Consider the following 141,802-nt stretch of genomic DNA (forward strand, 5'->3'; position numbering starts at 1 on the left):
AAGAAAGAACAAACTCCTTAATCTTAAGTTTTTACCACTAAACCACATACTAGATGGTTAGATCTTTGATATATATCAAAATACAGGACAAGTTCATAACATAGTTAGTATATGATTATTAACTTGTTTAACAACCAACTTGGTCTAAAACGACAGCTTGAGATTAGGTTTACAAACTAAGTTGCTATTTCACGAAAAAAAAAACATCTCATAAAAACAAGGGTACTAGTTTCTTGATTATTATTATTATTATTATTTTGTTCAATTTTCCGTAGTGTCTCTTTCATTCTCTAAGAATATAATGAAGTTGGGCCTAAGAATTAGGAGGGGACAAATAGTGGTCTCTTTTGGAGGATGGTATAAAAGACCCAATAAAGTCTCTGGCCTTACCCATGGCCTTCATTGAACATATCTAGAGTTTAATATAAAGATCTTTGATGGGCTTATAAAATACCTCCAACGCACAGTAATTGCTATCACATCCTCCTTTTTCTGGCTAAATGATACCTTTGTATGCTTCGGCCCATTGGCCCCCGCGCGTCTGCTGCGAGTTGTACCATCTTTTTTAAACATAAAAAGAACACTAAGAGTGTGTAAATTTTCTGGCAGTGCTATTAAACCAACCTGGATAAACAAGTAAATCTTAAATTTTTTTGACTTATCTAGAGTGAGTTTTTAATTAGATAATATAATAACTAATCTAATGTGAATTGGTTGATTTAATAAGATTTTTTTAAAAAAAAATTGAATGATCAATAAAAACATGGATTAACTTTTTAAAAAAACCTAGAAGAATTGTTTTTTTAAAAAATATTGAGACAGTAGCATATTGAATGACTCCGGTCACATGCGACTAGGTTCAAGAACTTAGCCGGGTTTATTAACTTTTTCTCTCAAATTTTTTATTAGTTATATGATGAAAAATTAAATGCTCATAATTTCGAGCATCAATCCAAAAATAAATGTTTGTTCGAGACAATAATAACCCCATATAAAGCAAAAAACAAACCATTTATGAAATTTATTTTCCAATCAATTCAATATCGATGGATGGATGAAATTGAAAAAAATAATAATTTATTATTATTATTTTTAACATTGAGTAAAAGATCGGATTGCCTCTAAGATGATGATAAGCTCCTGAAATCAAGCTTTAAAAGTGATTTTTTAAAAAATAAAATCTTAGACTTAATTCAAATGTTGTTTTGCATTTATGGGCATTATAGTAATTTAACTTTGCACAAAAAATTAAATAAAAATAAAATAATAACCTCAATCAATTAAAAAATGACTAATCCACAATAATTGGAGGAAGGCAAGTATGAAAGTTATTGTAGGAAAAACAATAAATTTACTTTTTCAACCCATACTAATTGATCCTGACAAATCTTCTAAATTTAAGTTAATATTTCAAATTTGCAACCCGTGAAATTAAAAATCCATGTTCAATCAAGAATTTTAATTGCCGACCAATTTAATGCTAAATAATAAAATTAAAGAAAAAAATCCCAAACTAAAAAACTAATTAAAGAAAAAAAGTAAAAAAAAAATGAGTATCAAATACGACCCTAATTAAATAATTATTTGTTTTTAAAAGTAACAAAGTTATTTTACTATGTAAAAGAATAATAAAAAAGATCAAAACACCCTTTTATATTTCAAAAATGACAATGAACCATATGAAAAGACTATTTTTGCCCTTAAAAAAGCAATTTGTGAAGAGTTTTTTCGAGAGCAAAGCCATCAATTTACTATTATAATCCACAGCAAACAAAGACATTTATACAATCACATGTTCTAGTTAATATACAGTAATGGGCTTTAACATCAACCCAATGAAGCTTTGAAAACATTGACATAAAACCTTGTCCGGCCCAACTAGTTAATATGATAATCTATTGATTGATGTAGACCTAATGCAGACTAGATTTTATGTTGAATTAGATTGGCAGTTAACTTGATCAACTTGACGAGCCAACTCGTAACTTTATTAATACTTTCATAAGACATGGTTTAATATTTAAAAAAAATCATAAAGTAATACTGTTTTAAATTTTATCGGTGAATTGACCGAGATCCCGTGACCTGAGAAGTCTTGGACCATGTCCTAGCTAGGCCGTGCCGGACATTTCAACATCGTTACATCATCAATGAGAAAGATGTCTGGTACTATACCAGTAATCTACTATTATTATCGTAATATTAACAATAAACTACTTTAACAGCCAACCAGGGCGAAAGGTGCAGCTTGAAATTAGGTTTAAGACTTTATTTAACTAAAAAGGCAATGTAAATGGGGCTTTTACGAAAGTTGATCGACCGTTAGGTGGGTTAATTTAATAAGTTTGTTTGAGAGTGTGGTTGTTGTTATTTTTTTTAAAAAAATTATATTAAAATATATTAAATTTTTTTTTTATTTTGTAAAAATTATTTGTAAGATCAGCGCATCAAAAAAAAAAAAATATATATAATTAAAAAAAAGTTAATTTTTTAAAAAATAAAGGTACAATCACGTTTCCAAACACTTGAGTGTTCATTTTAATTATTATTAGTTGATCATTTTTTTAAAAATTGCTTGTATAGACTATATAGAGTCTCAATAAACAAGATCATTTAATTCATTTGATGACCATCCAAAGCATCCTTTAACGCAAAAGAAAGTTCTAATTATAATAATAGCGTTATTAATATGTGTAAGATGATGTTTCTTTCTTGATCTCGATCTAGTTAGTTTTTAAATTCTAAATCAAATCAAATTAAATTTGGGAAAAAAAGGTGTTATTTCTTGTTGCCGATCATTAAGACAATTGCCTTTGTCGGCTATAGAAAACATTAAGAATGGTGATTATATTTATAGTCTGGACATTGAAAGACACAAGCTCCCTATTTCCCTGCACAAATCATCCCATACGTTTCAGGAAAAACAGGTGACTCATGGATGGGAGCAAGGCATTCTCTTCGAGTATTTAAAAATGATCGAGTAACTTGTACAAAAGTTGTCAAATTCTTTGTATTATTTGGAGAATTCCTTTTTTCTTTTTGTTTTCTAGTGAGTTGGAGTTGATGTACTTGGGTTTAGTTACTGGTTGTTTTTTAAAATGATTTTTGTGCCGAAATACATCAAAATAATTTTTTTATATATATTTTTTAAAAATTATTTTTGAGATCCGTGTATCAAAATAATTTAAAATATATAAAAAATTAAAATTTTTTAAAAACACTGTTTGCATCGCGTTTCCAAACGAATACCTAACTTTATTTTAGATATGATTAACATGACAATCTAAAAGAATATTCAACTCAAAAATCTTTCTTAAAGGAGATATATGTTAAGATATAAAAATTATTCCATTATTTAATTAAGGTCTTAGTATAAGTACTTAATTGTTTTTGATAAATTATGTATTAGATCAGAAAAAATAAGGTTAAATTACCACCAATTTCTTTTTTTTGAAAAATCTCTTGTTTGGCCCACAATCCAGTTTACCTTCCTGTATAAATATTTTTTTTAACCAACCTATATAAGAAAGTTAAAGAAGAAACCATGGATATTCCCTTTGCACAAGTATCTTCTTCCTTTGTTTTATGGCAATTAATTAAAGAAACATGTATATACAAAGTTGACACAGAATCGTAGCCCATGGGTCCTAAAGTCTGTCTCGCAACTATGGGACGACCGTTCCTAGATTTCGGAGTCTCAATTTGAATTTCGCACTTCAAGGCTTTAAATAAATCCTAGGAATCCGATCTACTCTTATCATCTCAATTATAAAATATACATGTAACAATAAGAAAATCATCATCTTTAGTTTGGCAAGGAAGTTCGATTGTTAATTACCAGGAATTCTAACTGTTCTTTTAATTATTCTAAATAAGAGAGTGATTGCATAAAAAAATAATATTGATACTCTTAATACGCATTCTCTTACGTAAAATATATTGTTTTTTCTTTTTGTTTGTTATGATCTAATTAAATTTTTATTTTTATCAGCCTACCATGATGAGTTTGTTATGATAAACAAAATTTTTTTTAATTTTCTAGATCAAGAACTTAGTCTGAATGATAAAAAATCCTCAATTATCATTGAGGCTTCTTCGACGTGAAATTGTAATTTTTGCTATTTGTGTTATTCAAAATAATATTTCATATAAGATTTATTGTGGGTTTTTATCAATAATAATATTTTAGATATTAACCATTTTCAGGTTTTTTTTAACTTTATATTAAAAATAAATAATATTTTCTTTCCAAAAATAAATTTTTAATATAGAACAAAATCCTTTGAAATTTTACAAACTTGTTATAAAATTCATACAATATCCTTTTTAAAAATATGCTAAAGTATTATAGATTTTTTTAAATAGTGGAGAAATTGGTTTGGCTTTTTAAACATTAGAGAAACTCTTCATTGTTCACTTGGAGAACAATGAAGGTGGCCACAAAGCAGAAAAAGAAAAAGGAAGAGGACAAAGGAGGCTAACATAGTGGTGGCTTCATGATAGTGCTGGTGGTGATGGTGGTTCACGGTGGTAGTGTTGTGGTTATTTTTTTCTTTGTGCAGAGGCACAAGCTTCTTCTTCTTACTTACATTTTTTTTTTTTTTCTTTGTTCCTTTTCATTTTCTTCTCTCGTCCCCGTCTCTTTTATTTTTTCTTCTCTATTTTTTTTTTTGGTTTTTCATTTTTGTTTCTCTCCTCCTCTCTTGTTTTTGTTTATTTTTCTCTTTGTTTTTCTTTTGTTTTCTCGGTCCCCCTCTTTTTTTTCTTTCTCTCTGTCCTCTTGCACTCATTGGTGAAGGGAGAATTTATAAGGGAAAAAGAGGGAGAGAGCCACCCTACCCCTATCCAGTTGCGCCGAAAGGATAGGGTGGCTGGGCAGCTGTCCACATAGCTTGTCCTCTTTATTTTTCATCAAGGTGGTAGGCCATGAGAGGAATGTGGGTTATGTCGAGTTTTTAGATATTTGTGTGTAAGAGAGAAAGGGGTGTCGCAAAGGAGGGGAAAGAAGCCTTCTTCCTTTGCCTGCAATGCGTGCCCAAGAGAAGGAGATGGCAAACAACGCCATGAAAATGACACTATCTTTAGCTTTTTGTTTTTTCTTTTAATAACATTGAATGAAACAATGTTTTTCTGTACAAAACATGCCATTTCATTTAAAAGAAAATGACGCTAAACGTGTATTTTTCAGTGTGGTCCTTGATTTTGAATTTCTTTAATTAAGTTTCTAATTGCCCATCAATCTTTAATATTTATGCAATTAAGCCTTTAATTTAATTAAATATACTGTTGAATTTTAATCTTTATATTTTTGAACCTCCTCAACTAATCTTTGATCATTTTCTGGACGTCCAATATTCTCCTCACTGATATATTTTTTTGGTTTTCTTCCAACAATCTTTAAAATTATTTTTTGTATTTTTTTATATGAGGATCCCAAAAATAGATAACAACAATGATAATTATACTATTTCAGTAAATAGTAATATTTTTCTAGCGACACAATAAATTCTCCATGACAATCAATTATGTTTTTCAATGACCGGCCCTCTTCCCGCTTGTAAAGAAAACAAATCCATCTATATGCATGCATGTATATTAATGATACTTCCAAGATTTTAAATAAATTTTAATAAAACATATATTATATAGTACAATATTTTTATATGATTGATTATTAAAAAGAATATTAATAATATATACTTGCAAGTTTGCAAATAAATTTAGACATTGCTTTTACATAGCAAGAAAAATATCATAGGAGTATTTTGAACAAACAACATTACGAATTGCAAAGAGAGTAAACTAATTTAGAATTGTGCCAATGATTTGCATAGTTAAGAAATTAAATCACATTATTCATACTATCGTTGAAAATTCTGATATTAATTGATTATAAAATTAAAGTTTTTGAATGATGAAAGAGTTTCGAGTATAATTTAAGATATATACTTATGAGCAATAATAAAAAGGAGAATTTAGTGAAGATATTTTTTTTAATACTTATCATTATAATTTTCATGGATATTTAACTACTTTTTTAATGAATTATTTTAGTAAGTGGAAAAACTTTAATTTCTGCATAAATTATTTATTTATTAACTTTTTTCACAACCTTATAAACAATTTCACCTCTCCGATACTAAATTTTTAAATTTGTCAATAAAGACACCTCCACATCAATCTTATATATTTAAAGTTTTTTTTTTTTTTAAAAAAGAATTGACATTCTTAAACAGGGAAAGATTAGTGTCATACTGGTGTAATGATTATAAAATACATTAATTGTCATATAAATATATAAGTGTAGCCGAAAACAATATTTAATACTGATGTGTTAAAGTTAATTATGTGTTTAGAATTAAGTAATGTGGTGTATGGTTTTTTTTTTTTTTAAATATTTTTTATTTAAAAATATATCAAAATAATTATATATATATTTGTTTAAAATTTTGATATTAGCACATTAAAACTATAAAAAACACTAAAAAAAATATCAATTTAATATTTTTTCAAATAAAATATATTTTTAAAACAAATTAAAAAAAAAATTACAGCATTCTTATATATTCACATATTCACCGAAAAATGCATGGAACTTCGCGGTCTGACAAAATAGACATTATCTTCTATCCCAAATATTATACTATATATATAATCATGAATCCATATTGTATGTAAATATCTTCTATCCCAAACATTATATTATATAATCATGAATGGTCTCGGATTGTTGGCATAGTTATTAAACCAGATTGACCCAATAGGTTAACCTGGGGGCTGGACCAATCCGTGTTTGTCAAAAAACCGGCTGGTGCAATGACCCGGCCAAACTTGGTTGGCCCAATGTTTTTTTTTTTTAAAATGTAGGATTTGAAACTCATTAGTATATATGCTCTATGTTTTAAAGAAAAAAAATATTTTTCAATGTGGGATAAAAAACCTTTTGATTTAAATATTTCAACTTAAAAAGATATTATAATATATTTTTAATGTGGGATTTGAAGCTCATTAGTATATATACTCTATATTCACAAGAAAAAAACTATGTTTTTTCATTATGAGATTTGAAACCCATTAGTATATATACTCTATATTATCAAGAAAAAAGCTATGCTTTTTTCAATGTGGGATTTGAAACTCATTAATATATATAATTTATGTTTCCAAGAAAAAAAATTATGTTTTTTTAATATGGAATAATATTTTTTTAAAATATTCTTTTAAACTTCATTATTTATAATATGTATAGCCTATATTTACATGTATTTTTTTTAATTTGTTTATATAAAATATTGAAATTTTAATTTTTTTTTAAAATTTTTCGGGTTGATCCGAGTTAACCCGGGTTGACCCATAAAAACCTGAAACACAGCTCCTTGACAGGGCTAAACCCGAGCTGGATTTAATAACCATGATTATTGGTATAAAAACAGTCTTTTAAGGCTTGAATTCCGCACAACGTATTGTCTCCATGAGAGGGTGCAAATACCCCTGCTGTTGCCATTAACTCCGTAGACATACTCTCTATTCTCTGTATACTGCTAGCAGCTAGTTTATTCTTTATAGAACACCAGTGGTCCATTTTTACTATGATGAAAATGACCTCTTATTACATCACTTTATCTGAAAATTAAAAAAGAAGAAGGGGTTTTCTGCTTTTGTAAGAACGCAATCTAATGTGAGCAGAAAGTATGGATTCGTGATCATCCATTTAATTTTAGTTTTTCTTAGACAAGACTGATCGTGTTTAATTTGATTTCTTTTTTTGAAACTTTAGAAAAGTGAGATGTTCTCAACTTTTACATCACAACCGGATATGATAAGATTTTGTGAAATAATTAACAAATTACTTTTAAGTGAAATCAACATTTGTAATTATTTGATATTTTACGGAAAGGCAATGTGTTAATTGATGGATTGCCATAATATATATATATTATATTTATGTCGAGTTTAGATAATAAGATTTGTCTTTTTAACTAAATTAAAAATAAATTATATATAGATCCATCAAAATTTTACATCTTAGATCACCGAAAATGCTAAAATGTTAATGGAGTAAATATCAATAGTTATTTATTGAATTTGTTTTAAAAAGATATAGATAAATGATAGAAAAAAATTAAATTTCAAATTCACCAAAAATTATAAAAATATTTTGCATATATTTTTTAAAAATATTTTTTATTTGTTACACTCTATTTCTCTCGAGAATAAGCACAAATAATTATTCCATGTGCACACTAAAATTTCTTATGAAGTCACCTCTTCACCTACAAAATTTAACCCAATTCCACAAATTAAACGAAAACCTGTAAAATCAACTCTTATAATTATTTGAAATTATAATGTGTGATTTGAGACGATATCGCTAAGTTAGCTTGAGCACGGCTAAATTTACCTATTTATAACAATAATAATAAAAAAAACCATCCATATCATATCGGTACTAAAAAATCCAAGAAAATCGATCCTACATATATCTCATCTGTCGAGCTCTACCTCTACAGATTCAAACCAGCGTTTTCCACACATCAAACAAAACTCACATCTTTCTTTGATTCGAATGTTTTATGTTTCAAAATCACGATGTACTTTTCTTTGGAAAACTTGATCTTTAAAGCAAACAAATGATGGAACTTTCGGTCAGATAATTATCTGGCAATAAGACTTTAAGCAATGCACACTATGCACAGTGTTCAAGTAAAGGAAGGAAAGAGGGCAGGCATGGTGTCCCAAAAGTACACAACTGCGGCGCGTGAGCAAATATGGAACCTTCTGCTTGGACCGAACGTGGGTGGGTGAGGTGAATCGTTCGAGTCTTGCTTTGGGTTTTTTAAAGTTAGAAGAGTATTATATAAAACGAAGGAAAGAGGAGTACTGATGGGTAAAAGAGCCATAGGTGCTGACTATTACTTTGTTCTTGTATGAACAAGTGCTTTGAAGAATGTGATAATTAATCTTCTAGCTTGTGAATGCATGCAAAAGATTCTTGATTAATTGTCATTCATGATCCGAGATGATAAGAGTTCATTGTTAATTAATATGTTTATTAAATTATTAAATATATAGCACGTATTTTGAGGCATGATAATTTTTTAAAAAATATTTTGTATTTGAAAATACAATAAGATAATTTTTTTAATTTTTTTTAATATTATATAACATTCAAATTATCAAAAAAACCCTAAAAAAAATATTATTTTGATATTTTATTAAAACAAATATATTTTTTAAAAGCTACTAAAACTAAACTAAAAGTATCACACTCCTAAACAAATTTTAAGAATTGAGTTCATTAATCTTGCAGGAAATAAGAGTTTATTATAAAAATAATTCATAAATTATATATTTTTTAAAGATGATTGAGTATTGTTTTTGATATATTTTATCAAGTGACCACTAAATTTTTTAATTAGGAGATCCATTACCTTTTTTTAAGGGTATAGTATTTCTAGCACTAGTTTTTGCAGATCAGGAATATTTTTAAATCTTTAGTTCCATTAAAAAAAAAATTGGACCATCTACGGCTCTCCGCGGCCCTCAATAAGATTGCAAGGTGGACCGTCAACATTAAGAAGAAAAAGAAGAAGGAAATTTTAGTTTGAATTGTTAATTAATTAAATAAATGTTAATCCAGACATATCCTTTGAATTTTTTTCTACACAATCATTCCTTTAACATGCAATTCAAAATGATATGCCTTCTATTGTGGCATGCATCATGGAATATAGTACATCATTTGCATGCAAGATTTGGGGCAGCTCCAAGCTGCAAGAATCCATTTTCCACTCGGTTCATGCATGCATGATACATGCTTATACACACCATATATGCATGCATGGGTTGAAAATAGATTAAAGAATCTGTCCCCCTAGAAGATAAAGATTCTGAGACTTGAGGTCTCCACGTAGGCATCACGATTCCGACAAGCATCATCAAATTACTTACTTTGTCACATGAGACACAAAGAGAGATTTGCCTTTTGCCCTTTCATGATCACCAAGAGATCGAAAGTTGACACGGAATTGCGGTCATTCAAGCCCTCTAGTAACTAACTACATCATGTTACCGAATGTTTGATACGTAGCTCGTCTTTTTTCTTTTCTTTTTTGTTTTCCCAACACAAAATACCGCCACATGGTTCTAGAACTCTTGGCGGTATTTAATTTTGTCGAAACAGAAGCTTAGGCACAAAGATAACTTTAGAAATTCGAGGTTCGATGGACTTACATTTATATAATAAATAGAAAAATCATTTATACAATTCTATTCCTTCTTCTCACCTTTTTTTTTTTATTTATCTTTTTACTTGGAGATATTTCTAAGTATTTGTCTCTATCTTTCTAATGAAACACGTACATGATTACTGTTCAGTTAATCCTATTCTCAATCATTGGATTAATTACAATTCTATTTTAAAATCAATAAACTTCTACATTTTCAACGGAGATGGTTTTGAGAAGTTCTATAGCAAAATAATAATGATGATGATGAATGTTGAAAATTCAATTTGATAAACAAAATGAACATTATGTAAAAACATTAAAACTTGATCTTTGTAGGAGCTACGGGAAGCGTGCGTGTGTGCGTGTGACATATATATATATATATATATATATATATATATATATATATATATATATATATATATATATGTTGATGAATGAATTGACAACTGTGTGCCTACGCGTTCACTGAACCAAGCAGCAGCAGCAGCCAAAATAATGGCTTGTTACGTGGGCCGTCTTGTCTTCTTGAAAGGGCGCCTCCAAGCTTTTCTTCCCTTCTGCGCTTCTCTGCTAAGTGGCTAGCTCCTTCTTTGACATTGACCCTCTTCAAATTTTGGCCTCATTTGAAGAAATTCTTCTAGTGCTTCAACAATGGACACACAAATCAAGGTGGTCAAACAAACCATGTTCTGGTTGGGGTGGCAATGGATTCCAATAGCAAATATGTTTTCGCAATCTTCTGCCACAAAGTTAAGCTAGAAAGAATCAAATATTGACCAAAAGTGTGGTCGTATGATTGCTGACTTGTATAGCACGCGGGTATAGAAAATGAGAGCCATACTTTCACTAAGGCACACCCGTTAATGGCACCATATAAGTATTGAGATAAATTTTTTTATTATTTTCTGATTTTAATAAATAAATATCCATATTGATCAAGCTCATCTAAAGGATTAATTTGGAGCACAGCTGGGGTTGCTTCCTTGTTAAGATTAATACAAGTAGCTAGCTAGTTTTAGGATATGCTTGTGAGCAATATATATATATCAAGCTCATTTAAAATTGCTTCAAGCTAATTTAATTAACTAATAAGATTATTTGGCATAGTATATTAATAACACTATTTTTACCCATATATAACAAAGATAATTTAGGATAAAGGCAATGCTTAATGGGCTATTTTACACTATGTGGTTTAATGCTGCGACATGTTTTATTTCCTCAACAAACATAAAAGGATAACCTTAATTAGCAATGTGATCACTTGTCTCATGGCTTGCTTGTCTCAGAGGTTGTATCCAAGGATAGCACTAGCTAGAATTTATGGCTCAAACAATTATTATATTATCTTTTATTTGTTTTTCAAGTCAATGAAAATTAATTTGAAAATACTTATATATTAAGAAAAAATATTGAGAAAACTAAAAATATTGTGTAGTCCAGATGTTTTGGGCATCAAAATAATAATAAAAAAGATTAGCTAGTGGGCCTGAACTTGGGGTAGGCTTAACGAAGATAGATACAAAAATAATTAATTACAAGTAGAGCAATTGAAATATACTAGAATGCATGTGGTGATACAGTTTTGAGACAGAGGTAATAAATTAAGAATAAATGGTTTCGGGATGCTTCCACAAAACCTCTTCTAATTTCCTCTGAAAATCTCATGAGCAGGCAATGGCTTCAAAAGTAAACTAGTGGGTTCACAAACCCCCCAAAAAAAAAATAAAAAAAAATCGAAGACATTAAATTAAACACCTGACATTCACCAACTTGAGTTAGGATATTTATATTCACTAATTTCCGTAAAGAAAATTAAGGTTTCCCCAACTTGCATGAACGATATAATCTCCGTACTAATAATTATTTTGCTTAGATTTTAAAACTTCTAGTGCTTCTCCACGTTCATGGTTGAATTGATGACTTTTCATTCAATTTACTGGTTGCCGTGCTCATCAATATGTTCTTAGCCATTGCCTGTTCCCTTTGCCAAAGGGTGGCCTGAAGACCCTAATACCTGCTCATATACAGACGTCCCTATATATAGTTTTTGCACATGGTTCCTTAGTTTTTCCCAAGTGTGGAGATATAATCTCTGTTAGAGCGCTGCAAATTATGATATATTCAAGTTTATGTTCATCAATAATAAGGTGTCAATAGGAGAAGAGATTTTAGATAACATTTTGTTACTGTTTCGAGAAAAAAAGAGATAAAAATAGCGAATATATATTTTATATTTTGAAAGTATATAGATTCTATTATTTTGTACTTTTTTTTTTCATGCTCTATACCAAATCGTAACTTTAGTGTTTGCAAGAGTGATGTTTTAATATGGGATATATGGATATTATTCTAGAGTTAAAATTAACAGCTTTTTTAGCAGCTTTTGGTCCTCGATATCCGTCCAATGAGATAAGTTTTCACTGCTCTTTTATATGCTTCCTCTACTGTATTTTTTCACCTGCTAGCTAGACTTGATCCAATGGTAGTTTTTTATTTTATTTTTTGACTTTAATTTGATTATGCAAGAATTTACACCGCCAAAGAAGATGCTAATCGATCGGTTGTTAATAGCATTTGTTAATTGAACAAATGGGTTTTGAAAGTTCAATGAATTAGTACATTTTTTCAGCATCACAGTACGTTTACGTGAGGAAAAAACTGTAATAACAGGAGCAAAATATTGCTATTGACCTGGAATGGAAGACTGGTCAACCTAGCATGCTAGATTCTACGTTATTCTCAAACATGCTTGATCTTGTCCTCTTATATTAAAAAAATCACAAAACTTGTTTAATTGGATAATTAAGAATGATAATTAAACTCAGAATCCAAATAAATGATGTATGCTTCAGGATTAATTGAGATTAGCGCCGGCTAATTTACAGCTAATGGTCAAATTAGTGGCTTGCCGACTAAACAGCCGAAGAAAAGATAATGAAATTGGCCATGCTTAAACACGTTAGTCTTTCTCTTTCTCATTCCTTTGACTTTGATTTTTTATATATATAAATATGGTTTACATAGGAGTTTTTCATATATTTTTTGTCATTCAAGCAAAAATTTCTGCAAACCAACTCCTTTAGAGCAAATTAAATAGCATTATTCAATTAAGGTCTTGTGATTCTTAACGTCATAGCTCAAGTAAGGCCGTATGTTATACATAGCACAATTTATTCTTCTATACATGTTAATTAAGTATAATTTTAAGCACTAAGTAAAGCTTTAGGTGTGCATTAAGGAAAAACTAGGATGCATAATCATACCAATGTTATAATAATGAAGGGCTTTAATTATTATTATTTTTGAATTATTTGAACTTAGTATCTTTGGATAAAGCTCCACCTATAAAGCTATCGTTTCCTTTATCAATGTCATCTATATCCCTCTAATTAAGTTTGCAATTAACATAATTAATTATAATTTAAAAGAGGGAAATGGGGAGAATTATGCTTGAAATCTAGTTAGTGCCCCATGGCTCCCAATTCTCCACGTATAATTTGGCACGTGGCTGCCTTTAATTCTTAATTTGTAGGCAATAATGTAGTATCACTTTGGAGCCATTGTAGAGCCATGTTCTCTATTATTTCCTGTCTCGAATTAGTTTAATAACAAAATTAATAATGGAAAACTAATTAATGTACCATGATATGACTAAAAACAATTAATATGATAATAGGACATGTACTTCATTTCGTGGTGTGGTAGAGCCGATTAATTGCTAGTTCCATCATTAATTTCCTACTCCACAAGGTCATAGGTTGTCTCTTTATTGATCCAGAAAGATGAAATAATAACATATAACAGACTGAGGTTTCTATCCTCCGCGTTATTATTGTCATTAGTTCTTTGTCTTTCAGATAGATTCCAAGAATGATGAATCTTGACATTGTTTTATATGATCAGAGAACGTGTTATTTCGTTAATTTTTTATATAAACATATAGTGTTAATTTAAAAAAAAGTCAAGATGAGTTTTTTTTATGGATTCTAGGCACTATTTCGAAGTAAATCAAAAGGGAATCTCGCATTTTAAATAGAGAAGTCAAAACAAAAGAATGGATAAATATTTTTTTAGGGCATGATGAAGTATATATAGGGTGTAATTAATCAATGACACTCACGCACCGTCCCTCACTAACCCTATGGCCATCTCATCACCTCATGGTTATTAATTTGGTCTTTGATCTTGAATTGTGTATTTTATTTGACATTTTCAAACTTTGATGATTGGCAACTCCAAAGAGGTGATGAGATGGCCATAGGGTTAGTATACGAAGAATTCGTATCCTTCCAAGCTTAAGAATCATATATATGGTCTCTTCAATTCTCAAAAAGGCACATTCTTAAGTGTAGCAAGTCAAAGCTTAGTGCCTTTACAAAATTCTCAAGAACTAACCCTTTTTTTTTTTTTTTAGTTTTTTCCAAGTCTAACAAAAGTCTACCTTATATTTTGTGGCAGATAATATGGAAGTTGTTGTCTATGATACGCACAATAGCATGGAAAGGAAAGTCAAATTCTTGATACATGGCTCCAATGAGTCTTGAATGCAATGCTGGAAAAAAAAATAGTGGAAGAGGTATATATATGTGTGTTGAACCAGCCAGTTCCAGTGGAAAAAAATAAAATAAAATAGTGGAAGAGGTATATATATGTGTGTTGAACCAGCCAGTTCCAGTGAAAATAAAATAAAATAGTGGAAGAGGTATATATATGTGTGTTGAACCAGCCAGTTCCAGTGAAAAAAAATAATAATAGTGGAAGACGTATATATATGTGTGTTGAACCAGCCAGTTCCAGTGAAAAAAAATAAAATAGTGGAAGACGTATATATATGTGTGTTGAATGCATACATGAATAGTTGCATACCAACCAGCTCCGGTGGAAAAAAAAAATAGTTTCTTTATGGATAGTTTGCATTTGATCAGATTGAAAAGATAAATTTAATTCAATGTATAAAGTAAGTTAAAATAATATTCATGGCTTACAAAAAAATTGTTATTGTAGTTCAATTAACATTAACTCCTCTCTTCCCAAAATCTTTCTTTAAATAATCTCTTATATAAAATAAAATTACGTACAGGTTTTTTCTTCTTCAATAATAAGTGATATTAATTTGTATATTAATAAATATTAAATTTTATTTTAATATAAATTTAAGAACGTATCTTGTATTAATTTAATATATGTAGAAGAGTTTTTAGTCTTGAGATTCAAGCTTAAAAAATTAAAAAAATATAAGATGTTTAGATTAAAAGAGGGTTTGAGACAATAATAAATGTTATTTTTTAAAGTGATTTTTATTTAAAAATATATTAAAATATTAAAAAAAATTATTTTTGATATTAATGTATCAAAAAAATATAAAAATATATTAATTTAAAATATAAAAAATTTAATTTTTTTTATAAAACTCATTTGTACCATCTAACCAAACAACCCCTTACTCTTAATATTTTTAGCTACACACGAGATCAAAGCTAATGGATGTGAAAACTTGTCAGCGTGGAGTCCTGCAGAAGTTAATTAAGTGATTAATTTTTTTTTGATTAATTAATACGTTCTGCAATTACCATGTGAATTGTACCCCACCCCCTCATGTATATATGCATGTATGTTTGCATGAAAATTTGAGTTAATGCACCAATATAATATAAATAAGCACTTGAAAGAATCCTCTCCCTAGAATCCCTCGTGACTAAAATTTATAATCACACATTGTCGAGTCCTTAATTAGTCCTTCTATCACTCGAGTCCTTGTCATTACCTATTTTAATAAATTTAATTACAACTAATTAGCATAAACCTCTTTGTTTAGATTATTGAGTAAAATTTATTTTGTTTATAAGTCAAGGTCTTGTGATTTCGAACTTGACTTCAATAATGCATATGATTATATATATATATATAGTGATTTTATAATTGATCATAGTTTAGTTTTGAAGATTGAATTGATAATTGGTAGTTAATTTTTTGTTCCATTTGTATAGAAATTGGCTCTCCGACCAAAACAGATTAATAAATTAATAAGAGAAGCTTAACATTGGAAGTAAGATCACGTTGGCTTTAATTGCAAAGACAATTTGATTTAGAATCTAGCTGGAGTGTATTTTATACACTGCAAGAGCAGCTGCGCCCAGCTCTTCCACGGGCAAGAGGTTGAGAGAAATCTTAGTACTCTCGTGGTTTTATTTTAAATGGTAATTAAAGAGTGATGTCGGATTAAGAAAGAGAGGCCATATCATTATTTAATTTGATTACAAAATGTGATTTCCCCCCTCCAAATTAAGTTTGTATGCATTTATTCCTGATGAATATAAATAGATTTGTTTTTTGAATTAATATGGGTATTTGAACTAGTTTGTGTGTAAAATATAAATAGATGTTAAAGCTCAAAATTAAATACACAAAACATTCAATTACATTTTTTTTTTTAATTTTAGAAAAAAAAGAGAAAAAAAGAGAGGCTATATGGACATTGTTATCGTTTCAAATCACTAGATCACAAAATTAGAAGAGAAGCTTAAAATCATTGATGAACAATTATAGCTCCACTTTAAGTGTGCAATTAATTTTAAAATAATATATTTTAAATAAAAATTAATGAAAAAAAAACAAACTTGATTCTGCAAGGTTTTATTTAGATACACCAATTTTAACCATATCACTCTTTAAATTGATTAAAATTAGAAATAACTTGATTTTTTTTTATTTATAATTAGAAATAACTCTCTTAATTCTCTGTTTTTTTTTCTTCTATAATTGCTTTTGAAATAAAATGAAATTTATCATCCTTTTTATACACTATTAAATAAACAAAGTTGAAGAATTTAACGCAATAATTGATAAGAATCCACATATGTATTCTTCTGACTTTTTGTAGATCAAGATATAATTAGCCTTATTGAATTTAAATACGCAATTCTATGTCACTGATAAATTTAAAAAAGTTCACCCCTATATTGGCATCCAAGGAATTTTGTAAATAAATAAAAAATGGTAAAAAGTACTCCATGGTACATGGCATTAACCACCACTGTCTTCCATCTCTCATCATTTGATGTGACCAGAATATAAGTAATGATATATGCCAGCCAAATCGTTTTGTCAATTTAATATCCACGTGGTTCTGGTTTTTTTTTTTTTTTTTTTTTAATGTAAGAGATTGATTTTATATTTTATCAATCCCCATTTCCCAAGAAAAAAGAAGTTAATTTCATTAATACCTGAATTTCAAGGCAGGAATACAATGATCAAAGCCGAACAAAATCAACACCTGAATTTCATTAATTTGATTTATGGAGCTCAAAAGTGCCTCTCTATTTTATATTAGATTATTTTTTATGCAAATCTTTTCAATTATTCCACATGGGATTATATATAAATGTGTTGAGATTGTCTATTTATATTAAATAAAAAGATGGGTTTAGGAGAATATAATAAATAATTGAAGTCAATGGATTCCAAAGCACAATGAGGGCATGGTTGCTTTCTCTTTATTGGCTCAACTAATTATGTGTTGACTTGAGAAATGCATAGGATAATAAACCAAATCAACCTCGGGTCAGCCTTGATTCTTGATTATGATTATGCTTAAAAGTTTGAAAGAGATTAAAGGTATAATGGCATAAAAATTCCCAATTAAGTTGATTCCTAATCATGTTCCAAGATTGATGGTGGATCTCAGGGGTCCAACAAGCAGTAGAGATTAGATTATCACTAGTGGATATATCTTTCTTGAAGTTTTCAGTAAGATTCTTGTACTCTGCTTGACTTTGCCGATTGAAATTAATTGCAACTTGCAATTTGCTGATGTTCCTTCCCCCCATTTTTTTTTTTTTATTCTGAAATTCATTCTGTAACTTCTTGAGTGTATACATTAATAGTATCTTAATTGAGAATAAGAAAATAACAAATATCATCATGATGTATATATACACATGCACACCGACCATTAATAATCCTAGTTAAAATTAATTTACTTTCTCATTTATTATGACAATGATTTTAATTTTTTTAGATACAATTTGAATAGGACTTACGTATTTGCTGAACACACACCCATGGAGCCAAAGAGAAGGGAAGATTAACAGATCATGACCGGGTCATTCAGGCAGCTAGCCGCCCAGCAACGGTGGAAAGTGCCGGTGTACCATGGAGGCGGCCAGCTACTAAAAACTCTTTGACATTTGAGTGTCAACCATTTAAATATGCAATGAAAAACAATGATCCAATTTTGTTTTCTATTATTAATGGAATCCGCTCCCACTTAGTTAGATTTCTAGTCTCGCCAAAAGTTATTAGTTTTCTTTTATTATTTGATGAATAAATAATTACAACCAGTTTTTGATTCGAGACTCGTAATTAAATGATTAAATTATTGTTGTTAATTTTTTTTTTTTTATCAAGAACAATTACAATTCTTCAGCATGATTGAAACAGGTCATCTGTCTTGAAACAAAAATTTATCTTCATTCACAGGTAGTGTTTCATTATTATTTCGAAATAAAAGAGACATAGTCAATGGATATATATATATATATATATCTTCATGTATTTTCAATTTTGAAATATAAAAAATTTATTCCCGGACAATTTCATAAATTTAAGTCTCCATCTCTTCAATAAAAAATATTGCTGACTTCTTTATAAATGTTTTTTTCCATCTTGTGATACTAACCAGATACAATCTTATAATTTTACAAGACCCCATGCATTATTTGTTCAATCTTTTTTGAAGGAGCTGATTAATCAATTGTCGAGAGGTTTTATTTCCCGCATCGATCAAAAGAAAAGAAGAAAAATCATCTCATAATAGAATATGATTTCTACAGCCTTGGAATTTTCTAGGAATCGGATTGAGAATTAGAATCTAATCCGACATTCTGGTCCTATGTAGCTTTTTCCTTTGCAATGGTTGGCTACACCTTCTTTGGCCCTTTGCTACCTTAACTGCGAACAAATGCTACATGTTATTCTCGAACGGGTTTGACTTTGAAGCTTAAGATATTAAGGTTTAAGATTTTGACTGATCAAAACTTTGAAATCAGAAAACATTGCACCCTGAAATAGTTAATTCTTTTGTATGAATCTTAACAGGAGCAGTACTATACGGAGAATATAGTGTAGCCCTGTTCAAATTGAAGATGACAAAATCAAGTACCATTCTCTTCTTCTCCTATACAACTTATAAGGACAGATGACGCTAAAGACAAAAAGGATTGGGATTTTTTTTTTCCTGGGAGGTAAACAGGTAAAGGTTTATAAAGATTATCTAATAGACGATCTCCAAATAACCGTAAGAATCCTCCTTGATTTCAGCTTTAGGTGGCTTCTTTTCTTCAACTTCTAGGCTGTCATCAACATTGGCAACAAGAACCAAAGCATTTGTCAGCTCTTTAGCTCTTTGAGCTTCAGATTCCCAATCAGTCCTACCCAGGACAAACAACATGGTCACCGCACAGGACCCTTGTGCAGCTAAGAGGCCTAGCCATAACCCTTCAAAATCAAACCTTGTAAAGAATCCTAACCATACTGCCACTGGCATGCCAACAAAGTAGAAACATCCCAAGTTGATGTTTGCTCCAACTTTTGGTCTGGCTGTCCCTCTTAAGACTCCACAGCCGGTTGTTTGTGGGCAATTTCCTAGCTCACAAAGACCTATTATTGGCAAAACAAGTGATGTTAAGGCTATGATCTCTTTGTCCTGGGTGAACATGCTAGCCCACACGTTCCTGACCATAACCGCAAAACTTAGAGCTGAAAACCCAAAAAAGAAGCTGAAAGAAAGGCCTGCAATGGCCGCAAACTTTGCTTTCTTGGGCTGGTTAGCACCTAGCTGATTACCAACCCTTGTTGAGACACTGAAACTTAGAGAAGAAGGGAATATGTAAATTAATGCAGTGGTTTGAATCAAAATGCCCATTGAAGCAACAGTTGCTCTTGGATTCAATAATAGCCCACATAGCAAGATCATGATCTCATACCACCACCATTCAAGACACACTGAGATGCAGCTTGGAATGGCCAAATTCAAGAGAATTTTCCACTCTTTGAAACACTCCACTGAAAACCCTCCCCATGTCTTCTTGTGGACACCAGAAACAAGGATATAAATTATCAAAGAACCTACGAGAATGAAGTTAGTCCACACCCCACTAAGAGCAACACCTTTAGTCCCTAAATTGAGGTGTGTAACGAGAAAATAGTTGATAGGAATGTGTAGAATAATAGCTAGAGTGGCGCAAAATGTAAGAGGTAAGGTTATTGATTGAGTCCTCAGATAGATTCTCAATGGATGCAAAAAAGATTGAGCTAAAAGGTCAGGAATAGAGTAAATAAGAAATAACTGTGCTTCTGTGGCTATTGACTCATCTTGGCCACAAAAGACAAGGATGCTTTTCATGTTTAGCCAAAGAAAAGAAATAGGCAGCGAAGCAACAATGAGCAAAAGTATTGTCCTCTGTAAAGTTTGGCCTAGGAGGTGGTGTTTTTGAGCCCCGAAAGCTTGACCACAAATCGGTTCCATTCCCACAGCCAGGCCAGAGAGGATAGAGTAACCAGTTATATTAGCGAACCCAACAGCAAGAGACCCACCAGCTAAGGCTAGCTCGCCAAGGCGGCCGAGGAAGACCATGGAGATCATTGAGCGTGGATAGAGCAAAAGGCCAGTTAGCATCATGGGGAAAGCTATTTCGGCTATGGATATTGCTTCTCTGATGACAAGGGAGAGGTCGTTCTGGTTTGGTATCTGGGTTTCTTGTCGTCCTTCTTTTTGTGGTTTACATGTTGGGCTTTTAGGGATCAATAATGTTGTGAACATGTTGGGCTCTTGGTCTTCGATGGAGACAAGGAAAGGGAAGTCCTGATTGCATTTGCAGGATAGAGGAGACGAGTTCAGCTGACACATTCTTGTTTTGTGTAGGAAATGTTAAAAAGAGTTAGCGTTAGAGAGAGAAAACAGAGGGAGAGAAGTTTTTTGTTTGAGGGGGGGTTTTTGGATGGGGTGAAGGAGGGTTTTTATAGGCGTTTTCGTAGGGGTTTGGATGTAATGGCTCACAAGCGTTTTTGTTTCTTCTTGGTGGCTTTAGCACCGCCCTGTGCATTAAGTAAACTGAATATAGGGAAAAATCCATACCAATGAACTAAGGATTTTTATTAGGATGTAGCATGCCTTTGGTTAAGATTGGACATAGCTACTTCATTTATGCTGGTATTTAGTTCCTTGATTAAATAGGATAAAAAACCAGTTTTCTTTTGTTCCTAGCATAATTTCCATCCTAGTTTTTTTCTTATCTTATTTAATCTTTTCTATTTTTATTTTTAGTTATGAAATCGGGATGAGCCTGGAACATGGCTGCTCCAGAACATTAACCGGTATGAAAATAAAAGAATGATTGATTCAGCTTGTCTTGATCAAAATCCTTCGTGATTTGATCAACTCTAATAAAATTTAGTCAAAACTCATTTACTTGAAAAAATAATCATAACAATGTTGTTTTGATTTTTTCAAAAATTAATTTTTGTAAGTCAACTCAATTCTCCTTGGTTCTTGACAATGTTGCAGAGTCAACTCTAATTTAAAAATTATGGACCTTGCTATTCATCAAAAACATCAATTTCTTTTTAAAAATACACCGAACTTGGGAATTAATTTTCAATTCAAAGAGAAAAACCAGAGAGAAAACGAATTTTCTCTTTACATGTATAAACCAGCTGTTGCACTGTAAAAAGAAGTCGACTGATTCTAGAACATGTTCTGTTGGCTCCCACAGGAAAAAACTCTAATGTGTTTAGAAAAATGGACAGAATAGTTTATTGGAAGGTTTATATGTAAGCACCGTTTTGCTCTAAACTCCAAAAAGCTTCAATTGGGCCCATCAATGCTGCCTTGACAAGGAAAATTTGTTTGCATCGATTAAGTAGAGACTTCACTAATTTATTGCCATTGCCAACTCTGAGCTTGTCCTGTTTGTGTTGCCGGACGGCTTAAGTGATTGTGTCACTTCAGTATTTTTTACACCACTAGGTAATGGCCAGGCCAGAAGATGCCGTCGATGATTGTCCTCGACTTTATTATCCGGTATTAACGATCATATTAGTCATGGTCAATGCACTGTATGCAACACATTGTTGAGGCTTCTGTTAAAAAATAGCATTAAATCACGTGATATTTTCATGTTCACACGTTGGTCGACATCCTTTCTCCTAACATCTCTTCAAAGGGGAAAAAAAATCAAGGGTTAACCTCATATAGGCACTCAAAAGATAAGTCAATTCTCAATTGGGTCCCCAAAGAATTTCTCTCAATAAGTTCTCCGTTCTATTAAAACTCCTTATCTAAGATTCTATTTGATTAAACTTCTCAACCCGCTTTTTGAACAGGAAAAAAACATGTTGAGAAGCATAAAAATGATGTTTTTTAACCTGTTTTTCCGTCCAAAAAGCAAGTTGAGCAGTTTAAATAAATGAGCCCTAAATCGTTGGGTCTAAAATCATTGTAAGTTTATATATATATATATACAGAAAACATTAATTTCTCTTCATATGCATAAAAAGGGTAATTCGGATGAAAAGGATCAATGGATTTTGATTTTGATTTTTTTTTTTTTGGGGGGGGGGGGGGGTTCTATTAGGAACCCATTTGAGAAAGTGCTTTAAAACAGCATTTCATTTAGGCAAAATCGATTATATGTTCATGCAATGAAGTGGTAAAACAAGATTTGAGGAATGAGTCAATTCAGCATCTTAGGCTTTTGGTAAAATAATCGGGGGTTTTTCAATTTTCAGCCAGGGTCTTTCTTTTACGCTAGATGATGAACTTTCACCGTCTTCGCTTCTATTTTGGAACAAAGCCAAGTGGATGGGAGTATGGTTTCACACCATTTATTATTAGTGGATCGGTCTTGGCAGAGGGGAGATCACTCGAAGTCTCTCCAGCACTTGGGTGAAGATCTTATGAGCCCATGCTTGGGACCCTCTTGACTTCAAACATGCACATAGAGACAACGTCGTGGCTTAAATGGTCATAAATGTGTACATAGAGTGCTAAGAAAAAAGAAAGTATGCGATTTGTAATGCTTAAAACTCCTTTCATAATGCTTTACTTGACTCTAAATTAAGCTCCCATTCCACACTTTTTGAAAATTTGTTTCTAAACTCAGTTGAGAATTGATAGCTCGATCAAAGATCCCACCAATTCTTTGTAGTTATTGCGAAACGTTTTGCACTCTTCTCTTTCAAAGTCGCCTTTCGGTTCTCTTGCATGCACGAAAGGGATTTTGGAAAACACTCTAATTAACACTGCCGATGACCTACAGAAAGAAAGGAGAATAAAAAAACAAAACATACTAAATCAGTCACAAAGTTGGAAAGGAAAAAACCCAAAGGGACAGGTTATCCGATGCCGAAAGACCAGTGGTAAATAGAATTCTATGCTTTCACTCGAAGGAATGTAGCAAAGGAGCCAATGGTCTCATGCCCCATTCAAAGGGGGGAAAACAAGTTGAAAGAATAAAGAAGGGTCAATGCAAGATCTTGCTTTAGATCATGCCCTTGTAGAAATTTGATGATATTGATGATGGTAAATTGAAAATTGCTTTTGACATAAACAACATAAATGATTGCTTTATCTTGCCTTCAACATATATAAATGACGTCGATGTGTAAATTTTTTTCATGAAAAACGCCGGTGGTTATATATGTATATATTCAAGCGAAAGATTTAAAATTTCAAACTTGCATTGTTCCATTGCTTTTATGATGATGTTTTGAAATTCAAAATATTTAGAAATAAGTTTTTTAGCAATTGAATTATGAAATATTCAATCACAGGTTTTAGTATGATAATCTATTCTTTATTATTTGTGAAACTTGTAACTTGTTGTAAAAAGCTTGTAGCTTGCAAAACATTCTCCTTTTGAGAGATTTGGAGACCCTTAAATGATAAAAGCACCACCTTTAAACAAATAGTTATAATAAGTGAAAGAATGAACATTTAATCTTAAGAATAAAAGTATTTGTTCTTAGTTTTGATACAATAAATGATTTGAAATTAAAAATGTATTTTTATCAAGAATAGATTGATTATGAACTTTTTACCTATGTGATTCTACGGGTATTTATACTCCTATAACAATGTAGAAAAAATACCTCTTAAGGATTTAGAAGGTCTCTCTACCCTTATAACACTTATTGTTGACATTAATATTACTAGGGGATGAGAGATGAATATCCATGATATTAACATTAATAGGAGATGAAAAACAAATATCTCTTGCATTAATATTTTATGTTTAAAGTCATAGGAATAAGTAAATGAATCCTTATGGCCTAACATGTGGCCTATAATTTTCTCTAGGTCTTTAGCCCTTTGTACTTGGCACACTGCCAACCCATGATCAATGGGTATGACAACTAGCTAGACTCATGCCTGCTTGGGCTTGACTGCGGTCGATGGGTCAAGAAGGTCACCAAATCCATATCCAATTGGGCTTGGCACATAGCCAAGCTTAAGAGCGATGGATCTAGCATTTTGCTAGATATATATCTAATTGGGCTTGATACGTAGTCAAGCTCAGGGCGCTGGGTTTGACATTTTGTTAGACCCAAGCCAAAATGGACTTGGCATGCAACAAAGCCCAAGGGTGCTGGGTTTGACGTTTTATCAAAGTCATACCCACTTAGGCTCGGCACAATGCTAAACTCAAAGGTGGTAGGTCTAACAACTTGATAGATCCATGTTCTTTTTAGCCTGGCACGTAGCTGAACACAAGGGTGCTAGGTCTGACAGCTCGATAGACTTACACCCTGTTGAGCTTAGCACACAGCTAGGCCTAGAAACGCTGGGTCTAGCAGTTTGTTAAACCTATGTTCACTTGGCATTAACTTGTAGTCATGCTCAAGGGCGTTGGGCCTCGAAGAGAGTTAATTCAAAACCATTTGAGCCTAGCATTTTGTCAAACTTAGGGGTGTTAGGTATAGACACAAGCCCCACCCACTTATAAATGAGTTATCACCCTACTTTTAGACGTTCTAAATAGGGACATGAGCTTTTTCATAAAGCACCAAAAAGTATTAACCCATCATTTTATATATACCAGAAAATTAGCAAATACAAATGGAAACACTAACATAACTTTTTTACCGGTATATTGCGATGACTTTTACTGACAAAATTCTCCATCCATGTATTCATCGGTAAACACCGACATAAAAATTTCATCGGTATATACCAAAGGAATTGCAGTAGGAACATAAGGAATGAAAAAATAAAAAAGCTAGATAGTACGATGACATGTAAATTTTATAGACGACATTCCTGATGGAATTAACCCAACGGTAAAGTACATCCATAAATATGCCGATGATAAACTTTTCTTAATATATACTAAGGGTATTATAGTGGGATTCAAAAAAGACAAAATGTACGGTGAAGTGGTATTTTTATCAACAAAGTTACTGATGGAATAATTTTATCGGTCATACTTTCAGTAATATTTAATTTATGACCTGACAATTTACCTCTCTCCCTCATTTCTTCTTTTTCCTTATGCATTTTTTCTGCAACAAATAGTCACCCCCCAATCTCAACACCATTCAACCTCTCATAACAAATCCGACCACCACAACACTTAGTTTACCATTGTCCGTGTTTTTATTCAAATTTTAGTGAAGATTTTCCATTTTAAGTAAGCAAATCTATCCTTTCTTTTTTTTCAACTTAATTTTAAAATGTTAATTTTTTTAACATATATTTTGTAGTATATGTATTTTGTTTGAGTATTTACTTGTTTTATAGATTTATGATTTGTACATGTAAGGGTTTGTTTTAGATTTTGTAAAATTATATTTGTTTGTAAATTGATGAAACTTATGTTGAATTTATAATTTGTACATGTTGATGATGAATTATTGTAATAGGGTTCGAGATTTTATTAATTACGCACTATCTAATCTGAGAAATATTTGTAGAGGGGTATTAGATGTTTCATGCAAGAGGTGTAAAAATAAAAAAAGTTTCTCAATTCAGATGTTGTAATGATGCTTCTTTTAGAAAAAAAAAAAAGGTTCATGGAGATATATTTATGTTGATATGCACACGGAGAACTATATTTTCCTCATGATACCATGATAGAAAGAATAATTGAGTCAACTTCTAGTTCTAATAACGAGCATGAAGTTTTAGATGACAATAATAATCTTTATAGGAATATGATTATAAATAAGATTAGAATGAATTAGGGTCACGCCAGTCAATGTCCAATCGTAGATGAAGAACCTAATGCAAGCACGACCAGGTTTTTTGATTTTTTGAAAGATTCTGATGAGCTATTATGAGATAGTTGCATAAATTATAGTAAATTATAGGTCATTGCACATGTGTTCACCATCAAGTCAGATCATGGGTTGAGTAAGATCAGTTATGACAGAATTATTGAATATGCGAGAAGCATTTTACCTAAATGGAACAGACTGAAAAAAAACTTTTATGTTGCTAAGTCCATGATGAAACACCTCAGTTTAGGATACCAAAAAGTTAACATGTGTCCAAACTTCTATATGTTGCACTACTTTGAAAATGCAGAGCTGACCGAGTGCAGAACATGTGAGTATTCTTGTTATAAACTCATAATTGACAAGGGAAGGACTCTTTTCGTTCACTTTATTCATTTTATCCATCATCATATATTTTTAATGAAACAACCAATAATTAATTAATTAGATGTCAACAATTATTCTGGAGAACAAAGTAATATTGTTGGCAAAAAAATAATTACTATTTTATTGATTTGTTTTGGCAAAAAATAATTATTGATTTATTGTTGAAATTTAGTAGCACAAGTTTTTTTTATAAAGGAAATGCTCAACATCTCGAGCGGTCATTTTATATTTTACCTTTTTAGGCACAGTGAATGATGTATATACGAGATAAGTTATAAAAAAATTTAAAGTATTTTCGGATCCCTTAATGGTCAAGATAACATACTAGTTCGTAATGGCCATTCTATAAATTAATACATTGAGTGTTTCGATAGCGCTAGCTAGCAAATTCAAATTGCAAAATCATTAGAACTAGCTAGCAAATTCAAATTGCAAAATCATTAGAATTGTATTAAAAACTAATTATGTTCCTATGAGAGGAGAGGAAACTCGGGTTGGATTGCTAACATTCATGACGATTTAAAAGATTTAAAATCGATGTTAACTAAAAATTCAAAATCATGTTCAAAAAATTATTATTCTTAGCCCTTACAAGTTGAAAAGGTTAATTCTAAAGATTATATTTTAAAAAGAAATTAAAATAACTTAATTTCTTGACATATATTTTATTCCAGCTCATGAGACCCAAGTATTTTCCTTCTTTTTTTTATTATTTTATTTTCAATCAAATCGAATCGTAATCTTATTTAGAGGTGAGCAAAACAACCGAAAAACTGATTAAACTGAGAAAATTGAAAAAAAAACTGAAAAAACCAAACCGTGAAAAAAATTGATCGGTTCAATTTAATTTCGATTTATAAACTTGAAACTGAAAAAACCAAATCGAACCCAAATAAAAAAAACCAAGCCAAACCGATTTAAATTAGTTTTTGTTCTAAAAAACCGAACCGAAACCAGTCAGTTTGAACCGGTTTCGGTTTAAAAAAAAATTCTGTTTGATTACTTTATTTTTATAAAAACCAAACAAAAATAATCACCCCTAATCTTATTGAATGGACTTATCGATCAAAATAATCTGACTAGAACCAAAAACTAATTACATATCTTGATTTGATTAAAGATAAACTATTTACATTGGAACTAAAAAACTTACAAGAATTTTACTTTTGTTAACCTCAAGAGAGATGGTTTAGTCTCCAATAATGATGAAGGATTGCTCGTTTTTCTTATTTTTCTAAAAAGGTCAAACATAGCTTTTTTTTAATTGACAATAACCACAAGAGGCATAAACAATAGTTATCGTTTTTCCTTTTTTTTTAGAAGTACATTTTTACATAATAATTTTGTATTCTCCCTTTTGATTACTTTAGGACAATTAACCCAAGCAAGACAAAACATAGTTTGGTAGTTTATCACAATCAATTTCCCAACTTAATCACAATCAAACTTTGCTAGGAAGAAAAATCTGATGTGCACCTTTTGATTTCTAGGGGAGATATAGTTTTGATTTCTAGGGAGATATAGTTTAATTAGGAAATCTAACTTGAAAAGTACTGAGATTGAATTCGATTTAAGAGTAGAATTGTGTGAACTAAAGAATGATAATATTCTTTTAGTTAAAAATACAAGTAGTGTTCGGATATTTTCTTAGATCAAAAAAATAGAAAACTAACAAAAATAAATGAGTCAAGTTCTTATGTACTTTCTGTTTTAAAAATATAAAAATGTATTTTAAAACTATCTCAAAAATATTTATTTGATATTTTTATATTAATTTGTATTTTCAAGCAAATATATTTTTGTCTTAAAATATATATATATATCTTTTATCTTAAAATACTATTAGAATATTAATATTAAGAAAGATAGCGACATGAATTTTTTTTTCTTTTATTCTTAATAACTAGAAGAAGGCTTTGAATTGATTACTACCATGGCACTATCATCCTCTTCTTTCTTGCTATTCACACTTAATAACTAGAAGAAGACCAGAATTTTGCGAACAAAATAATGATTACTTAATTTCAATTTAGCTGAAAATAGAATGAATATTTAAAATAGATAACTTTTTTTCTTTGACTAATTGCTAGTTAAAAGGTTCTTTGAATTCATGGGCACATGCTTTTCCTTAATTCCTCTCGCATTGTCTCATTAATTCAAATATTAAGTTTACAATCATTAATTTCTTCTTATACCAAAACCAATCCTAACTACTATGAAAACGATAGTCCCATCAATTCCATAGAATCATGCATTAGCCTCCAATATCGCAACAAAATTTGAACTCAAAATCTCCAAGTTCATGTTCTTAATTATTTAATCATTGAATGCCAACTTTTTCAAGGACATATTAGCTGTCCTATTAGTCAAAATTAAGACCTAAGCAATTGTCATTAACTAAAAATCCAGTTCATAGACCATCAGACTTCTGGTTCGTTCCAAAACTTCTTTGTTTCCTTTGAAAAACGACATCTCTCCCTATGTTTGTTCTTTGCTTGAATCCAAGATATGAAGAAACAGTCGAGCCTCCCTACCTCATTATCCAAAACCTGAGCAAGGCAGGGAAAGAACACAGCAATAGTGCTACCACAAGTCAAGCTCTTGTTTAAACCGCTAGAAAACTCCAGCATTAACCTAGCCTGGTATCTTTCCTGTCATCACTTTCGTCCTATAAATATCGATAACCCCATGTCGCAAAAGTACCCTATGAAGTCGATAAGCTTAATGAATTAAAGGATTGTGATCAATAATCTTATTATTATAATAAAATCTCCTTTCACACACTAATTTTGGAAGTCTCCAAGTAGTCAAGACTTTATTAAATGATGATGGTCTTATGGATAGGCTCAAGAAGAATGAGGATGTTATCTAGATAATTTATTCTACAAGTCTCAGTCTTAAGTGTGTTTTTTGAGGTGTTAAATTAGTAATTGAAATTATTAATCATAGTCTAAACACATCTTGCTTGTTTTAACTGATCCTTGTTCAATATTTAGAAAGATCCTAAATCCCTTTTAGACTACTTTGTCTTTTTCTTTGAAGCCAGTTATTTCTATTGATCTTTGCTTTGTTCTTGCTTGTCTTCTCCACCGAAGGCCATTCCCATTTGATGTCCTTGCGTGGAAGATGAGACGAGTGTAAATCAATGGAAGATTTGGGTTTGCACGTGTAATCATTGCATTGAAAATCCCACACGTGTAAATCTGCATGCCCGTGTAATCTGCCATAAAAATAGCCGTACCGACTGGAGTTGATTTGCTGACAGCTATCTGTCTCTCCTTTTCATTAAATGTGAAAAATGTTGTTTCCTACTTTTGTAGCTTTTTTCTTTTTTCAAACATTGTTGTTCCTTCTTTTGAAGTTTGAACATCAAGAAGAATATTTGAAATATTTTTTTTATATATATATATTTGTAAGGATTTTTGAAAAGCACAACTAACATGTAAATTAAATGAAGAATATTTCTAATTAGATGTGTAAAAATTAAAAATATCTTTCACACATGCAAAAAAATAAAAAAAATAATTCCATGTTTAAGGACTAAAAAATATTTTTTTATGTAGCTTATGATTATGTTAATAAAATTTGAATTGTATTATGTTTTCTTTGGAGTTAAATATTAGAAGTTAAGTGTTGATGTTGAATAATATGTCATAAACTTTATTATGATGTAAAACATTTTTTTCTTTTTTGATTTGAGAGAAGAGAGATAGAGAGTGATTGAATTCTGGTCGTAAAGAGAGAAAGTCTCGTTTAACACTAATTTCAGCTATAAAAAGAATTATTTTTGGTGTTAATGGGTTCTATATAACGAGGAGAGTTCTAACCGGGTGTTTTTTTGTCCTTTTTATTGTTTGAGATGAGAGATCTGATGATATTCTCTAAGCAATGTCAAATTCAAATTTTTAGCGTAAATTTTTTTTTTTTAGTTTTATGTTATAGAGCATAACTTTCAGTTTGAATTTTGAATTGAGATGAAATTTTTACATGAGTTTCTAGACATGTTGTTATACATTGGCTTTAAATTTCAGGTAAATCAAAGTTTAGTAAGGAATTATTTCATAGGATCGACTTTAATGGACGAATCTTGTCAAAATTTATCGATCTGGACCTTCGTCTACTTTTTTTGACTATATGTAAAGATACATAAGGAATTATGCTAGGATTCCAATTGGGTTGAAAGTATACACTCTTTCCTTTCTCGTGATATATGGTAGGTATGTTAATTTATCTACACGAGAGAGAACAGAGTGTTTGAAGTCAGAAATAAAATTTACCAAAAATGTACAAAAAATAAAAAATATATTGTTTCTTTGTGTATTATGGGTTTCAATCAAAACAATGATTCTTTAATACATGAAAACATGTGTGGTAGCTATAAACTTATTTATTCTATAAGAATTCCATGTCCAACAAGGAGATCATTATGGTAGCATCTATTATCCATAGTTTACAATGATCTCATATCCATTATGAAATGTATATAGTGGCAAAAAGGCTTGGGATTCTTTTGTTGTTCTTTTTCTTATTTTACAAGATTTTTTTATTAAAAAATGAGATTATAAGAGGATATTTTAAAGTAGATATTTCAACCACTTTTCTTTCTAATTTTTAAGGCATACTTTCAGCTAAACAAGGAAAGAAACTACAGCATTCAAGACAACATCTTTCAAGCAAGAGAAAAAGATTAATGGACGTCGCAAAAGGACATTCTTTCATCTACATGTTTTGGATTCAGCTACAAGGAATCCAATACAAGGAGATATGGTTTTGGTGTTATTTTGATAACTTGCAATAATCTAAATATTTCTTAAGGTTTATTTATTGTGTTAATATTTTAGCCTTAGGGATTTTATTTATATTGAGTTTGCTTTGACCCAAAATTAATGTTTATGATTGTTCTTGGGCATTAAGCTTGTTCTTAGCTAAGTTTTAGTTAATGCCCATTGGTTTGTAGTGCAATACGGGACCATTAAGGTTTTTATTTTAGGACTATATTGTGTTTTGTTTTTTCGCAAGTTGGGCAACCTTTAAACATTAATGAAATTCAATTTTGCTTGAGCTAACTCCTTTTTTCTTTTTTTGGGACAAAGAGTAAATCCAACTTATCAATATATAATTGGTGTTGTGACATCATTCACAATTCCAATACCTCTTATTCTTAGTAACAAGTTAACTCTAGGTCAAGGTTTAGCCAAACCTGATTATTCAGCTTTCTTGAAAAAGTTATCATCTTTGATATGGGTTGCATGACCACGTGATCATAAAGTTCGTATCACTTGGTATCAGAAAGTTTTTTAATTTCAAATCAATTTTTTATTTTAGGCTTTTTGGGTTATTTGAAGCCTTTGATAAGTATGCCAAGGTATACAAAATGTTTTCTGAATGTTTTAGGAAAAAAATGTTGAAAATCGAGTTTTTTATTAATAAAAAAACCATGGCCTTAAATTCTTGTGACTGGTGTAACTAATAACTGAAAGATTAAGTTTTATGGATGTTTAGTCGATGTATAATGGTAAAGATTTAATAAAACTTAAATAAAAGTGTAGGTTAAATATAGTAAAAAATAATGTATAATATACATTAGGAATCTCAAAGATGATTTGTAGAAAAAAAGAAAAGAAAAATAAATTAAATTTTTTAAAAACTTTTGTATAGATCCCAAAATTTTTCCTCTTGTAATATTTTTCCTTTAGCCATCTAAGTTTTTGAAGATCAAGTATTAACTAATCAACTTTCTTCTATTTATCCATTCTGTTGCATATGTGCAGCGTCACGGCGATCATCCTTCCAGATTGGGATAGTCGGGAACGATGCTTTCTAAGTAGAAAAAAAAAGGGATGAGATTCACCATCTAGTATTTTGGTTACTAGGAATCCTAACGGGTCTTGGAGTTTGGGTAAGGGGATTGATTGCGTAAAGAGAATATATTAGCACCCCTAATACACCTTATTTAAGGTAAATTGTATTGTTTTTTTGTCTTATATAAATTAAAAAAAATATTTTATTTTCTAATTGGTGATCTGTTTAAGTTTGAAGTAAAGTTTTCCTCAGTAAGGAAGTTTTTATCTTATCAGGTTAAAATCCTAACCGTTATAATGCCAATATAAAAATAAATTGTTTATTTATTGAATATCATGAATATGTCTTATGTGTAAATTTATAATCTCATATATTAAAAATAAATTGTTTTGGTATTTTTGAAATGTAAGCCAAAATCCTTTGAAATTTTACAAATTTATTGTAAAATCCATGCAAATATATTTCATATTTTTAAAATAAATGCTCAAATTATTTTTAGGATTGTTGGCCATATGCAATTAAAAATTTGTGTTAATCAAAAATTTTAATCTTTTTTTATCTTTTCTACCATAAAATGAAAATAAGTAGTAATAATAATGATACAATTTATAATTCTCGATCGGGTTATCAGAAAATTTCAAATATTTGTGTGGAGCCTTCTAATATAATGCTTTAACTTGAGTTAAAATTTCATAACTTTTAGAGAAATTCGGAAATTTGATGAAAAAACCACAATGTGACTAGTTTTACTTTATTAGACGTAATTTTCAATCTGAGTATCAGATTGAGCTGAAATTCATGAGGGACCTTAAAATATATTGAGTAAAATTTGGTTAAAAATTTAGGATGAACGGAACTTGGTAGTGCTAACAAAAAAAAAAAACTGTCAAATAGAAGCAAAAAGACTCATTAAGGGTAAAATGGTTATTTTCCATTAAAAAATAAAAACAAATCAGCTCTTCCTTCCTATTATATGCTGCCGACTGGGTAGAAGCAGAATAGGAAAAGAAAAAAAAAGAAAAGGTGAGAGAAAAAGAGAGAAAAGTAAAGGGAAATATATATATATATATATATATATATATATATATATATATATATATATATATATAATCCAAGGAAAAAAAAATAAGAAAAGTGAGAGAATAAACTTGTAATCTTATAAAATCCAGCTTATAAAACACTAATCTAAGAAAGAATCAAGTGAAGGAAGGATGAATTGAGATAGGGAAAAAAATTAATTATTTTATTTTCCAGTTGACATGAGATTGTTATTTTATCCCGGTTGATGAGTTATTATAATATCGATTCAGATTCGATTATAGATGAATTATATTCCACAAAATATTGAAGAATGTAACTTCAATGGTAAGTTTATTTTTAATTTCATTTTAATTTTATGTATTTTTAAATTTATTTTTTAATAATGTATTTAAATTAAGACTTTACTATTAATTTCATGAATTCATATACATAAATCAATAATTAATGTTGAAAAAACAATTTATATATTTGTTTAGTAGCCCAGACAAGGACAATATCCTGGCTCCGCCCTTGATTATCCCGCACCCTATTCTCAACAAACACATAAACACAATCTCTAAGGTGATTATGAACATGCTTACACCCGTAAATCCACCATGGATCCATCTATTCTAGTTCTACGTGTTTAAACCAGTAACCAAATTAATTAAACAAGGTCAAATTATTCTTTTCATTTTGAAAAAGCATTGACTCAATCGATCAACATCAATTAGTGAGATGTGTGCTTCCTATTCAACTCCCATCATAGACGTGTTGCTCTTAAGGTGCTAAATTTTCAACAAAGAAGAAGATTTATCAACATTCTTTAGAAAGTGAATGGAATTAAAAGTGTGAAAAAGGAAGAGATCAATATATATATATATATATATGCTCTTGAAATTTAAAAGATGCTGACGATCGACCACTTTGCTTTTCATTCAAAAGATAGAAAATATTTTATAATAATATTACCCTAAACCAGCCGCAAGAAATAAATTCCAAGTTGCCAGTGAGAATGTTAAAATGTTCTCTCTTTATCAAGGAAGAGATTCATCTTTGGGGACTAGGAAGAATAGCATGATGTCATTAATATACCAAGAGCAAATTAACTTTTATATTATTTGGATATTTTTTTATGTTCTATTAAAAATTGTTTAAGCTTTTATAATTCATTGCAATGAGTTAACTTTATGGTTAATTAAGATTTTTATAAATACTAAACTCAAAGAACTTGAACACTATCTAGTTTTAAGGGTATATACTTAATCGTGGATAATCCTCTATAATATAAGTATTAAATATATGATAAATCATTATGTTTATACTCATAAGTGTATATAAGGTCTTTTAAAGGACCTATCATATTTATTATCTCATTAAGGATATGTAAGAGATATTTATCTTTCATTAATATCGCTCAAAAGCAAAGGATTTTTAAATCCTTCATTTCTCTTAAAACTACAAGATTCTGAAGGTATAAATACTCTTTGAAACATCCAAATAAAAAATTAAAACTTTTCATCTCGTAATATATATATATATATATATATATATATATATATATATTAAAGTATTAATCCACTTAAAACTCAAGCACAAATATTTTTGTTTCTTCAATTTAAAACTATTTTTAAAAGATTAGAACTAATTTCAATTTAGCTGAAAATAGAATGATTTATTATCTTAAATCATCTAATATTTTTTTTTTTATAAACATACTGATTTTATCATCACATGATCTTTAAGTTGGGTTATAACTATTTTTGCAAGTAGTCTAGCTTCTATTATATGTCTAGAGTTTTTTAGATTAAAAGAAATAAATCTAGGAACTTAAATATATTGATTAATAATCCTCTTAAATATTAAATAATTTTTACTTATATATTTTGGATTTTGAAAACAACATCATCATCATCATCATACTGTATTGTATACGGGAATAAAAACTGAATAATTTTTTAATATATTTGATGCTTTTTTTCTTTTTCTTTTTGTTATTCTTTTCAAAAACGTACACCAGACATGAATTGCTCGAATAGCTTTTACGGAACATAAGATTCTTGCACATCAATTTCCAAGGTCGACAACTCTGAATGGCTGCTGGGGACAATTAGTATCAATCCGTCCATCGCATGGAATCCCAGTCGGATTTTCATGCCATAAAAGTTAGTGTATTCTGTGGGCTGAGATTCTGAGTTTTCAAATTTATTAATTCCTTTGCTGCTCTCATTAACTGCACTAACATTTGTTATTTTTTTAATATTAAGTGGGAATTTGAGATTGCCAAAACTTTTGTTTTTGTATGTATTTTAAGAATATGTTTTACTTGAAAAAATATAAAATTGATATTATGGTCTTGATGTGCTAATATCCTCCATTAGAACACATTTGATTTTATAATCCAATGAAAAGCAAATCATTCTCATAAAAATTAGATGATATGTGAGAATTTTATTTTTCAAATTATAAACAGAGCATGACGAGAGAAAGTGATCACCTCAATTCATAGAATTCAGGTATGTATTCAAATATCTACCTTTATCAACTTTCTTTTCAAAGCAAATATCTAACAAAATGGATTTAAAAACTGCAATTTGCAACGAGAGAGAGAGAGTCACCATTTTCTTTTTTCGAAAGCAGGAATGTGATGAGAGTCTGTATCTGTAAGAAATCGAAACGTGTATGACGGTGACGTAAAACATGAATGGGAATACCAAGAACTCCAATACTGGTCGATGGGAGACACGAGGGAGAGATGCTTAAGATCTTGACTCAACTAGTTGATCCGACGGTCATGAGAATAGAGAGTGGGGTCCAATTATAAATGTCTCCTTTAATGTGACAGCCTATTTGGGTGTAAAGCTTTCTAATCCATATATAGTGATTTGCACCGGAAAAGGAAAATGTTCTCACTTGCTCTTCATGGAAAGTGGTGTGCACCCAACTTCCATAACCATATCTAGGTAGATCACAGCTTTCATAAAAAATTGGATATTGTTGATTGATCTGAATCCCATGATGTTATATTAGGAGGATATGTGCTTGTTGTGGATGTTGATTAGATTCATTTCCATATATGATTTTTTTTTGCATTTGAAGTGTATAAATACTTATTCGAACTAGTTAATCAATTTAATTCGATATTGAATAACAGTTTTACTTAATTTATGATTCAAATGAAAAAACATTGAGCTGAAACACTTCCTTAGAATATCTTTTAATAAATAATGCGATACGATTGGATCGAATAAGTTTTGACAGAATAAAAACTCAATCGTTAGTGAATCTTCAAGTAGTGTTTTATTCAATATTTATTCAATTACTCTTTTATATGTCATAATTATAGTTGAGCTCGAGAAATGATATCCAGTGCACTCGGAAAAATCATGTTCTTAATATCCATTTCTTTCTTAGAAACTACCAAGATCAAATTACTTTTTTTTCCTCCACTTTCATCCCACAAATACCAAGAAATGAAGAGGGAAGGAGTGAGATGATGTTAGTAGTAAGACGTGATGGTTGGGAATCACATGCCATGAGAGACTGAAAGAAGAGTTTGAATGGATTAGCTTCCAAACAAGTGTTTGTGGGACCCAAAATGACAAGTTGCGGGCAACTTTTGAACGGTCGGGAAAAATTAGGCACCAGTCCATGACGGAAGGTTTTGGCCAAGAAGAGCGAGATGACACTTAGAGAGAGAAAGGAAAGAGATAAGAGCAGCAGCTTGCATCGATCATCTTCATTAGAAAATAGGAAAATTGCGGTGGAAGCAACTTGCTTTGTTGATAGTTACTCTTTACTTTTTGGATGGAGATTTGCAATTAAGTATTATTGCCCCCATTTTAGGGTTCCGTGCACATGCAAACTTTGAGTCTTCACAGTCAGATGGTCTTTTCTGCAGTTTCAAGAAGGCAGCCATGTTATTGATTGCTCAAATGGCATGCAAAGCTGTATTAATATTAGAAACAGCTCATGATGGGAGGGCAAAATCCTGGCCAAAAACAGTTGGAACATTGACATTTGGTATCTGTTTAGATTTAGGAGGCACCCATTTTCTTTATTTTGGAATAGTCGAGTGGAATTAACAACTTAATCTCATGACAAGATTACGAGAGAAAAAACTCGCATCTCTCTACATTTACAGGTTTAAAACACTACCTAATTAGCCAGCACGAATTCTTGGTACAAGAGAAACTGCGGCCTGGATGAGGACCAATTCTTCACAGGCCATTAGCCCATACTAGAGGACTACGTCGGCCTTCTGCTGAAAAGAATATCATGATGGACTCCTGCAGATAAACTGAGCTCAAGTCTGGGATCAAATCCGAGACAAGTGAAGACCCAAAGCTAATCTGGGTTTGTTTTAAAAATGGATGAGGAGATAGCTTGATCATTCATCTGGGAAACAAAAACATTAATCTCGGGACCAATTACAGAGTAGAAGGTGCTCGGGAATGTAATAATCATGGTTTTTTAAAATATATTTTGCTAATATTTTTATTTTTAAAATTTTGTTTTTAATATTAATATATTGTTCAGAAAACACACGAAAATAATTAATTTCAAAAAAAATTTGAAAGAAACAAAAAGATAAATAGATGTAAGCTTATTGTAAGAAAAGCCAGTGACTCGGTGAAAGGGATTTGGGACCTCAGACAAATCAAATGCCCACCACATGAACCAGCCCAGCCTCAATTCAAGGCGGCATGGTCAGATGGATACCTCTAGTTATCTGATATTATAGGAACAGAGCTGACAAATTCTGGCTCTTCAAGGGCATAGTTCATGGGCCTTGATATTCGAGGGTGCAAAATGGACAAGCAAACCACGCGATCATTTCCATCGCATCACGAGGGGGCAAACAACAGACGACCAGCTTTGGTCCTACAGAACCCAATAACAAGCCCTGTGCCGTGGGAGACACCTTCAAGCAATCGGTAGATGACAATTTGCATAACTTCAAAGTGAAAACGCATCCACACAACCATACAACAAAGGCCATCTAAGTAAGGGCACAAGCATCAAGCTTAGCATAAATGGTTTCTAACTAGTTCATAAAACCAGCAACAAGCGTACACCGAGTTTTCCACTTAGAATTTGAAGGCATAAGACTACAAACTAGAACAAACCGGACCCTGCATTACAAGATGGAACACCAGTTGCATTTTGCCTCCTGCAATAGTTGAGATAGAAATGGCGGGCAGGCTTATACGGAGATTGTCAACCTAGTTTCACCAAAATGACAAACCGAAAGAAGCAAGGAGAGGACGCTTCAGACCCATCAGGAACAAGCATCATTCATCAGCTGGGGGTGATTGACTGCAACATTGCAAGGTTATTGAGTAATAAAAAACACGTGGGAAAGATACATTAGATCAGGAAATCAAAAGGACAGTATTAAGAAACAAACCTGCGGTATCTCTCCCGCATGGGGCTTTCAGCTCCTCCATTTGGACTGTCCCTCTCATCAGGAATGGAGCTCGGGCTTCTTAGTTGACCATTTTCAGGGCTATCTCCATCTCTTTCATTGGGGCTTCGGCTGGAACCACGACCATTGTCTGGGTTAGGCCTCTCTCTTCCATATGGACTACGGCTGGAACCACGACCATGGCCTTGGTTAGACCTCTCTCTTCGATATGGACTACGGCTTGGACCACGACCATTTTCAGGGCTAATCCTTTCTTCCCTTTGATAAGGACTATCACTGGGGCCATGACCATTGACAGGACTAACCTTGTCCCTGTGGTAAGGACTACGGCTGGGGCCATGGCCATGATCACTGCCAGCCCTCTCTCTCCTATAAGGACTACGGCTTGTGCCCCGGCCATAGTCAGGACTAGCCCTATCTCTCCTATAGGGGCTAGGGCTGCGGCGACGACCATAATCTGGGCTACCCCTCTCCTTGCGATATGGACTAGGGCCACGGCCATAATCAGGGCTTCCCCTCTCTCTCCGGTAAGGACTTGGAGAGCGCCTCCTATCATGTCCTCGCCTATCCGGTGACCTATCACGACTTCTATCAGGACTGTATCCATCTTTCCTTTCATCATCATCTCGAACTGCATATTCCACTGAAATAACTCGATCCAGCAGCTTGCTGCATAAAAAACAATAGTAAAAATCAGCAAGTGAGCTGCTGCATTTGAACAAGATATCAGAAGGATCCACTGCATATCCAACCCAAGAACTCTGGATGGCTGGTGGTCAGTGTGGTTTTGAACAGTATGACAGGAAAAGTGTGGTTACACTGCTGAGAAATAGGGTAAGAGAAGTTTATGAATAGGAAAAGCACCATTTACAAAAGAAACAGGATAAGAGAAGTTCACGAATATAAAGGAAAATTAACCTTAAGTTTGTGGCATCCAGTGCTTTGGTGGCATCCTCTTGTACTTCATACTGAACAAATGCAAAATTTCTTCTTATCCTTACGCTCACTATCCTCCCATAAGGTTCAAAGTGCCTCTCCAAATCCTTGGTCCTTGTATGATGTGGATCAAAGTTGATAACAAATAGCGTCTTAGAAGGCCTTGTATTAGTTGATCTTCTTGATGTGCCACCAGGCCTTCTAATCCCACGTTCTTGCTACAAAATTAGTAACAATTACAGCAAGTCAGTTCATGAAAGATGCATAACTTGAGCACATAGAAGAAATGGCAAAAAAATACATCCATGAGAATCTTAACATGTTGTTACCTTTGTCCATTCAACACGAAGTCTGCGGCCCTTGCGACCAAATTCTACACGATCAAGTCCTCGAATAGCATCCTCAGCATCTCTCTCATCTTCCATATAGATAAAAGCAAATCCTGTATCCAAGTACAGCAAAAAGACACTTAGTAAAATATAATACTGTCATGTTCCCGGAAAGGATTCTTTCATAATCAGATGGTATTTCTTCTTCAGCAGCGCACATACCAGCTAAACCCCAACCCTTGAATAAAATTTGGCAACCTTCCTGAAATCTATAAACTAAGTGACCAGTAGAAGTAGCAACCGACCTTGTGTGAGATGAACTAAGTGATGTCAAGGAACTAGAATCCAAATGTGGATGTCTCATGGTGGGTCAATGAAAATAGAGTGCCTTCTCCATCTATTCTGCTGCCTCTGCTGTGAGGTTGACAATGTTTCAATGTTGAAACATGTCTGGAATTGAAGGCTGGGCAAAAGTCATGAGAAATGAAAGGCAATGGTGTCTGAGGAAAATTGGCATGGTTCTGCCATTGCGGATGAGAGTGACTCTTCTTGAAAACAAGAAGATGCTTATCACAGGAAAGGAACAGAATTCTGAACAGCCATCCATTAGCCGGGGAGAGTATGGATTTTCCAAGACAATCCTGCGCCAAAGAAAATGTTGAGTATGGGGGTTTATGCTTCAAAAAAATGCTGGTCTTTTTTCATTAATAAATCCTGAACCCCCACTAAAACTCAACAAAGGATGACGGCTTCCAGTGAGTCCATAGGCTGACGAATGTCTCAATCATGCTGTTGCGCTACTGTTATGAAGGGAAAGTGCAGGCTGACAAATGTCTCAATCATGCTGTTGCACTACTGGTATGAAGGGAAAGTGCCACTCGTAAGCTTAGGAGCCTGACCCCCACTGACTTGGATGGTTGTTGTAGGACTTGCCGATTTGTTCCAGAACGGTGCATGCATAATTTTTAAATGAAGTTTTCCAAATCCAGTGGAGATGCCTTAAAACATTATTCTCTTATTAGCTTATTTTAAGATTAAATATGCTTTGTCTGCAAAGATACAAATCAATTATTTTGATGATAAAAATTAAAACCTCTGGCAGATGGATGCCAACCATCTCTTACCCTACCATACATGTTAAGTAATTCAGTAATGGTTCTGTTGACGTCTTCTCTCACAACAAAAAATACAGCAGTGACAAGAGTTAACTTCATTAGCACCATGTCTACCTCTACAACTTCTCGAGCTGCCCTGACATGTCATTTTTCCATTCGAGTGGAACAGAATCATATGCTATATCAACTAATACTATCATAGCATCAACTCAATTATATTATAAGTTTATTTTTTTCATATTTAAAAAACATTTAAATAAAACCTTCTCAATACTTCACCCAAGAATTCATTATTCAATTTTAGCCCAAAAGGGAAAAAACATTTTCTTCATTGCACTTTATATAACACAGATAACCTTCACAATTCCCACAGTTATCAATTTTACTATAAACATCAAAAACTGTAAAATAACTAGCCAAATAATAAACCTTTTGTGGAAAAAAGGCTACGACAAAAGCTAATGGAAACTTTACAGACTTAATAGCCAGTGAGGAAAGAACATGAGCTTACCAGACTTCATATCCACCCGTTCCACTCTCCCATATCGTTTGAAAAGCCGTTCCAGCTCAGTCTGTCTTGCATCATACTCAAAGTTCCCACAAAAGATAGGCCTCATTCTGACTGGCCACGGACATTTCACATAAATGAGATAAATACTACAAAATCACTTCAATCAAATGCTATAGCAAACTTATGCTCCAATAAACAATATATTATAACTCTAACATCATTAATTTCTAATGGGTTCCTTGCAAAACATTGAAAAAGTCAAGTTTTATTCCCAAACACTACAACTTTTAAGTGTTTGTTTCATTATTTTGTAGGATAACCATGCCTTTAACCACCTAAGAAATTATGGGTCTCCATTTTCAAGTATAAAGTCTTGATTTTTTTTTTTGGAAATCACACATTTTCAACGAGTTTCAAAGGCTGTTTCAGACTTAACCAGGGTTCTTCAACAAACCCTAAGAAAAAGTACCAAAATTTATGATACTAAACAATCAACAAGAAAATAGATAACAAACCATAACCAGATCCACAAGATCAAATCCTTAATAACAGATCTACAATAATGACAACCAGATCTACCGCGTGCAGAAAAAAGATCAAATTTTAAGCCAGGTTTCCAAGAAACCAAGAAAAATAAACATTTTCTCGCGCTTTCTGGGTAACCAACGGTAAATAATTGATTGATTTGATTTTGATTACCTGTTGAAATCGGCGATTTTGTCGAAATGAAGCTTTGATTGAAACCCTAGTTTGAAAGAGTCAACAAAACAACAGCGTTTTTGTCTGTGAAAGAGATATTTTTTATTTCATAACGAAGAGAGCTTGCGAGTGTGATAAATAGGCGGAGAAAGATATAATGAGTTTGATGTTTAGCAAAACGGTCCTTATTGCTTTTGGTAATTGAAACTTAGGTCCTAGAAGTTTTGACAAATCTAAGAAAATAAATAATCCCTCGCGTGCAAAATTAGGATACAATATATTTTGATCCCGTATTAGATATTTCTTTCTTTTCTTTTTTCTTTTTTCTTTTTTCTTTTTGTTTTAAACATGAAACTCTTTTCTTTTTTCTTTTAAACTCAATCGGAAATTGATCCAAGAAAGTAACTGGGTCATTAAATTATCGAGATAACTTAAGAGTTATTGGTCAATTATTTTATTAAAATTTTGTTATTTTATTTTTTAAAATAATTTTTTTATATTAAAATTATCAATTTTTATCGAGTCAACTAAATTACTAAAAATCTGAATGACTCAATCAAGTTTTACTAGATTAATATCTAATTTATTTTAATTAAAAGCTAACTCGAATTAAACTTTAAATTTTTGGTTTTGAGTTTAGTTATTATAAATATAAATATATCCTATGATTGATTTTTATTATTTAGAAATGTTTTGTAAAAAGCTAGATACAATATTTATTTATGCATTGTTTGAGATGATATAGCAGACTAGCTATGATAGATTAGAAGGTAAAAACATGTTGAGTTTTCTTGCTGCAAAGTATACCTGGATTCTAATATATAAAGTAAAATACATTGTGAATCCCTTTCAAAGACGTGTGATGGTCCACGGTGTTTTTTTTCTGTCCTTTTTTTTTTCTTTTCTTTTTAGTTTTTATTGGATCAAATTATAGGTCAATTTAAACTGATTTATTAAGGGATGGTGAAGTTAAAGAAAGGAAATCAAAGTGAAAAAATAAAAAGAAAATAGATGGATTATTTAAACTTTGAGGTGAAATGCATATTTTGCCTTGAGAAAAATCAAGAAAAAAATATTGTTAGGAGTAGTTCAATAATTTCACAATGGTTCATTTTTCATTTTAAAATTTAAAGGGGGTATTTATGTCCTTTTATTTTAATAATATATAGTTAAATGACCTTATACTCCCATATTTATAGTTTTTTAAACTTATATTCAGGGGTAATTTTTTTTTTTCTTTGATGAATAATAAAATGACTTGCACGTCATTAGGAGTGGATTTTTTATAGCTTATATTCAGGTTGAAGGCTTTTTTATATTTTTCACTTAAGTTTTTTTTTTGTGTAATTTAATAGCTTACATTCAAGTTGGTTTTAGGACAATTATGCAATTTAACATTTACAAATATTATTAAAAAATAATTATCGACATGCTCATTGCTCGCATTAACATGTGGACAGCCTCACATTTTTTGGATGGTGCATGCATAGTTATCTAGTGGTCAAACGTCACTTTCCACAACAATATTTGAATCATCTCAGTGTCTCCTCAATATACGTTACCTTTCCCCTCTTGATTTCGTAGAATGTACTATTTGAGTTTTATTTGTAATTTTATTGCGGTTTTTTTTTTCCTGTCCCTATTATTACTTTTGAACATTAAATTAATTAGAATTGAGCTTCTTAATGGAGTCCAAATCTAAGATTTCATGAAGCGAATTTTAGCTTAGGTTTAAAAGGTTCGCTTTTCTTTTTTACCTAAAGTGAGAAGAAATATTAGTGGAATGGTTAAAATGGCTAAATATCAATTTAGCTGCATTGTCTTCTTCCAGCAAATAACTAGAAATTATTGAAGCTGGCTTTTCTTCAAAAGTTTATTTTCTTGAATTTGAGCAGGTTCTTGTGCTAGAGAATCGAGAACTGCGATTTCAGCTCTTGTTTTGGCTAGTTGGCTTTCTGCAGCTGTTGAATTTTGTTGGTTGTAGCAGAGAGATAATCCCAACACAGCCATAGACAGCGTCTTGAGTTCTGCACTGTGCCTCATAATACAAAGAGTTCGCTGCTTCAGCTCTTAAATGTGCTGCTGGGAGTTGCTACAATAACCAAAAGGAAAGTATAAGATATTAAAATCTGAAATTGTTTTGGAAGAGTGAATGCCTTTTAATATAATTAAAACCAATTAATTAATTGCTTGAATTTGATGTCGAATTTCTCATACAATGCCCCCCTTGAAGTCACCATACTCTCTTGAAAAAAGTTTTCTAGCCTGATGGGGAATTAATTAGTCCTATTTTTAAAAAATAAAGTTTTTTATCATAGAATAAAGAGAGAGAAAAAGGGACATGTTTTTTTTTTCTCTCTCATTTGGGACCTGCGTTCTTAAATATGGTGCCATGAAAAGATATATTCTCTCCTGTAAAGTCTAGCTACATTCCTACCTTTTTATAAGAAATCTTCGAGGATTATTAGAAGAAAATAGGGCGAGAAATGCAATCTGAGCAAGCTGCACAACGAACCAGAAATCATCTATGATTATAAGTTTTCAAATAAACAGATTATACTTTTTTTAAGAGAGAAAAAAAAAAATTGCTCGGAGTGGACTGATCAAAGATGCCAAAAAGAAAAAAGTATTTATAAAAAAAAATGTGCGTCTCTAGTCGCACTTCCGTGGGCTTCTGCTAGTGTCTCCTTCGTTTTTGGCAGCAGGTTGGACCAGCCAAGCACCACCCCCTTTAAAATTAGAAAAGCATGAACATGTAACTGTTGCAGCCATGGATAATATTTATATATATATATATATATATAAGGTATTCAATAAGTAGATAAAGGAGTTTAAAAGCATTCATACCACACAAATTTCCAATAAGCATTCACTCGCTTATTCACTAGATATGAAAACAAACACTAGAAAGTAAACCAAGTCTTTGCATAGAAATTGCAATAACAATGGCCAAGTCACAGCCACACAGAATCAAACTAGAAATCCAGTCATCTAAATATTTTTATTACTTTAAATGAGTTATAGATTTTGAATAATAGGATGTTATTGATTACTATAAAATTTCTCGATCCTTGCAAGGTTGCTAATCCACTGGGAGGGACTCATTTCCAAAAAAAGATTCCAAGAAATCATCATCCCAAACCTGAAATATATTCAAAATAAAAACTTATTAAGAGAGAGCCATGAAGTTATATATGTGCTTGGATGCATGTTTTCGTATGTGTGTATGTGTTTGCTGTTGTTGACATGCCTGATTCCCTGTTTTTCCATCGTCATCTGGATAAAGGCTACTGAGCTCAGAATCCATGAGGTCACCATTTTCTTTTTGCTGCAAAACATATGGATTTAAGAAAAAGGTTAATTGTTGGATATTGTAAAATACTATTGAAAGTATGAGAGCAGGGATATTGGTATGTCTTACACTTGCCTGATTAAAGTTAGGAAAATACCCGTCCATTGAACTGGCATTGCCTCCGAAGAAGGGATTCATAGCTTCTTCTCCACTTTGAACCTACACAAAATAGGAATGATCGATATATATATATATACATAAGCCTTTCATAAGCATTTATAGTTCTACGTATATCATGTATAGTAAGGAGGAGGACATGTCCATACCTGGCTAAAAGGCTGTTCATTCCAAGGAGTATTGTCATCAATATGAAGTGAGTTAAGGAAGTCTGGATGCAGGAGGTCATGCAAGGGAGTGCTCAGTTGATCAACACCTTGTGGCTGCTTACAAAGTGAGAATGAGTTGAAAATTTAATCAAAATATTTTGTTGCTAAGAAACAAAGAAGGTATAAAAAACAAAGATCTTCCTATACCTGATGAGCAGTTAAATTCTCGGTAGGCTCCAAAAGCATATCGCTAAAATTTAGTTCACCTTGACCAAATTGTTGCTGCTGATTGTAATTTCCACCGAAGATAGGAGGACTATTGTTCATTAGGCCAAATGCAAAGTCATTTTGCCCTCCATTCCCAAGACCAAGTTGTTGTTGTTGCTGTGATGGTGGCGGCGGCGGCGGCATCGGAGTATTCCCTTGATAAACATTACTGGTGAATAATGTTGGTGGGAATTGGTTTGCACTCTCAATAGTAGCAGGAAAAGAGCCTCTTTGAGCCAAATAGCTTGATGATGCAACATTCATGTTGCCATTGTGAGTCCAATTCATCAAGCCACAATTACCACCATTACCAAAACCATTTGATAGTTCATTCTTACTGACTTGCAGTTGGCCTGCTCCAATGAGATGTCCATCGGTATTCACTCGAATTCCAGCATAATTATTACTGGTATTCAAGGAATTGTTGTTGTTTCCAACATTCCCGACTCCTGACCAGTAGTTGGTAGCTTGAACTCCAATGGAACCAGATTTGTTATGTTCTGAGCTATCAAAACTGTGAAGATTTGATCTTCCTTGATTTTGTAGTTGGTATATCTGCATTGGACTTTTGCAACGGGTGAGGCCATTAGGGACACTTTCACGAGAGGGAGGGTTTGTTCCTGCATTATTATTCGATTCCAAACCTGATCTTTTTTTATTGGCTTGATTAGCATTGCCAAATGTTAGCTGCTGAAACCCTGTTGAATTGCCAAGTGAACGAGACTGCTTGTATGGTGATTGAAGTGCGGAGTTGTTCTTTAGAGCTTGCTGGTTTCGAGAGTGCAAGCTCCCAAAATTGGAACCACCATCAGGAGTTGGAATGGTATTCCCTCCAAAACTTGCTTGAACAGACGCTCTTAATACTTGTTGTTGTCTTGAAAGACGTGAATGCTCTTGCTGGAAATTTTTGAGCATCAACGAGGATTGGCTAGATGCAAAGTTTGACTTAAGAGCCCGTCCTGACAAGTTACCTCTTTCTGCAACCTTTTTTAGGAAGATACGATACTTCTGCGGAATGTGAGTTTATTGTGTCAATGAACAAATTATTGCAAAAGCATAAAATTATGATTAATTGATGATGATGTTGGTCCAAATTCGATTTATATATAGCTAATCATTCAAGAGGTATATATTGTTTAATCCTCGACTCTTACCCGATGTGACATGTTAACTAATTAATCAAGAAGTAAAACACTAGTAGAAAATTTAAAAACAACAACGGAATCGCCGGTGAAAAACATTTCGTCCCTAATTTCAAACAAAAATTGCAATGAAGAATTTTCATCAACAATTTTTGACAGAAACAATGATGGCACTTCATCAATAATTACTAATAAAATTGCCGATAAAGTAAAAAATAAAATAAAAATCAATTAAAACTCTGTTGGCAATTTTTATTTTACGATAGACTCACTTCTATCACGGAAGGATAAGAAAAAACCATAAGTGATTTAATAGAGATGTTATTCCATCGTGAAGTTATAGAATGGTTAAGAATTTTTAAAACTTTCAACGGACAATCTATTGCCAATTCTATCAATAATATTCAGATGGAATAAGCGATGAAATATCTTATCAATAATTTAATTACTAATAAAATGACCAACAAAATCTAGAAGGTGCATTTTATTTCTTTGACGCTAATATTTTGTCTACCTTTCCATCGGTAACTTATAATACCGACAGATAATAAATCATTGATAAAACTTCTTTTAATGATGTGTTTCTGTCAGCAATGTAAATGGCTGATGAAATGGCATTTACTTACGTACCAATAGCATATTCCATTGGTATTTTTCAATTTTCTAATGATAATGAATCGCATCCTAATTACAACATATTGTATACAACTAGAATCTTAAATCAAATGACTAATATATAATTTAGAAGTCTTATAGCTCAGTTAAATTAATTGAGAAGCATGATTTAAGGGTAAAACATGCAAATATAGTACTCTAGATAAATACAAACCTGTAAGTGGCTGGCAACATTTTCTCTTGACAGCCCCGGCACACTCATGAATTCAAGAATTCTTTTTGGAACAGCCTCTAAATAATTTTGAACATAGAAAGATCATGATAAAAAATTAATCAATTTGGTAAGTAAAAAGTCCAATAGATGCAAAAAAAAAAAAAAAAAAAAAGCTTCAAGAAGATTTTGCTTACTGTCTAGCCCTATGTGGTTTATAGCTTGCAAAAACCGGCTGTGAAGTGAATTTGTCCAAACCACCTTGGGCTTTTTTGGGGCAAGCTGGCTATCTACTTCTTGATCTTCCTTTGTCCTCTTCCTGTTTTTATTTATTCTATCTTTTTCATTGCAAATTTTGTTATTGGTAGATCTTGCAGAGCTCACTTCGTTAACAGATATTTTCTGATCAAATACTGTCGAAGACGATGATTCTTGACTGCCTCCTATTTCCTTTATTGAAAGGGAGTACTTACCTGTTTTAGTCGCAACTGCATATTGCCATACATTCTTGAGATCATCCTTGCTAATTGGTTTCACTATATAAAACGCAGCACCACCCTCTAAAGTTCTTAATATGACCTTTTCACTATCATCTGATGACATTACTGCAATAGAAGAAATTAGAAAAGCATCGAAAAGAAATATATAGAAAACCTAGTGTCAAGATCCATAATGTGAAGGAAACTCTATTCGAAAAGTGAGGAACTTTGCACTAAACAATGTGTGATTTATATGGTAACTAATGAGATGCAGGATGTTGTAAAAACCATAGTTATAAGACTTAAGCTCCAAAAATGAATTGGCCTCCAAAGCACCGATCAGGATTTACTAGGTCAACTTGGATATAACAAATTAATCTGAATCTATTTTAAAATGATATCATTTTAATTAAAAAAAAATTCAAGTTTGATGGGGTTAACTTTGAAAATAGTATAAAAAATAACTTAGACCAAACTTCGAGTCATCAAACCAGCTCACAGGACTAGGCTAGGTTTAATAACTATTGTCAAAACACAATAATAAAAATGGAAGAAGAAGGATATGCAATTCAAATCATAGTTATAAAACTTGACCCGATATAAAGCTCGAGTCAGATGTAAGAAAGTCGACCCTAGAAAAACTTTAAAAAAAAATCAAAATGATGCCATTGTGATTTTTAAAAAAATTAAAAAAAAAAAGATTAATAGGTTGAAGATTGTGTTTTGACTAGGTTTTACTCCGAGTTGATCCAAGTTTTGAACCAGGTCAATATCTTAATCTATGTTTTTTTCAATTCAAACTGGTTCAAATTTTAAGTTAACATATTGAAACCGGTTGGAGTTTTATAACTATAATTTAAATTCTCAATTGTTTGTTCTCATAGGTATATTGATATACTTTTTCTAACATTAATGCAAGTTAAAGTTAATGATAGTTTTTTGTTTTTTTTTTTTTTTTTTTGGAGGGGAAGTAAAAATACACTTACTAATCACAGGAAGCTTGAATTCTTCATCCACTTGGTGTTGTAGCTCCATGCCATTCATCTTAGGCATATGGAGGTCAGTGACAACTAAGTCAAATACACCCTTTTTCAATCGAAGAGTTGATAGAGCATCAAATGGGTTCTTAACTGTGACAACAGTAAGTTCTAGCTTGCGATTTTCTGTCAATCAACAAGACAACATCATAAGAATAATTATAAATGATACTAGAAAAGCTAATTAATGGTTTAAGAAAATAAAAAATAAAGGCTTGAATGCATTGAAAGAGATCAAATTATTTTAAGGGATAATTAAAGAGTTTGTTGGGATATTGATATTAATAGGCAACAACATCGGCAACCCTACTCTAGAAGAGGGTTGCCATTGTCAAAAGAGTACAATGGTAGGTGGGTAATTATCAAACAAGTTGCGCCAATCATTGACAAAATAATGCAACCCATATGCTGCCACCATTAGTATCATAATCTATGACCAAGTTGTCTTACCATTCATGCCTATAAATAGAGGCATAAGTTAGAGAGCAAAAAGAGAAAGAGTAGAGAGAGTGTGTGTGAAGAGAAGAGAGGAAGAGAGAAAGAGGAGTGGCTGCTAAGGGCATCAGTGTGTGAGAGTAATGAAAATTGAGTTTGAGTGAAGCAATCGTCCTCCTTCATGTGTGTTGTAACCATTTCTCTATATATCTCTAATAATATTGGCTCTTCTTCCGTAAATGTAGGCAGTTTACCAAACCACATTAAATATTATGTCAGTGTGTTTAGCCTCTAATAAGCAATGACCAGAATATCACTAGTCGGATTCCCGACGGAGTTTAGTGTCATGCTTTAATTTAAAAGACAAGGGAAAGAAAAGGATGATTTTTTATTAAAAAAAAATTATTATAAAACAAGGAAATCACATTATTGACCTTACTTCTTTTTTTTGGGCCGGGTGGGAGGGGGGGTAAATCAAATCTTAAACACAAAAATTAAGAAGGTTTTGGGCAAATTTTCACTTGTTGGATCTAAAAAAAAAAAAAAAAAAAAAAAAGAGTAGAATGAGTATGAAAACCCTAACTCCATATATACTGTTTGAAATTTAATGGCCAAAAAAACCATACATGCAAAGACAAATCATCCAAGTGGTAACATTTGTAAAAGTGTTGAATTTCATAAAAAAAAAAATTGTAAGTGTTGAAAATATAAAATTAACAATACAAGTATGAGAAAAATAAACATTAGAAGTATGAGATTTAACAGAAAACATGAGGAAAGAATGCAAGGGTAATAATAATGAGTAAATAAATAAATAAAAATCAATCTCTTAGCTTTATTGAGTAGAAACCTTTCATATAAAGACAGATCCATTACGAACAGAGGAGAAACATCGATTAAAAAAATTGACTATAAGAACTATGAATTTTGATTTTGATTTGTTAATGATATAGAAAAAATATATAGATATTGGATCAAAATATGACTTAAATGGAAAAGGATCCTTTGTATTGTAGAAGTAAAAAAAAAAATGCATATAAAGCCTTATCATATGATGATAGACATATGATATTAGCAAAAAAAAAACAGAGAGAGAGAGAGATTTAATTCATTTAAAAACTAATAAATAAATAAATGAGATTGATAAAAAAAAATAGGAGAAAATTAATTTAAAAACATTTAAAAAACCTTAAATACAAAGAAAAAAAGTCGAATCCTTTGTTTATGTATTTACTGGGATAGAAATCCAAGAATGAAAAACTTTATTGCTAAATTATATATGAAAATGGCATAAACTTCTTGGATTTAGTCAAGGAACCATGGATATAGACCATAAGAACATTAATTAATCCATAGAACTTGATTTTAGAATAAAGACTTGCTAAGCAATAAGATCTCAATCATATACCTTTGTAACCACATGTTTTCAGCATTGCTGAAACAATTGAAAGAGATGTAGAATCATCATCTACAACTAAGATTTTGATTTCTAAGAGGGAGGAATTTTGGATAATATTGGAAGATTGACTGGATGCCATTCTTTCACAAGCTATATGCTGTGAATAAATCCAGGCCTGAATGCGGGATTTTTTAGTAGAGAGGAGCAGGTGCTTGTATAAGGTATATATAGCGGGGCGATTCTACAGAAAATCATTTTTTTTTCCCTTCAAATTTCATTCAATTTTAACTATATTTAACTTTTAAAAAGACAAAAGAAGAAGTAGTTTTGATAGATTGTAGAGATAAAGGGATGCATTAGCCCTCTGAATTGAACCTAATTAATGTGAGAAATCTAGTGTAAAATGAACCTTTACTGCAATTTACCAAAAATAATATATTCGTATAAAAGAGTTCTTTCTCTATAAGATCTCACAATCTTTCATTTATATCCTTCTTTTTCTGGGTTTTTATTCCTATGTAAGGATTATGACAATATAAAATTCTCTAATTTCTTTTAATAATTTAATTATCATTTTTTAATAATGAAGATAATTATAATTAGGATTAGAGGAAAATATGTTTAGTTAATTAGCAGCTAAGATTGAGAAATCAACCGGACTCGGTTATTGTGCCACCGACTTTTCTCAACCATGTTCATTTGGAAATATTTTGTGTTGTACATATAATAAGATATGTTTACATTTCATTTAAACCATTTTTTAAAATAACTACAGAAAATTCATGCTAAAATTGTAAAAGTTCATGCAAGATTCATAATTGTTTACATCGAATCATATTAAGTCAATTGAATAATTAACTCTCAATTCTATATAAATTTCTTATTCAAAAATCTTGCTCCACGACTTGAATTATTGCATTCTAAATTAGAACTCTTGAAGAACCATCAATAAAAATGTCAAAATTAATTATACTATATATTGGTTAATAAAAGGGTTGCATACTTATTAAACAATAAAATTACTTCAACATGGATATTAGAGTAGCATCTCTTCAAAAATTATATCTGATAAAGTAAAATGATAAATGGATAGGGAGAAAAACAACGTGTAGATTGATAACCTAATAATATGTAAATAAATAAATAAATAAAGATTTCATATAAAAAAATCACATTATAAAAATAAGACATGTAGAATGTTTATGTTCTGGATAGATAATTTTTACAAACCGTGTTTTTCAAAAATTTTAAATTTTTTTTTACTAAAAATTAAATTCTTTATATATATTTTGGATCGTTTTAATGTGTTAATCTTAAAAATTTTTTAAAAAAAAATCATTTTATTGCATTTCAACATGAAAATCACTTTAAAAAACAACCACACTCCTAAACAATCTTAAAATAAAATTTAAAATGAAGTACCAACGTGTCTAATGAGTTTTATGAAAAATAACAACCATAATTTTTTATTTGGCAATTAAATCTGACTAAAATTTACTTAATGTGTTCTACATACTCGGTACTATATGGATCTATTCATCTTAATCGTTGAGATCGAGATCATGTCCAAATTAAACCAAGAATTAAGATGTTTTTTAATTTCTTTATTTTTCTAGATTTCTTAGGATTTTCTTTCCTCTTTTTAACCTAGACCAGTTTAACTTTTATTTAAATAGATTTGCAAGTTATTTTAGACTAGATTTCATATCATGACATGAGTGATAGAACATAGATTTTCTCTACAAATTTAAGATTGTAATTTAGGATTTGAAAAGGCTTCGTTTTCTATCTTTTACTAAATATATACCGCTTCAATTTAATAGATTATAACAAACTTAAAATCGTGGAGAAACCTAACTAGATCCAAGTGTGTGAGGAAACCAGTTTCTGCCCATGGTTTATAGAATCTTGTTTTTGGATAACTTCAAAATTATCCTTTGCATGCAAAAACCTAAGTTGACATTATCTTATCACTAATTAGGCAATTAGTTTAAGTTACAGTGTCCAAAAGGACTCGCTCTTTTTATACTCAGCAAGGCATATCTGGTGCCATGGAATGAAGAGGGCTTTTAGCCCATAAAGGGAAGGAAACGTTTCCATCATGTTTATCCATGCATATGCATGAGAGAGATGTGGAGAGCAAACCACCCAGAATCTAGAATTGTGATTCGACATCCCTATTTTGAGTTAATTGCATTTATGTTTCCAAAAGGTAAGATTTTTCGGTATAAGAAATGATGGAGACGAAACAGCACACAAATCACAAGTAACAAAAATATAAATTATAACAAAAATACCAAGAGGTTTGCTCCCTCTGTGGTCTCAGGTTCAAGCCCTGGAGTTGCTCATATGATGGCCACTGGAGGCTTACATGTTCGTTAACTTCAGGACCCGTGGGATTAGTCGAGGTGCGAGCAAGTTGGCCGGACATCCACGTTAAACTAAAAAATATATATATATATAAATTATAACAGAATTTTTATGTTTGTTTTTTTAAAAAATTATCAGTTTGAGTCTTGTAAATCTTAAAGATATTAAAGATTTACATGATTGTTATTTTTTAGGGTCCATGGAATTAGTTAAGGTACACGCAAGCTAACCTGAATATCCATATCAATAAAAAAACAAAAAAATATAATTTGTTATTAAAAAGGTGTTCACAATTAATCCTAATTCACACTTTATTACTAAACAATTATTTTATCTCACAAAAGATTTACAACTTTTTATAAAATAGTAAAATTAGAATCTTAAATAAATAAATAAACACAAACAAAAAATTCATAATTATGTTGAAAATCCCAAAAAAAAAAAAACATAATCTGATCCATAGATATAACTTTTTTATGTTAAGTTATTGGTATAGAGTAAACATTATTTTCCTGAACTGAGCTCATATAAACAAGCTAGTCTACTAGTCTTTATGTAGGATCAGTCATGAAAAATCCACAGCCGAATGTTTAGAATTATCAAACTCACCTGTATTAAGAAGACAATCCATGGGCTTTAGGAGGATGGATTTGTTGGCCTAATTAATTAAGCTCAAGCTTATTTCTATTTGTTTTAGATGAGTTAAAACTAATAATTGAATGAGTTGGTCCATATGGAACTCAACAATATTGTATCCATCCCCATATATATATAGTGATTACATGTAGTTTTATTTGAAAACTGTATTAGAAATTTAAACATATAAATCATAGCATGATCTTTATAATTGTGATTGTCAAATATCCGAGCATGATCTTTAAGATCGTGGAATATCCTAACAATGATTTTCATTATCTTCACGATTGTCTTGCCTAACAAGATGGACCTGGGAGTTCATTAAGATTTATTTTATTTGATAAAAGAAAAAACCAAAAAGAAAAAAAAGAAATGTTAATGATAGCCAACAAGGAGATGGCCAATTATAGCTAAAACCTACTTGCTAAAATTTGGCGACTACACGACCATTAGGGAAATAGATACTATGGACAAACTACGTCATCCGATATGAAATTACTGTGCATTCTCTTTCAAATCAATGTGAAATAGAATAATGAGTTTTTTTTTAAAAAAAAATTATAATTTTATCCTCAATTTTTTTTTCTTAATTACACCCTTTGGAGCCCAAATTAATACTCAATTACTTCCTTTTCTTCTTTTTTTTTTTTTTTAAAATAATGAAATTGAAAGACAAATGAACAAAAAAAAAATAAAAAATAAGTGGCAATTTCAAATTTCATTAACAAGTTTAGTTTAGCCTCAAATCTTTTTCAGTTGATTGGCAATCAATCATTTCAGTTGTTGAAAATTCAATTTCGATAACAAGCCTTATTTCCCTTTTTTTTATATATACAAGCTTTTATTTCTCTCTTTTCTTCTTTCTTTTTATAAGAAAAGAGAGAGAGATAATTGTTGGATTATAGTATTTCAACAACTAAGATTTTCTTAAAAGTAAAATGGTTGTAATTTTGTGATTCTTTAAAAGACATATTTTTATAGCTACATATGTGTCAATGACCATCATATAGAGACAGAAAGTTATCATTAATATCGATTATGACCATAAAATTAGTTGATCTTGATGTCAATGAGTTTTATTTAATAAAAAAAGTTTCACCTAGGTGTTTTGTTTTCCTCTCCTTGCTTGAGAAGGTAAACTTGCATTAAGGAAAAATTTTTAGGTTTAGATTGATTTCGAGTTTTGATCTGTTTTTAGGTTGTTTGAGGTCATGAATAGATTTATCAAGGTATTTATAATATTTTGGGTCAAATAGAGTTGAAAATTGAGTTTTTTAGCACAATAAAAATAAAAGCCTCAATTTTTCCAGCATACCTCTAATTGTTGGATTATGCAAATATCATATCATCGTATTGTCTGTTTTTTTTTTCTTTCAAGAAAAGACAAACGGTAAATAAATAAATAAAAATATATATAACCAAGCCCATGAGTGCAGGTTGGGCTGGAAAGCCTACGCATCTTAACTCTTTTTTTAGAAGGCCCAAGCGTACTTACCGAGTTAAATCAAAGATCACTTGTACAACACTACTGTGATGGAAGTATTTGCTTTGCTTTTCGAGCAAAGTCATACTAGAAGCCAGCCTTTATACTTCGTTGGTCGTGTAAGAGCTCCCTCCTTATGTACGTGTATATAAAGATTCACTCTTCTAAGTTGCTTGAAATCAAGAAACCATCTCCCTCTTCTATCAATTAATTGTAAAATGGATATAATGATATGTAATGCGTTTGGCATTTTATCATGGTTATTAAATTTAACTCAGTTATAGGATGACTTGGGTTAAAAAAAAATTATAAAAAGAAGTGAAAATAATATTTTTTATGAAAAAATTAAAAAATCAATGGATTTGACAAGTGATGATATCACAAAAAGTTTAAATAGCTTGAAGTTAATACTTATGTCTTGAATAATTAATCAATCTCTTGGTTATAAAAATCTGATTTATTTATTTTTTTGAGGTGGCTGGTAACTAGTATATAATATTTAATATTTACAAAAAGATTCTCGTGAATATAGAACTCTTTCTATGATTAAATCAATGATTTTGTTTATTGGAAATGTAATGGCATCCTGCTGCAAATTCCTGAAAGCCAGGCTCCAGGCTTCTGGCAACAAGAACAGGCGCTACACTAGAGGCAGAACCGAATTCAAGAAACTCTTGTGGTAGATCATTTAGATTTCAATTGCTCATGTATCATAAGAACACGATCTGAACAGGAATTTCAGCAGATATGGGGAAGTATAGACTGATCTTAGTAAAAGAAAAATCCTCGAAATTGTTCTTAGATATGTGAGATGATGAGTAATTCTGCGAACAACAGCAGTCACTAAACTGATCTTCTCATTCCATTTTAGAGAATTTCAAGCCCATTCAAGCTGCGATAACGAAAAAACAATATAAAGAAATGAACAATTTGATTGTCTATTTAACACATTACATACAAGCTGATGTTCCATTTGTTAAACTAATTGAGATCAAACACAAAAAAAAAAAAAAAAAGCTAGAATTCTGAATAAACTGTATATTATGAATGCATAGTCTTAACCTAATTACAAATAAAGTATATATAGGTTAAACTGAAAGTACTATTCTACCCTTAATAAATAAAACAACATAAATATTATTTATCACCATCAAACAAAGGCCACAAGGATCAATCTCTCAAATCGAAATGTGCGTACAGTTATTTCAACTGGCCTGTCCGCCACTACAATTTGAGCACCAATTTCTTCAGCCACTTTTCGAGCAGCGAGAAACTGCAATTCTTAAGGAACTTCAAAATTTGAGATTCAACAGATTTCCAGTGTTCTGCAAGTAGTCAATCGACTACCTCATCGCCGAAAGGCCGGTGAACATGAGAAGAGATTTCTTATGAGAAAAGGGTTAAATGTAGACGCAATGCTAGAGCTGTTTGGCCTCCTGAAACGGACATAAAATAAAGTAATTTAACTTCACAAACAAACAATATAAACCAAACAATTTCTTAGATCTTACCCAAGTCTATGCTACAGCTGAAAGCTCTGAAAAACCCAGTTCCACTCAAAGAGAACACACCTGATCTTCATTGCTTGCTAACCTCACCTTCATTGGAAGCATACATGATCCCAGTTCTGCAAGTGGATTCTGAAATAAGTAGAGTTACAATGTTATTTGAGGACAAATTACCCCATCAAAAACATTGCTATCAAAATATCCAAGGAAAAAAGGAAAGAGAAACTTTCCGGCTTCTACATAACTCAGCTACTACATTATCAGGCAGGTACAGGACCAAAACATTTCTTCTCAGTCAACACTAAGGTGCCTTCATTAGCCAAGTCAAGCAATTCCGGTGGAGGTTCTTGCAATTGTGGCTCTAGATTCTTGCAACATCTCTTACCTGAAATCAAAGTCTGGTGGTTGAGGTTCGATTGAAACTTCAAAGGGTTTGGTGGGTTTTGCTGCGAGGATATTTGGGTTCTTAGAGAAGACAGGGAATGGAAATTCTAGCAGAGTTTCCATGGATGCGGTATTATTAAACCCGTTCACAATTTTAAAAAATACAAACGACAGTTAATTCAGTTAAACTTGATTATTTTAGCTTAGTTAATGTATGATTTAGTTGACTGGTAAAAATTTAATTTGTTTTTTTTTTAATTCAAAATAATATAATTTTTGATTTTTTTTTAAATAAAAACAATATAATTTTAAATTCTTGAATTAATCTGTCCAACCAATTACATCCAATCAATTACTCGGACTTAGGGTTGGGTTCAATAACTTTGGATTCGAGTTTTCATGGATTTAAAACATGGTTTGCTGAGATTCTAATTATGCTCGAACTCGAATTGGTTTTCAAATTATCCCAAATTTAATCATATTTAAACACTTGTCAAAAAGAACATTGCTTTATAAAAGTATTGTAAATAATAATAATAATAATAAATGCTGAGAAAATCTTTATAGTTTGACTAATTTCAAGAATTTTCTAAAAGAAGAATGAACATAACTTAAATCTTAATCTAGGCGGCAGGATTGCACCCTTTTTCGGTTAACTGTCTACACTTAATTTTATCTCCTTTTCAATTGTCATCCCCCTATTTTTGACTATGTGCTAATGTGATCCTTGCAACAAATGCTCAAAAAAATTGTGTAGGATCATACCTCATTTGCTTTAAAAACAAAATTTTCAGTGTTCTTTGGTTTTTTTCTTTTTTTCAGAAATCATATAATAGAAGGTATTATCAAATTAACTTGCATATTAATTAAGGCGAAGGTGTTTGGGAGTGTAATAGTGGTTGCTTTTTTAAAGTGTTTTTTTATTTCAAAACACATTAAAATAATATTTTTTTTTTGTTTTTTTAAAATTATTTTTAACGCCAACATATCAAAATGATCTGAAAACATAAAAAATATATTAATTTTAAAAAAAAATTAAAAATACTTTCCAACCATGATATCAAACACTATATAGTCATTTTTTGGACAATCTTTAAAGTACATCCCTCATATCCCTTTAATCGTATCCCTTTAATAAATTTCTCTTTAACATTGGCTGGCTATGATGTTTAGATCGAGAGATTAAAGAAGAGGGTATACCCTTTAACCACGAAGTCAATCCTCTGAAATCATAAAAATATAGAGTTTGAGAGATAATATTAGAGACAAAAAAAATAGTAAAAGGATCAAATAAAAACAATATAGAGAGTTGGGGGACCAAATACACCACTAACCTCTCATCTTCATAATAAAGAAACATCTTTTAGAGGACTGGTCTCTCTCTCACACACATAAAATATCAGGACCTCATCTTTCTAAGGATGTTCTGTGGGTGGGCCACGTCACTGGTTGAGCAGTAGATTGATTTTAGAACTTCCCTTCATCTTATCTTCTTTTAGCTGTCCTAACTTTTTGAGACAATGTAGTGTAATTTTTGTACCATTTCTTTCATCCACTGGACCTCTTCAAGCCTAGCTTGTTCACATTATCCAGGAATTTAGATTCCTTTTCTTTTCTTTTTTGTGATGAGACGTGGTACGGTTTTTATTTTGTTATTATTACGAATTTAAAATATTTATTTAATCAATACATACCATAATTTTGCATGAATCTCAATAAAAACTCTCTTAGAATGTTAATTATAAAAAGCTATTATTTATGTGATTTAACCACCATCACCAGTTCACCACCACCGTAAATTACAAGGTGATTATATGTAGATGAACACTATGGTCCATATCAGTACAAAGGACAAACGATCAATAAAGAATCTAGGTCCTATTGGTCTCAAAATCACAGCGATTTTAAATGGTTCTGTCACGGGATTGGGACAACATGCCTACCAAGAAAATAAATGAAAATTTAGGGCTAGGGATTAGTGAGCCCGTGTGGGTTCTTCTTAGGATGTGTCAAGGTCGATGAAGAAGACCAGGCAAGTTCCAGTTAATCGGCTACAAAACACTAATAGCTTTGCCAAGTTTTTGTGCAAAATACGCGTGCACACTGTAACCTCGCAACACTTTTTGGCAGTCCATTACATCAAATATAATGCTTAATTATCGAAATTATAACACAAGTTTTTTTTTTTTTTTTTTTTGTCTTAGAGAGGCCCGCGAATCCCCCACGCTTTAGTTTCATCTATCCTTGTACAGTAAGCCCTCGTCAAACTTATAAACAAAAATCTCTTTCATTCTCTTATTTGTCAAGAACCTCAGTGCCATTTTTCCAGACAGACACATCCCTTTCAGTATATATATGGCCAATCCTAAGCCCCAGGCTGACCAATTACCACCACTTCACTCTCCAATCCTGATCCCGTCTCCGATCAGATCTTCGGGTCAGCCCTTTAGTTCAAGGCATGATGAACATCCACCGAGGCTTATTCGATCGCCCATTGGGTTTTCGAGTCAGCCCGTGAGTGCAAGGCATGGTGACCAGTCACCGAGGCGCCCTATTCGACCACCGGGTGGTTCATCGGCTCAGCCCGCAAGCGGAAGACACCCGAGTTTTAAAGGTGTTAGGTTACGGAGTGGGAAATGGGTATCCGAGATCCGGGAACCACGTAAAACTACGCGTGTATGGCTCGGTACGTATCCAACTCCTGAGATGGCAGCCACCGCCTATGATGTGGCTGCTCTAGCACTCAAAGGCACCAACACACCACTGAATTTCCCGGAATCAATCCTTTCCTATCCAACACCAGCCTCCGCATCCCCTAGTGATATAAGGGCTGCAGCTGCTAGTGCAGCATCAGCCAGGTCACCCAAGCGTGAAAGTGGGCCAGACCCTGAGATGGGCCAGCCTCAAACAGAAGGCTCGCCATCTATTATCACTGCTGGTATCCAATCAGGACAGGAAATTTTCGACGAGGAAGAACTTTTAAACATGCCCAATTTGCTAGTTGACATGGCAGGGGGGATGCTAGTAAGCCCACCAAGAATAAACACACTGTCTTCTGACGATTCACCAGGGAGTTCCGAAGCTGAAAGCCTATGGTCCTACCACTAAAGCAAACCCCAAACAGCTTCTCCATGGAGAACTGCTTCTTGGTTGTGGTCAAAGGGAGAGGTTTTGGTCCCATGATGTAACAAAAGGTTGGCTTTTATTAAAGATTTTTCTATGGGGTAAGAGGCAATGGAGTGGTGTGCAGATAAAGGTAAAACTGGTAGGTGAATCGATTTTGCTGCCACCTTTGGTAGTTGTATATATTTAAATGTGTCAGCTAGAGCCAGAGTACGTCTCTCCTTCCATCTGAATGTTTTTCTGATAGACTTTTGAGAGAGACTTCCCTTGTAGTTTCCCTCCGACGATTATATATATTTTGTCCCTCTCTTTATACAGTATATGATATTTTATGGTACGGGAAGCCTCTCCTCCTGCCTGAAATGAATTAGTGGAGATAAGTATAAATTTAGATATTCAGTTAATTTAAATTTTTCAATTTGTATTAAGGTATTGTTTTTTATATATAAATAACTTTGAGAAGCAAATTTATATTTGAGGTCTTGTTCTAACGGTAAAAAGAGTTTGTTTTTTTTTTTTTATACAGGGTTCAAATCTTATTATGCACGCCTGTCACCTCGTGGTGCATGCATACTAACTAGGTTTGTAGGATGTTCTGGGTCGGAAATTAGTCATGGTGAACGCAAGCTGGCCCGAACACCCACGTAAATCAAAAAATTTGTATTATAACTACACAAATGGGAGATAGTGAAGGTATTAGAAGAATGGGGGGCAAAAAAAATTAAACCTACTCTATGTTTGTTGCTTTTAATAGCCCTACCCATAGTTGTAAAATGTAACCCGAAGAAAGCCCGGGTCACGACCCGGGTTTAACAAAAAAATCTTCTTAAAGAACTAAAATGGCTAATAAAAAAAATAATAGATTAATTCAGGTCTAAGTTAACTAAATTAGTAGCTAACTAGAGTTTTTGACGAGAAGAACCAAGTTTTTTATTTTTATATTTTATTTTTGTCAACTAGCTCCTGAGTCACTGGGCCTACCCGCAGCTATGCCCTACCCTCGTTCTCCAATTCTATAATTCAAGAGGTAATAATTTTGAATTTCTATTTCTAATATTGAAGTGTGTGTGAAAAGAAAAATGGAAATTAAAAGTTCACGTCTAGAGGACCCACATGATTAAAGTTGCAAGATATTTATATTAATCAATGATTAAAGCATTCTGGCTTGACAGTCAAGGTCTCTGACCTGAACGTTAGCAAATCATGACGAAAGAATGTATTTGTGGAAAGTCCTCATGGATCAGCTGTTTGTTTATGTGATTCACCTGCACAACCTTTGACTAGTTGCTTCGGATGTTTGAGATATTTTATGTCTTTACGTGTTTTTTAAAACTATTCTTGGTTTAGAAAACTATTAAATCATTTTTTTTTATTTTTTAATGAATTGATGTTAAAAAAATTATATTAATATATTTTCGAGTAAAAAAACTATTTTAAAAGTATTTTATACTATATTTCATACATACTCTTTTTATTCTCAATTATTCTTCTTGTATTTTTATATAAAATTTCATTTACAATAGTGTTTTAAAAAATATTTCATTTCAACTCAGGTTAAGTGTGTGTTTGGTTTGGAGATATGGTAGAATTTTTTAAGGATATAACTTTTTTAAACCATAAACTTCACCTCACAAAAACAAAAAAAATAAATGTTTTTAATGTGAATCTTATCAAAAAAAAATCAACTACACCTCCAAACCAAACATCCCCTAAGTTACATGTACCCTCACTTTTTAGAACTTCAATCATAAAATTGCCTGAAAAAATAGATTTTTATGTCTGCCGGTTATGGTATTGAAGGCAATTAAAAAAACAACTAAATGCATACAATTAATTTAATTTTTCATAGTGAACTATGTTAATGTATTTATTGAATCAATAAGATCATATCAAGGTAATTTCTTCGCAATTTGATTTAAAATCTGAACTAAGTAAAGAGTCATATCAACATTTTTGAAGTTTAAATTATTATATTCAGGCAATGCTTAAAAGTTCTCTAAAATCTAGATATTATTTTTTTTATGTTTGTTCTTTTTGTCCAATATGCACCAAAAGTAATAGGAAATAACATAGTCCCGAACTATATAGCATTGAGTAAGCTTTTTGTTAAAAATTTTCTAGTCCCAAAACTTTTTATGGATAAGAAATTTGATCATTTATAGTTTGATGGTGTCTTAAAAAAAATCCAAGTAGCTTAAGATCAAGGCTTATATGTTGGATAATCGGTTAATCTTTTAATTCTAACAATTAGGTTCATTCTCCTAGCTAAGGTAGTTGGTAGTTGGTGCTTGAAAACCAATATGGATGGTGATCAATACTTATAAAAGGTCATTTTTTGTAGATTTAGGGATTTTCATATGCTCAAGTAAATGTATTTTTAGAGAGAAAAAGTGTAATAATATTTTAAAAAGATAAATTCTGAAAATATATAATGTTAAAATATTAAAAATAAAAAGATTATATGAAATCTAAAACTTGAAGGATTTATGATATATTTATAATCCTTGAATCTTGTCCTTTTATATAGTAGCGGGGCTAGAGGGTCATTTTTAACTTAATAACAATTAATGAAGACTAATATGGTAGGCCATTAGGATATTTTTATATATTTATAAGTATAAGGAGAGTAGGATACAAAAAAATAGCCAAGCCCTTGAAGGCTAATGGGCTCTTCCCCTAAGGTTGGACCCAAATAGGTCTTTCCTTTGGCCAAGCCCCACAGAAGTAGGTTTTTCCTTTGGCTAAGTCTAAGAGAGGTGGGTGTTTTCCTTTGTCGTTCCTAAAAAAGCTCAGTTTGTTTTTTGGTTGTGCCCAAAGGAGCCAGGCTCGTCTTTAGCTAAAAGATAAGTAATCATGAAATATATTAATTTTATATTATTAGCTATATTAAAGAGAAGAAATTTCATTTTTGACTGAAACTAATATAATTTTTAAAAACTTTTAAATCTAAATTTTAAATGCATCAAATCCTTGAATTACACAATGAATTGCTCTATCTATATTTTTCAAAACACAAGCACACCATAATAAAATAATCTTAAAGCTTTTTTTTTTTTTTGCCATTTTCTTTCCTTTTATGTTAATATTCAATATCTTAATTTTTAGTATTTATAGGGGTGTAATAGGATTATACATATAATAAAATTAAAATTTTATTTTATTATAATTATAATTATTGAGCTTATTGAAATGAATTTTAATTTTTCTTTTTACTTGTATCTATATGTCTTGTCCTCCGAGCTAAAATCTCAAGGTCTGCACCTAGATCTACACATGGATAGACCTAAACAACTACAATTCTGAACTTTTTGCTTAGCTGGGGCTACCAGCAAAAAGAAAAGAACAAATTGATTCATATTACTAAACTCATGTAATTAAAATTTATGTTTGTTATTTTGTATTTGATCTGGGTTTTCAAACATGTAAAGGTATAAGAAAGTGAATAAAGGAGAAGATGGTGTGCTCCGCTCCCTTTTTAATTTCAAAGTTCAAACCTCATGTCAAATCAGGAGAAAAATCTCAAGAATCTCATAATCCTCTCTTAAATATAATGTCTATGACACCAGATCAAAGAAATTAACTTAATGTGGATAAATGAAAACTAATTACCCTATAAATATAGTGAATTATAAAATTAAAAATAAAAAAGAAATATAAAATTAAAATTGAAGAAAATAGAAGAAAATAAAATGTGAGGCTTAGCTTTGTGATTTTATTCTTATGTACCAAAATAAAAATATATATAAAGATAAAATAATTCTACGTAAAGTCATACTTCAAGAAGAAATTGAGAGCCATGTTAGAGAATGATATAAATTATATTTTGAGATTTCATCTAATAGATTAAATTATTGGGTTAAGATAGTTCTTTAATATGATATCAGAGCTTTAATGATCAAGTGGTTACGGGTTCGAATCTCACCATCTTATTTATTTGATAAAAAGTAAATATAAGGTAATATAAACATGTATAAATTTCAAGTTTAAAGAACTTTCACTTAAAAAAGATGTGTTGTAAAATAATATAAATCATATCTTAAAACTTTACATAGTAACTTAAGTTATTAGATTGAGATAATTTTTTAATTAGCCAAGCCGTTATACGATTCAACAATATTTTCTACCTCGATATATATTTACTTACCAGACACTTTTCCATGTTCGGTTTTGAACTCGTCCTTCATAGGACGATTACAAATCAGTCTTGTAATATCTCTCACAAGTTCGAACTGGTTCCACCTACTGACAGTGCTTCCACCGATCGAGGGAAGAGGAAGTATCCTAGTCGACAAAGAAAATGGTTCCCATGAAGGTATGATCACTGCTCCTTCTACCTCACTGGACGATAAAAAAATAAAAAAAAAAGTAGGTGAGAAAATTAAGTGGGATTAATCCTCTAAAGATTCGAATTAAAGGGCTGGTTTTTGAGTTATTTAACAAACTAATTGTTGTCTAAATTAATTACATTCGAGAAGGAATTTTTTGCTATGTCCCATGAACGACCGACGAATGGAATATTGAACTAACGTTGTAATTTGCTAGCTAGGAGACAATGACACTCAAACTAACCATGCCCATGTATACTATGATCTATCATTATGTCGGGTATTTTCACCTTTTAATTAACACCATTTTTAAAAAAAACATCGGTCAATAACACAGGTAAAAGAAAGCTTTGATAAGATAATATGGTTTGTTGATGTCATGCTTAAAAATAGCAACTTCTAAATAAATTATTAAATGAATTGATATAATTTTTTTAAAACAAAGAAAGAGAGAGAAAAAAGAAATTTAGTTAATATCTAAAAGCTAAAAAGCTAAATTGAGAAGCTAAATTGATAAAATGGCTTTTTGAATAGTATAAATATAGCTTTTTTGATTATATGCATTGCAATGGTAAAAAGCTATTTAGAAAAGTCATTTATATTTTAATATATTTCATGTTAAATTCATTTTTATATAATTATGTAACTAATTTAGATATTTTATATATAATATAATTATGATGTTATTAATTATATAATTAATATGAGTAATTTATAAAAATAATATAAAATTTAATGAAATAATATGAAAGTTAAAAGATATAATTTAAAATTAAACTTAAAATTTATTTATATGAATATTTTTAATTTTTAATTTTATATTTTACTGTTAAAAATTTAATTTTTTAAAAGTAAATTTAAATTCAAACTTTAAAAAAACCATCAATATTTAAATTTTGATTTTCAATTTTTTTTTTTAAAAAAATTCATGCTTTGAAAAAATTTAAAACAAAAACAAGTTTCTTTCCTTGCTTTTTTAAAAAAAAAATACTTATTTTTTTTTTTTGCTATCTCTACAGTAACATGTAGAAATAGCTCTTCTCAAGCTAAATAGTTATTTTAGCTTTTTTGTTGGCTGCTGCATTGAAATGTCTAATTAAAAAAATAAAAATTAAAAAATATTTTTTTTAATTTTACTTTTTCATTTATCTCTCTGGTTGGAGATGCCCTAATATCTTTCACTTTCATTTGACAGAGAGTTAAGCAGGAATCATTTCCTTTGACAAAAACACAGTACGGTTTCAAAATAGAAGCTGACGTCCAAGGTAGAATGATTTCTGGCCCTGCTTAGCAGTTCATCAGCCGGGCTAGCAAACAAAATAGCGATTCAGAGGGGCTCGTAGTTATTTTTTATATGTTAATGTTAATTTTTTTTAAAAAAAATTAAAAAATATTATTAATATATATTTTAATATAAAAATTTATTTAAAAAACAATCAAATTACAGGATAAATGGAAACAGGTTCAACAGGCGACGTATGTGTTGTAGCTTTGTAATCCACAAGGTCCCGAGGCCAAGATTTCAAAAAGAGGACTAGCTGATATATATGGGGTCCTCTTCGATTTGCATGTCACACCATTGCTTTTTCCACTTTCGCTGCCACTTGGAGGGTATTTGAGAGGCAACACGTCTCATCAATTTGCACTGACAAACCTGGCTCGTCGTTAAGTTCGTCCTAGAATAGATGGCAAGTTGGTTCTGGATATTTGAGAGTCTAATAAAATTTTGTTTTATTTAAAAATATATTAAAATAATTTATTTTTAAAAAAATATTTTTGATTATAACACGTTAAAATAATATAAAAATATTAAAAATATAATTTTTTTTTAAAAACCAAATAAACACTAATTAAAAAGAGAATAAAATTACATGGCCAACTTCAAAAAAAAAAAAAAAAAAATAAGTGAGGTGCTTTATTGTTTATGTCAACAATTTCATTATCTTCGTCAATCAAGCCAAGGTTTTTAAGGATTTTTAACATGATTAATATTTTAAAATTAAATTTTTTGATTTATATTTATCTTGTGATTTTTTTAGTTTAGTCTTTAGTTATTAAAATATTTTTTATTTATATTTATTGTCAAGGATTTATTTAATGAAAGGTATGCATATTTATTTTTTCATGATAAGGAATTATTCGATCGAAGCGAAACACGACAAAGATAAAGTAACTATATATATATATATATATATATATATATATATATATAGTAAAAAGGTGCAAGAATAAATTTATAAAGTACAGAGTAACCAATCAAAACAATCTATTCAAATCCAAAATTGATGGGCCCCATCCTCTCTCTCTCGGTGTTTGGATACCAAGAAAGTGCGGGGACAGGACAGGGAAACAAAAAGGAAGAGGTGGCCCTTCCCTTGAAACGGAAAGTCCGTACGAACGCAGCGAGGCAACAGATGGGATAGCCATACTCACTTTCCTTCCCTTGTAAAATTGACCTCACGAAATTAATTCATGGTGCTCGTTCAACGGATACGTGGAGCGCTTTGATCAGTTGTGAGGTCAAAACGCTTACAGCCACCCAATAATTTTCCAGATATTTTACTTCACTGTATACAATAGATATCGTATTTTATTTTTTAATTAACATTTTATTATATCTCAGTTTTTTTTTTGTTTTTTCAGCGCAAAAATAGGATGTAGACATTAATTGTTCTTGTTTTTTTTTTCTTTTTTTTTCCATCAGGAAAAATCTTAACTACAGACTCAAAATCTTATAAGTGCATTTAATAAAATATATTCAGAATTATATGTGCTAATGAATTATAATCAATTTATTACGTCCAAGCAGAGATTGAATCGTAAATATGAGATAAAAATGTTATTTTAACTGAATTGAGGAAATTAACCTTAAAATAATATTTATTTTAACTTTTTCGAAAGTTATGGACAGTAAAGGATGATAAGTGCATTTCATTGCTAAAAAGGGAAGATCATGACAAGAAAAGGGTTCCACGAGGAAATGGCTATTAGTAGCAAGTTACATGATGGATACCACCTACCAAAATCAATATCCTAATAAATATTCCTCTATTCACCCAAAAAAAATATCTTAGGATTAGATCAATGTTGCGGCAGTCCATACGTGTAGTTCACCTGGTTCACTGAAATATCTTATTCAGTTAAATATCTTAGGATTAAAAATACAATATTTATTAAAGTTGTTTTTCAAAATATTTTTACTAAAAAATAATAGATTTTTTATTTTTATAAAATTATTCTTAACACCAGCCCATCAAAATAATTTAAATCATCAAACTAATTTAAAAATAAAATTAATTTTTTTAAAAACACAATGGATAACGCTCCAAAAACATATTTAGTGATCGAGGCTGACATCACGAAGAGACAGAAGTTATATCCCTACCTTTGTCTTAAAATCAACGACAGCCCACTTTGACCCTTTATCGCAGCCACTTGTTGTTTGGATACCGAGAAAATGTGGGAAAAAGACAGGAAAACAAAAAAGGAAAAGATTCCTCCTTCCCTTACCACCTAAAATCTGTGCGGACGCAGTGATGCAATAGATGGGATAGACACAGCCATAAGTTTCCTCGCCAACTCCCCATCTCCACATCGCTAGGCTGAAACACAAGAATAATTAATGGTGCTTGCTTATTGGATGGAAGCGTGGAATACTTTAATCAATTTGTGAGGTCAGTATATTTACAACAATTCAATATTCTTTCACTGTTGTCTATGATAGATATCAAGTCTTATATCTTATAATTATATATAATTTATTTTCATTCTTATTTTATCAAAAATAAATTGTTGCTTATTATTCGGTCTAAGGTCGAGAAATTAATTTTATAGTGTTTAAAAAAATAATTAGTGTCATACTAATGATTACTTTCAAGGTTCTAATTTAAAGAAAAATATTAATACAAGTATAAGAAAAAATATATAAATAAATATATTTTCACAACTAAAATTTAGTAGGTCATGAATTTTATGTTTTTTTTTTTATATAAAATATCATTAGTTATTTTAAGTGTACCATATTCTTATATTTTTTTTTGTCTAAAATCCAATAAACATCACAATAAACTAAGAGAACATTATTTAATTGAATTGAGAAAATAAACTTAAAAATAATATATATTTTGAATTTTTTAAGCTCTAGATAATAAAAATATGAATGCGGTACTAAACTACCAACAAAATTTTTATAATATTCAATAAAAATTAGCATGTATTTACAATTAATACACATCACATGATATCAGGCACTCTAGAATTACAAATATTTAAATTTTTTATTTTTTAATAGAATATTGAATTTCATAATATAATATACGTGTCTTTTTTATAAATATACTGCAATTTCCAGTTTTTAATTATTTTTAAAGGTAACCGGAGCAGTGTACAATAAAACGCACGTGGCCCACACGTTTACGCGGGAAAGCCACCGGTTAACTGTAAAATAACGAACCGCGTTGTGGGATCTGTGTGACGTCATTCTGGGAGGACACTCTTGCTTCTTATCCACATGCAAATACCATTTGCCACCTCATCGCTCACTCTTTGTCTGCTCGTGTGGTTTCTAAGAAACTTCTTAAAGGTCTCCACTCTCCAATTACTCGCCTAGAGTAATGATTTTTTAATCTTTGGATATTTTCATCAGATTCCATTTAAAATAACATAGATGGAGTTAAAAATCTAGAAGAGATAGATACATGAATGACATAAATGCTTGTGATAGGAGGGACGAGAATATATATAGAAAAATATTTTATGGGAATAGTATAGATATATAGGAAGGACCTGCAGAATATACATACATGCATACATATATATATATATATATATATATATATATATATATTTTCTTATGGGAATAATACAGACAGGAGGGATGAGAATATATACAAAAACATATTTTATGGGATTAATAAAGATATAAAATAACTTTAAATTTATAAAAAATTTAAAATGATCTATTATTTGTATTTTAATATGATAATAAAACTCTACCGGTGATATGTTATTGTATAAACATGAGATTGTAATGAAAGCAATATACAACTATATATTAAATATATTATTTGTATTGTGTATTTTCATGAATTTATTACCTGACAATGATTAAGACCATGTTTATCTACGCAGTAAGAATTACGGTTTAAGCAAAATAAAATAATAATAATAATAATAATGTCTTTTAGCTCGAAAAAGACAGACTCAAAGACAAACGCAACCATGGAAAATATCTTGTGGCTTGAAACTTCTAAAACGGTACAGACAAACAAGCACTAACTCAACGAAGAAAACGCACCAAACAAAAACTCGGCGATCAATTGCAGCATCAACACCTGAAGCCAACCCCCGAGACCAAGTCCTCGGACACTGACAGCCACAGGTTCATTCCCTCAAGTGGAAAATTACGATCCAAAACACCCCCCCTATGGGTCAAAATCACACGTGTCACACCAGAACACCACTTGTCTCCATACCAAATACAGCTGGTCTTTGCCAAAGCAAGACTCAGTCCCACTTAGATTATTCCACATGTATAAAAATAAATCAAAATCTAAGTGTAAACCGTGGTGATCTTAGCTGGCTCCTTATAACCACAGTGCCGTGTGAAAGGTACACCTCCTTATTGCCCTCCCACCATAACATATATAAGGTAGCCCCAGTCTAGTACTAACTTAGTGTGAGAAAGGAGTTCTCAGCTAGAGCATATACAATACTTCACTAGAGTGTTTTAGTATCCAACAGGAGAACTCAAGAACATTACTTTATGGATGTTTTCTGTAGTTATTCTGATCAGAACCCAATTGGGTCAATGAATTTGTTGTCAGTTCTTGACGAGCAAGAATGTTCTCATTCTTCTGTTCTTTCAGATAGTAGCATCACTAGCAGTGCTACTAAAGGAGTTCAACCAGGTGCATTTTTTTCTGACGAGGAAGTAATATTAGCTTCCAGGAATCCGAAGAAGAGGGCAGGAAGAAAGAAGTTTAGGGAAACAAGGCATCCTGTGTATAGAGGGGTGAGGAGGAGGAATTCGGGTAAGTGGGTTTGTGAAGTTAGAGAGCCTAATAAGAAATCAAGGATTTGGTTAGGGACTTTTCCTACTGCTGATATGGCTGCAAGGGCACATGATGTTGCTGCTTTGGCGTTGAGGGGAAGGTCTGCTTGCTTGAATTTTGCTGATTCTGCCTGGAGGTTGCCTACTCCGGCTTCCAGCGATGCTAAGGATATTCAGAAGGCTGCAGCGGAGGCAGCGGAGGCTTTCCGGCCGGAGGGGAGTCTGGGAGTTGAGTTAACGAGGACGAGAGATGAGGTTGAGAAGGTTGCAGGGACGGCGGCGGGGGATGTGTTTTATATGGATGATGATGCAGATTTTGGAATGCCAGGTATGTTGGCTAATATTGCAGAAGGGATGTTATTGCCGCCACCTAATTGTTGTGGTTATTCCGGTGGGGATAGTTTGGATAGCATGGAAAATAATGACACTGACATGTCATTATGGAGTTTTTCTGTTTAACATTTTTAGTTATTAGTAGAGTAATTAGGATTATAATTAAGGTAATCCGGGCTTATATTTTTGCCAGTGCGGATAAAATTTTCAAATATTGTCGTACCTCTGGTTTTCTGGGTTGGATTGTTTGGTAGAAATCTGCAGCGGTGTGGAAATTGAAGTGAGTAATAGGATTTAGGGTTACTGTTAATGTTAATAAATATTTGTGAAATTAATTTCAATCGCATCATCATGTATTAATGACATTTAAACATGCGAAAGCTGTTTCAAGCCTCAGCTTCACCTTATGCTGCTTGCCCAATTTTCTATTTGTTTGCAGCTTCATATGCACGTTTAAATGTTTCAAGTATTTCTCACACCAGTCTTACAGCAGATAAACACAACAAAGGTTTCTGTCCAACACAACGAAACTACATCAAACTATCAGCTCCTGCCAAACCCGGATTGTCCTTCGAAGCTCTGTAAGTATTGAGAGTTTGAACCAACCAACTGGATGGAGGAGATCCCAGCTGATCATCTTCTCTACTCTGGTGCTAGAAGTTATCCTTCCCCTTGTCAAACCATCAACGAACCAGATTTCCTCGGGAAAACTTCTGATGTCACACACCGGCTGTTGCGGCTTCAGTCCTTTCCCACCAAAAACTACAGTATTCCACCATTACCATGATTCCCAGATTAATAATGATACCAAACAGAGGTGGTCGACCTCAAAATAGTCCTCATCACCTTCTGCCTCTAAGTTCCTCATCAGCCACATTAAACAATTTACAGCAAAGAAGTCGGGTTCATTTTGGCTGGGAAGCAGGAATCCCCAAACCTGTTTGCAAACTCTCAGCGCATCAAGACACTCTTCCTTGGTTGTTTCCTTGCAATTTTTCCTGTTCATCCATGGATATCATTTATTTGACCCCTTGGCATGGGCCAAAAATGCCAAAGGAAGAAGAAATACGCATCACAGCATGGTTAGCAGTGCAACCTTATACGCTACCAGACCATTCGTTGCAGAAACCAACTTCAACCTCCTGCAGGAATTACACAGTGCCAGTCTTCTATTCAGCCTGGCCAGCCCATCCAGACATATTCAACTATCAGTGGTACTTCAAAGCACCCTTAGCAACGAATATTGTCTGATGAAGTTAATGCTTGATTTAGCCGGATACAACTTACAGAAGCACCAAACCTCAACCAAATTCTAACGAAACTCAAAATTATGGGGTTCAGTTTTACCTTCCAAGAAACACCTTCACAAACCATGATTTTTACAAGGCTAGAGAATCTTGCATTCCTCACATTATTTTATGCACAGTGATTTTACTCAAAACAAAATTCAATTCGCTAGCAAGAGGATATTCCATTTCAAAACATTCAGCAAACACATTGGAGAGTCGCGCCTAATTATTTGGTCTCAATTATAGTCAGTCAAATTCAACAAATAGACAACAAAAGTACTGGGCTCCCATATTCTTTCGAGACATTAAACAAACACATAGCTGACACTAGTTTACTAGCTGCCAAGCCTACGGTTTCACTTCTTCAATGAATCCCTCGTCAGAATCCAATAAGACTGGGTCACTTAGACTGCTTTGATGCTCTTCCTGCTGCTGCTGCTGGTGGTCAGTGTTCATCATCTGCTCCATGTCTTTTAGCCTGGTCCTTACCACACTTGTAACCAAAACTGCAACAATAAAAATCAATAAATAAATTCATATATAGGAGGATAGAGGAAATAGGTTTTTCTAGGTGGTGATCTTACTTCCGGCGGTGCCGATGGTCCATAACCAGAGGATCTTCAAGCCTGGACTCGTCTCTCTCGGCATTTTAGATGAAGAAATTGTGCCTTTTCTTTGTTTCTCTTTTGCCAATTACTGAAGGATGATATGCTATGGGGCTGGGGGTTGGTTAATGTAATTAGATGGGCTTCATATAAGTTAATTAGTTTAATTGCTAAAATTAGAGTAAAAACTTAAGACAACAATGAACAAACAACATAATCATGCAATAAAATATGCATCTGTATAACTATACAAATAGAGTGTTACGAATTTACTTTCATTAAATGTTCTTTTAATTCCAAATTTATTGCTGAACTATGGAAGAATCATCGAAAGAGACGAGGATAGCTAAGAGAGAAATGACATATTTCTGAGTCCTTTCAATGATTATTATAGATTTTTTTATTTTAATAATTTTTTGTAGATATTATTGGCTTTTAGTATTTAACTAGATTTGAAGGTCTGGGGCCTCTGGGCTATGCAAACGGCCAAAACATTTTTTTTCAAAGTTGAAAAAAATATCTAGTTAACTCAAGTATGCTTTTAAAAAAAATACAACTCAGGGCAAAGACTTGAACTATAGAAAAGGTTGATCTATAAATCAACTTAAAAGAAGAAGAATAACAGGAACATGTGACAAAAAAACAATTAAAAAAAAGTGATGAAGTTAAGATTCTACCCAATTAAATATTGAAAAAAAAAAAAAACTCGGGTCAACCCGACCTGACTTATCATGTATACAAGCCATGAGACTAAGATAAGCAAATAAAAATCAAATGAAAAAAAATCCAAAGCCGAATCCCGAACAAATTCAGCGTCGAAAGATGAAATTTAAAAGAGGATCAATTAAAAAAATAAAAAATAAAAAAACCCAAGCAAACCAAGCTCTTCGATCATGGTCAAGCGAATAAGACAATAAAATAGAAGGCAAATAAGGAAACATCACGTAGTTCAATTCTAAAACAACTTAAATTTAAAAAGAGTGACCAAAAAAAAATTAAGCAAACCCACAAAATCTGCAAGCTACGTGATGGGACTGAGATAGATGAATAAAAAAATCAAAGAAAATCATGAAGTCTGATTTAAAAAACACTCAACCTTGAATGATGGAATCAAAAAAGAATTTCAAAAGCGCTAACCGATATATATCCTTGTTTGTATTTGTATTTCAAAAGCGTTTTTGGAAAAATTTCAAAATTTTTTATTTTTTTCTTTGCTTCAAATCAATATTTTTTAGTGTTTTAAGATTATTTTGATGTGCTGCTATCAAAAATTAATTTTAAAAAATAAAAAATATTTTTTAGTGTTGAATGATAAAATTAGAAAAACAAAATCAATTTAGAAAACTTGCCAAAGTAAATCAAACAAAAAACAACAAATAAAAAGATCTAAGACAACCCCGTTTATTTTGAAAAATCACAAAAAAAATATAGAAAGCAAATAAAAAAAATATATAGCCTAATCATTGATATAAGTGCTTAATGATGAAGTTGAAAAAGAAATCATCTTCAAATAAATAAATAAAAATAAACCAGTAAACTAGAGCGAACCTCTAAACCTAGGTAAAGATCTTAAATTCGAAACCTATTAAATTCTAGACTCAGGTTGAATCAAGAGACTCGATTCCCAACCAATTTCATGTTGATTAGCCAAAGTAAATCCAATAAAAAAACAACAAATAAAAATAGTCAAGAAAACCCGGGTTATTTTCAAAATCAGTAAAAAGTCATACATAAAAAAAAAAATAATGAAGCCTAGTCTCCAATTGAATAATGTTGAAAGATGAAAGTTAAAAAAACATCAGTTTGAAGAAAGGAAAAAAATAGGTGAGCCTCTTAAACTTGAATTAATCTCTAAAACTTGAAACCCGTGAAATTGTAGACTTGGATTTAATCAAGAAACTCAATTCTCAACTAATCTAATGTTGAATGATAACATAAAATAAAAATTTAATTTAAAAAATTTGCCAAAACAAAAAAAAAAATACTAATAAAAAAAACAAGGATTAAATTTGACAGGAAAGAAAAAACTTAAAAAGAATGAAATTGTAAAAAAAAAAAATCAAAATCTTACCTGAAATAAAACAAATAGCAATCAACAAAATGAAAATTAAATTAAAAAAAATTAAAGAGGGATGAAAGTGAAAAGAGAATTCTAATTTTATAAATTGTTTTAAATTTTTTTTTGCAAATATTAAAATATGGAATAAAAAAATCAATTCAAAGAATTAGCAAAAAAAAAAAAACCCAACAAGGAACTAGATCCAAGATAGATGAAGTTATTTCAAGACCAACAAAAAAATCTACAAAAGGCAAATAAATAAAAAGAATGGAATCTAATCTCCAAATGAATAAATGTTGAAAAATAAAAATAAAAAACATTCAGCTTAAACAAAGAAAAATAAAAAATCAAGCAAATTCGACGTTAATCTTTTAAACCTGATGTAATCTCTAAGACTCGCAAGTCGTGAAATTCTAGATTTGGGTTCAATCAAGAAGTTTAATTCCCAATCAATTTAACGTTAAAAAAGAAATCATAAAAAAACATCAATTTTAAAAACTTGTCAAATTAAAAAAGATAACAATCAAAAGAATCTAAATCAAATTTGATAGGAAAAAAAATCTAAGAAGGATGAGATCGTAAAAAAGAAGTTTAAAAATGATCCCAAACAAAAAAATAACAATTGAAAGAATGTAAATTAAATTTAAAAGATAAAAAAAAGAAAAGGGGTGAAATTGAAAAAAATAGTAATCTAATTTTATAGATTATTCAAAATAAAACAAAGAGTAATCAAAATGACATACACCAGATATTAAGAAAAATAAAATTAAAAGGGCTGACACGGGATTTGAGGTGAAGAGAATAAGGGGAAAAAAATGGTTATCGACATCAAATCAGATATGAGATTGGTGCATGCGGCACCTCATCATGGAGGAAGTGTTAAGACTTTTCTAACGTTGTCGCAAAACGTGGCGTTTGGTAACTAAATGGCTCCGTAGGTGCCAACAATTTATATACATATAAATTTGAGTTAACTCAATATTAACAAAAAGAAAAGACCGTGATGAAAAGATGAAAAAGCCCCTTAAAGAGAATTAATTTAGTAAATATTGGATTTAAGACTAATTAAGTCATTTTATCATGCTAAAAAAGTGAAAGACTAAATAACCCATGTATCATGATAAAATCATGGAAGGAGTATTGAAACTTTTTTAACAACATTTGGTGACTAAATAACTTTTCAAACACCAATAATTTTTTAAAAATATTGAATATCTATTAAAATATATATTAAAAAAAAAAACTTGAGTTAACTCGATACTAACTAAAAAAATCGTGACAAAAAGATAAAAAACTCCTTGAAAAGAGTTTAATAAATTTTGAATTTAAAAGTAATTAAATCATTTTACCATGCCAAAAAATAAAAGACTAAAAAGCTTCTAAATGCAAGTTTATTTATTTATTTTTATTTGAGGGGTAGAAATTTTATTGTAAAACAAATTAAAAAAAAAAAACAATTTTATCCTTGTAAAACTTGAAAATAACGATTATATCATGATAAATAGCTTAAGGGCAATTTCATCATCGTGAAATTAAATAGTATTTTGTGTCTTACTCCTCCTTCAGTTTTTTGTAATGACAATTCAAAATGATAAAAAAGTTGCTGCACCAAACTTTAGCGGTAAAAATAAACTATAACCTCCAGATCCCTGCTTGAAGCAACATCACTTCTGTTACTCATTGAACTTAAGCAAAAACCATGAAACCCACCATATCTATAAACAGAAAACACACTTTATACAAAAATGTGGTTACCCCAGATTCTTTAGACAAAAATGAAAACGAAAACGTATAGTGATCTAAAAGTTGAATTTCGTTGCAGAATCTATACAACATCATGAAATAATCAGATGATCACTAATTGAAGTGCTAATGAAAGGGCCAGCGAATGCCTAAGCATTTGGGAAAAAGGTATACACAAGGAACTGCAGTTCAGATGTTCAACATAGAGGTACTCAATGTGCTTGATGCTGTCCAAAAAATCATTTACCACAAGCATTAGGGTAGAGAAATTCTACTTTGCTTTCTTGTGGAGACTTGATGTTCTAAACTCAGCATCATCCTTCGCAAAGCTCCACCAAAGATATGTAAGTGGGATGGTGGTGGCATGCCAGAGAGCATGAGCATCCACAAATCTGTGGTAAGGCGGGAAGTCATATATTTCCAAGAGCATGGCAAGGCCGCCTCCAACAACAGCCACCCACAACTTAGACCAGGAAGGGTGGTGAGTGACACCAGCCCAAACTGCCCAAATGAGAAGCTGGGCTACGCCCATGGCTACACAAACTTTAATGTTTAGACCTGCAAAATAATGGACCCGTTCAAAAACCACTTCCACTAGGCAAGCATATGATACCAAGTTTTAGACAGCAATTGTTCCATCATTTCATCTTGACCCCCACGTTTTGACCATGAAATGCCGTTTTCTAAAGCATGGGGGAAGGGAGGTGTGGGCATTTCAAGGGAAGCTTGTCCAGGAACAAAGCAGTTCCTTGGTCCAGGACTACCAGTGGACAGTTGCATTGGTCACATTTCAGCCGCATAATATAAAAGTCAAATATGTAAATTTCCCAAGCATGAATGAATGCACATTATAGATTTCATTAGCTCAGTCAACAGTTAAAGGAGACTACTTATTTGGTCTTGGTGCTAACAGATTGGAAATGGTGATACTACATAGCATGAAATTTAGCTTAATAAGATGCTAAGATGAAAAATGGCATGGCAAGAAAGGTTAGGCATGCATGTAAATGCAATGGAAAAAACTGCAATGGAGATTATTGTTAAGTTGTATTCAACAAAATCAGTGCTTGGAGCAACAACGACAATATTGAATGCAGTTTGAGTACAAAAAAAAAAAAAAGAGTGCGGCAGAAGAGGTGGGACCAGGACAGAAGAAAAAAAATATGTGACAAGACAGTCCTAAATGGACCAAGACAAAGCTTATTTAAACAAACACTTAAAGTCTGAAATATCTTAGAGCAATATGCCTTGTAGCTCCAGCATTAGTTTTAAATAAAGGTCAATTATTTTTTCTTGTAGAGCAGGAAGATTAGAAGACAGAATTACCATAATCAAGGTTGTAGCAGTTCAGATATAAGATATGTGTAGTAACAAATGCAATCACTGGAGTAGAAACCATGACCCTGGAAGCCTCATTTCTCACGCTGAAAGCTCGCAGTATTGCTAGGATAAGGGAAAACCCTAGTAATGCCACAGCAGACGAAAAATGTAGTTTCTCTGTCAACTCAACATCTCTGCAATGCAATGAATTAAATTAGAAAATCACACGCCCAGTTAACAAGGCAAAACAGAACGTAATTTTAAAATAGAAAGGAATGTGCATATATGCCATTGTCACATTACAGCTAAAACAAATGTTTGCTACCACGAATGAGCAGATTCAACATCTTCTTTCTCAATGTACTCTTTATGGTAATATCTTTTACTATGCTACAAAGAACCCGAAAGTAATATAAAATCTAAAATAGCAGCTGAAGATCTATCTTCCACCTTTCCAAATTAAGCACAGATTCAAATTGTTGATAGGAAGGTTAGTTTGCCATGATTTTGAGAAGACATCTTTACGCCCTCTCCAAACAATTCTCATAATATTGCTTACCGACTGTGGAAAACAGCACTCCAGAACCAGGAGTTCATAGATAGGATCCCATAGATGTTCCACAAGCCAGTATATTCATAGTAATTCTTCTTACTAGGAGTCAGTGGCAACTTGTAGTATATCAGGATGAAAAAGGATACCCAACCATGAAACTGAATAGCGAGATTGAGTGCAGAGAGAGCAACAGAAACAGGTTCCTGAGAAGGCAAAAAAATATCAATGTAAGATAGGTGGATCAATTATTCAGCATGGGTAAATCTTAATGTTGAACTAGAAAATTACACGTAGAAACCTGAAAACTATAAGCACGACGAAACAGCCATTTCCCATGATACTTGACAGGCTTCCCACCAAGTTTCTCTCTTTCTTCCTCCCTGGTGAGCATGCAGTGGTATCGACAGTCACTACGACAATCCCATTGTTTCCACTGCAGATAGAGTGGCTCTTGTAGATACCATGGCCCACCCTCCGGCTTCCCATCAGACAAGAATTTACAGTGTTGGAAGCATTTTCCCCCCACACACCCAGTTTTCTCACACTGCTCCACACAAGCTCTGGTAATTGAGTAGCAAATGCATCATAAAAACTACAGTTAATTCCAATCCTAACAAAACCAAACTCAAACAAAATAGAAAATAGCACACAGGCCATAGTGGGGACAAGGGGAGCTGCAACCCCTCAAAAAAAAAAATCTTAATGCTATTTATGCAAATGAACAGTGATTATGAACAGCATGACGATGAATGGCACCCCCTGCAGCCCCCAAGGATTTTTTTTTTACCTTCTGCCAAGGCAAATACGCAACATCTCCTAAACATAGATACCCTCAAATTAGTCAATCTTCCAAGCAAAACTCTAAGACACCCTGGTTTTCTCTCCTTATTACTCCTCGCACATTGCCCCGAAAACAGCAGAGAAGCTTCAAGTTTTAAACTCCAACCACCCCAAATTTACATACTTGTTATTAAAGACCTTTCTAATAAATAAGCCATCAGCAGTACGGCTTCTCATAAGCATGAAATTATGACACACCAAACCATTATAAAAACTTAAAATAACCCATTAACTGTAAGAATTTCTAAAAAACAGTAAAAAATATTTTCCGATTGCAACCCAAAATTTGACCAAAAAACCATTGAATTTCAATTCATAAACCATCATTTCAGTACTAAATAGCCAGCATTTTTCACCTCTCAAATTCAAATTCACAGTCAAAACTGAACAAAAACAACTACTAATTACTAAATTCAGTCAATGATGCAGAATTTAAAGTCTAATTAACCATAAAAATTACTTAATTAAGCTCATATTGAAATGCAAATGAATCAAACGACAAACTTTTACTTGTAAATCGGATCAGCATCACCATCACTCGCGTGAACCCCATCCATTAAGAGGACTACTATCCAAGCAAAGAGCAGAATCCGATAAAACGGCGAACGAGCCATCTGATTCGTTGACGGAACAATAAAAGTCAACATAAAGGTGCAAAAGGAAGAGACTTTTTCAGATTTATAAAAGATCAACGGTTGCTGATCGCGATTGATATTGGAGTGATGAAGGTTTGAATGATGATGATAGGTAGTAATAAGAGTTCCATGGGAGTGAGTGAGGACCGAGTCAAGGTGAGATGATGATTGAGTTGAGGAGCGAGTTTTGGTTCGGGACTAAATAAAGAGAGGGAATAAAGGAATCTCGTGAAGAGCTGAGCTTGAGGGGATTTATGAGGAGACACGTGGATTTTGAAAATGTTTTGATGTTACTTAGTTATCCTTGAAGTTTGAGTTAATTACGGGATTGTCTTCATAGAGTTTTGAGATGGTGTCGGCCGGTGCATGATTGTCGTTGATTATTGACCGTTGGAGGGTGCTCATGGCGTGAATAATTGGGATTTCTTCCTCACAAATTGGAAAAGAAAAAAAAATCTTATTGTTCTCAATTTAATAATTAACATTTGAATAATTCAGATAAAAAAATTCACTTTGGTAATTTAATAATTAAATTTTTTTAATAAAAAAAGAAGAAAATATAAGTGGAATTAGGTAAATAGTTATTTTTCTAAATTAATTTGTATTAAGATAATCATCTAAAATAAGTTTTACATGTTTTCATAGCTAAAAACATTAACCATGATGGAATTTTCAAACAAATCAAATCAAATCATGATATTTGAAATAATTAAACAAGACATTTACCATGAAATTTTGTTATTTTTCTCTACTCAATCATGCATAAAATATATTATAGTTGTTATATTACGATGCTAATAACATGAAAATGGTGTGATTTTATAATAAAATAATTACAAGTGAATATTTTGTTTCCTTAATTATTCAACGCGTTATGAATATCATCTCTCAAATTCATATAAAATCCATTTCAATTTATTTTTTTTACATTAGAAAATCACCACACCATCTCTCAAGATAAATAAAGAATCAAACTATATATAGAAAACAAATCCACTATCTTCACATCAAATTCAATATTTTATCCCAATTACTATATTCTAAAATAAAATACTACCAAAATTGAAAAATAAAAAATATAAGATAAAAAATCTTAATACGCGTGTTAAAAACGCGCTCATTATTTGATTCTCCTTTCATTTCGTCTCCTTCCCTGTACTTTCTTACTTGCTCTTACATCACCAAGAACCATGGCCTCTGCAGCTCCTCCTCTCCTCCTCCAAACACTCCCCACTCGCATCCTCACCCCATCTCTCCACGCGCCAGCCAAACTCAAATTCAAACTCCATCCCTCCTCCTCTCCTCGTCTCCGCCAATCCCGGCCTTTCCCGCCATTACTAAAACGGCACCGGACTGCAACGACAATCACTTCTGCTTACGTGACCGGACCAGCATCCGACCCGATTGTGACCGAACCGGACCACAAACTCGACCCGACCAATGACGAGTCGTCTGTAACGGAGAAGGTTCAGTCAACGGAACTGATAAGTTGGGGTCTTTTGTGGACTCTGTTGGCTAAGCATAAAGCACGACTCGTCATTTGTGCTTTCACTCTTGCTGGTTGCACCTCTTGTACTCTCTCCATGCCTATATTTTCAGGTAACCATCACTAAGTTTATTGCTTTATGTTTTCGTCAAGAAGTGTTTTGATTTGTGTTGATTTTTATTTTGGTTGCAGGGAGATTTTTTGAGGTGTTGATTGGTGCGAGACCGGAGCCTCTATGGAGGTTGCTTAGTAAGATTGGAGTGTTATACGCTTTGGAACCGATTTTTACAGTGATCTTTGTTGTAAACATGAATACAGTATGGGAGAAGGTTATGGCAACACTGAGAGCTCAGATTTTTAGAAGGGTCTTGATTCAGAAGGTAAATGAACTTGTCAAACCGGGCAATTGGTTTTCTTAACGTGTTCAATGTTGAGTTATACGGTCTTTTACAAGCACTTTTGTTGTTTTTTGTTGCAATGCAGGTGGAGTTTTTTGATAGATACAAGGTTTGTTACTGATGCTTGAGAACTTGTGTTGATGTTTGTTAGTGATTTGGACGTGATTAAGGATTGTATGTTGTGTTGTTTTGTGTTTCTTGCAGGTTGGTGAACTTAGTGCTCTGTTGACGTCTGATTTGGGTTCGTTTAAAGATATTGTGAGCGAGAACATTTCGAGGGATCGTGGATTTAGGGCATTTTCTGAGGCAAGCCACTCTATACTAAAACAAAAGTGAGCTTTATGTTGCTAATCGTTTGATTTGGATGGAATTTACTTACATTTTTGCTTTTAGTAACATGTATTTCTGCAATAGTTTGTGTTGATTTAGTGCAATGCTGTTGCAATTGATACTGAAATTTTCTGAAACAAATCTTGCCTGTCGTATCGTCTATAAGATTTCCATTCATGATCAACTGTCAGAAGCTATGGATGTTTTACATCTCCTGTATGTTTGTTGCCTCAACAGGTCACTGGAACCATATGCATACTGTTTGCTCTGGCCCCCCAACTAGCACCGATTCTGGGGGTTTTGATGTTTGCCGTGTCTTTTTCAGTTGGTAAATATTTTATTGTGAAAATGATCAAGATTTCTACAGTGCCTCCTATATGTTCTTTAAGTTTACACCATTTATTCTTCATGACATAAATGGCATTATGTATAGTATTAGCTTTGATAAATTTCCCGTTTTTAACTTTTCTCTTCATAATGGTGCCTATTCTGGACTGTAATGAGTTCATCATTAGTAATCTATTTTGCAGTGATTTGCTGACATTGATATGTGATGAAACCTATCTTGTCTTTCATATGCTTTGCTTTCACCAACACAATTACCTATGGCAATCCTTTTATTTCTTTCTGACTTCTGTTTCCTTGATTGCTGCTAAATGATATTTAAATTCTCAAGCTGTATACAAGCGATCAACTGTACCTGTTTTCAAAGCTCATGGAAAGGCCCAGGCATCCATATCTGATTGTGTGACGGAAACCTTTTCTGCTATCCGTACTGTAAGTTGTTGGTTATGCTTTGTTACATAGTTCTTTTGACAGTCCTAGCTTGTCCTAGTTGTTGACCCATAAAGTCAGTTTGTCCTGTATGGAGTGATGAGTGTGGGAAAGAATAGGATGAATTTGTGCTCGATACTGAAAATAGCAAATTTACTGTCACAGGTGAGATCCTTTGGTGGTGAAAAGCACCAAATGCTAAACTTTGGCAGCCAGGTAAATTGTAGGCTGTGGTTCTTTATGAAATTGGTGATTTCTAGATTGATTTTTCTGTTAATTATATCAAAGATGTTGGTAGGTTCTTGCTTATCAAAGAAGTGGTATAAAGCTCGGGGCTTTCAAATCCGTGAATGAATCATTGACAAGGGTTGCTGTATATATTTCGTTGCTGACTTTATACAGTCTTGGAGGAAGCAGAGTAAAGGCTGTAAGCTTCTACCCTTTGACACGTCTCTCTAGCCTTTTAAATATGCATAATGTGATCCAGATTCCCAATTCAGATCCACTTTACAGTCTACATGTAATATTAGTTTACATTCTGTCAATTTTTTGAGAAATTGATACACAATGTTGGTTTTCAAAATTGTGACTTTTGAAGAATCAGCCTTTGATGAGAAAAGAAAAAAAAGAACACAAACACTAACAAAAACAATAGAGGAGCTCATACTGTGCTCTGCTCCATGGATTCTATACAATTGGTGCACTTCTTAATGCATATTGCCTGCTTCATCATAACATGTTTGTTCCCTGACTAATTTTCCATTTGATATGCTCACTGTGAGGCTGCTGCCTGGTCACATTATTGGGTATATTTGATCTGTTGAATATATTTTACCTTCAGTTTTTGTGTATCGCCCACTGCCTTGAAAGCAAGATGTTACTTTGATATCTTGACACAAGATGATTGAACTAAAAATGACTGAGCTGTGCTCCAACTTCAATTCATTTTGCAAACAAATCGCTCTGAACACCAAATGGCAAGATAAGGAACTACAAGAATAAGTAGGCAAGCTAATTTATACAACTATCACATTGCTTCTACCTATAAGAATAAGTAGGCAAGCTAATTTGTACACCTATCACATTCCTTCTACCTCTATTATCCCTCTGATTTTATTCGTATCAAACCTAAAGTGAGTTGCTATTTTGTTTTTCCTGCCATATTTTATTGCTTGCAGGGTTTACTCTCTGTTGGAACTATTGCTTCTTTCATCGGATACACTTTCACATTAACTTTTGCTGTGAGTTCTATCTCACTCCTTCTCCGGTATGTTACAATTTTCTTCTCTTTGGTGTAGTCTTTGAAGTGATTCATTTCTCAGGTTCAAGGGCTGGTCAATACATTCGGAGATCTTCGCGGAGCACTTGCTGCCATTGAGAGGATTAATTCTGTTTTATCTGGAGCAGAAATTGATGAGGCCCTTGCCTATGGTTTAGAAAGACAAATCCAGAAAAAAGAAGTACATGATGAGAAAATTAGTTTGTTCTTAGTTGATGGTTACGGTGGACAGAATCAAATTTATAATGCACATTACATGTCAGCCCTAAAATCAGCCAACACCTTGTGTAGCTTTGCTGGGTCTGGTGATGTTTGTCTTGAAGGTATCTTTATTGCATTTCTCATTTACTTCCACACATTTTCCACTCTTCACTCCAACTTAATTGTTAATTATATTGTTGCAGGCCTATGTCCTCTTATTACTGTATGTGAACAGACCATCTCTTATGGAACTAAATATAATGGCTGTTCCAAATTAAATATGGAAGTCCAAAAAGAAATTTGAGAGAACTTTGTGCTTTTTACTTGTTTAATTTGAAGGTTGAAAGTAGAACATGGATCAAGGATCAAAGATTAGACCCTACTTGTCAATCATCTCTACTCTGAATTCATTTTTTTTTTCTTTTTTCCAACTGATAATTTGTTATGCAGATGTGCACTTCTCTTACCCTTTACGACCTGATGTGCAAATCTTGAATGGTCTTAATTTGACTCTGAAATGTGGAACTGTGACCGCTCTAGTGGGCTCTAGTGGTTCAGGCAAAAGTACCATAGTACAACTATTGGCACGCTTTTATGAGGTTTAGTTGATTCTCAAAATTTTAATTTCAAAAATTAAATTGCAATTTTATTAAACCATTATAGAATGTTGGGAAATGATATACATGTCTTGTTCTTGCAGCCAACCAGAGGTCGGATTACAGTTTCAGGAGAGGATGTCCGAACATTTGAAAAGACTGAATGGGTGGAGGTCGTCTCCATCGTGAATCAGGTAATGTTTTGAATTACCATATGTTGACTCAATGCATTAAATTCACAACATTTATGGAATCATCCCTGCATTCTCAGCATGGAGACAAAATACTTCCCATTGAATATGATTAATGAGTGTCTGTTGTTGCTGAGATGCAACTTGATTTGGTTCTAACCCAAGAGGTCGAATAACCTAGACCTTGGATTGTCAGTAGCAGGATGTTTTTGACAATCAAGTTTTTAAGTGTGAATTAGGAATTGTAGATTGCCAACTATGTCTACAAGTCACCACATAATTCAGTAACCAATTATGTGTGGTAACCAAAATATTAGGCCGCCATGATTCAGAGAATAAAAGGAGCTTTGTAACAAGAAAAGAATAGGCAAAGGAGGAAGGAGACTTGATTATTTCTTGTTGACTTTTTCTATGTATGCACACTTGTATCCTGTGTGTCTGTTAATGAGTACACAATTTCAGCATCTCAGGAATAGCAATGATCAGAACTGAAGTCATATTGATAGTAGGGCATTGTGGGGGACTTTGCACGTATATAGTTAGTTGTTTGCTTGTGTCTTAAACTGCTCTGTTTGGGCCAAACTTGGAGGGTCTGGAATGATTCTTCAGATCTTATGACAAGCCATGGTGTGCATGTTATGAAGGAACTGCTTTAATTACTTGGTTCAAACTTTCTCATTTTTCTCAAAGCTAAGCATATACTGTAAACAGGAACCTGTTCTTTTCTCGGTATCTGTTGGAGAAAATATCGCATATGGGCTTCCAGATGATAATGTATCGAAAGACGATATAATAAAGGCTGCCAAAGCTGCAAATGCTCATGAATTTATAATATCACTTCCACAGGTTTGGTATCTTGTAATTACGCGACAGCTCTACCTTTGCTTGTTTTGACCTTCATTTCTGAACCTTTATTTGGATTTTAAAGGGTTATGACACTCTAGTTGGTGAGCGTGGAGGCTTACTGAGTGGAGGACAGAGGCAGGTATGTCAATGAACTCTTTAGAGAGTGAGGAAGAAATAAGCGATTAATGATTATTTTCTGATCTACAATATTCAGTGAAAGAGAAAAGTGGTAAAATTTTATTCTCTGGTCTTTGTTCCTCAGAGAATTGCTATTGCAAGAGCTCTGCTCAAGAATGCACCAATATTAATACTTGATGAGGTAAGCTCTTTATTTTCTTCTCTCTGCATATTTGTGTACTCTCCAAGCTTGTGTTGGGCATGCCTTGACTCATGATCCTTGAAATATTGTCATATTGTTTCACTTATTGCTCTGATGTGAGGTCAGGTGTTAGAAATTAAAAAAATTTCTTGTTTCAAGACTTGATAAGACATCTTGTTCTTTTGTTCAGGCCACTAGTGCACTTGATGCAGTTAGTGAACGTCTTGTCCAGGATGCTCTGGACCAACTAATGAAGGGCAGAACAACATTGGTGATTGCCCATAGGTTAAGCACAGTTCAGAATGCTAATCAGATTGCGCTTTGTTCTGGTGGGAGGATTGCAGAACTAGGGACCCACTCTGAGTTGCTAGATAAGAAGGGTCAATATGCTTCATTAGTTGGCACTCAAAGACTGGCATTTGAGTGACTGAAACTGCTAGATATAGATATTACCAATGGTTGAATAGAAAACCCCAGACAAACAATCATGCAAGTTTCTTGTGGAATTTCATCCAGCAGCAGTTGTCTTGGAATTTAAAGTTTCTTCATTTTCTACAGAGGCACTAATATTTCCATTTTCAGAGGAACTGGTGGCAGGAAGTGGCTAAAGGAGATTTGCTGCCTTGAAAGTTGAAAACAAGCAAAAGCTTCTATTGATTCCGAGTCTTTTTTTTTCCTCCATATTTATACATCATATGTCACTAATCGGTTGTAAAGAACTAAAATTCGTGAAGACATACCATTGTTTCCACAGCTATAAATGATAGCAATCATCACAGCAGCTGTTCTTATAATGAGTCCATACTTCCCAGCCCATTATTTGTTTTAGTTTAGTTTTTGTGCTTCTGTTTGCATTAATTAATTTATTTGTGCATTTGGAATGCCAGGGATCCCATGATAATGCCCTCATGTCCCAGGCACAGATCTGTTATGCTAGTAATGGAACATACAGGAGAGCCTCTGGTTGATAGTGTTGTATATTTTTCTGTATAAAGAGATGAGCAGCTCATGTTCAAGCATGGAGGACTGAGTTCCTGACACCATCAAGGAGAGTTAGAAAGGGAAAAAACAGCACTGAGTTTTGTGGGAAGACCAAGGAAGGTGTTCATGAACAGTTGCCACTCCGACCAGTCTGCATTTCCCTTCTCTTTCCAATCCTTCACCTTATCGTTCGTGTTGATTCCTCCCTCTGATGTTAGGACCGTCTGTCTTTACAAGCAGTGGAGGAGCTCTATAGATGGTCAAATTTTATACTAGGTTAAAATTCTCATGATAATCATACATTATAGAAAATACTTGTTTATAATAAAATCAAATAAAGGGACCACAGTAAATTCTTGAAAGAAATCTAGGGACCAAGATGTATATGAGAAACATAATTTCACGACGCCACGTGGGACACAAACTGACAAAATAGTGTAATAAAGACAAAATATGACATACATGGATGATATAAAAAAAAAAAAAAAAAAACATAGTAAAAGGGACTTTTAAACACAAAAACATGGATACAGAGAAGCAATGTCCGGTAAACACCGGGTCAAGAAGAAAATGTATTGTGGTTGCCAAAATTTTTTCAGTTTTCATGTGGTAATCAAAATATTAGGGTAAACTTCATTTTTGCTTCATCAACTTTTGCTACCTCTGAAGTTTAAAACTTCCCAATGTTACCCCTAACCTTCTTTTTGAATTTGATTCTCAATTTTTTTAGGCTTTTAATTGTTTTTTTTTAAAAAAAAATATTATAGCATAAATGGGGATGTTTGAGAGGAAAAATTGGGATTAAAACAAATAAAATAAAAATATTTAAAAAGTCAGCTTTTGTTAAGAAAAATATTAGCAGTAAAGGGAAAATTCTAAACATTTTAAGAAATGTACCAATCCACATTTTCCAAAATTTGCAAGATGGTAGGTGACCATTGGGATTTTGGCACTTAGCTATTGGTTGAACTTGAACACTGAAGTCATGAGTGGAAGCTTTGTGGTTATCAACTCTTGAAAGGTCAATTTCCTATCTTCTTTGTCACTTGCCAAAGTACCCTCTCCTTGTCTCCTAAGCTCCTACATAAATTGGGACCTGAAGACTGAAGATCTTGAGGGCAGAGAGCAGACATCAAGCTTGAAATTTTGTTTTTGTCTCTTGAAATGGGGGGTTGCAGAACATGGATATATGATTGTGCTTTTGTGCTGAATGACCTGCTTCTTTACCCCATTGGACATGTAATAATGTCCTCTCCTTTACTTCATTTCCCAGGACAGGTGGCATCAAGAGACCTTTGTTGCCTGCCCTCCACCTTGGAAGTGGTCCATGTCAGGCTAGTGGAGAGTTGCAATGTTTTGTTGTCACCATGGCGCAGCAAAAGTAAAAGGATACTTTAAACTTGACAATTATTGACTAAAGACTTTAGTGTGGTTATGTCCACTGTTGAACCTCACAACTAGCCGTTTTCACAAAATTTGGAGTAAGAACAAAACTGGGAATCTGGCCACCGTTCTACAAAATGTGGACGTATGGTGTTTCCAGTTAATTCATTTTGATTGATCTGATCACAAAGGACTTCATTGTTCGAGGAGAATTCAAGTTGATCAGAGATAATGAAGAACAAAATCAGAAGCTGAGGAATAGGAGACCAGTACGTATTTAGAGCTGCTGCAGTCAGTATCATGATCTTGTTATTATAATAAGATTTCCTGATGCTTATATTCAAAAGAGACACACGGAAAATATAAAATGAAACCTGGAGAACTTCATCCTGTGAAAATCCAGTTTTTATACACATGGCAAAAGCCAATCACTCAGAGCATGTTACTCTTGCTTTTTAGTAGCGAACAGATTCAAGATTAGCTCATCAGAAGGACATCTGCTTTTTCATAGTTTACAGATTCAAGATTCGCTCATCAGAAAGACATTTGCTTTTTAGTAGTGAACAGATTCAAGATTAGCTCATCAGAAGGACATCACTCATCACTCGTTTGAAAGCTCGCCTGAAACAGGCTCTAAGCCCACAGGGACTCTCTCGGCAACAAAAATATGATACAAAACTATTACACACACATTAGCTATTTTGACTATCATGTGAGCGCAGCACTTTCTGCACCTAAAATCCCATTCATCTCGTTGAGTCTGGCTGTCAGCTGATTCTCTCTCTCAACAGACAAGAGAAGACCTTAGAGATGGTGCGGTTGGAAGGTGGGTGCAGGATGCCCAGCGGATGACTGATTCAGTCACCATGAGATCAAGTTGCTCACGCTCACCGAGACCAATAGTGCGGTTCCTCTTACTGTGCATGCCCAACATCCTGGACCCTATTGCTGCTCCTGCTCTCTTAACTTCAACTGGCTTGTTTTCCATTTCTCTGGCTTCACGTCCACAGCATAGAGAAGACTCCGGCAACAGAAGCATCTTATCCAAGCTTCCCTGTGACAGTTGATGACCTCCACAAACTGAATCTATCCTGGAAATGTTGCTTGAGAATTCTAATGTAGAGCTCCCTTGCTCAATTACAGGACCAGGGCTGGAGAATGCAAAGCTCGGCATTGAGGATACAGGGGATATGAATTCCAAGGCATTTGAATCATCACTGCTGCGAAAAGAGAATCCACCAGATAAAAAGCTAGGTGTTGATGGCTCCCCTAGGAAAGAAGAGAATGATGATCTGCAAGTGAAAGTAGGAGACTGAACATCATGAATGATAGGTGATCCAGTGCCAAAGCTGACGTCCTGATCCCTGGTCATTAATGTGGAGAATGAGCTGCCGCCTAAATCCCATTCTTCACAAATTTGCTTTTCACGTTGACTAGATTCTTCAGGATATGGTCCATCATGCTTCATCCAGGAATTATCTACAGAAAAGAAAATCCAAGACTAAATATTTGGAGAAAGCATGGCATGAAAAAAAAAAAGAAAAAGGTGAGCAGTCTTTTGTAGCAGGCAAGAACAGGTAAAATCATGCTGATCAGCTAATGAGAAAGAGAAAGGGGACGTTTCTTGACTTTTAGGCCCCTACCAACGCCAGTCAGTTGCACAACTTATATTTGTAATTCATATGAAGCCCGATAAGGCAAAACACAACCACATTGGTGTGTTGATATTGTGATTTTCTAAAACAATAAAAAAAAAAAGTGAAATGACATAGCTCATCAACAGCAAAAATTATCCACCTGAGGAAAAACCAAGAAAGGGACATAAATGTTACAATTGATGGGACCAACTAACAAAAGAAATATAGAAACTCACTCAGTTGTAAATGACCTGTCAGTTTAAAAGAATTAGGGAATGGAGCCCCGCCTCACCTTTTGGGATCTCAGCCAGATTTCTTGTCTTGTCAACAAGTTTTGTATACATAATCATGTAGTATGTGCATTGAGTTAGAGTTTAGATGCTTCTAGCAGGAAGTGATTAGTTTTCGAGAAATTCATGTAGTGCTAGAAAAGACCAAAAAAATTATAACCATCCATAGTCCCAATGCCTGCTAAGATCATAGAACAGGTTGATTGGATGAAACTATCAAAGAAGCTAAAGAACGCATATCCAGCAAGTAAAATATAAATTGAACCCACCTAAAACCTGCTGAGAAGTAAGCCTTTGCGAGGGATCTGTGCAAAGCATACCCCTGACTAACTCCTTCGCAGATTCAGTTATGTGATCCCAAGGATCAGAAGGAAACCGCAGATCAGCTGCTCTCACAGCATCAAATATCCTTGACTTGGTCTTACCCCAAAATGGTGGCATCCCACTAAGAAGAATATAGAGAATCACCCCTGCACTCCAAACATCAGCAGCCTGGTTATAGCCTCCTGCCAATACCTCAGGAGCTATATAAAATGGGCTTCCAACAGTCCCGTGCAAACTTTGACCTGTTTGAGCAGATCCCAAATATTTACTCTGTTAGACAACTCAAGCTTTGCAGGAGACAATGTTCAATATAACAAATTAAATGAAGAGCAAAAGAAAAAAGAAGAAGAAAGAAACTATACCCGGCTTGACATAGGTTGCAAGACCAAAATCTGCCAATTTAATTGGTGATGATGAGGATTTTGTAGCTAAGAGGATATTCTCCGGCTTCAAATCTCTGTGAACCACTCCATTTTCATGACAATAAAGAACCACTTGCATAAGATGCCTGAAGAGAACCCTAGCCTCAGCCTCGGAGAAGCGTCCATGCTTTTCTAACTGGTGAAAAAGCTCCCCTCCAGCACAAAGTTCCATTACCAAGTGAACATAATCCTCGTCCTCATAAACTGCCTTGAGATCCACAACATTAGCATGCCCAGATAACCTGGTCATTATTTCAATCTCAAGCTTGACACTCCTTGCATCATCTGATGTCACCAGTCTATCCTTGGAAATCGATTTGCAAGCCAGAACCTCTCTGGACAGCTTATCAGTACACACTCGAATAACACCAAACTGTCCCCAACCTAATTGCTCTCCAAGAAAATACCTATCCTTCAGATTAGAGATCTGGTGCGTGTCCAGAATGGTTTCAGTCAAGCTTGAAACTCTATAGCAGTTGCAGGGTTGCTTCAAGGATTCACGGCTGCTGTTGCTCTTGGCAACAGCCATACCAAGTTCTATCTCCCCGAACAGCGCCCAAAATACCAATCAGAATGCCAGCACACAATTCAATGAACTACCGGATTTTGTTTCAGTATCTCAAAACACCACCAAACCTCTTATTGATGCTTAAGTAAAAAACTTTGATGTTTTTCCTCTCAAATTACAAAACCCGCAATAGAGGCCAAAATCCTAGCAGAACCCTTCTTATGACTAGTTCTTAGAAGGAGATAGTGACCTTTACCGTTGATAATGGGATGCTATGTATTTGGAATTTGCGTAACTAGAAGTCTAGAGCATAAACCACCTTAATAAAGGCAAGACCTTAACGTCTCAGCTAGTAACTTCTTCCGATCTCACCTTGATCAGCTAGATCTGAACAGACATAAAAAATAAAAAAAAATCAGACCCAAGGTGTCAACTTTTCTATAATTCATAAAAAACACAGCACTAAAAGAAAACCCACTTGAGCAAACTCTCTCATTTATCACACATTTCGTTCATTAAAAAAAGTTCCAAACTTTAGCTCAGCATACTAAAACCCTAGAATAACCCATCAGCTAACCCACCCCCCAAAAAAAAAAAAAAAAAAACATAAACAAGATCAAAATTTAAAACCAAGCCATTATTTTTTACCTCAAAACAAGACAACCCAGAATTAGATCCTAAAAAGATCCCATCAACAACACCATTTACTCGTGTTAAAACAAAAGAGGTACATAAAAGAGAGGGAGGGAGGGAGATAGAGGAGATGAGTAGAGAGAGAGAAATTGAGACCGTTGGAGCAGGGGATTTTTGAGCTCTTCAAGACAAGAGAGAACCTCCTCTCTCTCTCTCTCTCTCTCTCTCGCTCTGCCGTGTGACTGTCTGTCTTGTTCCCTTTGTGGGGGCTCTCTTAAGTTTTTGTGCCTCTCTTTTTATTTATTTATTTTGAAGTTGAAAGTAGAAAGATTTGCTTTCCTTCCTCCTGTGGTTTCCTCGGACTTCATGACAGGCTTTAGCTTTGTTCAATTAATAAGTACAGCTAGCTGCCTAGCCATTATTTTTTCAAACGACGGATCGTCTGGATCATATACTGCTATCTATGATATTGTCCAACGACAGGCTGTCTAGATTTTAAGAAAACCACCAGTTTACCAAATAGGAGTGAGCCCTCTTAAGAAAAAAAGAATGGGTAATAAAATTTTTAAAATTGGTAAATTTTATTTATATGCTGATTCATTTATAATTTTTTCAAATTAATGGGTTTGTAATTTCTTAAGAACTTAATTTACATATTCGGAACATTTCTCGAACCAACTTTTAAAGGGTTTTTTTTTTTTTAGTAAAAACATTAATGAAGTCATGGGTACAAATTTTGGGTGAGTTATCTTAAATTATAATTGGAGTAAAATGTAATTTACAGAATTAAAAATTTATTTTTAGTATAAAAAAAATATGAAAAAAAATTGGATAATTTAAAGAATTTTCTCAAACAACTTTTTTGTATAAATTATGCCAATATTCATTCTGATTACCACCAATTAGATGTTTTAAGATACTGTTTGGGAATATGGTTATAGTTGCTTTTTAAAATGCTTTTCGTGTTAAAATACATTAAAATAGTATATTTTTTTTATATTTTTTTAAAATTAGTGCATTAAAAAAATTCAAAAAAAATTATTTTTTTTATAGAACACGGTTTATACCGCATTTCTAAACAATCTTTTATTAGAGAGAAAGATACAGCATGGGTTTGCATTGTGATAATTCCTGTCTTTTTTACTTGCTTTTCATCATAAAAATATTAAATTGATATATTTAAAAAAAAATAATGATTTTGATATATTGATATTAAAATAAAAAAAAAAAATATATTTATATATATATATATTATTTAAAATGCATTTTAAAAAAAATCATACACAGACATTATCTGCAACACACATAATAATCAAACATAGCCGACTCATAACCCAGTCCAAAACTTGAATAACGAGTTGAATGGGTTAATAGGTCAATTTAAGAAAAGTTGTTTTGAAAAATAAAAGCTTGCTTTTGTATAACAAAGAAACGACAAGTCTTTGTCCAGATCCCTCTGTTTTGAATAACAAAGAAGAAAAAATTGTGTTGTGCTGTACCAATTCCATTGCTTGTTTTTTAAATTTGAATTTCAAATTTAACATCGTATAAATTTATTATTTTCAATGCATATAAAAAATATTAAATTGATGGCTCATGATATTCTTTTTTCTCAACTTAAAAAAAGATGTCAAGACAATACTATTGTTTTTAAACAAACATGAAAAATCAAAGACTCGGATTATTAACTTAACTTGGCTTGATAGATGCATTTAATCTAACAAATATTAATAATAAAAGACACGATAATAAATAAATCAAACTAAAAAAAAATATGCAACGACCAATTAAAAAATAAATGATTGTCAATATTATAAAAATATATTCTCCTGGTATTCGATAACAAAAAAATCAAAACTCAGTTCTTAGCAAATCAAATGTCTAATGATGAGATTAAAAAAATCAAATAAAAAAATTACTTGAGTCCACCCTAGTTGCCCTGCAAAATACATGATCTTGTTGTGAGATTTAAATAACTTTATAGAAAGCAAAATGATTAAAATAATAAAGTTCAAATCTCAAATAATCCAATATTGAAAGCGAAATTAAAAAAAAACATTTAGTGTAGAAAAAAAACTTAAATCAACTCAGGTTAATCCGCTAGGCTCATAGTCCAAAATACGATCATGATAATTATTTTAAAAGGAATGTGAAAAAAAAATAATGAGGCCCAACCCCTAGCCAACCTTACGATGGATAATGAAATTTTTTTTAAAAAAAATCAATTTAAAAAAAAAACATAGAAAAAAAAATGAAGTCGATTGTAGTTAATTTTCATATCCCGTGAGTTGGGTCATAAGGCCAAGACTAATTTCACAAAAAACAAACATAAAAAAAATCACAAAAAAGAAATCCTTTATTAGTCCAAATACCAGAAAATAAGATTGAAAAAAAAAATCAATCAAGAATGATTAAAAACAAAATAAATCGCAATCAAAATAATAAGAACCAAACTTTAAATAAAAAATATTGATGGATAAAATCAAAAAAAATAATTAATCAAGAAAATGATAAAAAGTAAATAAATAAAAATTAAAAATAATAATGATCAAATCTAATATGAAAATAAAACTAAAAAAAGGTTAGAAAATAAAATTAAAAAAACAAAATTAATAAAAAAATATTTAAAACAAAATAAATAGCATTTAAAAAAATAAACAAATAAAGATCACTTTTATATTCCGGCAAGTCCATGTTATTTTCAAGGAAGGGATTGAAAAAAAAAACCCGGAGCCAAACGGTGGCGCCTCCACCAACATGTATTGGATTGCTACGAAGATTGAGGCACAATACTTCAAAAGTTGTCATGGAAGCCATTGTTTTGTTTTTGAAAACCGTTGCATGAGCTATTAAAAGAGCACGAATGCCACACACATATTGGCAAGCGTGTTACATGCGCCAGCCTATTTTTCCAACCTATTTACCTAGTCCCCACACTTGTATTAGTTTTAATTTTAGTTCTTCAAAACTTTATTGTTTTAAATGAACAAATTTTTTATTTTACTTTGCAAAACTGAGCATTAATTGAGCACCAATCACTTTTTTTTATATAGTGCAAAATCTCCTTATAGAAAGAACTAAAACAAAATATCAAGTCAAGTTCTAAAAAATCAAATTGAAAAAACAAAAACTCAAGAGAAAAAAAAAAAAGAAAAGGAAAATGAACTCCTCATTGATTATGCAAATCATTCCCTAAACTTGGCATAAAAAGGGGTTGAACATTTCCCTAACATTTAAATTTAGTCCATGAAACTCTAATTATTCTAAATCAAATGAATTAAATTTTATTTCCCCCTAAACTTGGCATAAAAAAGAGGTTGAACATTTCCTAAACCTTTAAATTCAGTTCACAAAGCTCTAATTATTCTAAATTAAATAAATTAAATTTTATCTTATAAAATTAAGAATTAACCGATGAATATAACATTTTCTCAAGACCCCTATAAGCACATATGCAAATAAATCAACGTAAATTTTTTTAAAAAGCACATTTTTTGCTGTCTATAGTGTTACGTGTCAGAACTACAGTTTTTTCACTTGAATTTCAATTTTTTTTTGCAAATTTTTATTTTTAATAATGATATAAAGAATATATTTTTAAAATCGCTCGGATTAAAAAATCAATTAATATAGGAAGATATATTTTACAGTCAGATATATGAAAAAGGATATGCAATTTTATTAATTTGATCCCAAAATATTTTGTCAGGGGTCACATTCAAACAAAAAAGGTAACACTGGAAATCATTTAACAAATAGGGGTAGCATCGGATCTTTGATAAAATTATAGGGATGAATATGAAGTTTACCCTAATAAAATTGTAAACCCTGTTCTTGTGTTGTGTCTGGCTAAAACCCTCCCCTTTCGATCCAGCTTCTTCTTTGAATCCAAAAACAAAACCAAAAGAAATCAATCAAATCGAATCCATAAAATTTGTACCTCGTAATCCCAAATGAGAGGAACTACAATCGGAAGACGAATCTATAACCCCTGCAATTTTCTCACAAATCCCACATCCAATCACGCCCCGACCTTCTTATCCTCCTCCCCTTTCTCCACCTCCTCCGGCCGCGGCCGCGGCGCTGGGAATGTCGGGTTTCCACCTGGTGGGCAATCTGAATACGGTGCAGCGGCACCAGGGAAGCCTGACTTGGACGAATCGAAAACTGAGTCATCTGAGTCACAGCCGAGTGGACTCGGTCATGGAAGAGGCAAGCCAGTTAGCACAGGTCCAATTCTTCCCGCCTTCTCCACTTTCATTTCGTCTGTGAAAAACTCCCAACCTGGTGCTGGGCGGGGCCGAGGCACTACCGAGCCGGGACCGAGTCGATCCACCGAGTCGCGTCCCGAGTCAGAACCTCCCAAGATGGCCGAGGCCAATCTGCCTTCTAGTATTCTATCAGGTCTAGGTGGTGCCGGACGTGGAAAGCCGGTTAAACAAGAGGTGCCCGGTGAGCCTGCTAAGGAAGAGAACAGGCATCTCCGGGCCCGAAGCCAACCTCGGAGCCAGCCCCGGACCAGGCTCCAAAAAACCCCTGATGGAGATGATGCTGTTCCAGCCACGACGAAAATGGGCAGGCAGGAGGCGGTGAAGAAGGCAATGGAGTTATTATCACGCGGTGGTGGTGAAGGAGAGGTGGGGGGACGTGGAGGAGGGAGAGGGAGTTTTGTGCCTGGACGCGGAGGAGGGAGAGGTGGAGGTAGAGGTGGAGGTAGAGATAGAGGTCGAGGTAGAGGTAGAGGAAGAAGGGGTTATGGGGATAAAGAAGTAGAATATGGGTCAGGGATGTCTTTGGAGGGCCATGAGGAAGATGAAGAGAAGTTTGCTCAAAGTGTTGGTGTTGAGACTATGAATACATTGGTTGAAGCTTTCGAGGAGATGAGTGGAAGAGTGTTGCCTTGTCCCATGGAGGATGAATATGTGGATGCCTTCGATACCAACTGTTCGGTGAGTGTAATTTGGTTTTCTGCTTTTTTCTTACATATCTTTATGACTGCATTCACACCTCGGGGCTTATGTGGTCTTAATTCTGAAAGAAGAAAACAAATTCTAGTCTCCAACTCTTAACTTTAGAGTTTGTTTTAGCAAATGACCATTGGTTGTGCAAATATGATAAAAATGATAATCTATCTCAATGTATGTATGTATACATTTCAAAATTAAATTTCTGGCAGAGTTTATAGATAATTCGCATGACTCAGTTAAAGAAGCAGTACCAGGTAGAACTTACAAAATGGAATCTACCCTTATAGCTGAACGTTTTCAACATGGTCACTCCTGGCATTGCTTATGATGTTTTGGAGTCTAAGAGGTTATTGTTGAACTATTTGTAAGTTGTTAGTGCAATCCACTTTAATTGTATAATATGACCTGACTTTATCGTGCTTGGTATTTGCATTGAAATTAGGCTGTCGAAATAAGAATAGTAATAAATTGCTTTTGAAATTAAGAAGTTTGCGGTTCCAGATTCATATGCAATTTTGTGCTTGTGAAATTTTTGAAACTGGGTGTGTGATGATGTATGGTTTTATTTGGCTTGTTTGCAGTTTGAGTTTGAGCCAGAGTACTTGATGGGTGAGTTTGATAAAAATCCAGATATTGATGAGAAACCACCTATGCCACTTCGGGATGCACTGGAAAAGGTGAAGCCGTTCATGATGGCATATATGGGAATTAAGACTCATGAAGAGTGGGAGGTACTTTCTGTCATTTTTTTCCCTTGAGACGTGACTTCATTGATATCAGGAAACTTTACAATAACTATGCAAACATTTTTGTCATGTCATATATACTTGTTTGTGAAAATAACCTTTGTTTAGTTGAAGTTTATAATTTTTTTGACACTTCCATCCTACCATATTGACCGTCTAGTGTGCAAATTTCTTCCTAATTTGGGGTCATTACTTGCAACGGTATCCTAAATCTCATGATCATTTACCCTTTGCAGGCTTAAAAGGCACCCATTGCTTGTCATTTAACACCTTGTTGTCTTGTGCTTTATCCACATCACTTTTGTTTGCTCTGATGTTAATGTGGTTGTGAAACTATTTCTAGTGGCTAAATCATTGTTGAACTTTATTGTGTGAAAGCTCAGTAGCATGAATGACTAAATGTTTGAAATTATCGGATATTTAGAAAAGATATATGGTGCAAGAGTTTTCATAATACTTTAATCATGGCATAATTGGGTTTTGATGTGCTCTCATATCCAGAAGTTACAATCTTTCGATGCATGACCCTCATGATTCTAATGATTGCGATGAAAGTCCTGGAATGTGTTTTGTGATTCTGGTGTTCTGGTTTCAGTTTCATCAACAAACAAAAGAAACTATCCAGGAAAGAGAGTGGCTGAGAGGTTTTAGAGTAACATTTTTATTGGTTGCAAAAACCTGTTTTTATAGTACTCTGTGAGAGTGTATTTTCACTCTAGTGACTCCTTGGTATATGGGTAAACTGTTGTTATGCTGACTCTTGCACTATTAATTGCTTCTGGGTTAATCCATCATCACTTAATTAAAAGAATCAATTATATTTTTGGCAGTACCTCTTGCATTGCGACTCATGTGCTTTCGATAACTGGCATGACTAGTTGTCAATTTATGGAATTTTTGCCTTTGTTTCAGAACTTCAGTCCATCTGTAATGGATGATCTTTTTTCATATTTTAAGGAAAAAAGGATTGGATCTGTAACCTGTACCTTCCTAAGTTTAATATCTTTGATCTTTCACATTTACCAGGAAATTGTTGAAGAAACGATGAAGGATGCTCCGTTAATGAAAAAGATTGTTGATTCCTACAGTGGACCTGATAGAGTAAGTGGAAAGAAACAAAAGGAAGAGTTAGAAAGAGTTGCAAAAACTATTCCTGCGAGTGCTCCTGATTCTGTAAAGAGTTTTGCTGATCGTGCGGTTCTTTCTCTTCAGGTTAGTATTTATGTAGACCATGTTCCAAATATCATGCTTGGTGAGGTGATGCCGTGAAGACATCACATCCATTGTCTTACTTTTAATTTCATGCAAAAGTTACAATGTTTGGTCCTTTTAACATCATTGTGCTAAAAACCTAAAACTTTCAAGTAACTGCTTTGGGGTCTGTTGGCTTGTGAATTGTAATTAATCAAATGGCACAGTTTTGTGGTGTTGCAAAACTCCATTGTTTTGTGGCATTTGGGAGGAACAAAACTTTCAGCATGTAAAAAACCATATGACACTGGTTTAACCGTGCTGCTCGCAATGTGCTTATTTGCATGATTACTATAAGCATTTCTACATGAGCAACTTCCCAAATGAGACTTTATATTGAGCCATATGTCATATGTTGTATATGATTTTGAATATTAATTGTGAACCTTTAGTGCCTTGTGTGTGGTTAGATGTCATACGCATGATTGCTTGGCGCACCCTAATGTAATGCCTTCAACCCTAGCAATTCTAGGAATCCCAGTATAGTGCTACATTACTATTTATTTCCTCTCCTTTTGATTTTCGATTTTCAGTTGCTACTCTGTAGTGTTAACTACTTATTGTTGCGAAGTGTAGAAGGAAAATTTTGTGTTTTCTTTGGTTGGTGGTGGAATTCTTTGGGATTCATCCAGCTCATTTGTGGGTAGTTGATCCAATTAGAGTTTGACAGCCTTGTGTCCTTGCGACACTAAACAACATGATTGGCCAATTCCTCTGCCATCTTATGGTCAATTTGTATAGGCAGTAATGGAGCTATTTTTTGGGGTAATCTTTTTAGTTTTGTTGCTGCTACTAATGTGACCTAATCAAAATAATTTTGGTAGATCTTTATCATAAAAAATAAAGTGTGGTGAGGTGGGTGGAATGCAGCATGTATATCAACCTTTTTCTTAGTGATATTGAAATGTTAAAGATGTGTTGATCTGTAAAGACGCCCAGTGCGACCCACTCCTGAGAAATTCGCTTGAAGTTAAATATTGATGTGTCCATAGTTAAACCTGGTCCTGCTAGTGCATTGGAGCCTCATAAAGGTCCTGATGGTAAAGGGATAGGGATTGCTCTCAGCAATCTCAGGCGTGGCAGCCTCAAATGTGAGGGAACTTTGAGCTGTCTTCGAAGTGCTTGAGTTGTTTTTAGACATGTATTAGAGGAGGGCTTGAGGCTGAATTTTAGGAATTCACTAATCATTATTGGTGGCGAAGAAGATGGGCTAGGAGCTGTACAAATGTTTCTGCATCACAATCCATAATTTGATTTTTGCTTTGCTCTTTTTTTTTTTGCAAGTATGGTCTAGTAATAAGAGTATACATGCTCATAGACTCTTTGTGGTTGGGTATTGATTTAGATAAATTTGAAGTTGAATTTTCTTGGGTTTTGAGTCTTGAGGGAGTTGAAAGGTGCATGGGTTAACGTGTTTGGGCCTGTGGTCATTATACGCTGCGACCTCCGTAACATCAATGTGTTGGGATAGTGCACAAGAGTGAAATTTTGAATGGCAATGTTTGCTCAGTTTCTGAATCTGTTGTGCTGAAAATAAAGACTTTTTTGAAGCTGTTGGGGAGGGAGGTTTCTTGCTAGGCATTTCATTTATATCTTTGTGTTGCCCTGCATGATTTGAGTAAGATGCTTTTGGGGAACATGTATTATCTGTTAACAAAATTTTGCAATGCAGAGCAACCCTGGCTGGGGATTCGACAAGAAATGCATATTTATGGATAAGCTTGCAAAGGAGGTTTCTCAGCACTACAAATAAGATCAAGGCTTTTACATCTCAGAACACTAATCATTTGTTGCAGGCTTTTCAATGCCTGAAACTATGCCGACTAGCGAATCAGGACCAAGGATTGATCAATATTTTACCATTTGTTCTAAACAAGCAGAACATTCAAAATAATTTGTTCTGTATGATCTGGTGCTGCAGTGAGCCTGGCAAACAATTCTTTTGAATGCTTGCATTAGAAAGTTTTGAATCTATGGTGTGATAACCTTTTCTTCCCCTTCCCTTAATATTTCTCCCAGTTCTGATAGTTGATTCTTTATATACAAATGGCTTTTGCTCTGGAGTCTGGATGCCATTATGCAGCAAGGACCACACTCTTGTGAGAAACAACCAAATGAACTGCAAATGATGGTTCTTTTCTCACAATATTCGATGCAAGTGCTATCTTGTTTTCTACTTTTTTTTTTCGATCTCTTCATAGTCTAATTAAACTACACAAATGTTAGTAGAGTACATACAAAGTCGCTCCTGGTTATAGCAGAGCTAGCCACAACTGGGAGTTACTGTAATGGTGCAACGTGACCATGCAGTGGAAACGGACTCCAAGGTCTGCAACTTCTTGTTTGTATGAATGCTTTTAAATTGAAAATTATCATTATTTTTTTCATGTTTTTTTTTTTTATATTTTTAATATTAGCAAGTTAAAATTTAAAAAAATAATATTAATTTAATTAATTTTCGAGTAAAAATTAATTAAAAAAAATAAGTTGAATTATAAAAATAAACACGAGAAATAATGAATTAGATAGTGGAGATTATTGAGATGTTATCAACTAGGAAGCATAATTATAGATGTTATCAACTAAGAAGCATAATAATAAAATTCTGCTTGGAGATCAAGATTTGATTTAATCTTATTTTTTTAATTAAAAAGCTCTAATATGATGTAATTTTTATTTTTTAAAAAAAAAAAAACAGGTATTTTTTATGACTTGGCCTGGGTTCAACCCGGTTTGGAAAGAGTTGTTAAAACGAAAATCCAAAATATGACATCATTTGCATACTGTTTTGATTAATTTTAATGACCATCATGCTAGAAAATCAAAATGATCATCATGTGTAAAAGAAAATAAAAATACTAGACAGTTTTGTGGCCCGATGAGATAAGGAAAAGAGGACTGGTTCATTTGATTCCACATTAAACTCTGGAAAGTTGTAAAATCAATCACAAAGTCGTTGCCATGCAGGATATGGTAGGACCTAATTGAGACATTCTGGTTCTCCAAAGTTCAGACCGAGTAACTACACTAGTTAATTACGCTTTCAAGCTTCACTCAATCTTCATTCTCCATGATGCAGAACTTCGCCTCTAGTTTTGTAAATGTCTACATCCACCATCTTGCCATTCCAGGAAAACATTTATATATATAGTCTCCGTCAATGCACTCACCTTAGAAGGCTCCACTACTGTGTCTACCCCATAAAATAAAATAGATATGTGCAAGGGAGTTGCTATCTAGCTAGATATTGAAACAAAGCGAGAAAAATGGATTGCAAACAAGAAGGAAGCTAACCAATTGACGAGGCATGTCTAATAACACTTGACTTAACAATGGATTTGGCGAGGTCTTCTCAAAAGATCAAGTTGTTCTCAGCTTCAAGGAAAGTGACTCCTGAAGATATCTCCCTCACTCAAGAAAAGCAGCTTTCCCACGCCGCGACATGGGGACGTGGAAAAGAAAGAGATGAGCAACAAATCTTTATGTAATATATAAAGCTTTTATAGTATTTATAGAATAAGCACTGTGAATTAGCAAACCTTGGAGATATGGAGTTTAAAAGAGAGATGGAGAGGCCATTTATATTATTCTTGGGTTTGGCTTTTGTAGGCTTGGACTGCGTTTTGGCAGGGGGCGTGTATATATCTCGGGGTTTTTTTTTCATGATATCATTTTCTATTGAAATTCAAGAAGAAGTACTCCTTGATAAAAATAAAATAAAAAATAAACATAAGAATAGCAAATTCTAAGAAGGATTTTGTTATTAGCACTAATATTACCGTTTACAATTAGACCAGCACGGATTGAGAATAACCCTAAAGAACAAGATAGCACTTGTGTTGAATCTGGATTAATTACTCTAAAATCTTCTTAATCCTTCATGTTTAGATTTTAATTTAGACACCATTTCCCTATGCAGCTGGTGCATCAACCATGAAATCTTTCAACAGAGCATGTAATGCTTTAGCCTTAGAGGGCTCCTTCAGCTCTACAACATGGTAGCCTCCTGTGCTAAAATGACCCACAACTCTCACATCTTTCGTCACCAGCATGTCCACAAATTCCATCTGGCGATCCATCATTGGATCCCCATCGCAGCCAGTCACCATTACTTTCCATCCCAGCAATCTCACATTCTTCCAAAGCTTAGATCCACCATCTACCATTGGATTACAGTACTCATGATCACGGTCAACGCCCAAAGGCAATGCCAAGTTCCACATGAGATCGTTAACACATAGTGGCAAGTGAGGCTCGTTGACCAACTTCACCTCTGATCCAGTCCTTTGGACCCCACCTATGAATGGATGATGCAATATCAGACCTTTGATCTTCAAGGGCACAAGATTGTCAGCTTCCTGACTTACACATAAACCTGCATGGTAAGCAGCGTTAGCACCGGCACTACTGCCCATGAGAAAACATCTAGTATAATCAACATATTCTCTTAGCCAATCTTCCTGGGTGGTTTTGATCCACTGCAAAACCTCCATAGCATCATCATAGGCCGCCGGCAGACGGTGCTCGGGAGCTAGACGATAGTCAACGGAGACAACAGCAACATGGAGATCAAGAACCATGCTTGAACAAAAATCATGAAAAACCGTTGAACTTGCACTACAATTGATAAATCCCCCTCCATGGAAATAGACTATAAGAGGGAGCTTGCTAGTCGAAGATGAATCAACTATGGTTTGCCTAGGCAAGAATATGCGAACCCATGTTTTTTCCGATTGGTTAATGATGATGTCTTTGGAGAGGACAGGAGTAGGGTCTTTGGGGTCAGGTGACGGTGAGGAATTTGGATATCTGTTGGGGTCACGGGTGATTGTTCCATCGGGGTTAGGGATGATTTGAATGTGTTGGTAGGGATCGGTAATGGTGGGATTGGAGGGTGAAGTTTGGCCAGACATGGTGGAGTACTCTGCTAATGGAAGGGTAGCTGTGATGCTAGCTAGGCTTTCTTAATTTATAATATGCTTCGATGGATCTTGAGATAGCTGTGTTTTTGGATTGTAAATCTCGTCAAGTGGGGAATTCGTATTGATTGGTGTTTCTTAGTATTGATCACCTGACTTTGATAATCTTGCTTGGTCACGAAGAAAGAAAATATAAAAATGAGCATATCATAGAAATTTTGAATAATACTTTTAGACTACGAATTTATTTATCAGGTTGCTTTAGAAATTATGAAGACTTACTCCTTAAGTTGACATATCAGTACAAAAAATGTTTAATATATATATATATATATATATATATATATATATATATATATAAGCATTTGTGAGTAAATCTTCTATTGAAATTATATCTGTAATTAAATTACTAGCCTAATACTGAGGCACACTTATTTTTTTATATTTATTTATCAACCCATTAGAGAACCAGACCCGACCCGCTCGACAAATCCATATATCAATCAATCACCAGTCAATTACCAAACACGTGTCGATGTCCCAAAACAACAGGAAAAATAATATATCCTCCTAAAAGAGGATAATACAGTAAATTCCACATCATCGTCAACTTGACGCTTTCTCCTTTCTTCAAAATCCCCAAATCAAAAATAATTTCTCACACGAAATTAGGGTTTCCAATTATTAAACCCTAAATACCCGCTCAAATTCGATCGGTTTAGTATTTTTTTCATGATCAGATTCAGCTCGAAGATTCTGAATCGAAATACTCAATCTTGAATCAATGGATTTTGACTATAACGGAGGCAACACCACCAATACAAACAAGCGAGTTTTTAATCGACTAGGAGGGGGCCAATCGGCGAACGACGCGTCAAATCACAATCACCTTCAGCAGAATCAGAAGGTCTGTTTCCATTGGAGAGCTGGGAGGTGCAATCGATTTCCATGTCCGTTTCTCCACCGTGAACTCTCAGCACCGCCGACGCATGCGGCAGTGAATGGCGGAGTAGGAGCGAAAAGAGGGTTTGTGGGGAATGATTCGTCGTCGTCGTCGTTTTCGGGGAGGAGGGGTAATAATGGTAATAATAGTAATTATAGTAATAGTTGGGGGCGGTTTGGGAATAAGGGTGATGGGAGAGGGGTAAGAGGGGGAAGTGTGGAGAAAGTGTGTACTTACTGGGTACAGGGGCATTGTAATCGTGGTGATACGTGTAGGTTTTTGCATTCTTGGAGTTTAGGTGATGGGTTTTCTTTGTTGACTCAACTTGAAGGGCATCAAAAGGTTGCCTTTTTTGTAATTTTTAGGTTTTTTTTTGTAATGGGTTTTTATTGTATTGGATTGGGTGATTGATTTTGTGGATTTTGATGTGAGCAGGTGATTAGTGGGATTGCATTGCCATCTGGGTCTGATAAGCTTTATACAGGGAGTAAAGATGAAACTGTTAGAGTTTGGGATTGCCAGTCTGGACAGGTTGGATCTCTTACTTGTTTTTTCAGTTTAAATTTCAGTGAAAATTTTCCATGTTAAGTTTGTTTTTCGGTAAAAATGAATACTTGTATTTTGAGTTGCTTAGGTTTTGAAAAAGTATGACTGTGGTTGAATTATAATGTTCTGTGTTGGTATTAGCAATGGTGTTTCAAATTGTTGTTTCTAATGTTTGTGTTGTATCAATCCTCTAAATTGTGTTTAATGCTAAAGGCATGCTTGTAATTCGAGCATGGTTTTGTTCAGAAGCAAGGCACCATATGTTTCAGTATTTTTCTAATGCAAATGTGCTTACTCAAAAGTTTTTATTGAATACCAAATCATAGATTTTGCTTGTGGAATGTGAATGTGATTTTAGTGGATCCATTTTTAGTTGATTTTAGTGGTTTCATTATTTTTGTTTTAGATATTGGCACGATAGAGGAATGAAGTCAAAGACCTAGTGATTTATTTTTATGTACTTATTTTTTCCTCCGCTGAATGTTTAGTAACTGACTTGCTTAATGGATGTTCTTGTGCCTCTGTTATGTTTGCAGTGTATGGGTGTGATAAATCTTGGTGGTGAGGTTGGTTGCATGATCAGTGAAGGTCCTTGGATTTTTGTTGGTACTCCAAATGTGGTCAAGGTTAGGCAAGGCTTTTCATTGTTGTTGACTTTTATTTCATATGATTGTAAAACTATTTTGTTATAATGTGTACCTTCATGAGAATGGCTCTGACACATCTTTTGCAGGCATGGAATACACAGACTAACACAGACCTGAGTCTTACTGGGCCTGTGGGACAAGTGTATACTTTGGTCGTGGGTAATGATTTGCTATTTGCTGGTACACAGGTAATGTTCATTTTCTTAGGATTATTCATGTTCTCACCAGATACTGCATGCCAGGTTATTTTTCAAGTTGGAAAGTGTCTTGCTCATCTTGTTAGTTATTTTGATTGCATTATACATGCTCGCATTGAGTTATGCCTTAAGTTGAACTTTGTTTGGTGTATGCTGAGTTAGGATATGGTTTTTGCAAAATTACTGATAACCTTTGTTTATTTGCCCCAAGAAATTCAATACCGCCCATCCAGGGTGGTGGGTGGGTGTTTGTGCATGTTATTAAGTTTGGAATTGAGAAATAACTTTGACCCCCGAATTTTGTTGATGCAGGATGGGTCAATATTGGTATGGAAATTCAATGCAGCTACTTACAACTTCGAACCAGCTGCATCGCTAAATGATCACAAAATGGCAGTTGTTTCATTAGTTGTTGGAGCTAATAGACTCTACTCTGGTTCTATGGATCATTCTATAAAAGTAAGTTGGTTTAGTGCCATGTGGAATTTTATCTTCTGATTTTAATGTAGAATCTTCAGTGGTTGTTAGGCCATAGTAAAGTGGCTTGAAGTTTCCCATTTTCCCTTCTTTCTTCCTTTCTATAACTGTTATTTCTTGATGCACTTTCTGTTAGGTTTGGAGCCTTGAAACTTTGCAGTGTGTACAAACGCTGAAGGATCATACTTCAGTTGTCATGTCACTGCTATGCTGGGAGCAGTTTCTTCTATCATGTTCGTTGGACCAAACAATAAAGGTTTGCTTTATATTAATATCATGCTTCTTTTTTTTTCCTTTGACTGGTATAAGATTATTCAGTTGCTCCTACCACTGTTTTTTGTTCAGGTGTGGGCCGCTACAGAAAGTGGAAACTTAGAAGTAACATACACTCACAAAGAAGAACATGTAGGTTATGCAGTTCCAGTCATTCATTTTTCACTGAATTTCAATCTATGGATATAAATAGAACATTAATTAAATAACGTGGTGAACATTAGTCCCTGATGTCTATTTCTGGGCATCCAGTCCGTCACGATGCTACTAGAGAGATCGCTTTCATTCATGACCCTAATGCCATTTTAATTTTGGGACGTTGTTGTTGCCGGTGGACTTCTAAAAATACCAGGTTTTTCAGGGATGGGATGGGATAGGGTGGGGTGGGGGACTGGTGAAGTTTTTGTGGATGTGAATGGTCATTACATTTTGGCTTGAATCTCTATGTAGGCAGCTGCTTAGGTGTAGTGTGTGTTCGGTATTGTGGTGCAGGGTGCTTTTTAATTGAAAATGCATTAAAATGATGGTTTTCATGCTTATTTGTTTTATTTTTGACATCAGTACATGACAACTACCCAAAAACACTTAAAAAAGCATCAATTTGATGCTATTTCAGGTGAAAAGCAATTTGGAAAGTAGGTTGTAACGCAAAAACAAACACTCAAGTGGATAAGGATCCAACACCAAGAACTGTTGGTTGTTCCTATAGTGTAGCTTTTTGATGTCTCACAAGCATGATCCATTCATCGCTTAGATTTATAGAGTGTTTATTAATCGTCACATAGATGGTATTATGAAATATGAATTATATAAGCACTTTAGTTTTGGGTTTTGAGGGATGGATGCTGATTACAGAAACATTAAAAACATCAATATTCATGATAAAATGGTCAAGCCATGTATAGATCTATTTCAATCCTTTTAACAGTGATTCAGAGCTTTTCAATTTAAAATTTTAGACTAAAATGATAGTTCATAGACTTACACCTTGCCTGCTGCAGGGCCTGCTTACCCTTTGTGGGATGCATGATCTAGAAGGCAAGCCAATCTTGTTATGCTCTAGCAATGACTCTTCAGTCCACCTCTTTGATTTGCCATCGTGAGTTTTCAGCATTTCCTCTGTGTTTTTTTTTTTTTTTTTTTTATCCTTTTCAAATTGTATTTATATAAAAATTTGTAGTTTTGTATGTCAGCTTCTTTTTTGTTCCCCCACATATCTTTTTGTTGACTTTACTGTTCTTTCTGTAATGCTTCTACTCATCTTCAGGTTTTCAGAGAAGGGCAAAATTTTTGCCAAACAAGAGATCCGTGCCATTCAAACAGGTCCCGGGGGCCTATTTTTCACTGGCGATGGCACTGGTCAAGTGAGAGTGTGGAATTCTGTTGCTGTACCAACTGCCACAACTTGATGGCCATTTCTATTTTTATGTGTCATCATGTATTTTTCCTTCTCTATTATTTAATTTTAAACCCTTTTCTTTTCATGGGTTCTCGTGTGATGTAAGTTTGCGGGAGGAATAATTAAGTAGAGATTGCCAGTTTTGGGTTCCTAGTGTTAGTGTGCCACCATAGTTCTAGAAAAAAGAAACACGTTCAATATCCAAGTTGTACTTGTATCAGTTGAGAACTCTGAATCTGGCTGAAGTAAATTCATAGCATTCGCTGCAATCTGATCAATCTATGTCAATTGAGCCGATCCAGAATATGTTTGAAAGAATTGCTTACCTTTGGCACCGTCTCTCAATGATGCATCGGATATGTCTTCAGGAATGTACCATGACGTGTTGTTCGTGTTCAAAATTTGCAAGTGAAGCCCTCTCTCTCCTGTTGCATACAGATCTTGTACATGTTTGTATATCTTTACCCGATGTTGTATTTACCACGCGGTGTTTACATTTCCTAGTGTGAGGTTCGATAGAGCAGCTATAGCTTAACATCAGAATTTGAAGTATTCCTGCTGCAGTTTTGTTTTATGAGTTTTAGCGAGCTGACTATGTTCTTATAAGAAACAGCATCCTCGTTCATATTTCAGTAGGTTCAGCAGAATAGAGAACAGCTGAACAGGATGACTGGATGCAATTATGAAATTGAAGCCACAAACCTACTTTAAGCCTTGGCGAGGGATCCGGATTCCAGACAGAGCATCCCTGACTACTCTGCAGATTCAGATATGTGATAATACCTCAGCAGCTGCTCCCGAAAGTCCTCACGAACTCAGACCTGTTTGCGTAGAGAAAACATGTAAAACTTGCACTGTTGACTGTTGCTTCAAGGATTCAGTGCTCTGTTGCATTGCTGCTTCGAGTACTCGTACAGCTGCTGCTGCATGGTCGCTTCAATGATTCATGTCAGCTGTTAATGATCCTGGCATAGGCTGTAGCCATTCTACATTTCTCGAATCAACCCAACAAAAACCAATTAGAATCCCTACTTGCGATTCTTATCTGCTTTTATGATTTTTTTTCTTCTATTCACGGAAGCTTTTGTTTTGGTTTGAAGCTTCAGCCGAGTGTATGTTCAAGCTCTTGTGAAGATCACGATCCATGAACTGCTGGAAGTTGACAGGAACGCTTAACCTGAAAGGCATGACCGCGATTTGTTATCAAATATATTTAGTTTTTATTTGGGAGTGCGGCTCAAGGTTTGCTAAAATTCAATTTTGTTTTTGAATTGTTTTAAAGTGATGATACAAAAAATAAATTTTAAAAAATAAAAAAAATATATCATTTTAATATATTTTTAAACAAATATACTTTGAAAACAACCATTACTACATTTGTTATCATGGCTAGAAGATAAAAAATAAAAATAAAAAGAGAGAAAAAGAGAGAAATTTGCTGCTATACAGGGCTTTCTTCCAGCAACGAATGAAATTAAACAGCAAGAGAAAAGATGCTTTTTTGCTGATTTTCCAAACTTATAATTCGTAAACGGAGGCTTTCTCCGTATAGCTTTATTCCATTTTTGCGTCATATTCTCAAACAAGTTTTGACGTGGAGGAAATAACATATTAAACATGACCTTAATTAATGGCAGTCCTGCCACGGGCACTGGTTTCAAAGGCTTCTTCAACCTCCTTTTGAAGAATCTAAACTATTGGGTTATCAATGGTTTTACACTTTGATTTTGCGTCCGTTTGTTTCTGGAGTAGAAAATAGAAATTATATTTTATAATTTTTTTAAAATTATTATTTTTATTTAAAATTATTATTTTATATATTTTGATGGGTAGACGTTAAAAATAATGTTTTTAAAAAATAAAAAAATATTATTTTTATATATTAAAAAAATCAGTGGGACAGTCATGTCATTATGGCCCGTTCCTGTGATAAAAGTATCTCTGTTACAGGAATATGTTTCCATGATGATTAAAGCGAAGTTTGTTCTGATACAACCATGGCATCCATATAATGTGTACATTAACTGTATCCTCTCAATCAACATAGAGGTTGCAAACGATAATCAGAGATCATGGCAGCAATGAATCGAAGAGTGCAGTCGTGTCTGTCGTAATTGTGAAATTTAGGCTGGAATGCAAAAAAGCTCGAAGTTTGCTCGTGTCTGTCATAGATGTGACTCTGCTTCTGCTTCCCCTATATCACGCAGCTGTCTTGTGCTCTCAACAGCTCCTGCTTCTTCATTTCTTATCTTTCAATCGAAATTTTTAATCTATTTTACGTGGTGAACCCTTTTATTTTTTCTTGCTCCTTGGTTCTTTTCAACGATGGACATCCCAACTAAGCCAATGAATGGAGAGGGACTGGTAGGAGGCCACAGGAGCTTCCTTCTACTAAATGAAAATGGAGCTTGTTGGGTTGGATAAAAATCCATCTGGAAAGGAGGGAAAGAAAGAATGGCATTTTCGCCGAGAGTCAAATCTCCTGCTCAAACGAATATAAGTAAGAACCTCATCTGATAAAAAAAAAAAAAAGGTGATAATAGGAAGGGAGAAATGCACATGGTAATGGTGATGTCATATGTCAGGCAAAGCAGCAGGCGAAGGAGAAGAAGAAAACAAAGCTGCTTGGCTTCTAGGAGTCAAAACCCTTAAAAATTCAGCCCTACCATCTTCCTCCTCTAGGTAAGGCTCATTCTCTATTCATGTCATGTAATTCAAAACACATGAACTCTTTTGACTTTTTGGTATTAGCAGGCAAGAATCTCCTCGGACAATGCGCCATTCCTTTTCGGAGAACTCGCCAGTGAGTGAAAAATATGATTCCCAAAATGAAAATCATACACATGACAGAAATTACAGTAGTGAAGCAATCCAATTACTACTGCTACGGTTTTTCGGTGATAGGAAATTACAGTGACAGTCCTACAGTTTCAAAGCATGCGATGCTTGTCTATCAGAATGTGCGTGTGTAGCTTCTGTTTGTGGCTTCATGATGAGAAGCTTCATTGCTGAATACTGGGGAGCTTAGACTTTCCCTGGATCCAGCTTGAAGGTCAGATCAAACGAAGCAATGGCCCCGGGTTGTCGTATGGATGATTCTCCTGATGAAACACTTAAAGATGGTAACAAGTACGTGCAAGACTCGCTTGATTTGACGAGGGAGCTCCTGCTGCATCACAATCTGAAGGGAAGATAACAGGTTTTACATCTGTGAACGAGCAGTTTTTTGGATGGGTAGCAGAGTGCCCGAGGAGGCTTCAGAGCAAATATGACAGCAGCAGGTACGAATTTGCAAGTGAGTGCAAGAGCCTTAAGATCTTCTTCAATAATATCCCGGAGAAGGTGACGCAGCATACAGCGAAAGACAGAAAACTAACGTTTCTCAAGCTTTAAAAATTATACTCCTCAATTATAGAGAGAAACTAGAATTTCTTAAATACTAAAATTACAACTAAACTACAGGGAAAACCAGCTGTCACGCGTCTTGCGTCGGGATGGGTGCAAAATGCAGATGAAGGACACCGTGATTTTACCACTGAGAAATTAAGCTGTTAATGTTACTCAAACCATAAAAGAAGAGGAGTATTTGTGAGTTTGTTTGTAGTATAATTGTGATTATTTTTTAAATAATATTTTGTGTTAAAATATATTATGTTTTTTTTTAATTATTTTTAATATTAGCATATCAAATTATTTTAAAACACTAAAAATATATTAATTTAAAATTAATAAAAAAAAAAAAAATTTATTTTTTTAAAAATACTTCTAAAACACAAAAACAAATAAGCCCACTAATTTTCTCAAGCAAAAACTGAAGATCAACAAAGGATAAATGCCAAGTAGCTTAAACAAATTTCTCAAATTAAAGCTCTTTACATAAAGAATAACAGGTGAAAAAGCTCAAACTTATTATTTCTTTATTAAATATCAGTTATTCACGAGAAAATCACCTCTTAATTGTACCCTGATTAAAATAAATAAATAAAATGATGGAATATGAACCCATGGAGCACTTTCTAGTGATATTATTAAAACTACACAACCTTATCCTACTATAAAAGAAATTAGGATTTTTTTTATGTTAATTTTAAAGTACAAAAGGTAAAGTTTAATTGCACTAAAATCTTAGAATATTTTAAAACTAATTATTCTATAATCTTACATCTTCATTTTTCACCGTAACATGTTATCGAGTAATCACCTCGCGGAACACCTTGTAAATAAACACACACTTAGCCTCTCATATATCTTTACATATAATTTAAAACCCTTATTTTTTATATATTCCTCTCAAGTTTTACCGCACTTCCTTCCTTATACTTTATTAATTTAAATGAGTAAAAATAATGATTAAAAGGTTTGAGGAATTTTTATTGTATTAAAAAACTCTAAAGAAATATTATATCTTGGAAGAAAAATGTATTGTATCGTGAAGCATTTTCTTTCTCAAAATAGCATTATTGCGTGCTACAATACTAAGATTTTTATAAACTCTTACTCTTTTTTATATTTACTTTTAATTCTAGTTATTTTATTATTGAATTTAGTTGCTGTTTTAATATTAGAAAAGAAAACAAAAATCCATTTATTTACCTAATTCTTTTTATTTTTTAATATCCTAACATAAAATCCAATGAATCGCCCCATGAAAAAGTTATCCTCGTCTAAAATCCAATGAATCTTCCCATAAAAAAGCAGTTGGATGAATATGAAGAATCTTAATATGAACGTACCGTATCACCAAACACACCGGAATAATCTTACTGTTGATGTAATAATCTTACAGTTGATGTAAAAATGATAAGTTTCAACTACTTTTGTCTACCTTAATATGATTCGACTCTTACAAGTGTTTTTTCTCTTTATCTTATCTCTTCTGATTTAATTTAACATGAAAGATTCTCTTTAATTGAACATCACCCCAACACGTAGTCTTCCTTTTTAGTGATATCTTGCTCTCACGCATCGATTCCAGTTAGTTTTTAGTCACTTCAGTAGAAGCTAATAGGCATAGGCATAAAGTTTTGCTGTCACTTCCAAAAGTTGTAGCCTTGAAATTTTGAAAATCAATGATATGCTTAGAATGCAATCATCAATTAATTATTGATTCTTTTTTTAATTCAATGTTGGTTATCATCTCATTCCAATAGGATGTGGCCATTTTTAAACTTCAAATTAATCTCAATCCATGAAAATTTATCATGAAAAAACATAATTAATAATTAAAAAAAACCCAAGTTAATTTTTAATGGATGGATGCTGATTGTGAAATGAATGTTTTTGGATCATCAAGATTAAATTTAAATAATTTTAAAAAATATACTTTCCATATCAATCTATTGCATTTGTATAAATTTAATATATCTTCCTCTTTAATTCCAACTTGTTAATTTCATTTGCTAAACTCCAATACAGGGGTCCTAGGTTCACAGCGTGCTTATTTTTCTGTTAAAAAAATATTTTTAGAAATTTATGAATTTTATTTTTATTTTTTTTAATGATTCCAGATTATTCTAATATATTTTTAAACAAAAAACAATCACCACCATAACTGTTATGTAATTTTCATAGATTAAGTCATTAATTATGCTGGCGCAATACATGATTTTGCCAATCCTTGATGAACAAGGATGGTCGAATTGTTTGCTAAACAATTAATTTAATTGCATTGAACTTGATCTCTTATTTAATTTAGTTTAAGTTTAATTTATATAATGAAGATGTTTTAAATATCAGGGAGTCAACGAATCAGTCTTTATCTATTACATCAGAATAATCCTTAAAGATACAATTTCGTAGCATTTCTAATGGAATTCTCTACCTTGTTTAAATGGTTCTTAATTTCTTGGACCTAAGGAAGGCCTTAACCAATAGTTATAATATATTTTTTTTTTTTTTAACTTTGAGAATGTAACTTAATTGATTAAATTTTAGGTCTGCTTTTTAGAAGTCATTAATTCGAGTCTTACAAACTTTATGATCGTTAACTTCGGAGCCCGTAAAATTAGTCAAGATACACACGAATTGACCTAAACACCCACATTAATCTAAAAAACAAATATATTCGTTATCATATAATAAAAAAAAAACTTTTTAAAACTTTATCCGTCAAACCAAACATGCTCTACAAAAACTTCATTAAGGGATTCAGGACAAGAATTGGCCGTTGAAAACAATATTATTGAAGATGGTGCATTCAGATTGAAATCATTAATCTTGAATATTATTTTAATAGAAGTTGGCTAAAGAATTTTATTAATAGAACTCAGGTGGGGTCTAGCGTTTACGTTAAGAGGATGGAATGAGTTACACTATCAAAATAACCTAAAGTAATTAACATAATTAATACGAGTTTTGAGATTCTGTATACAAAATGTAATTAATTAGTGGTTAAACGGTGAATTAGAATTTTTAGTAAGATTAATACAAAATTATGATGTGTTAATTAACCAAAAACTTTTAAAATTATAAATGTACCAAATCATAATTTTAACTCCGCACTATCATATTATCAAACACGCCGTATAAGTCACCCTCTCTTTTGCAACAAAGAAAAATCTTTTTTTTTTTTTTTTTTTGTACTTATGTACATTAACCTCTCTTACAATTTCTCTTGATAGCGATTACGAGGAATTGATTGGACTTAATAATTTAATCCATGACCTCTTCAAAATTGGACTCTAGCTACTTATAGACATTTTAGGACCTGTAGGACTAGGTTTGGAGCTATCAATATGTGCAAATATGCATAATTAATTACATATGCCCTAGCCCAGCCCCTCACGGAGTCTCAATGTTTTGTCGACGCATGGACTCCGGCAGCACTACATGTCTGATGTTTTTTGGACGATTTTTGAAGGCTACAGTTTCTCGATAGGTAGTGAGAGGTGGGGAAGTCCTATTTCTTCACGCAATATCCCACACTAATTTCAGCCCTTCGCGAGCCTCCTTGTCCCACACCAGAATCCTCACTCCTTTTCTCCACCCATTTCTTCAGTTGATCCGCCATGGAAAGTTACTAGTTTTTTCATCATCTATCTAGTCATTAACACAAATATTAAGAGATTCGAGGTGGTAACACTCTTTATATGATTTATATGAACATGAATCACGTAGATTTTTTTTCATTCACATTTTTTTTTTGTATTGGATGCTTTTTTTTATTGAGTTTTTTTGCTTGCTATTTAATAATTGTAGTTTGGTTTTGTAAAATTCATAGTGTTTGGATTCTGAATAGTGAAGTGCCTTAAACTTTTTTTTTCATTAACATAGGTCATCCTTCTTTTTATTATTATGTTATTTTTTAATTTACATCCTTTTTTATTGAGGTTTTTTTTTTATTTTATTTTATTTAACAATTATGTACAATTCAGTTTTCTAAAAAATAACATTCAACAAATCATGAATTAGTATTTGGAATCTTGATCACGCGAGACAATATGAGAGGAAAATGAAGGTTAAGAAAATAATAGAAAAGCAAAATAGGAGAAAGACACTATCATTTGCACTCAACAATGTTTTTTTTTTTTCCTTTAATTTTTCTTTCTCCCTTGGCTTTTGTATGTTCAATTTAATTTTTTTCATATTAAGTTGATTTGGAATTGAATTTGATGTTTTGTTTTGGTTGGTTTTATATAGAGTTCTCATAATGTTAAAAATAAGTTTTGACATTAAGTTAATACTTGATTGACAAAATAAAATTCAATTTTATTTATTCAAACCAATTAAAACTTTAAAATCTAATTTCAAAATGAAACAAATATTCAACTTATTTTTTCTAAAAAATAATATTTTATCTCAGCTTCCCGACTCAATTTTAGGGTTAGAATCACCAAATTTATTATCGTTTATTTACACATATAATTCTTGATTTATTTTATATATATATATATATATATATATATATATATATATATATAACTTTCAATTTGCAGTTACAAATTTTATTTACGGCAAAAAACCGTTAACAATGTCTGCACCCTTTTTTGCGTTGGAAAAAGAAGCTCTATTCCACAACGTAGCATGAAGAATTAAACTACTACCCAGAATCAAATTATTATAGCTTATTTTTGACTGTAATAAAGAAAGTATAGCTTAAGTTATTAATGGATGGAGTTTATTGCACTCATTACCATATGAATATATAGAAAGTTAAAGACAATGGATTCAATTATGAATTGTTCGTCGGCTGGTCGGGTTACGAAGCACACATTTCATCATCAAGACATTACTTGTCAAAAAAAAAAGATTGTTAGAAAGCGTGGTCATGACATCACATTAGGAATAATTGCAACATGCTACATAGAACAAGAGTTAATGTCCGAATCATACTCTAAGACCCTAACGTCAAGTCCATCAGAAACTCAGAAAAGGAAAGAAAGCTGAGTTCAGACTATGTTCTTGATCCTTTAAATTTACCAGAGGCAACCGATGGCAATGCCTCTTTTGGAAATTCTGTTTCTTCAAACAAAACATTAGGTGATTCCTTGCTATTAGTGGACAATAATTAATGACACATGCCAAGAAAGCTCTACTGCAGATATATAGTTCTAATCAAATATTTGAGTTCATATATATCTTCCCTGCTTACAATCTAAAACCTAACCCTTAAAAAAACATTGTCTTAATTAAGGTTCCAAATATTAGATATGTATTAACCTCAATTCATCATCAAAGTCCTTTTCAGTAATTTGATGGCTATGAAGATGACTTGTGTATTGTGTAGCCTCTGAACCTTCCAAGCACGTCCAAAATACCAAGTTTCCTGTATCGCTGAATCCAACTTCCGCCCGACGCAAACGGCCAAATCTCTCTCTTTTTCTTGCTTCGTAAGGTCGACAGCATGCATTAATTATCACCCCTCTGACCCCCCCATTCTTGATTTTGTTTTCCTTTGATCCTTAACTTTTTGAATTCAATAGTAAGACAACATCTGGTGGTGTTGATGCGGTTCAACCTGCTTTTCTAGGTGCTTTTGAAATTGTTTCCCACCTGAAAAAACATAAAATGAATGCTTTTTAGGTGATTTTCAATGGTTCTAATACACTAATATAAAAAAATTATTTTGATATATTTTTAATTAAAATTAACTTTTGTAAAAGCACCCTGTGTTATTTTACCAATCACACATTTAGAGAAATTCATACACTAGACTAGTGTGGATGATGCATTCTTAAGGTTGTCTGATAAGAAAAATCAATATTAGTTCTTGTCATAGAAATAAATAAAAAAAAATCTTTTCATTGTCGAAGTTATTTATTTCTATAAAATCAAGAGATTTCAGAAGAGTTTTCTCAAATGTCATCCCTTTACTCTTTTTTTTTTTTGTGTACTAAAACGATCCTTATCTTCGACGACAATTGATAAAAGAATTAGAAAAAAAGAAGAAGCTGGAACCTGACATGAGGATAAAAGTAGTATAGGAACTAAACTAAGATAAAATTAAGAGTAGGGGGACCAAATAACGCCACTTATCCTTCTCACAAAATATATAAATACACACATAATTTATGCTCTACACAGCCCACATAAACACTCCTTTTCCTTCCTGTTTAATCAAAAGATTCACACCCATCTCTCCGTTTTATCTTGTATGTACATGGATTTCTCTTCTTCAAAGAAAACCATGAAAATTTCATTAGTAATAGCTGATGTAGCATCATGGAACTGTGCCATAGTCCTCTTATGCCTGATATTATTGGGGTCTATTAGAGAGAATTCCGTCCCGAAAGATCAGCCTGTCAAGGGAAGCCAGCTTTTGGATAGACCTTGTGATGAAATATATGTTGTCGGAGAAGGAGAGACCCTCCACACCATCAGTGACAAGTGCGGCGACCCGTTTATAGTGGAGCAGAACCCGCATATCCATGACCCGGATGACGTTTTCCCTGGACTTGTCATCAAGATCACTCCTTCAAAGCCAAGGAAGTTGCTGAGGTAGTTCTCGGAGATGAGCAATGGCTTCTAGCCTGCTTGATTTTTTTCTGTTTTTTCCCCTTTTCAACTTCTTACACCCATATGCTTTCTAGTTTAGCAGTTTTATTGCTTTTGTAATGAATAATACCATAGAGTTTTCTATAAGTTCAAGGCTCCAATTGGGTCCTTCACGTCCTGTAGAGAAAGGTTTTTTCCTAGAAAAGATAAATTAAGGTTGCAAGAAAGTGAGAAGGAATCTTCAAAGAATTTGGAATTCACTATAGTTACTTAATTTCAGCTTTTTTTTTCCTCCAACTTTTTGTATATATACTAAGCGGGTAGGATAAAAACAATTTGAAAAAAAAATGATGTTAGGCTAACAAAACTATATTTTAAAAAAGATTAAAAATTACAATGTCCAATGATGAAAACAAAAAAAAAATGATGTCAACATGTACTAACCTATCAAGCCCATAACCCTAGTCATTTGACTAGAAACAATAAATTTGAAAAAACCTTGAAGCCTAATTTTCAACTAACCAAATATTAAAAGATTAAATTGAAAAATAAAATAAAATTAAACATACAAAAGAATAAAAAATAGCAATTATAAGTAAAAAAAGAACCGAGGCCACTCAGGCCAACTCGCAGAACTTATTGGTAAAATAAAAAAAAATCATGAAACCTAATTTAAAAAAAGAAAGAAAACAATGTTGAACCATGAGATGGAAATGATTAAGAAACTAACAATTATAAGCCAAAAAAAGGCTTGAACCTATCGAGTCAACCTATCAAACCATGAATCCTAATTTTTTTAAAAAATTAAATGTTAAAGGATAAATTTGAAAACAAAATCACAAAACAAAAAAAAAAAGAATTCAAAAGATTAAAAAAAAAAAACAACTAAAAGAATAAGGATAAAATTTGAAAGAAAAAAAAATGTGAGGGTGGATAATTTTAGATTAAAGAGAAAAATTAATTCACTAAATAATTTAAATAAAAACCCACCAAAAGAATGAGGACCAAATCTAAAAAAATCAACAAAATAATTTTTTTTATTAAAGGATAAAATTAAAAACAATTGAAAGTTTACAAAAGTGGCAAGAAAAAAATGAAGAAGAAAAAAAGAATGAGGACTAAATTTGAAAAATATAAATTGAAGAATTTAATTGAAAGAAAAAAAAAACAAAGAATAAAAATTAAAAAATTAAAAAAGTAAGGATTGATATCCAAATGTACACAATTAAAAGGACTGTCCTAAAATTTTAAATGCTAGGTATGAAGCTCGAGGGAGGAGAAAGATTAGAAAAGAAAAAAAGAAAGAAAGAAAGAAAGTGGCTTCGTTTATAATCCACCCATAAGAACTCAACTTACACCACTTGGGGTGGAAGAGAATGCTTTGAAGAATCCAATAACATGGTAACAAAGATTTTTTGGTCGTTGTATACGCTGCTGAAGCGCAGTGGCATCTCCTTCACTTATTAAGTTTTTTTTTAATATTTTTTAATTACTTTAAAAGACAAATGTATCTCTCTACTAATATGCTTATTAATAATAAAAAAAACATCCAAAATCATTTCCGAGATAAAGGTTAATTTTTTATATTTTACTATGCTAAGAATAATAAAAATACAAAATGCATCCAAATCAAGCCTTAATTAATTCTCACACAAAGGATAAGCTAGTAATTATAACATGCAAAAAAATAAAATCTCATAAAAGCCCCTGACAAACAACCAAACATCCGTATTTTTTTTTTTATTTACGTGGGTGTCCGGGTCAGCTTGCGCGCATCACGACTAATCTCACGGCTCACTAAACATCCTGCAAACCCAGTGAGCATGTAAGACACCGCGGGGGTGACAGGTGTGTATGGTAAGGTTTGAACCTAGGATGCAGAGGAAGGGAATAAGTCCCTTCAACTGCTGGGCCAAGACCTCAAGTGCAACATCCGTATTTTTTATTTTAAAGGCAATGAAGGTACTTCACTGTTCATAAAAAAAAAAAAATACGTTTATATCTCCACTAAAAGTGAGAATGACAATTAGATGACATGGAAAAAACTATTTTACTCCTAAACTTAGTCTTTTGATCTAAATTGATGATGGATAAAATATTTATTTTATTATTACAATTCACAATAAATATCTCTAATGCCATGTATGTTTTTGATAAATATGAAAGAAGTATATATCTTCAGCTCTGTATAAATGATTCACGTCTATGGAAAGTTTATCTGGGATTAATTCTCCTAATCTATTGATTGTTGGTGTTTATTATCAAATCCTTATAGTTTACTGCATTTTTTAAACGTACTAATTTTGCCTTTGCCTATGATTTGGAATCAGCTCCATTAGATTTACATTAGCATAATTGAATTGATGAGGGAAACATCTTGATTTTTGAGAAGATTCTTTCTTTCTCCACAACTGCTTAATCTTTATTTCGTTAATTTATTATGATAAAAGCTTCCCTATTGGGATATTTTGTGAAGCAGCAGAAAGAATTAGAGTGGTCTCTGTTTCTGTAATGGCAGCTCTTGCTTCCACTACTCTTAAAAGGGATTCTAAATAATGGTTGACCATGGAAGCTGGCCATTTGCCAGTTGTCTTGAACTGGTTGGTCTCTCTTAAGACGTTGAAAAATCATGAATCAAATTCCAGTGCCATGTACGTACGTTATTGCTCGTAGATCCTTTCTCTCTTATCCAACGAGCGTAGGTCTCAGAATAACAGTGTGGAACCAGTTCAGCTGTAAATATTTAAAATTAAAAATTTTATTTTTTTTGGTCATTTTATGCTTGATTTTATAGTTATAAATATAATAATTACTAAAAATTTATATAATTAATTCAAATATATACAAACTAATTCGAATATCCACATTTCACTGGTAATAAAAAATAGCAGTCTATGTCGGCATCAAACAACCAAATAATTCTCGAGCAAAAGACATGCTCTGAAGTCTGATCGAATAGGGCTAAAGTTTATTAATTATGGCCACGTTGAATTCTGACAGCACACCAACAGGGACAACCAACCATGTTGCAATTAATACCAGGGTGCATGTCATAGTAAAGGAAAATGTTTTGTATCAATTAACAGAGATAGTTGTATAGATATGCTTCTCGGTTCAGTTCGAACTAGAAAGGTGTCTCGCGCGAACACTCGATTAAATCAATAATATAATTAAAAAACATGAGCGAGAAATAAATAAGTTAATCTAAAAAATTATTAAGGGATATTGAGAGATGAAGTAAAAAAAAAAAACTTAACTTAAAAATGATTCAAAATAAAAATAAATGGTAATGAAAAGAATAATGACTAAATCTAATATAAAAATAAAATAAAATATAATGCTAAAAGATGAAATAATAAACAAAATTCAATTAAAAAAATAATCCAAAACAAAACAAATAGATATCAAAAAAATAAAAATTAAATTTAATATAAAAATTAAATGAAACAAAATGTCAAGAGACAAAATTGAAAAACAAAATCAATTTAATATCATATTTAATCTAAAAAAAAATGAAATGATTAAATTAAACAAAAAATTAAGGGATAAAAAAAGGGTTGAATCTCTTCCTTGACTATGCAAAACAGTCCTTAATGTTTGAAAAAAAAAAAAACACAATACTTGTACATTGTTCAAATTAAGTCCGATTTAATTTATTTTATTCAAATTAAGCATAATCAAGAGTAACTTTTCTTTCCCAACATAACGAGTACCCAAAATAAAATAAATAATAAAATTTAATTTTAAATTAATTAAATGTAAAAAGATTAAATAAACAAAAAAAATTAACCGAAAAAAAAAAAGTTGTTATAACTAGCAGTGTATCACCTCACAATGAACAATATAAACATGAGAACTTTTAGTGTTTTTTTTTATAAAATAATGGCAAAGAGATTGGAGCATATCCTCGAATGGGGCTTTGCCCAAGATTTTCAAATATTAGTTGAGATCTATTTGTATTTTTTAAATTCTATTAGTTGTTGAGCTGAAAAACCAAAATGAAATGGAATGAAAGAGAGAATTAGGGTTGAGGATCGAGTGCAAACCGCCAATTAAAAAGAGTAAAATATTTGGTTTGATAGATAATTTTTTTTTTTTTTTTTTTTGTCATCTATCAACGATCAACGTGTCATGACTATTGAGTACTGAATTGTCTGTTTTGATCAATAATTCAATATTATCAGAACACAAAATACAAAATGATTTGCTAACCTATTATATCTGCACAAGCGTCCGTACGATTTCACAGACCGACCAGACACAACCTTCCTTGTCATTCACATTGATTAACATTCTTCCTTGCTCCAATAATTCAAGGAGGCCATAGCCATAGTCATAGCCATAGCCATAGCCCTAGCCGTAGCCAGGAAGATTCAACCACGGGTTCTCAAATCCAAAGATTATACCCTGAAAGTGCAGAGAAAATCCTCCATTTTGAGTTCTAAAATAACACATAAAGTTGTTTCTGTAATAACTTAAACCTGTTCTTTCGAATCTAAACATGAATTATAACTTCCAAGTAGGAAAATCAAGTAAAGATCCTGTAACTCTACTACGAAGAAAAATTCTTATGCAACTAATATAATCGATACAGCTCCTACTATTGATTGATCATGGTGGATCCTGATTGACGGTCGGTTCTGGTTGACAGAAGTAGAGTGTGATCGGTCAATTCTAGTTGACGATGGGTCCTACTTGATGGTCGATTATCAAAGAGAAAATCTTGTGACTGGTCAATTCTAGTTGACGATGGGTCCTACTTGATTATCAAAGATACTTCTATAATTTTGCTTGTGTTTTGCTTTATCTATCTAGTCTATAATTGAATTTACTAAACGCTACACGTTATTACTCTTTGTTTGTGAAAGACTTGAGCTCAAGTCAATGCTCAAATCTAGACACAAACAATTCATCCCTGAAATAAAAATAGATATTAGAAACATTGAAAGTATTAAAAATATATATGATTTATAATTGATCGATTATATAAACACTGTCATTGATCTTTCTAATTAATAATAGTCCATCCTGGTTGATGATATTGATCAATCATGGTTCTGTTTTTTCTTGACCTTTCCTAGCTTCCAATCAGAGGACAAAAAAGAGAGAGAATCTCTTATATGTTCTTAGCAATAGCTCTTTCAGGACATGGATATGGAGAAGATGTCTGCCATAGTATTGTGTACTCCAAAAACAACCTCCCTATTTATCATAGAAATGAAAAGGGCATCGTAATAAGGATATCCATAGCTTTATCAATGGCATATGCCATTGTTTCAAGGGTCTATGCCAACCCCGTCAAAGTGTTTATGAAGCTTGTTCAGGGAAATCTGAAGAATAGACAAAATGTCATCACTGGATCGGAATCAGGAAGGTATATCATAATAACTATATAAAAACAGCAACAGTCTAAAAGGGTTCAAATTGAAGAAGTGATTCTATTGTTATATTCTTTCACAAAAATAACATAAATCCACTGATATGAATAATTCTAGTCAAAATGTTTTGAGGAGCAGCGAGATGATATTAAACAATATGTTCAACGAATTCCCTCTATTCCAGTGGACAAAGGATTAGCATTGCATGTTAGATCGACAAGTCTGATGCAAAATAGATGAAGAAATGAAAGAAATCCTATAATAACAAATTCTAGAAAAAGAACGAAAACTTGAACTTTATATTGAATGAGTCACAATTTCAAAAGTGATAAAACTCATGAAGTACATGCTGCACCATGAAACATCAAGATATTTAGGTGAAGCGACATTGTAGCAAGATAGGCATCTAGATCCCAAACGACAACTTACTTTTTCTGTTTGGGAAAATGCAATTTGATCAGCGCAGGAAGTTCGACCAATTCAACCTGTTGTTTGCCCAGCAAGATACTTTTCAACTTTTCATCACAATTGACCACATTCTTGTTGTTTGGATCCTAAATGACATACACCACACAGTTTTGGCAAGAGTTCGTTAAAAGAATAACATTAATAAAACCGAAAGTAAAATAATAGCAAAGATACATACAATTTGCACAATTTGAATCGGTTGAGACATGTTATGATGCAGCTCCTACATATCCTCATATTTAGTTCTCAAAATGACAAGAAAATTGCAGAATTTAAGTTATCTCGTTAAGGTTAATAAATAACAAAATGAGCCACCTTTTACACGCAATCAAATGATAGGTCCCCTTTTAGCTGAAACACCGCAACAGTGAATTACATGTATATTTTCTATGACAAAGCAAAGTTTGAAGAATTAGATGAACAAGATAAGAATATTTCTTCTTTTTAAGAAAAAAATGAAAAAAAATCTTTCTTTTATCGATGGGTATTAGCAATTCATGTAATTGGGAACATTACTTCCAATTAGCATAAATACATAAACAAAAGACGAGATTAAAAAAAAAGTACCTGGAGGTTGTTGGTTTTGATATAGGACCAGACACGCATGAAACAGCCCAAATGAGAAATCTGAGACTGGCCCACAAAATCTCTAAGTGTGGAAGGTAAATTCACAAGATCAATTAAGTTGGCAAGCTGCTTTGGGTTATCTGTGATGGCCTTCTTCATCTTCTGCGGCAGCATTTTTTAACAGCCTATACAGCACTGTTACACACAATAAGTACAAGTCCTAAATCCGACAGCAACTCGTTCAGTACAGTATGCATATGTTTCTTTTTTTCAAGAACGGAAGATTGAGATGAGATGAGCTGTTTACAAAAAACATTACTTTCTTGCGAATTTTATCAAACACCTTCCATGCATGCACTTGTTGTTTTCTTGTTATAGCCTTCGAAAGTTGAAAAAGTTAAAAAGCAATAAAACACAATTGTATGTGATAGGGAGAAGAAAATGAAACAAACCCTAGAGGTATAACGAAGACTATGACTGGGAAATTGGAAGTTCTGGGTCCTTTTTCCTTAATCGCGAGCTGCACCACAACACTCTTTCTTCTTCTTCTTCGCCGATATGTGAGTATAAATAAATAAATGGAAAAAAAATAGGTCTGATGTTGTTTAATCGGAAATATTGTAGCCCTGTTGGGTTTTTATAGTTTTATTTTAACCCCTTTAGCTTCAACAATGTTCATCCATGTCCCTACATTGTGAAATCTTCAGTGCATGTTCCCTTTAGATTTTTTTCATTGGTGATTCTCGCCAAAATGATGAGAATTAAATTAATTTAGATCTTTTTGTCACTTTAATTCAACAAATCAAGGAGCAGCATGTGGTAGGCAGATGAGTAATAGCTATGTACTAGTTACCCCAGCTACGATGTGAGTTCTTTTTTTATTTTTATAAAAAATATCATGAAAATCTAACATAAAAAAGCTTAGTTTTTAGAATATATTTAGTATAAGGTTCGGGTTCTAAATTTTAATCAAGTATCAAGTTTTAACCGGGTTAGTCGGGTTAGATTTTTTTTTTTAATCAAAACAACGTTATTTTAGTAAAAACAAAAAAAAAAATGAGTTGCAACCAGGTTTTTGACCGGGTCGCCGAGTCAATCTGCCGGGTCATACCAAGTGTTTTTTTCCTTGTTTTTTCTTCAATCTAGCCTAGTTCTATCCCCGAGTTCCAGGTCAGACCGGGTTTCAAAACTATACTAAAAGTGTTAGATTTAGCTGCAACGACAAACATAAAAGCATTAAATCTAGCTAAAATGTCAAATACAACAATAATATTTATAATAATAATATTTAATTTTTTTGTTCTTATTTTTATATTTTTTAATCTTTAAAAATTTGATTGTAATAATTTTTTTAAAATTTATTAATGATGATGATGATGATGATGATGATGATTTTTAATTTTATTTTTCAAATTAAATATATACTGATAATATTTTTAAAAAAAATTATTAATTATTTTTCATTATTAAACGTGAAAAGAATTGAAATATAAAAACAAGCAGTTAAACATCTTATCAAATTTCAGAAATTTGAACTGCCTTGCCCATCTAACATTCCAACACAGAAATACCTTTCTATCATTTTCGATTATTGCATTCAACATGCAATAAGTACTAACGATGCTAATGACATCAAAATCTTGCACAAAATCTCCTAAACACAATATCTGATAAAGAAGAAGTCAGAATCAATTCACTCCACTTTAAGAATTTAATGGATCTGGAGAAGCTGAAAAACACATACAGCGAACAGTGGGATTCCAACATCCTCTTAATTTATCAATAATAATGTTACAGCTGCTTCAAGAAACACCTATAGCAAGATTTAGAACTCCAACCTATCTTACATCCATGAAGAGAAACGAGACCAGTGAATACAAAAAAGAAAACTCATTTTAAACAGGCATGGATCAGCATCCAACAGTATGGCAGATCATCTTCTTAATTTTCAAATGCCGAAACTATACACTCCCATTAAGAGACTCAAAACTGGGGAGATGCAGATAGAGAACTAATTCAGGAAACATGAATTTCCCATGTAATTAAATGACAACAAATTAATAACCAGAAACCAGAAAAGCCAGAAAGCCACAATGGAGAAAAAATGGTAAAGAAGAAAAGGATATATAGTTTACCTGCAAAACGCGGTTCTCCAAGCGTATAGTTACTGGTTTGCTTAATCAATCAGTAAAGAACAGAAATCTGAGAGAGAAGAAAACTGAAGAGAACCAAGTAATTATTTTTTCATGGGGCTGAAAAGGAGAATATTTCTGCTTTTACTTCACTGTGTTTTCACTTTATTATCTTCCTGCACTGCATCAATCACACTCAAACATAGATTATAGCTTAATGCTCTACCAAGGAGCCGAGGACTCAGGCAATATAGCAAATTACTTGGTCTTATCCCGGAGAGTAATTAAAAGACTCACTTGAAACATAATTAAAAATTATTCCATTCACCAAAGATTTATAAATTTAGTCATCATAATTAAACGATTGAAGGTGGGAAATTCCATCACCAAAAAGCTTAAAACTTTCTTAAAGCTTGCATTTTAAAGCTTTATAAAACAAAAGAAATCACTTTTTTTACGTTGTATTGTCATATGTAACGAAGGTTCTAGATCTCTACATCATATGTTCAGATTGTAATATATTCCAAACAAATCCAGGACGACTCAAATTGAATCCAACAATTCATAGACTGCTTAAACACTTGAAAAAACAACAACCCGTCAAGAAAAAACGAAGAAAAATACAACCCATTTCCATATACATGGAAACGAAAACGAATGGGAGAGAGAGGGGCGTACTTGAGAACCATGGCGGCAGCAGCTACTGATTTTTTCGGCAGGGAAGCAGGAAGCTCACGGTTTAGTTTTTGAAGAGGTGGTTAGAAGGTCAAAGTGGGCTTCTGATTATGGGCTCGACAATATACACTTGAAATAGGCCAGGCCACAAATTAAGGGCCTGCTTCATATGCTCATGGGCCTATGAATTCACCTGCTTTATAGGTTTGAGATTTTGATCCCAGAAAGAAAGGCAATCCTAACGATCCGCTATGATTTTTTCAAGAAATCTCGAATTCAAATTTATAAGAAATCTCAGTGGTATCTATCAAAAATCACTATCAATGAACCACTAACTTAATTCTTTTGTCTTACTATGATGATCATAAGGAGAAATTCACACTTGAAAGATATGATGGGCCTCTTCCAGCATACATATACATACATACATATATATAAAAGCAGAAGGAAACCTTCTGTGTATAAAGTTATGCTGCTACATGCCAAGGCGACTGAACTGCCTTTCAATATTCTAAATCGGAGGAGCATCAGCCGTGAGCTCCCCAGCTCCTTCAAAAATCATTTAAAAAAAATAAACCCACGGCATAAATAAAAAAATCCCTCACCGACCCTCCGGGAAGGGGGGAGCATGGACAATTCAAGAGAGATGCATTGAAGAAGAATCACATACTAGTGGGCGATCGTTTTCAAGACTTGGTTCTGTAGAAGATATAAATTTCAATGCATTGATATTTTTTTATTGATTTAAATTTATAAATTCAGTAATTATAATTGGATAAATATTTTATTTTTATGTGTTTGAATATTTTGATGTATATATTAATCTCTTAATGTTTTTAATCTTTCTTTTGGTTATTGTTAATGATTTTTTAAATTTATTTATAATGATAATTATTGATTTATTTAATTAGATGCTTGAATAAGTTTTTAAATTTATACTTTGAATTTTTCATATGAAAAAACATATTAAAATAACTTGTATTTCTGATATTTTTTTTTATAAACAACTCGCGCAAGTTAGATAGCAAATAATAATAATAAGAAGAAGAAGAAGAAAGGTGATATCCACATGATGAAGAAAAGACGAAATGAGAATCGATAGCCGCCATGGAATCAAGTTAGGAAGTATATTTGTAGTCTGCCATTTGTTATGTATGACGTCCAAAAATTGAAATTATGAATTGATATATTACAACTTAAGCGTGTAAAATTATTTTTAGAACGGGTCGTTGGCCTTAAACATGATCGATCCATCTTTTTACAACTGAAGTTATATATATAATTTGAAAAAAATAGTTGCCTTGCATCCCCATTGTAATTGTCTCATAGCTGCCGGTTAACAAGAAAGGAACAGCTGGCTCTTTCCTCCGGCAAAACCCACCAAATTCTAAGGGTTTGAACCAGGTAAATAGGAGGTTGGTGGAGACAGCGCAGCTTGGTCATGTAAGGGCAAGTGCATCTATAGCTTCGCCCTTGTTTTTGGGTAGATGGAAGCAATATATTTAATAATAACTTTAAAAATGGTTAAGGCTCATAGATCCTTTGGCGAAATTGCATAGGCAATTTATGTTTTTTATTCAGTTAATTCTTCTTCTTCGAGAACTTGTGACAGGTGATGCTTCATAAAACCAGCCCAGGTGGAATGAAGTTTGAAATTCAATTCAATTAGGGCATTGATTCTCAGTCCTCAAATCAACATTCAAATGTAAAGATGGGAGTAATCATGATTATGTAACTTGGAAAAAGAGTCCCACGCTGAGCTTTTTGACTGCTTTTTTCTTATGTTTCCAAGGACCAATAATGCCATCCTCACTTTCTTTTATCATAAAAAGGGATCTTCTAGTCTTCATTACCTGAAGGAGGAGGAGGAGGCGGAGGAGGAGGAGGACCCCAAAAGAAGAAGAAAAAACTTGGAACAGCGAGAGCAACCAAGGATGGCAATCATTGGCAAGGACAATTGGCACACATATAATGAACACAGCTCACCATGCGCTAGCTGAAGAAGAAATGGCCTGGCCCAATGGGGACAGCACTTTCTAAAAATCTAAGCCTTACACACGAAGCAACTCACTTGACAAGCACACTAAAGAAGCTTTTTTTTCAGCCATGATTGATGCAAACCAATAAAAAAGCAGTTTTGTCTTCCACTTATGCCTGTTGCTTTCTAGTACACATTTCCTCCTACCTTTCAAGGAGGTTAAGACAATTTGTACCGAAACAAGAAAATATAGGTTAAGACCTAAGACAATCAAGGAAATACCTCATCACAACTTCCTTGTTGGATGATAGCTGGTAACATTCTGGAACACAGAGACAGCAGAATGTATCTAAATGGCATCATGGTTCGACTTGAATGCGCACATGGTGGTGTTCTCCTCGGACAGTCAATAGAATGCAATTTATGGCTTTGTCATGCCTAGTCAGAAATTAGTCTTGCGTGTATGATTGCATACAGTGATTTCCAGTGGACAAGGAAGGCATACCTAGATGATTTTAGATCATGATCGAGGATCTAATAGCTTGCTGTGTGGTTCTGATTGATTTTCCAATGATAATGCATGAGGTGTTGGTATGAAGCATGCATCAAGCTACCTAGTAATAAATATGGCATAGGCGTATGAAAGCTTTAAATGGTCAACTGTGTAAAAAAATGAGGGACATGGACATCTTCAAGATCTGACTTGTTCAAAGTTTTCATACGTGCGATGCTAAAGGAGGCATCGTGTCCCTGACAGTAAAGTTAAGACACCCAAGGTACTGTGAGCAAATAAAAAAATCTTGTTATAAACTAACTTTACAAAGCTGATTACAGAGAAACTCACAAACAAGAAGAGAGTGGAGAGGGAGCTAGAAACAATGAGAAAATACCGATAGCGTTGAGAGGATATAGCAGAGAGAAGATGCAGCCTCGTTGCTTAAAAGAAGTCTCTCAAGCATGCCTTAGTGGCTGCTGTCCAAGCCCCATCCTTGGCTTTTCTGAGCCTCTTAACAAAATCAGCAAGCCTAGAAGCACATCAGCTACATGTCGCCAGAACTTTGCTAAGACGACGACTTCCTCTATCTTCCCAAACACTCACTTCACAAATCCCGAGTCTCTCCCTTCTTTGCAAGAATCATTCAATGGATTCATCAAGGTGTATCCACAGTACTCGGATACATATCAAGTTGATCAAACAAGAGCCCAAGAATACAATCATCTTGCAATCTCCAACCACACCTGCCTTGATTATATCGGCATAGGCCTGTTCTCCTATGCCCAGCTGCAAAAACATGACTCGGAAAAACAAATTCCCCCTTCCGCTTCCGCTTCATCTCCTCCGCTCCCTTCTCCTCCTCAAAACATGCATCTTCCCTTCTTCAGTGTGTCCTACAAGACGGGGAATTTAAAGACACAGCTACTTCATGGTGGCCAAGAATCAGCTTTAGAATCTGCAATGAAGAAAAGAATCATGAGATTTCTTAGTGTATCTGAAAATGATTACTCTATGGTTTTCACCGCAAACAGAACATCGGCTTTCAAACTTCTAGCAGAGTCTTACCCTTTCAAGACTAGCCGGAAGCTTCTAACTGTGTACGACTATGAGAGTGAGGCAGTGGAAGCAATGATTAATAGCTCTGAGAAGAAAGGAGCCCAGGTCATGTCAGCCGAGTTCTCGTGGCCTAGGTTAAGGATTCAATCAGCAAAATTGAGGAAAATGGTTGAGATGAAAAGCAAAAGGAAGAAGACGAAGAGAGGACTATTTGTCTTCCCACTTCATTCTAGAATGACTGGAGCCAGATATCCGTATTCATGGATGAACATAGCAAACGAGAATGGCTGGCACATCTTGATTGATGCTTGCGCATTGGGACCAAAAGACATGGACAGCTTCGGCCTCTCTCTCATTCGCCCAGACTTCCTCATTTGTTCCTTCTACAAGATTTTTGGGGAAAATCCGTCTGGATTTGGATGTCTCTTCGTCAAGAAATCTACTGTTCCCCTCCTAGAAGATTCTGTGAGTGCTGGAATGGTAAGTCTTGTCCCAGCAAAGAAGACGTTTCGGTTACTGGATGAATTTTCTGGTACTGATTCAGACTTTGAACATCTATCCAAGTTGGGATTACAAGAAGATGAATTAGACTCATCTAACTCTTTCTCAGGCCCTATATCCAGCCAGACAATGCATTCTGGAAGAGTAGAACAAGGAGAAACCTCTGAGTCTCAAACTACAGGAACAACTGCAAAACAGGAAGCATCAAAAACTTCAGAGATTGTGGAATCAGGGAAGTCTGCTGAAGTAATGCGACAAGAAAATGGGATCTTGGAAATTGAATGCAGGGGGTTGGATCAGGTTGATTCATTGGGACTGACACGGATAAGTAACAGAGCAAGGTGCCTTATAAATTGGATGGTGAATGCTTTGTTGAAACTCAAGCATCCAAACACAGAGGAAATTCCCCTTGTTAGAATATATGGTCCAAGGGTAAAGTTTGATAGAGGACCTGCATTAGCCTTCAATCTGTTTGACTGGAAAGGAGAAAAGGTTGAGGCTCCTCTTGTACAAAAACTAGCTGATCGAAGCAATATATCTCTTAGCTACGGATTCTTACATCATATCTCATTCTCAGACGAGTATGAAGAGGAAAAGGCAACTGTTCTAGAGAAGAGGGTGAATGGAGCAAAGGGAACTGTAACAAACAAAAGAAAAGAGAAAGCTGGTCTTGGAATAACAGTTGTTACAGTTGCACTTGGAGTCCTGGCCAATTTTGAGGACACTTACAGGTTTTGGGCTTTCATTGCTCAATTCCTGGATGCTGACTTTGTGGAGAAGGCAAAGTGGAGATATACAGCTCTAAACCAGAAAACTGTTGAAGTTTAACACACCATTTTACTGTCTCTGATTATGGAATTCGCCATATTAAGCTATGCGCTATGCAGTCAAGTAAATTGTACATGTATATGAAGGGAATTACCAAAAGAAAAGAGAGGTAAGCCAAGTTATTCTTTCAGTTAATAATTTTGAGAACTTTCCGGTCAGCTCATGATCTTCTCTATAACATTTTAGACATTGTACAGCATACACTGCAAATATTTTAGCAGAAGAACAACCATGTAATGACTTAAAAATGGTAATACAGTAGGTTAGTGCCAAGTACACACAAACTTGATGACATTGTCAACTCGTTTCAATGGTTTGCATAACTTGTATCAGAGGTTCACATCTTATGAAGAGTTCCCACTAGGTTATCCGACAAAAAAACGAATGGCATTTACTATAAGAGAAAAGATGATGCTCTTTTTTTTATTAAATGAAAGAGGCCTACAAACCACTAATCCAGTTCCAATTTTCCAGAAAAGAGCCTCAATTCATCGTGCACGTGTTGAAAACTTAAACATTGATGCTGACGACCACTTAATGGATAGTTTGCTAGATAAGTACCAAAGCAAGCTCTTTCAATTTTTTAAAATATCTCCATCCTGCAAGGATTTCGTTTTCAAAGCTCTCATGTCAGCAAGAAACAACTATAGAAGTAGCCAATCTTATTGTTGGATTATAATTCGGTAAACTATGAAAATTTCAGAACTGAAAACAAGGTGCCAGATTGTAAGTGATGAGTTAGAGAAAATGTATTACCATCCACTAGCAAGTTCAGCATTCGCTCAGATCATATCTCCTAAATACCACATCATTCCTTCTAGTTCAGCATCACTCTAGCAAGTTGGCCACTCAATACCTTGTGCAATCATTAGAAAAGACAGAAATGGGAAGTCTCCTGCACAGGAAATAACAACAACAACAACAACAACAACAAAATTAATTGTCCAATTAACAAAGAATAGGAAAAACACATCTGCAAGGAATTAACTGGAATTGCTCATCATTTTCCATGTGACAGGGACTTGGCCAAGGTTCACGCTGATCCTGAATTTTATTTGGCTTTCTCCATCTTTAATTTGATAAATGTGTAAGAAAGACATGGGCAAAAGGAGGAGCACCTAAGGACTCCCAAGTCTCTCAACAAAGCACAAAGAAAAGAAATGGGGCATTCACATAAGTGGTTTGAATATCAATCATTGTGCTCTAACCTGCTGTGGACATTGTTATTAAAATGGGAGAATGAAAGCTTAATCACTCGATCAAACATCCAAAAAGTGAGGGATAAACACGGGTTGCAAGTTCAACAATAATGTTTATATCAAACCCAGGAATCAAACTGGAAAACTTCATCGATAACAGTTATATACGAGCCTCAAAAAGTTATGTTTTGCAGGCTTAATAAGCAAATATTTAAACTTACTTGAAACATGCAAGGAGCCTGGTGTCTAATACTGTGTTGCTAAAGATCATGGCAACATGCTAAGAATATAATACTTCAGACTTCTTTTATTAAAGCCACTTCAGTAATTGCACCATTTTTATAGATTCCAGTACTAAGTGAGAGAGTACCAATATGATTCTAACTTTTAAGATCATTCATCATGTCGATTTCATCTCCTTCACCATAAACACTAGGAGGTTGACCACATATAACACGAGTGGGTGAAAAAATGCTTGGCCTTGTACCGTGAATAGAATTTCGATGATCCGTATCCGTAATTTGACATATTTATCATCTACATAGCCTTCAAATCCACAATTCTTAGCCTTCAAATCCACAATTCTATTGTGAGATATTTATCATCCACATAGCCTTCAAATCAACAGTTATTAAGCTCAGCCCTTTTCTTTTTCCCTTTCTTGGAGGGATTATCTTCTTAAAAATTAAAGAGTACCACAAAATTTGTTAGATATTTTGGAAAGAACCGTGCTCTTCCAACATACAATTACATACAAGAAATATAGGCCATGATCACAGTCCCAGTGCCCCTAAATACAAGTTAAGCAGTTTGTTATTAAGAAAACATGAATTAAATGCATCAGTTGTGAGAATTTGAAACAAAAACATGAAAACAGCGCTTACCACAAAAGTGTGATCATGTCAAGAATGGCTGTTCAAGATGCTCTTCAAGAAAGAATTGATCTGACAGGGATTTTTAAAACAAACGAATGTGCTTGTCTTGAGGATGTCTTGTATCTCCAACAATAAATTCATGAGCTTTACCATCCACCTCTATAACACTTGACCCAGGGGTTTTTTCAATACCTTTCTTCATCATCAATCTTCTTATTCTTGTTACATCAGCCCATCTTTGATTGATAGCATGTATATTAGAGAGGAGCACATAAACCCCACTATCATGAGAGTCAAACTCCACAAGGCGGTCTAATATTTCTTGGGGGAGTTCCACATTTCCATTTGCCTTGCACGCGCTAAGAAGAGCTCCCATTATCCGAACATCAGGTAGCATGGGCATAGCCTTTGTCAATTCTAATGCCTCATCCAAGAGTCCAGCTCTACAAAGTAAGTGCATCCGTAGTGTTCTAACCTCGGAGGAAGATTATATTGCTGACTTTTCATCCAATGAAAGTACCGACGCCCTTCACCAACCAAGCCACAGTGGCAGCAGGCTGTCAAAGTTACAAGAAATGTCACCTCATTTGGCCTCATGCCCTCCCTAACCATCTCTTCGAAAAGTTGAAGTGCCTTCTGGCCATGACCATGCATAGCCAAGCCATTTAGCATTGCATTCCATGTCAAAGCATTCTTATGAGGCATTCCATTGAAGATCTGCATTGCCATCTCTATACAGCCACACTTTGCGTACATGTCAACCATAGCAGTTCCAATTTGAATATCCCATTTGATGACCTTATGGTCGATGGACTCATGAACCCATCTGCCATAGTCAAGAGCTCCAAGACTGGCACAGGCTGAAAGCACACTGGTAAGTATAATCCCATCAGGCTCAATACCAGAGCTTTGCACATCACAAGACAACTCCAAAGCCTCCTTGGGAAATTTACATTGCACCATTCCACAAATAATGCTGGTCCAAGAAACAATATCTTTCTCAGGAAGCTCATCAAACACTTGTTTCGCTTCAGGAAAGGACTCACACTTCACATACATATCCATGAGAGCATTGCTAACCTGCTAACCCAAATCCACGCTCAATGATCAAGCCACGAATCCCCTTCCCTAAACTCAAATTCCCCTTCCCTAAACTCAAATTCCCCTTTCTCCCACAAGCAACTAACAAAAGTTGCAGCATTTGGCTCAACATCCATCCTCGAAAACAAACCTACAGCCTTGTCAAACAAGCCTGCACTTACATTCCCGGATATAACACCAGTCCAAGATACCGCATCTCTCACAAGCATCTCATCAAACACTCTGCTAGCATCATCCAAACTCCCACAAACGCTATAAAAATGAACAAGAGAATTTTCAACATATATATCACATACAAAATCCATCTTAACAATCAGCCTATGAACCTGCCTACCCTCATCAACGCCCATAAACTTTTCACATGATTTCAAAACAGCAGGAAAAGTAAACATATCAGGCAAAAATCCATCTTTCACTATCCTTCTATAAACCAAAAATGCAGTCTTGGGCTTATCACAAAGAGCATAACCAGAAAACAATGAATTAAAAGGAAAGGATTCCAATCACTTTTACTTAAAAAATCGCATGCATAATCTGCAAAGTTTGGACCTTTTGCAAAAAACTCAGCAACCCTGTTGACAACCGAGTCATTAGAGACAACCCCTGATGTTATCAACTGTGCATAGATTTTCTTGAAAATTTTCAACTTTTTGCATCTTTGAATGCTGTCTAAAAGAACCCATTTCAGAGAATGCTTAGTCTAGCTCATTATTACTTCTTGATAACTAGATTCTTCTACGTGAAGCACAAAGAATGAAAGAAACAGTATCCTCAGCTGCCCTTTTATAAGCCATTGATTTTAGCAAGTCAAAAAATATTGCAGCGAACATGTACTAAGGACACTGAAACTGGAGTTGACATGTTTGACATTACCAAAGCAGTGACTAATGTCTTGTCTTGTAACATTGAAGGACAATGGTTTTGACAAATCTCAAATTAGTCCTCCAATTACATAGTAAATTTCACTTTAGTTCATAGAGTATGTTTTCTCTTAATTGAACCTAAAAAGGTAAAGATTCTCAGCTATATCTTTCCATTTCAAATCATCACAGATTTTAGTGACATTATATTAAAATTATTCAAAATAGAGAAAATAGTTTTCTTAACAATTTTTTTTCGGTGAACATAGTTTTTCATTAAAAATAAGATGCGCTCAATGCAAAATTATTAACAGAAACTCAATTTGCAAGTAATTAATTTTGTTGACAAATTTATTTGAGGTGGTTGATGAATTTTATAGTCTAGTAATATCTTTTTTATTTGTTAAAAAACAATTGAGTTCAAATTGTCTTTCTCAAAACAAGAAAAAAGTTTGAATTGTGAAATAATAGAAATCTGGTGTAGTCAATTTTTCATTCATTAAAAAAATCATTATTCTTTAGACCAACCTTATTAAACTTGGCTCGATATGTCAATTGTGAAGTTATCTCTTTTAGATCGCAGGTATTAACCAGGATATGCCTGAAAAATGCTGCCCCCACCTGTTACAGGTATCAAATTACCATGTTGTAGCTAAATTGGCAACAGATAGAAGCCGATTACGGCGTCTTAAGGTCTTCTGAGAGGTCAAGGCCCTAAGATGTGCGTGTTCTTATGAATTAGCAAAACTTACGGATATGAAAACACTTTAACAACAGGGCAACTCCTTCATTAACATTCAAGAAGAGCAATGGTAGTTCACGATGCCTTTTCCTGGAATCATGAATCTAGCAAGTCATTTGGAACAAATATCAAGCTGGAAATTAACCAAATAAATAATCAAAAGCATGATGATATGATAGCCAGTTTGAATGATGCAGGTGGTCAGCGGCGGCTTGGGTAGACAAATCCCTTCACCTAATGGAAGGGCCATTCGGTTCCAAGAATCTAATCCACTCTTCCTCTTGTCCATATCGCTCCCCCTCTTCTATGATGGACAAGAATTTGCTCATAACCTTCCTGGGCTTTTGATTCATGTTTAATTTCCTGCTCTCAAGGCCTCGATCACCAAATTCAATCTATTTTGATCATCATAAAGACAGTATACAGTACTAGTTTCTAATAATGATAAGAACCCACATGAAACAATCAAGAACAATCACAAACATGACAATCAAGAACAATCACCAAAGAACCCACATGAAACAATCAAGAACAATCACCAAAGAACCCACATGAAACAATCAAGAACAATCACCAAAGAACCCACATAAATCAATCAATAACGATCACAAATAAAGAAAGAAATAACCCGGTAAAATTAAAATTCACAAGTTGCACTTTTGCATTGTTAAAATAACAAGAAAGTAGAAAGATTTATTGAAACTTCAAAAGGGAGAGCTGTTCTTCAATGGAGCAATCGACATGACAAGAAGTTCGACAAGAGGAAGGTATAAGAATGAGACCAAGACAGCGTTGTTCCATGGGAGAAGGAGAGGATCGATGGGTGTTACGGTATTCAACTGCATCTTGGAGGATGATGTTGCCTTGTTTGTCTATGCAATGAAAGCTTCCTAAGAAAAACCGTCCATCCTTGATTCCAACTAGCATCCGTCGAAACAGCAATTTCCTAGCTCGAGATACAATATCAGAGGAAGAGCTCTCAGCTGCCTGCGTCGATGACGATATCTCCATCTCCTCCTCCATTTACTTTCTCTATTTCTTTTTATTAGATGGAATTGATGGAACTGTATTTTTAGATGCAAGAACCCTTGAATCAATGGTCACGATTACTGCCCTTCTGACTTTATTTGTTTATAAGAAGAAAAAAAATCATTTTGTTTGGTTTAAAAAATCAAAACCCAGTATCATAGAAAATTCAGCTTCAATTTTCAAAACATTTCTTTTCTTTTTTAAGAGATAATTTTAAAATTTTTATGAAAAGACTAGCCTTCTACTTTCATTTTATTTCGAGATTGAACTATTATTTTTTACAAAAAAAAATAATGTTTAGTTACCAAAATAAAATAAAAAATAATATAAACAAATAATTATAATCAATTTGAGTTGGTATGATAAACTTGTAAATATTGTAATCAAAATCAAGTCAGTACAGAATATCTTGTAAAATGCACAGCTCAAATCATAAAAATTAGAATTACTCAATAAAAATATAAAAAAGATTATAAAGCTTTAAAAAAAAAATATTAACTTTTCAAATCCAAAACTCGGATTACTAGACTCAAAACATCTAATCTAAAAAAAATCATAAAGTTCAATTTATCAAATGTTAAAGAATCAAATAGAAAAAAGAATAACAATTATACAAAAAAAAAATTAAAAATAACAATTAAAAAAATAAGGATCATAATTAAAAAAAACAAAATAAATTTTATATTTGATTAATAGGTGAAATTGAAAAGAAAAAATCAACTTAGTAAAGAAGCAAAAATATTCAAAAAAATAAAGATCAAAATTAACATAAAAATTTTAAAAAATATTTTAATTGAAGGGTAAAATTGAGAATAATAATAATTTTTACAAAAAAATCCAAGAAAAAAAATAAAAATTAAAACAATGAGGATCAAATTAAAAAATATAATATCATCAATTTAAATTGAATAATAAAATTAAAAATCAATGAAACTTTTGCAAAAAAAAACATGGAAAAAATAATGATCCAAATAATAAAAGTGAAATTAAAAAATATAATATTTGATAAATCAAGATTGATTAATAAATTTTATATAAAAAAATTAAAAATTAAAAATTAAAATAAAATTGAAAATATCAACAAGGAAAATTATAATATTAAAGAAGGAGAGGGAAAAACAAGTACAGGAAAATAAATATGGAGCTGCAATGTTTTTTCAATAGGTTTTAAATCCTTTTAATTTAATTAGAAAAACTATTGAATATAGATTTTTGAGGGTATATTAAATTAGTAAATTTTAAACAATGAATCTAGTCAATCTACCCCACCCCAAATCTCCCAGCCGTTGATTCTTCTTCGTCCTCAAATAAATACTGATTTTGAGGGTCCCTCCTCCCCACAAAGATAAGTGGGGCTAGGGTTTCTAATTCCTCTCTGTTTCTTTATCCATTTTTTTATCTTCTTTCCACTCAACAAACAAAGAAAGGCCCTGTTGCTTTCTCTCTGTGTCTTCTAATCTTCCACACAGTATATTATGTAGGAGACACTGAAAATTTTCAAAAACCCTCCACATGCCTTGAACTTTTTTTTAATTGAAAATCAGAGTTTCAAGAGATTCTTGAGTTTCTCTGAAATTAAACCTGATTGTATCCGGGTTTTCATCCAACTTTTCTGGGTGGTGTTTAATTTTATTTTATTTTGGGTTTATCTCAATTTCTTGTTTGACTATGGACTCACAAAACCACCACCACCACACCATTGAAGAAATAGACCAAGAACATAGCATCACCGTTGCAAATGTATCTAACCAGCCCGATCCCACTACACTCCAACTCAAAGAAGAAACCTTGACAGACCCAGAAGAAAGCCGAGAACTTGAGGGACA

At 33.0% G+C, this 141,802-nt stretch overlaps 16 protein-coding genes, 1 long non-coding RNA gene and 2 pseudogenes across 31 annotated transcripts in view; 8 read left to right on the forward strand and 11 right to left on the reverse strand.

Annotated features, from left to right (window-relative positions):
• Positions 1-19,301: 19,301 nt before the first annotated feature.
• LOC118056393 (protein DETOXIFICATION 49) lies at positions 19,302-21,219 on the reverse strand. Its single transcript, XM_035068585.2, has one exon. It carries the CDS (start codon positions 21,139-21,141, stop codon positions 19,507-19,509), a length of 1,635 nt encoding a protein of 544 aa, XP_034924476.1. The 5' UTR covers positions 21,142-21,219; the 3' UTR covers positions 19,302-19,506.
• A 17,500-nt stretch (positions 21,220-38,719) lies between these two features.
• LOC118056395 (serine/arginine-rich splicing factor RS41) lies at positions 38,720-42,878 on the reverse strand. Of its 4 annotated transcripts, none has more exons than XM_035068586.2 (6): positions 42,735-42,878; positions 42,036-42,146; positions 40,410-40,522; positions 40,063-40,298; positions 39,127-39,813; positions 38,720-39,035 (listed from the first exon to the last, which is right to left on the reverse strand). In XM_035068586.2, the coding sequence occupies exons 2-6, from the start codon at positions 42,139-42,141 to the stop codon at positions 39,011-39,013; spliced, it is 1,167 nt and encodes a 388-aa protein (XP_034924477.1). In that variant the 5' UTR covers positions 42,142-42,146; positions 42,735-42,878; the 3' UTR covers positions 38,720-39,010. The 4 variants fall into 4 exon arrangements, with proteins under 4 accessions (XP_034924477.1, XP_034924478.1, XP_073261022.1 ...); XM_035068587.2 differs by having other exon boundaries at positions 42,036-42,142; positions 42,735-42,853; XM_073404921.1 differs by lacking the exon at positions 42,735-42,878 and adding an exon at positions 40,715-41,050.
• Positions 42,879-46,091: 3,213 nt separating this feature from the next.
• Positions 46,092-52,076, reverse strand: LOC118056396 (uncharacterized; annotated as a pseudogene).
• A 5,373-nt stretch (positions 52,077-57,449) lies between these two features.
• On the reverse strand, positions 57,450-58,475 carry LOC140954597 (uncharacterized). The gene is made up of 2 exons (XR_012167991.1): positions 57,938-58,475; positions 57,450-57,862 (listed from the first exon to the last, which is right to left on the reverse strand). It is a non-coding gene; the product is annotated as an uncharacterized lncRNA (long non-coding RNA).
• A 1,432-nt stretch (positions 58,476-59,907) lies between these two features.
• LOC118056397 (ethylene-responsive transcription factor ERF027) lies at positions 59,908-61,823 on the forward strand. Its single transcript, XM_035068592.2, has one exon. It carries the CDS (start codon positions 60,674-60,676, stop codon positions 61,424-61,426), a length of 753 nt encoding a protein of 250 aa, XP_034924483.1. The 5' UTR covers positions 59,908-60,673; the 3' UTR covers positions 61,427-61,823.
• Positions 61,824-71,384: 9,561 nt separating this feature from the next.
• Positions 71,385-74,120, forward strand: LOC118056399 (dehydration-responsive element-binding protein 1E). 3 transcript variants are annotated; one of them, XM_035068593.2, is made up of 2 exons: positions 71,385-72,146; positions 72,591-74,120. In XM_035068593.2, the coding sequence occupies exons 1-2, from the start codon at positions 71,531-71,533 to the stop codon at positions 72,734-72,736; spliced, it is 762 nt and encodes a 253-aa protein (XP_034924484.1). In that variant the 5' UTR covers positions 71,385-71,530; the 3' UTR covers positions 72,737-74,120. The 3 variants fall into 3 exon arrangements, with proteins under 3 accessions (XP_034924484.1, XP_034924485.1, XP_034924486.1); XM_035068594.2 differs by having other exon boundaries at positions 71,386-72,146; positions 72,642-74,120; XM_035068595.2 differs by having other exon boundaries at positions 71,388-72,146; positions 72,645-74,120.
• LOC118056400 (uncharacterized) lies at positions 73,649-74,164 on the reverse strand. The gene is made up of 2 exons (XM_035068596.2): positions 74,025-74,164; positions 73,649-73,946 (listed from the first exon to the last, which is right to left on the reverse strand). The coding sequence occupies exons 1-2, from the start codon at positions 74,086-74,088 to the stop codon at positions 73,789-73,791; spliced, it is 222 nt and encodes a 73-aa protein (XP_034924487.1). The 5' UTR covers positions 74,089-74,164; the 3' UTR covers positions 73,649-73,788.
• A 3,635-nt stretch (positions 74,165-77,799) lies between these two features.
• LOC118056401 (uncharacterized) lies at positions 77,800-81,459 on the reverse strand. Of its 2 annotated transcripts, none has more exons than XM_073404754.1 (5): positions 81,071-81,459; positions 80,009-80,280; positions 79,727-79,923; positions 79,174-79,361; positions 77,800-78,405 (listed from the first exon to the last, which is right to left on the reverse strand). In XM_073404754.1, the coding sequence occupies exons 1-5, from the start codon at positions 81,111-81,113 to the stop codon at positions 78,119-78,121; spliced, it is 987 nt and encodes a 328-aa protein (XP_073260855.1). In that variant the 5' UTR covers positions 81,114-81,459; the 3' UTR covers positions 77,800-78,118. The 2 variants fall into 2 exon arrangements, with proteins under 2 accessions (XP_073260855.1, XP_034924489.1); XM_035068598.2 differs by having other exon boundaries at positions 80,019-80,280; positions 81,071-81,455.
• Positions 81,460-82,327: 868 nt separating this feature from the next.
• LOC118056402 (ABC transporter B family member 28) lies at positions 82,328-88,407 on the forward strand. The gene is made up of 16 exons (XM_035068599.2): positions 82,328-82,794; positions 82,874-83,061; positions 83,165-83,188; positions 83,284-83,385; positions 83,647-83,737; positions 84,086-84,186; positions 84,349-84,399; positions 84,482-84,610; positions 85,362-85,424; positions 85,506-85,785; positions 86,114-86,262; positions 86,364-86,453; positions 87,162-87,296; positions 87,379-87,435; positions 87,559-87,615; positions 87,806-88,407. The coding sequence occupies exons 1-16, from the start codon at positions 82,386-82,388 to the stop codon at positions 88,040-88,042; spliced, it is 2,163 nt and encodes a 720-aa protein (XP_034924490.1). The 5' UTR covers positions 82,328-82,385; the 3' UTR covers positions 88,043-88,407.
• Positions 88,408-90,340: 1,933 nt separating this feature from the next.
• On the reverse strand, positions 90,341-94,108 carry LOC118056403 (calcium-dependent protein kinase 26). 2 transcript variants are annotated; one of them, XM_035068601.2, is made up of 4 exons: positions 93,950-94,108; positions 92,593-93,547; positions 92,176-92,472; positions 90,341-91,458 (listed from the first exon to the last, which is right to left on the reverse strand). In XM_035068601.2, the coding sequence occupies exons 2-4, from the start codon at positions 93,179-93,181 to the stop codon at positions 90,764-90,766; spliced, it is 1,581 nt and encodes a 526-aa protein (XP_034924492.1). In that variant the 5' UTR covers positions 93,182-93,547; positions 93,950-94,108; the 3' UTR covers positions 90,341-90,763. The 2 variants fall into 2 exon arrangements, with proteins under 2 accessions (XP_034924492.1, XP_034924491.1); XM_035068600.2 differs by having other exon boundaries at positions 93,809-94,096.
• A 3,520-nt stretch (positions 94,109-97,628) lies between these two features.
• On the forward strand, positions 97,629-102,766 carry LOC118056404 (uncharacterized). Its single transcript, XM_035068603.2, has 4 exons — positions 97,629-98,742; positions 99,342-99,491; positions 100,533-100,718; positions 102,430-102,766. The coding sequence occupies exons 1-4, from the start codon at positions 97,747-97,749 to the stop codon at positions 102,508-102,510; spliced, it is 1,413 nt and encodes a 470-aa protein (XP_034924494.1). The 5' UTR covers positions 97,629-97,746; the 3' UTR covers positions 102,511-102,766.
• Positions 102,767-104,500: 1,734 nt separating this feature from the next.
• On the reverse strand, positions 104,501-105,892 carry LOC118056405 (carboxylesterase 1). Its single transcript, XM_035068604.2, has one exon. It carries the CDS (start codon positions 105,668-105,670, stop codon positions 104,669-104,671), a length of 1,002 nt encoding a protein of 333 aa, XP_034924495.1. The 5' UTR covers positions 105,671-105,892; the 3' UTR covers positions 104,501-104,668.
• Positions 105,893-106,252: 360 nt separating this feature from the next.
• LOC118056406 (zinc finger CCCH domain-containing protein 48) lies at positions 106,253-110,427 on the forward strand. Its single transcript, XM_035068606.2, has 9 exons — positions 106,253-106,961; positions 107,055-107,150; positions 107,702-107,791; positions 107,899-108,000; positions 108,322-108,468; positions 108,623-108,742; positions 108,832-108,891; positions 109,761-109,858; positions 110,027-110,427. Exons 1-9 carry the CDS (start codon positions 106,461-106,463, stop codon positions 110,166-110,168), a joined length of 1,356 nt encoding a protein of 451 aa, XP_034924497.1. The 5' UTR covers positions 106,253-106,460; the 3' UTR covers positions 110,169-110,427.
• A 9,329-nt stretch (positions 110,428-119,756) lies between these two features.
• Positions 119,757-120,098, forward strand: LOC118056308 (uncharacterized). Its single transcript, XM_035068482.1, has one exon. The coding sequence runs from the start codon at positions 119,757-119,759 to the stop codon at positions 120,096-120,098; it is 342 nt and encodes a 113-aa protein (XP_034924373.1).
• A 4,131-nt stretch (positions 120,099-124,229) lies between these two features.
• On the reverse strand, positions 124,230-129,567 carry LOC118056407 (upstream activation factor subunit UAF30). 8 transcript variants are annotated; one of them, XM_035068610.2, is made up of 6 exons: positions 129,315-129,567; positions 128,640-128,722; positions 126,505-126,689; positions 126,116-126,160; positions 125,899-126,023; positions 125,056-125,421 (listed from the first exon to the last, which is right to left on the reverse strand). In XM_035068610.2, exons 3-6 carry the CDS (start codon positions 126,676-126,678, stop codon positions 125,412-125,414), a joined length of 354 nt encoding a protein of 117 aa, XP_034924501.1. In that variant the 5' UTR covers positions 126,679-126,689; positions 128,640-128,722; positions 129,315-129,567; the 3' UTR covers positions 125,056-125,411. The 8 variants fall into 8 exon arrangements, with proteins under 8 accessions (XP_034924503.1, XP_073260838.1, XP_034924501.1 ...); XM_035068609.2 differs by having other exon boundaries at positions 126,505-126,699; XM_035068612.2 differs by lacking the exons at positions 125,056-125,421; positions 128,640-128,722; positions 129,315-129,567 and adding exons at positions 124,230-124,498; positions 126,957-127,749 and having other exon boundaries at positions 126,505-126,699.
• Positions 129,568-132,071: 2,504 nt separating this feature from the next.
• Positions 132,072-138,054, reverse strand: LOC118056410 (pentatricopeptide repeat-containing protein At4g38010-like; annotated as a pseudogene).
• LOC118056408 (uncharacterized) lies at positions 132,212-134,328 on the forward strand. Its single transcript, XM_035068614.2, has one exon. It carries the CDS (start codon positions 132,212-132,214, stop codon positions 134,168-134,170), a length of 1,959 nt encoding a protein of 652 aa, XP_034924505.1. The 3' UTR covers positions 134,171-134,328.
• A 1,505-nt stretch (positions 138,055-139,559) lies between the features above and the next one.
• LOC118056411 (uncharacterized) lies at positions 139,560-140,054 on the reverse strand. Its single transcript, XM_035068615.2, has one exon. The coding sequence runs from the start codon at positions 139,968-139,970 to the stop codon at positions 139,641-139,643; it is 330 nt and encodes a 109-aa protein (XP_034924506.1). The 5' UTR covers positions 139,971-140,054; the 3' UTR covers positions 139,560-139,640.
• Positions 140,055-141,350: 1,296 nt separating this feature from the next.
• The window catches only part of LOC118056412 (transcription factor TCP19), a 1,616-nt gene continuing 1,164 nt past the window's right edge, over positions 141,351-141,802 (forward strand). Inside the window, exon 1 of the mRNA XM_035068616.2 lies at positions 141,351-141,802. This exon is cut by the window's right edge and continues 395 nt beyond it. Coding sequence (XP_034924507.1) covers positions 141,645-141,802 — 158 coding nt within the window. The 5' untranslated portion in view covers positions 141,351-141,644.

This window comes from Populus alba, chromosome 15 (assembly GCF_005239225.2).
Source record: "Populus alba chromosome 15, ASM523922v2, whole genome shotgun sequence".
NCBI classification, from domain to species: domain Eukaryota; kingdom Viridiplantae; phylum Streptophyta; class Magnoliopsida; order Malpighiales; family Salicaceae; genus Populus; species Populus alba.

Excerpts from the sequence above, each read along its gene's own strand:
- LOC118056400 (XM_035068596.2), bottom strand. The coding sequence starts at position 74,088 with ATGCCGAGAGAGACGAGTCCAGGCTTGAAGATCCTCTGGTTATGGACC. Across the intron at positions 73,947-74,024 it reads GACCATCGGCACCGCCGGAA|TTTTGGTTACAAGTGTGGTA; the intron begins GTAAGATCACCA and ends TTATTGTTGCAG.
- LOC118056404 (XM_035068603.2), top strand. The coding sequence starts at position 97,747 with ATGAGAGGAACTACAATCGGAAGACGAATCTATAACCCCTGCAATTTT. Across the intron at positions 99,492-100,532 it reads AGACTCATGAAGAGTGGGAG|GAAATTGTTGAAGAAACGAT; the intron begins GTACTTTCTGTC and ends CACATTTACCAG. Across the intron at positions 100,719-102,429 it reads GTGCGGTTCTTTCTCTTCAG|AGCAACCCTGGCTGGGGATT; the intron begins GTTAGTATTTAT and ends TTTGCAATGCAG.
- LOC118056395 (XM_035068586.2), bottom strand. The coding sequence starts at position 42,141 with ATGAGGCCTATCTTTTGTGGGAACTTTGAGTATGATGCAAGACAGACT. Across the intron at positions 40,299-40,409 it reads TTCGTGTTGAATGGACAAAG|CAAGAACGTGGGATTAGAAG; the intron begins GTAACAACATGT and ends CTAATTTTGTAG. Across the intron at positions 39,814-40,062 it reads CTGGATGCCACAAACTTAAG|CAAGCTGCTGGATCGAGTTA; the intron begins GTTAATTTTCCT and ends TTTTTTATGCAG.
- LOC118056403 (XM_035068601.2), bottom strand. The coding sequence starts at position 93,181 with ATGGCTGTTGCCAAGAGCAACAGCAGCCGTGAATCCTTGAAGCAACCC. Across the intron at positions 92,473-92,592 it reads TGCAACCTATGTCAAGCCGG|GTCAAAGTTTGCACGGGACT; the intron begins GTATAGTTTCTT and ends CTGCTCAAACAG. Across the intron at positions 91,459-92,175 it reads TACTTCTCAGCAGGTTTTAG|ATAATTCCTGGATGAAGCAT; the intron begins GTGGGTTCAATT and ends TCTTTTCTGTAG.
- LOC118056308 (XM_035068482.1), top strand. The coding sequence starts at position 119,757 with ATGGATTTCTCTTCTTCAAAGAAAACCATGAAAATTTCATTAGTAATA.
- LOC118056397 (XM_035068592.2), top strand. The coding sequence starts at position 60,674 with ATGGCCAATCCTAAGCCCCAGGCTGACCAATTACCACCACTTCACTCT.
- LOC118056401 (XM_035068598.2), bottom strand. The coding sequence starts at position 81,207 with ATGTTGACTTTTATTGTTCCGTCAACGAATCAGATGGCTCGTTCGCCG. Across the intron at positions 79,924-80,018 it reads GTCGTGCTTATAGTTTTCAG|GAACCTGTTTCTGTTGCTCT; the intron begins GTTTCTACGTGT and ends TTGCCTTCTCAG. Across the intron at positions 78,406-79,173 it reads CTGCTACAACCTTGATTATG|GTCTAAACATTAAAGTTTGT; the intron begins GTAATTCTGTCT and ends ATTATTTTGCAG.
- LOC118056408 (XM_035068614.2), top strand. The coding sequence starts at position 132,212 with ATGCAGCCTCGTTGCTTAAAAGAAGTCTCTCAAGCATGCCTTAGTGGC.
- LOC118056405 (XM_035068604.2), bottom strand. The coding sequence starts at position 105,670 with ATGTCTGGCCAAACTTCACCCTCCAATCCCACCATTACCGATCCCTAC.
- LOC118056407 (XM_035068610.2), bottom strand. The coding sequence starts at position 126,678 with ATGCTGCCGCAGAAGATGAAGAAGGCCATCACAGATAACCCAAAGCAG. Across the intron at positions 126,161-126,504 it reads TCAAAACCAACAACCTCCAG|GAGCTGCATCATAACATGTC; the intron begins GTACTTTTTTTT and ends GAGGATATGTAG. Across the intron at positions 126,024-126,115 it reads CGATTCAAATTGTGCAAATT|GATCCAAACAACAAGAATGT; the intron begins GTATGTATCTTT and ends TATGTCATTTAG.
- LOC118056406 (XM_035068606.2), top strand. The coding sequence starts at position 106,461 with ATGGATTTTGACTATAACGGAGGCAACACCACCAATACAAACAAGCGA. Across the intron at positions 107,151-107,701 it reads GGGATTGCCAGTCTGGACAG|TGTATGGGTGTGATAAATCT; the intron begins GTTGGATCTCTT and ends TTATGTTTGCAG. Across the intron at positions 108,892-109,760 it reads ACACTCACAAAGAAGAACAT|GGCCTGCTTACCCTTTGTGG; the intron begins GTAGGTTATGCA and ends TGCCTGCTGCAG.
- LOC118056402 (XM_035068599.2), top strand. The coding sequence starts at position 82,386 with ATGGCCTCTGCAGCTCCTCCTCTCCTCCTCCAAACACTCCCCACTCGC. Across the intron at positions 83,386-83,646 it reads GATTTAGGGCATTTTCTGAG|GTCACTGGAACCATATGCAT; the intron begins GCAAGCCACTCT and ends TTGCCTCAACAG. Across the intron at positions 83,738-84,085 it reads TGCCGTGTCTTTTTCAGTTG|CTGTATACAAGCGATCAACT; the intron begins GTAAATATTTTA and ends TAAATTCTCAAG.
- LOC118056399 (XM_035068593.2), top strand. The coding sequence starts at position 71,531 with ATGGATGTTTTCTGTAGTTATTCTGATCAGAACCCAATTGGGTCAATG. Across the intron at positions 72,147-72,590 it reads TGCAGATTTTGGAATGCCAG|CTTCATATGCACGTTTAAAT; the intron begins GTATGTTGGCTA and ends ATTTGTTTGCAG.
- LOC118056393 (XM_035068585.2), bottom strand. The coding sequence starts at position 21,141 with ATGTGTCAGCTGAACTCGTCTCCTCTATCCTGCAAATGCAATCAGGAC.
- LOC118056411 (XM_035068615.2), bottom strand. The coding sequence starts at position 139,970 with ATGGAGGAGGAGATGGAGATATCGTCATCGACGCAGGCAGCTGAGAGC.